We start from the raw sequence: 138971 nt of genomic DNA, 5'->3' as shown, positions 1-138971 counted from the left end.
GTCCATCAATAGATGAATGGATAAAGATATTGTGGTATACATATGCAATGGAATGTTATTCAGCCTTAAGAAAGGAGGAAATCTTGCTATTCCTGACAATATGGATATTTATGCTAAATAAAATAAGTCAGACAGAGAAAGACAAATAACCTATGATCTCACTTATATGTGGGCTCTTTTAAAACAACAACAGAAAACCTCACAGATACAGAGAACAGACTGGTGATTGCCAGAGGCTGGGTGAGGGGTAGGAGAAATGGATGAAGGCAGTCAAAAAGTACGAAATTCCAGTTATAAAATAAGTCCTGGGGATGTAATGTACAGTATGGTGACTATACTATATTTTATATTTGAAAGTTGCTAAGAGAGTAAATCTTAACAGTTCTCATCATAAGAAAAAAAAATTGCAACTGTGTGTGGGATGAACGTTACTAGACTTATGGAAGTGATCATTTCGCAATATATACCAAGCCATTATGTTGTACACCTGAAACTAATATAATGTTATATGTCAATTATATCTCAATTAAAAAAAAAAGAGAATGGATGCCGAAAAGGGGAAAGTAAAATCATGCATATCATTTTAATAATCACTAAATTAAGGGGACTTCAAATACTTACCTAAAAGAAAGAATATTTCAGGAAAAATTAAAAGCTGGTTTGAGCATTAAGACAAGCCACTACAAGTGGCAACTGAAGCTTTCACATAGCTGGTATAACAATTATATTATTTTGCCTGAATTCTTGTGGATCTTCACTGAAAAACCTCAGCTGATTTTTACCCCAAGTATCCCTGAAACTAAGAAATAATTTTCTGACCTTCCATTTTGATTTGTAAAGAATATTTTTAAAAATCCAGCGTATTTCAGCCACATCCTTTCAATCCACCCCTGCCAGTTTCCCTTCCTCTCTCACCCTTCCAGACAGCTCAAGCCATTTGATGTCAACTGCATTCCACTCTCTTCCTCATCCCTTTTCCCTACCCTCTCACCCTTGGACTAAACTCTGACCCTTGTCTCTACAATTAATCCTGACCTTAGACGATAATGATTTAGTGAGTTTTAACTCAATACTGTGGAACCAAGCTCATTTTACCCCTTCTGACTGGCCCAACTAGCAAAGTTTCGTCAAGTGCACTTTGGTCTTATTCCATAGGTTGGTGCCTGTCCACCCAGAGCTCTGTGTACGGTGACCGAATCCTTGATGGTCTCATTCCCTGAATTTGAGTTGGTACTTCAGTCCCTGGGAGTTGTGACCCAGCCAGGCTCTCGTCAGGCCCCTGTCAGGGAAGAGAACCCTATGTCCTGAGGAAAGTGTTTTGTAGCAACCAAGCTGACCATGCGGATTTTCAGATATCACAACCAGCTGGATTCTCTGTACCTGTGCTTTGCATACTTGTTGAGGAACACCATTAGCCCCACACAGGACTTTCAAGACACATATAATTGTACTGGTATGTCTTCCACCTCATATACCATCTAGTGCCCACCAGCCTGGCCTTCCTCTCTGGACCCACCCAGAGTCTCACAATAATGACCATGTCAAAAACCTCAGTTCAATTACAGTCTTGTTCCTTCCCACCTTGCCATTCCTGTCCAGGTGGCCTGTTCACGCCTATTCTAAAACATCATTGAGAATTTCTGCATTGCTGTTCTCTTTGTACAATTATATCTAAAGAATTAACTACATAATTCCAGCAGGTTCTCAGTATGAAGTCAAGAATATTTAACAAAATAGTCTGTGTTACAATATAGTCTCAGTATGTGACAGATTGTTAGAATGCCTGGACTTTGTTTATGAGTTTATGAATTTTCAATTCACATGGGTCCTTAGGGAATTACTTAAATCTCAATGTAAAATAAAATTATAAAAATCTGTAGTAAAAAATTATATGTATATTATGATTGCAATTATGTCAAAAAAATTATGATGTAAACAAAGCCTGAAAGACAATCTACAAACAGCAATGCACTCTATACATAAGTGAATAGTTCAGTCAGAGCAACGCGATTATAGAATTGTTTTCTTTTTTAAAAAATCCATTATCACATTTTGATAAGGAAAAGGAAATTGTAATATTTATTTACCATAATACATCGCAAGTATGCTGAGATAATGAAAAATACTGTAGTTACCAATGCTTCCTTTTTAATAAGCTCTTGCTTAATCAAATCTTGGTTTAGCTGTATATTGATTTAGAACATGCCCCCTTTCATATGCATGTGTGTGTTTTCCACAGACTCCAAAAGGTTAACAACTGTTATATATCATTATATACTAACAGTTTGGTCTAATGGATAAGGACTGAATCAGTAATTTTAGTATCTTCCTCTTACTCTACGACCCAGGCAAGCCATTAACATCTATCACCTCGGTTTCTCTTTCAAAACGAATAATAATAATTGTTGAATAGGAAAATACCTATATAGTTTATTAAGAACCTTTAGTGAAAAATGAGAAATAAATGTAAACTAGTATATTATAAAAATCCAGTTCAGCTAGTCTACTTTTCTAATACAAGAAATTTTAACTTGATAGAAAAGTATCTTGGATTATAACTAAGATTATTGGCCATGGGATGTAAATTAGACTATTAGTATATTAAAACACTTTGATAAATATCAGAATAATATTTTGAAATAAATTTTCAACGAGAAGCATAGTATGACATGTAAAGACATATAATTCTTTGCATGGCCCAAAGATAGGATTTACAATTGTAAAGAGAAGAATTAATTGGGAATGAATTGGGAGATTGGGATACCAAATTGTACACTCTAAATATATGCAGTTTATTGTAAAAAATAAAAAATAAAAAATTGAAAAAAAAATTAATTGGTAAAGATGACTGTTAATTAGCAAATGGTAATCTCTAATTAAAAATTTTAAAGTTCCTTTCAAATGTATAGTAGTAATTCCACAGATTGACATGTCATTGTAATGATACCCTTACAGAAACCCTGCTTTTTAACAAGTAATTGAAGAAATATTGCAGCAAAGATTAATTACCATCCCACTGTCTAAAAGTGTACCTTCAAGCTGTTAAATGAGTGAACAGAGATCTATTATGACTTTAACAAGAACGTTACTCTCCATGGGAATTACTGCTATTAACAGTAGGAAATGCATCATTTAAAGACATTAAAATTAAATGGAAATGTTTTCACCCATTTAAATAAAAGTCCTTGTTCTTTACTTCACAATAAAGCTTGCTTTAACTAGCTTTTTTATTGGAGGAGTTTATACAAAATTTCCCTGGCCATGCCATTTCAGATGGCTTTTACAGTTTCTAATCGCTAATTCCATTTTCTTTTCTATAGAAACAGTGGTAGAAGTGTAATTTAACAATATTTGCAATCTGATACATGAGGACTCTGTTCCAACTACAAACATTACTTGTAATATAGCCCTATTAGCTACTTATTTCAAATTTAGACAAATTATTTATATTCAAGAATCTTAGATCCCAAATTTGTTAGCTTTCTTCTCATATGTGATACACTGTATGTAGGGATTTGATAAAAAACATAAAATATATGTGCAAATATAAAAAGAACAAGTGGAGAAGAAAACAATCTCTATATTTTAAAATATTCAAAAATGATGAAATGCCATCCCCCAAAATCAAATTGGAAAATATTGAAATGTATTTTCATTCTCAATATTGGCCAGAGTGCAATGAAACGGACATTTATGCTCACTTCATACGGGAAAAGAAACTGGTCATATCTGGAAAGCAATTTGGTCTTATGAATCAAGAGCCTTGCATATAATCTTACCCTTTGACTCAGTGTTACTACTTCTGGGAGTCTACCCTTAGAAAGTAATGCAAATGTTGACTATTTACCCCCAAGGATGTGTCAGAGTTGTTTATGATAACAAAATGCCAGGAAACAATCTAAAAGCCCAACAAAGAGAATGCTTAAAGCAAATATGGTAATAGAAAGAACAGAATATTTTACAACTATTAAAAATTATGTATAAAAATATTTATAAGTGAAAAGCCAAAATGCTGATGATACAATGTTAAATGAAAAAGGCAGAATATAAAATTGGATGTTTGGGGACCTAATCAAACTTATAAGCTTTTGCACAGCAAAGGAAACCACAAACAAAACAAAAAAACAACCTACAAACTGGGAGAAAATATTTGCAAATGACGTAACCAACAAGGGCTTAATTTCTAAAATATACAAACAGCTCATACAACTCAATAACAACAACAACAACAAAACAACCCAATCCAAAAATGGGCGAAAGACCTAAATGGACATTTCTCCAAAGAAGACATACAGATGGCCAATAGGCACACGAAAAGATGCTCAACATTGCTAATTATTAGAGAAATGTAAATCAAAACTACAATGAGGCATCACCTCACACTGGTCAGAATGACCATCATTAAAATATTTACAAATAATAAATGCTGGAGAGGGTGTGGAGAAAAGGGAACCCTCCTACGCTGTTGCTGTGAATATAAGTTGGTGCAGCCACTACGGAAAACATGTGGAAGTTTCCTTAAAAAAAACTAAAAACAGAGTTGCCTGGGAATATGTGTATAAATACAGATGATTGAACTTGGTGTACTTCAAAAAAAAAAACAGAGTTGACATATGATCCAGCAATCCTACTCCTGGGCATATATCCAGAGAAAACTCTAATTGAAAAGATACATGCACCTCCAATGCTCATAGCAGCACTATTTACAGTAGCCAAGACATGGAAGCAAATTAAATGTCCATTAACAGATGAATGGATAACGAAGATATGGTGTATATATATACAATGGAATACTACTCGGCCTTAAAAATAATGAAATACTGCCGTTTGCAGCAACGTGGATGGATCTAGAGATTATCATACTAAGTGAAATAAGTCAGAAAGAGAAAATCAAATACTATATGATATCACTTATATGTGAAATCTAAAATATGATACTAATGAACTTATTTACAAAGCGGAAACAAACTCACAGACATAGAAAACAAACATGGTTGCCAAAGGGGAAAATAGGGGGCAGGGGGGGCAGGATAAATTAGGAGTTTGGGATTAGCAGATACAAACTACTATATATAAAATAAACAACAAGGTCCTACTGTATAGCACAGAGAACTATATTCAGTATCCTGTAATAAACCATAATAGAAAAGAATATGAAAAAGAATATATATGTATAACTGAATCTTTGCTGTACACCAGAAACTAACACAACATTATAAATCAACTATATGTCAATAAAAATAATAATAAAATTGTATGTGTTCTATGATCTAAATGGGAATGAAAAGAGGAAAGTGAATTTTAAAAAGATCAAAAGGAACTGTGCCAAGATAACAGTAGTGGTAGTTTCTAGGTTGAGGAAATTGTAGGTGATTTTTTTCTGGTTCTTAATCATTTTCAGTACTTTCTAAACATTTTATAATGAGAATGTAGTATTTTTATAATCATAAAAAATCAAGGGTTTGGGAATTGGAAGCAAATTTTACTTTTTAACAAATGGGGAAAAAATTAAAAATAAATAAAAAATTAAAAATTAAATTAAAAATGGGAATATGGAAGAAATTTCTTCATACATGGTCAATTAAAAAGCAAATTATCTAATAGTAGATGTACATTGATTATATTTTTGTTTTTTCAAAGAAATTCGTAGAAACAGAATAGAATGGTAGTTACTGAGCGGAGGGAGAATTGGGGAGCTATTGTGTGGGTATAGAGTTTCAGTTTTGCAAGATGAAAAGCTCTGGAGATCTGTTGCACAACATGAATATATCTAATACTAAACTGTACACTTAAAAACAGTTAAAATGGTAAATCTTATCTGTTTTTACCACAATTTTTTTAAAAGCATAATTATATGCAAATTGGTATGTGTGCGGGTGTGTATCAGGGTAAAATACCAAATTGTTAGCAAGAGTTTTCTCTCAGAAGTAGGGAAAGGGGATGGTGAGGAGGGAATTTTTACTTTAAATACTTCTGTATAATTTGAATATTTTCAGTAAGCTAATACTACTTTTGCATCTTTTTTTTTTTTTTTTTTTTTACTTTGAGGTGAAACCTAGATCCATTTGTGGTTTCTTGATCTTAATTGCTATAACTTTCAATGAAAGAGTAATGAGCTAAGTCACTTGTATCCAATTTAGCAGTCAATAGAAGCATGCAGCCTGCAGATCAAAGCAGGATTGGGAAAGATTTAAACACATGTATCATTTCCCTCAGCAACTACTTGCTTTTACATCAACTTTTCAGTGTCAAAGTGTTGTGTAGTTAACGGAAAGATTATAGTATTTAAGGGATAAAATGGAATAAATGAAAGATATAAAAACTACTAGAGTTAATATCCAACATATACAAACAGCTCATACAACTCAACATCAAAAAAACAAACAACACAATTAAAAAATGGGCAGAAGAACTAAATAGAAATTTTTCCAAAGAGGAAATGCAGATAGCCAATGGGCACATGAAAAGATGCTCAACATCACTAATCATCAGGGAAACGCAAATCAAAACCACAATGAAATATCACCTCATACCTGTCAGAATGGCTATCATCAAAAAGAACACAAATAACAAATGTTGACAAGGATGTGGAGAAAAGGGAACCCTCCTATGCTGTTGGTGGTGATGCAAATTGGTTCAGCCACTGTGGAAAACAGCATGCATGTTTCTCAAAAGACTAAAAATAGAACTACCATATGACCCAGAAATTCTACTCCTGGGTATATATCTGAAAAAAACAAAACCCTACTTGAAAAGATACATGCACCCCAATGTTCACAGCAGCATTATTTACAATTGCCAAGATATGGAAGCACCTTGTGTCCATCAACATGTGAATGGGTAAAGAAGATGTAAAACATATATATATTTATATATATATAATGGGATATTACTCAGCCACAAAAAAAAGAATGAAATTTTGCCATTTGCAGCAACATGGGTGGACTTGGAGGGCACTATGCTAAGTGAAATAAGTGAGACAGAGAAAGCTGACAAATACTGTATGATATCACATATATGTGGAATCTAAAAAATACAACAAACTAATGAATAAAATAGGAAAGAAGCAGACTCACGCATATAGAGAACAAACTAGAGGTTACCAGTGGGAAGAGAGAAGTGGGGAGGGGCAACATATTATGGGATTATATGAAATCATGTGTGTGAAACTTTTGAAAATTGTAAAGCACTATAGAATTTAAAGAATCTTTCATTCAATTTTTTTAATTAAGTAAATAAATGACTGCTTACAGGGTTATTGATCAGTTCACAGTCAGCACAACAATAAAAATTTAAATGGAAAAATATTAAGTACTTATTTAAAATTACCCATAAAAGATGAGCTAATTAATAATAGAACATAACCATTTGTAAACAAAATTTATATTTCCACTAATTATGGCTATTTACAGCAGCACATGATCTACCTGCTCAAAGTACTGAAAATCAGTGTCTAAAATCTCTGGATATACTAACAAAGAATATTCAGTCATTTATTCATTGACTCATTCAATAAACCTTTAGTGAGCAGTTACTGCTGTGTCAGACATCATGTGAGTCTAAAACAACCAGAATTATCAGTTTTAAAATATTTCCTGGGCACCACCTATGTATTTAGTACTGTGCTAAACATGGTGACAATTATTACAGAGGAATGTGGAGAGGCAACTCTCACCTCTATACAATCAGCATTTAAAACAGATCTTTAGAATTACAAGGAATATCAAAGCAGTAATTTCTTACTTTTTTGGAGCTAACATTTTTTTAATGAACTGATGATTCTATGAGACGGTATTTATTTTCCTTAAAGCCTTAATTAGGAAAATAACACATTTGAAACCATGTGCGTTCCCCTGCTTTATTTAAAAATTTTACAAGTGTATGTAATCCCAAAGTTTAGAAATCATTGTGCTAAAGGTCATTTGGAAAAAGTATATATTTAACTCCACAGGCAATTGGAACGGTCCCTAAGTAATAGAATGGTAAGATTGGAGCAGTATGATTGTGACAGATTAGAGGCTCGTTATTTGTTGACACCTCCTTATTAGATTTCAGCAAAGGTAATTTAGTGAAATGTAAAAAATTAAACATATATAAAAAAGGAGAAACTATTACATAGAATAATTTAATACAGCAAATATGAAATAAAAATAGGTAAAAGTTTCAATGGTTCAAACCATTTCCAGACATGCACACGTACATACACACACACCCATGCAACTCAGCAGCAATAAAGTTAGTGTCTGTGCTAAATTGAGATACCAAAATCATACATTATGCATACCCTGTTCAACTCTGCTGTTCACAAAGCCTAAGGAAAACAGTAAGTCTCTAGGTGTTGCCTCTAATTTTCCCAAGTCATTGAGATATATTATTATTAATTTAATATTTTTGTAAATGGAGTTAATAGTACCCCAATTTTAATTTTTGATTATGATGCTGACCCAAATATAATTTTTCACTGCCTTGGCTTTCTCAGAGTGTACAGTAAGAGAAAAAGTAAAGACTGATAAACCCTCATTTATTTTGAGTGACTGTACCAAGAACAGTCCTACAAATAATGGGATGAATCACTGGATTGCAGAAGACAGCATCTGCCAAGGTTCCATTTTAAAGAGCTAGCATTTCTATAGCACCCTTTGTTCTTCCCTTGCTTCAGGGCAGATGTCTCACACTACTTAGAACATCAAATAGTGGCTAACCATCAGGACTCAATAATTTGTTAAATTGACAGCTTAATTTTTATTTCTCTTCTAAAATATGTATGCTACCTTTTTATTTTCTTCTTGTATCATTTTTCTATTGAAAAGCTACTCTTTTAATTTTTTATTCTTTACACAACAGTCATCAAGCTACCTGCTCTGGGCTTTGTGATTATCCCCTGAACATATTTCTGTATGAACATGAACTTCTGGACATTATATAAGCTATTTGATTCCAGCCTTGATCTTCAAGAAAACTTCCCGGGGTGCTGTACTCGTGGTTTCTTCAGTGAACCTGCCTGGAAACTCCCAACATCTGCCTACTGGAGCCAAGCCTTTGTCCTCAGCAGTAGTTCTCAACCTTGATGGCATTAGAATCACCTGTGCAGCTTCTTAAACACATGAAGCCCCACCTTCAGTCCAGTTCAATTAAGATCAGAAATTTTGGCGCCGGTACCCAGGCATACGTAGTTTCTAACTTTCTCTACTTTGCCAGAATTGAGAAACGGTGAAAAAAGTAGAAATTCACTAATATTTCCAAAGTTATCTCATTGACTTGTCATTACTTCTTTGTATGTCTGTCTCTTCTGCTAGACTGTGAACCCCTTGAAGACTATTTGGCATAGCAGATTTCCAATAATTTCATTTAAAATAAAAATCCAAACTCTTTACCACGGCTTACCAGGGCTGGTGTAATCTTTTCATTGCCTGTCCACCTCATACCCGGCCCCTCCTTGCCCCTGAGTTTCTTGCAAACATGCCAAATTTATTCCTACTTCCTAGACTTTGCATTTCCTGCCCCCTCAACCAGAAACACTCTTCCCCCAGTCCTTTATTTATCTGGCTCTTTCTCATCAAAATGGTCTCTGCTGTGTCCTTAGAAAGTCCTTTCCTAACAAGCCTATATAAAATTACCACTCCCTTGCAGTCTCTATCACCTCCTGCTGTCTTTTTTCCTTCATGTTACTTACCTCTATAAAAATGTAACTTTCTTATTTATTACATACTTATTTATTTACTGTCTATTTCCACCCACCCATCCCACCCTCTCCCATACTAGATGGAAAATTCTAAGAGAGTCAGAACTTTGACTTCTTTGCCATTACAACCCCAGGGCTTGCTTACTGTGCTTGGTATGGATGATAAAATAATAAATGTTTTTGAATTAACACTGAATAAGCATTTGAATGAATGAATGAAAGCATCAACTCAGCAGACTGTTCAAAAGTTCAAGACCTCTTGGCCTGTTTTAGTAACATTTTTTTTTAAATTTTTATTGGGGTATAGTTGATTTACAACGTTGTGTCAGTTTCAGGTGTACAGCAAAGTTAATCTGTTATACATATACATATATCATATATCCATTCTTTTTTAGCTTCTTTTCCCATAAAGGACATTATATTATAGAGTATTGAGTAGAGTTCCCTGTTCTATAGGTCCCTATTAGTTATCTATTTTCAACATCTTTTTGATATTACTTTCTTATCGCTCTATTTCCCTTTTAAAAGTGTCAATAATTGTACTATTGTATTTATTAAACTCTGTTGATTTTAAATCATTGTATTGGATTTTTCTGTAATTTACGGCCTCTTTTGCCCAGATTAGCTTGTGTTTCCTAAAGTTACCAAGAAACAGAGTATGAAAACCACAAGCCATCCTGCTATAGATTATTGAGATTTGAAGGTTGATAATTATGAAGAGTATTCATTATGCTGTATTATATTCAATCAAGTCATTGGCATCTTTCTAGGATGACCTTTATTTCATTGTCTTCAAAACATAAATAATCCTAACTTATTTAAATTTATATATTAAACATACATAAATGTATATATTAAAACTTGAATTAAATTTAGTTTCATTTCCTTTCAACAGATAATGTTTGAAGGTTAAAATTTTTAAATCTTAAAGTCAACAGTCCTTACAGAAGGCTCAGTTTCTAATTCTATAATGAGATCTGGTATGGAAAGGACTTAAAATGCAGAAATTCACTTTACAGAGGAAAGAATTCATCTATTCCATAAAGTAAGCTTCAGCTAAATAGTTCATGTAAGAAACAGGATAAGAAAAATATTAAACAAAATATGGTCAGAGTAAATGTATCATTATGTGGTAACTATTACTGTTTACTACCCTGTAACATAATACTCAACTATTTTTTTCAGTTGCTTACATTTTTTATCACACACATCAACCCTGACCAAACGATCGTGGAGGGCCTTGCAAATCATTAGTGGCGAGCCTTGCAAATCATGTTAATGAAATTAAAATTTTATCTTAAGAGCAATGCAGTGCCATTGAAGGGTTGGTTCTTAAGCAAGGAGAATATTATCAGATTGGTGTTTTAGAAATTTACCCCACTGGATGGTGAATGGAATGGATGAGATCAGATCTAAGGGCAGGGAGTTCTAGATAAGAACTACCGAACTGGAAGTGGATAGTGACACTGAACACAAAGAAAAACAATCAGATTCAAGAGAGACTGAAGGAGATAAAGCAGACAGAACTTAATCGTTGCTGGTTTATTATATCTTGTCCCCTTTTATTTATACTTTTTGTGCATTTTACATATGGGGAGGGTGTCAAAGTTTATGAATTAAAGTTATTTCATATTAGAGACTGATGAAAGCAATATCTTGCTCCCTATTCATCCCAAAATCTTAGAAGAATTATAGAAGCAAATCTATAACAGATGCACAGAATATTGATCAGATATAGCATCAGAATATTTGACACGTAATTTCTTTTGTCCTTTTTACAGTGAGTAATACATTACTTGTACATAATACATAAGTAACACATAAGACATAAGTTGACCATCAACAATACCACTTGTTTTTTCCACACACCCGAAGGACTATGGCAGCAGCCTCCCTATGGCCTGTATGTAAAAGATCATGGTTTGCAACGGTCTGCCGGGCCTTTATTTTCTTTCCTGCCATGTCTGCATGTCCAAATCCAAAATAGACTCCCCAGCTCATTTCAGCTGCCATCTCTCTGCCGTGCAGCTGTCTCAGATCCCAGAATCTGTAAATAACAAATCTTTTCCCCTACAGATTTCCCATATTCCCTTTATGACACTTCATGTTCTACTTTGTGTAAAGGTCTTATCTCCAGCAGACTATATGCTACTTGTAGCCAGGGTCCTTGTCATTTCTTCTTTTATTTACCCACAGTACTTAGCATAGTGCCTGGCATGTAACAGAAACTCCATAAATATCTGTCAAATAAATAAATCGATAGCTATTTCCAGCTGCTCTTTCCACCTCTGCCTTGTTTCATCTAGATCAATAGCAATGGAAGTGCTGCCAGAGATCAAAGCCTCATGGGACCTTCTGAATTATAGGTTCAGAGAACAAGGTTCACTGGCAACTTTGTAGAAACTATCCCAGATATTTCACTTAAAGAGATACTGCTAAATCACATGTCTAAACTTTGATTTATGATCTCTCTGACAACAATCCCAATCAAATATTTTAGCATAAAAATTCTAACCACAGGTTTCTTTTGGAACTTGGTTATCCCTACATATCAAACTATACATTAGAAAATGGCTCAAGCTCACCAGATTGGGGTGCCTGTACTGAAACCCAACATAGTATTAATAACATTAAAATAAACTTGGAGCTTCACACTCATTTTATAAGCAGTTTTCTAAGGAAATCAATTTCTAGCAAAGAAAACAATCATGTTGAAACCTCAAAAAAGAAAACTTTAATTCCCTAATAGACAACTGCTAAAGATAATCAGATCCACAAACCTGGCAGCTGTGGTAACTTTCAAATGTCTAAACTGCTTCAACAGGAAGCCAGCCAAAGTCCTGTCCATGTAGGCCTAGAATATACCTATTTTTTAAAATTCCTTTCTTATTGTTTGGAATGCTTCAGTCTTTCAGTACGGGGTCAGAGGTTGTATGTGGCTTCTGTGGTTTTAGGAGAAAGGAATTTAAGCTCCTTAAGTCCTAGAATATTTGGATTTATAGCTGAATCATTCCTATTTGAATTAAATAACAATAACAAAATGAGGCTATTAAAAAAGGGCATTTGATATTGAGGCATGTAGGGATAAAATGGCATGATATCCAGGATTTCCTTTAAAATCTTTCAGCAAAGGGGAAAAAGGAGATAATAGATGAAAAAAAAAATGACAATCTAGGTAGGGATTTAATTTGGGTAATGAGTACACTGGGGGTCATTGCACCACCTCTCTACATTTGTGTATGTTTTAATTTTTTTAAGTGTTATATTATTGTAAAAACATTTTTAGAAAATTTAAAAAAATTTTTTAATTAAAAACAGAAATCCAGACAAATAGTGCCCAGAGTCCTGAATTATCCTTGAGAACTGCAAGGTGTAGTCCATTGTGGGCTATATCAGTTTGACTCTAGACTCATGTCCTTAAAGCTGACTCTAAGCTTTGATATCATTTGCTTCATGGAGAAAATTAAAAAAAAAAAAAAAAAAAGTGCTTTCAGAGAGACAACTGGATCTGTGGCTCAGAACTCTGAAACACAGCCAGAAATTTCAGGATGGTTCTTGACCTCACATCTCATAAGTTTCTGGGGACACAGTATCTTCCCGGTAGAGGGTGCTTGTTTTCTGACCGTGGTGGACATGTATCACTTTTGCTGCCTACATCTACTCTGCTTCCTATGATAACAATTCCTAAATTTCCATTTGGACCCCCATCTGGGATCCACTCCAGCCCCATTCTCAATCCATGAAGAAAATGACTCTATCTCTGGATTTGGGGGTGGAGCTTAAGACCAAGATTAAGTCAATCAGAGCATCCCATTTCCCCCCAGTCACTGACAGGTTCCTAGATGGGTACATCACCCAAATCAGGCCAGTCGGGGCTGAGGAAGTTCAGGTCTTAAACTTCTGCTTGGCTATGGGGAAAGTGAACTCCTTCTCACTGAGTTTGATATTGGGTTAATGTGTTCTTGTAGTTGCTTGAAGGTATCATTCATAGCCTAACAAAGAACTGAATACAGCAGAAGGCAGCCATATAACCATTGCAGGTGAAAGGAAGACAGGTTCTAATGACATCTTGTGAGCCCCAACCAGCTGCCTTTGAAGATTGTCCCTGGCCTTTCAGCTGTGTGAGTCAATAAATTACATAAAGAGCTCTGACTGATATGTAACTTAATCACTTCCTTTTGTAATTAAGCCACACTGTATAGTTAGATGGCTTGACAACATAGCACTTTACAAGGTCTGCACTCCAAAGGAAGACGTATAAACTTAAAGCATAATTCTTACATATCAGAATACATGAATGACTTCTGAAAATGTGACTTCATGGCCATTAAATTCTGTGATTAACTCAATCAATATCGCACGCCTACTCTGTGACTGTGCTAGGTGCCAGTTCCAGCAAGGTCAGGGCAGCTCAGTGATGGGAAGTAAATGCAGTCTCTAAATGTTTCCATTTGCTCAACTCACAAAAATCTGTTTGTGGTTTCTGTAACAAAAAGTTTCAAGAGTATTTCAATAACATGACTGTTACTGACCCAACTCCCTCGTAGATAACTGGGGGTCTCTGTGACGTCCAGGCTGGGGCTAGAAGAATAGGAGTAGGCATTTGCTTAAGGTTTCCCCTGGCTCATAAGCCCAGAACAAGGACCCTCTCAGAGAGTTTCCAGAAAAAAAGCTGAGTCCACACAACACAATCCCACCAAACCAATAAATTGAGGGGGATGGGCACCGAATGGGACAAAAGCAAGCAAGAGCCAGTGGAGAAATCAGGAGCAACTGGTTGGAACAGAAGATGGAAGATGGAGAATCTCAGAGACCCAGGTTATGACTCCTGGGAAAGGGCTGTGAAGGTGCCAAGCTATTTCAGACAAACAAGAAAAATACTGTAAAATCATCATTATTTTAACTATGTTAGTGAAAAAAAACTCACTTGTCTAAATCAAAATCAAACAGCATCAGGAAGAGAAAGAGACCCCATGGATTTCCTATCCTGTTACACGTTTTCACTTCTTTAGACTGTGAGATGGAAATGGCGGATTAGCAATCAACATCCACTCCAGCTCTCCTCTAACGTGCCTTCCAGTTGTGCAGTGACTAGGAAACTCAAAAACGTATTTCCCTACGTTCCCTTGCAGCAAGAGTTCTGGAATTAGGACCCACCAAATCAAAGGTGGAAGGGAGGTAAGAGCAATCACCCCACTCTTGCTCTGCTTGCTGCTGACAAGCAGGATTGCGGGTGGGGGACATGCTGGGTTTTTCCCAGTGTTCAGTCACAAGGTTTGTGAGGCTGTTGTGGGGAGCTCTTGAATTCTGCAGTTGCATGGCAGCCTCCTGATTCCCCATCTTCCTGATCAAGCAGCAGCTAAAATTTCAGGCCGCTTCAGCAGTTCTGGGAGTCACTCCTGCAGGCCCAGCAATGCGCTCACAACTCCAAATTTATAAGAACATAATTCCCTATATTTAAATCTCTCCTTAAAAGAGTGAAATGGTTTCTGCTTCCTGAAATTGAATGATGAAATATTCTACTTCCTAAAGCATTACAGATCTGTGATGATAAACAAGTCAAGCCAATGATGAATCCTATTTATAGGGAGGGGTCATTTGGGAACAAATGATAGTACATGTAAAAGAAAAAGCATTGGGGTGTGTGTAAACAAGCAAAGCAGCAGAACATTTTATATACATATATATATATATATATATCTGCAGCAGCCGATTGTGTCTTACTATCTTTGTCCTCACGTAGAAGGGTTTCCATGAGGCAAACTTCCATAATGCCAAGCTGTTCATTTAGAAGTGTTAGCCAAGTTAATGAGGTTACTGGTATTCACTTCTCATTCCCCCATTGTAGGCACTTAGACCCTCTGTGTAACATTAATAAATTGAATAGGTCACCAATACAGTGGTCTTGTCAAGATGGAGCTGTTTGTAAGAGGTTATGAATCAGATTAAAATCCTCATTTGTCACAGAGCCAGGGAGGTAATACTCTTCCCTTAGCCACAGATCCCTCCACACTTTTCAGAAAACTCTTATAGAAACCCAGATTACAATATCATTAGAAAGCATTGCCAGTAGGGGTGTGCAGATCACTACCTGTTTCTCTCATTAAGAGCACAGCAAGGAATAATACCCATGAAATGTCATCCTGGGAAACGCACAGGCTTGAAAGTAAATACGGCAGTTGAATTTGGCATCCTGTAATGGCCCTACATTACAGGAGGGAAGGTGATCCAGCTAAAATTTGGTATTTGTGAAGATTTGACTCACAACCTCTACCATTTTTCAGTACTACAAGTAGGAGACAGAGGGCTTTTTTCTTTTTTCCAGTGGAGTCAGTGTTGGAGCTCCAGCTCTGTCCTATAAACATAGGACACTGCCTCAGGGTCACAGACCCCTAAAAGACCTGGGAGTCCAGTTCCTATGGTGTTGCCAGTGGAAATTTCAAAGTGACTCTGGCAAATTCCAAAAGCAGGATCAACTTGTGAGCTGCAGTGGTCTTTGAAAAACTAAAAATGAGATAGAATTCAGAGAAACAGAGGATTTTTATGATTATTTATTGTTTATGAATAATTTTTAAGCACCATTTTACACTTGAAGGAGATTGTACAGATATCATCATATTTGTATTTTCACTAGTTATTGTAAACATTTTAGTCATTATGCATATGCTAAAGGTACAAATAATTTATCTTTCTTTTAAAGGTGAGTGTATCTACTTCTCATGCATGAGAATCCTCGGGGAAAAGTGTTACAAGAGAAAACTGAAAATTCTCCACTTTAATCACTGAAAGCTAATGCAGTGACCTGCATTCCTATTACTTAGCTCCTCCAATTGTCCATCCCCTTATTAACAACTCTGCCTTACTGAAATAACTTCCACACAGCATTTCTACAACAAGGAAGCATGACAATCAAGCCTAAATCCGTGTTCTGCCGCTCGGTGTGTGTGCTTCCCCTAAACTATCATTATTAACCAAGTTATAAAATTTTAAGCAAGAAATTTAAAATGTAAGCAAGTTTTAGGGATAAACAGCTACCAAAAAAAAAAATGAAGGGTAAATTTTACCATCAAATGTCATGTGTGACTTTAAGCACTTTAGAATATATCGTTCCGCTGCTGTAAAATTAATTCTTGATGTGTGTGTATGTGAAATGTATACACAAACAGTACAAGTACTTAAAGACATGGCCAAATTAGAATATTTTAAATTATATAAAAACGTAATTTTCTTCTATGAATCTTAACTTTATAAAGCAGGGAGCAGCTAAAGTCAACATTAAACCCTCAGAACTTTTTTCAAAATATAAAGAACATGGAGTTGGCATCACTCTTTGTCACCTATGTGTATATCAGGCCTTGCAAGTGATTCTGCAGTTGCCTCACAGTGGGGCCCTCCAAACCTGTTAGATATCAGATTCCTGTGCTCTGTTACATATCTAACTCCTGCATCCAGCAGAGCTTAGGGTCATTCTTAGGTCATGGTGGTTAAAGATGGCTGTCAATTCACTCCTTGGGCTGGGTTTCAAGTCTCCTTTATCTCTGTCATATTGATGATTCCTAGTGATACCTTAGGAGCTTAACCACACCATCGATATGCATCTTAATGGTGTGTTTTGTAGCACCAAAGTGACTATTAAAAGCGCAGTGTGCTGTATTTGAAAGAGTCTGTTACCCTTTGAAAGCTAAGAACTGGAACAAATATACACTTTCATCTGAATAAACGGTTATGGTTCTATGCTGTCTCGCAGATTTTTAAGGGGGGGGGCGGGTTGTAATAAAACAAGTTGAAATTAGCTGATCCTGTCTTTTCTCAGTGTAAAAGTAATTATTATTCAGTCAAAAAATATGCAGTGAAAAAGAATAATTGCGTAAGAGAACATTATAATCCTGAAAGTATCCACCTGGTGTTTTTATTTTGATGAATACCCTTTTGGATCCCTGTGCCGGCACAACTTAATGGTTGTTACAATTCTCTATGGCTAAAGAGAAAGACAAGCTTTAATTGTAAATTTGCACATGCTTTATTGCCAATGCAATGGCATGAACACATTTAACAGGATTGTCATTCCATTTAATTACTCCAATTTTGACATGGACCTACCACAGATAAAATTGATGGCATGAGTTACGAGCACCATAAAAAATCACTGCTTTCTCCTCAAGGGGTGAGTATTAAGGTGTTCTCCCATATTGTCTACAGCTATCTGCATTAGGTGAAGAAAAAATAAAGCATGGTAATAGGATACCCATCCTCAAATTGCTTCCTTCCAAACTGAGTTATGTTTGTGACATGACAATGATGCATGGTCTTTTTCTTAGCTTACCAAAAACAGAGAAAAGTTTTCTGCCAAATGAATCCTGTGTTTAATTTCCATCACATTTGCTATTTCTCAGCTTTTCCTCAGCAATATTTAGTGATACTCATCATGCTTTTGTCTGAAACAAATGAAAAACAATCTCAGGAGCTGGGCACTAAGCTCACAATGTGTGCAGATGGACAGAAGGTATGACAGGGTTATGGTAGTAGTCATCGCCAGAAATTTAAAACTGGCAGGAGGAGGAAGTCAGCAGCTCTATTCAAGTGAGAGAGTGGCAGCGTGGCGCCTGGCATCCTGGCACGTGTAGCCAAGTGGAAAGGTGCCAGATACTGGCTGAAAGAGCAAAAGTGCTGGCTTTCTCTCCCACAAATTGAGGAAGAGCTTTAGCAGCACAACATCAAATGTTTTATTTGGCCACATTAAACTGTCTGCTACTTGAGTTCATTTTCCACATTCTAATTTATGACTCACTGAAAAAATAAGCTAGTGTCTTCTTAAAATGCTCCATAAGCTTCCCTCCCCAGCCCATGGAGAAAACCTAAATTTCTAAATAAATCTATAAATCGATTACCCAAATAGATGATGAATCAAAGCATCTCTCTCTCTCTCTCTCTTTTTTTTTTTTTTCGTCTTTTCAACTTGAAACTGTCATTGAAAATCAGCTCATATTTATTTGGCTATTGATCAAGTAGAAATCTTCAATAAAAATATTCTGCCATTTGGTTTCATCCCAAGCTTCCTTTGTCTTTCAATTAAGAAATGGTTTTATGCTATACCAGTAGAGTGAGATATTCAGAGAATTAAATCAATAGACTATAAATTATATGTAAAAGAAAACATCAGGTCATTGCCCTGATACAACAGATTCATTACTAAAGTAGGCAACTCCATGGCAATTCACTACATTAGTTTTTATAAAGTAAGGGACAGGGAGAGATCAATGATAACTTTGGCTTACTGTTGCTTTTAATGGTTCATTTATAACAGCTACTTATCTCCTATTATTTTAGCTTGCTATAATAATGTCAAGCCAACAACAACAACAAAGATTATCACCATTATGGGAATATATATTTAATTCAAGTCTGACTGACTATTCTTTAATCTGATTCATGTATCTGTAGAGTAGCCAGAAGTACTCTAAAGTGCATAGTGATTCTTAGGTACACATAAAAACTGCATAATACAGGTTACATTAGGTTTAGAGTACAAAAAGTCAGGCAGTTTTGGGTGTACTTTCATAAGCATGTTATTAGATAAACAACCACATTGCAAGGCCCAACCACAGCCCACCAGCTCAAACCTGCCTGGTGCTAACAACATCAAGAATAACAGCTGAGGGACTTCCCTGGTGTTCCAGTGGGTAAGACCCCATGCTCACAATGCAAGGGGCCCTGGTTTGATCCCTGGCCAGGGAACTAGATCCCACATGCATGCCACGACTAAGAGTTCACATGCCGCAACCAAGAAGTCTGCATGCCACAACTAAGAGTCCGCATGCCACAACTAAGACCTCGCATGCCACAACTAAGACCAGAGCAGTCTAAATAAATAAATATTAAAAAAAAAAAAAAGAATAACAGCTGAATCCTAAATGGACCCTTTAGCTTCACTGTTTCCTGGAAACTATTGTCTTTGAAAATATAAAGCATATTTCTGCTCCAGACATGCATATGGACCCATACTCCATTTGTGGATTCTCAGCATTTACCCTGCCATTCTTGAATAATTATTACTTTGATTTCAGTGGAGGTTTGATACAGGCTTCTAAAGGCTATCACAAATGAAGGAGGAATAAACTCACCTATTTCTTTTGATGAGGCTGAAGGAAGGGGATGCCCACCAACCAATCCCCCAGACACTTTCTTCCAGGGAAAATGGGATTAAATAAAAAAGAGAGGAGGTGTGATTAAATCAGGGAGGGTAGGCTCACCACCACCACCACCACTTCCTAGTAACACAGGAATGATAAATAAAAAAATCCTCAGGTCTTCTTGGCAACAAACAGTGGCTCCACCACAGTCTACCCTGGTTGGTTTCCTCAGTACTAATCACTCCAGATTCTCCATACTTCTAAATTACACTACTGGTGCTGCACATGCCATTTCACTCTACTTAAAAGTAGTGGTTACTAACATGCAGACTACAGAGAACTCTTAAAACTCAACAAAGAAAAAAACAAATAACCCAATTCAAAAATGAGCAAAGGACTTAACAGACATTTCTCCAAATAAGATATACAAATCACCAATAAGCACAAGAAAAGATGTTAGATATACTAATGATCGGGGAAATGCAAATCGAAACTACAATGAAATACCACTTTAATTCATTAGGATGACTACTATTAAAAAATCCCAGGAAACAGTAAGTGTTGACAAGGATATGGAGAAATTAGAAACCTTGTGCACTGTTGCTGGGAATTAAAATGGTATAGCCATTGTGGAAGACAGTATGGTAGTTCCTCAGAAAAATTTAAAATAGAATTACCATATAATCCAGCAATTCCACTTCTGAGCGTATGCTCAAAGGAACTGGAAGCAGTGTCTCAAAGAGATATCCGCATACCCATGTTTATAGCAGTATTATTCATAAAAGCTAAAACCTAGAAGCAACACAAGTGTCCAGTGATGAATGAATGAATAACAAAAAATGTGGTATATACATTCAATGAATACTACTTAGCTTTAAAAAAGAAGGTGATTCTGGGACTTCCTAGGTGGCGCAGTGGTTAAGAATCCACCTGCCAATGCAGGGGACACGGGTTCGAGCCCTGTTCTGGGAAAATTCCACATGCCGTGGAACAACTAAGCCCATGCGCTACGACCATTGAGCCTGTGCTCTAGAGCCTGTGAGCCACAACTATTGAGCCCATGTGCCGCAACTATTGAAGCCCACGTGCCTACAGCCTGTGCTCTGCAACAAGAGAAGCCACTACAATGAAGAGACCGCGCACCACAATGAAGAGTAGCCCCTGCTCGCATCAACTAGAGAAAGCCCATGTGCAGCAATGAAGACCTAACACAGCCAGTAAATTAAATAAATTTATTTTAAAAAGCCCCTGACTTTAAAAAAAAAACAAAAAACAAGAAGGTAATTCTGCAATATGTTATAACATGGGTGAATCTTGATATTATGCTAAGGAAAATAAGCCAATCATAAAAAGACAGATACTGTATGACCTCACTTATGTGAGAGCAGTCAAAATCATAGAGACAGGAAGGAGAATGGTGGTTCCAGGAGCTTGAGAGAAGAGAGACAGGAAGGGGAGTTATTGTTTAGTGGGTACAAAGTTTCAGTTTTATGAGATGAAGAGCTCTAGCGATGGATGGTGGTGATGGTAGCACAATGTTATAAATGTACTAAAACCACTGAACTTTATATGTAAAAATTAAGATGTGAATTTTATGTTATGTGTATTTTACCACAATAAAAAAATTGAAGAAAAAAAAAAGTAGTGGTACTCTACGACTCTCTATGGAGGCTCATTTATAACTGGCAATTCCCAACGTTAGTGAGGGTGTGGAGTAACTGGAGCTCTCACACATTGATGAGGAGAGTATACACTGGTACCACCATTTCAGAAAAGCATTTGGCAGCACGTGTTAAAACTAAACGTATGCCTAACCTATGATCCAGCAATTCTACTCTTAAGAATGTACCCAAGACATGTGAGTGCACATTCTCACCGAAAGACATCAACAAGAATGTTCAACTTTACTCAAAGTAACCAAATGTTAGAAACAACCCAAATGTCATCACATTAGGATGAATAAATGAAATGTGGTATATTCATACAGTAGGATACTACACAGTGATTTTTTTTAAATAAAAACTATTATTACTAGTTATAACATGAATGAATCTTACAGGTATTACATTAAGCAAAAAAGCCATTACAGTACCTACTGTATAATTCAATTTATATGAAATACAAAACAGATAAGATGTCAGAATAGTGAGAGGAGGGTATTGACTGGAAAAGCACAGAAGAGAACCTTTTGGAGTGCTGGGAAAATACTATATCTTGATCTAGGTGGCAATTATACAGGTATGTGGTGAATCAAAAGCATTATAGAAAAAAGTCAGACAGAAAAGTCTACATGTATGTATGTATGTATTCTGTCTGACTTTTTTCTATAATGCTTTTGATTCACCACATACCTGTATAATTGCCACCTAGATCAAGATATAGTATTTTCCCAGCACCCCAAAAGGTTCTTTTCTTATGGCTGCTGAAATAACTTTCTAGGCCCAAGATAGATCCACTCCCACCTGGGAAGCCATGTCAGCAAACCAAAACTTAGATAACTTCTGTGTCGCTGTGATTGCTCCGCTTGACCAGAAACTCAGTGTACCCGGTCATCCAGTCCCCAAATGCCAAGCCAACTCTCACCCCAAACAAGGTTGACTACGTGGCCCCAGCCAATCACACATTTTCTATTTGTCTCTTCCTTGTACTTAATTCTTTATCCTGTTAAAGGTTTTTGCTTCATTTTGCAGTTCTCCAAAAGAAGACTGTTCACTTCTTTTTTTTTTTTAATATCTATCTATTTATTTATTTATTTATTTATTTATTTTGGGGGGGTACACCAGGTTCAATCATCTGTTTTTATACACATATCCCCATATTCCCTCCCTTCCTTGACTCCCCCTGCCTCGAGTGACTGTTCACTTCTTAAAGTGTTTAATAAGTTAATTTGTATCACCTAAATTGTCTTCTTTAATTATTTTTAACATAACTAAATTATAATTTAATACCTACTTTAAAAATATTTAATAATCTGTACACTTAAGATTAGTGAAATTTACATACTTACTATATTAAGTATATTTTATACTTCAATAAAAAAGTGTGAAATTGAGATTTTTTTTAAGTAGATGCTAAATGGGTTCTAAGACATGTGTTCCAGTCCAAACTCTGCTACTGCTTTGCTATGTCAAACACTCTAGTTGTTGCAGCTGAGTAGAAACATAGAAAGTATTATGTCTGGAACAAGCCTTGAGGTTCATATAGGCTCACCTCACTCCAGAGAGGAGAAGTGATCTGTGATGTGCCGCACGGCTACTCAGTGTGGAGCCAGAAACTAAAACACAGGACATCTGTCTCTCAGACCAATACTCTAGTTCAATTCCAGTTCAAGGGAGATTTAGGAAAGAAAAGCCAAATGATATATTTTTTTTAAGCTCTTTATTGGAATATAATTGCTTTACACTGTTGTGCCAGTTTTTGCTGTACAACAAGTGAATTAACTGTATTTATACACATATCTCCATATCCCCTCCCTCCCGCAACTCCTTCCCACCTTCCCTATTCCACTCCTCTAAGTCATCACCCATCACCGAGTTGATCTCCCTGTGTTATGCAGCAGCTTCCCACTAGCCATCTATTTGACATTTGGTAGTATATATATGTCAATGCTACTCTCTCACTTCATCCCAGCTTCCCCCTCGCCGCCCCCCCCCCACCACCCACCCCTTGTCCTCAAGTCCATTCTCTACATCTGCATCTTTATTCTTGCCCTGTCACTGGGTTCATCTGTACCAGTTTTTTAGATTCCACATATATGAGTTAGCATACGGTATTTGTTTTTCTCTTTCTAGCTTACTTTGCTCTGTATGACAGACTCTAGGTCCATCCACCTCACTACAAATAGCTCAATTTCATTCCTTTTTATGGCTGAGTAATATTCCATTGTATATATGTGCCACATCTTCTTTATCCATTCATCTGTTGATAGGCATTTAGGTTGCTTCCATGACGTGGCTATTGTAAATAGCGCTGCAATGAACACTGTGGTACGTTTCTTTTTGGATTATGGTTTTCTCAGGGTATATGCCCAGTAGTGGGATTGCTGGGTCATAGGGTAGTTCTATTTTTAGTTTTTTGAGGAATCTCCATACTGTTTTCCATAGTGGCTGTACCAATTTACATTCCCACCAACAGTGCAGGAGAGTTCCCTTTTCTCCACACCCTCTCCAACATTTATTGTTTCTAGATTTTTTGATGATGGCCATTCTGACCGGTGTGAGGTGATACCTAATCGTGGCTTTGACTTGTATTTCTCTAATGATCAGTGATGTTGAGCATCTTTTCATGTGTTTATTAGCCAACTGCACATCGTCTTCAGAGAAATGCCTGTTTAGGTCTTCTGCCCATTTTTGGATTGGGTTATTTGTTTTTTTGGTATTAAGCTACATGAGCTGTTTGTATATTCTGGAGATTAATTCTTTGTCAGTTGCTTCATTGGCAAATATTTTCTCCCATTCTGAGGGCTGTCTTCTTGTCTTGTTTATGGTTTCTTTCTCTGTGCAAAAGCTTTTAAGTTTCATTAAGTCCCATTTGTTTATTTTTTATTTCCATTATTCTACGAGGTGGGTCAAAAAGGATCTTGCTTTGATGTATGTCATAGAGTGTTCTGCCTATGTTTTCCTCTAAGAGTTTTACAGTGTCTGGCCTTCGATTTAGGTCTTTAATCCATTTGGAGTTTATTTTTTTGTATGGTGTTAGGAAGTGTTCTAATTTCATTCTTTCACATGTAGCTCAAACTGATCATCTGACACTGCATAATCCGCAAATTTTCAACCAATCATGCAGCACTGGGCCTCTGTTGGCACGTATTTGCTCTCCACTTCCAAAGGTACTGAGAGAACCAACCGGAAATTTACAAAGTGCCTTGAGCTATTTAAGCAGCTCTACCTGAATAATCTGAGGTATCAGAGATCCTTTGATAACAGCAATTTACCATAAAATGTAAATTATGGCAGTCTCCATTTAGGGAGCTCCAGCTCAAAAATCATACCCTGGCATATAACCTACCTGTCCAGGGCCATCTCCAAAACCACTCAGTCACATAAAGTACACAAACTGTTCTACTACTGGGAGAGTTATTTTAGGGTATAATCTAGGTTATATGACCCTTAATTAACTCCTTTGAAAATGTAAATTCCTCTGCAACAAGTCAACTTTTTAAAGTGCACACATGCATCAACACCCAGGTCTTAACAAATTCTATAAAACAGTGTTCACGTGCCACATAGTTCCCAACGTTGTTCTGACAAAAGCACAAACGTGAGCGGTCGTGCCATACTTGTCTTTAAAACTGAGACATTAAAGAAGTGTTAAATCGGTGGCCCCTATTTCCCCTTTCTGTGCTCTGTTTCTACCTAGATGACGCTTTGACCTCCCATCCTCTCCTGCCACCTCTAAGGCCCAAGCACCAACTTCTCTCTAACTTCAACCCCCTGTCAAAACAGAAAAGGTTATCGTATCAGTTATTTACACTTTTTTGACTGACTGATTGGTTACACTTTAGTTTCAATAAGCTTTAGTCTGTATGTTCATTCAAGCAGCATTTACATTTAAACCATTTTACACTTCATTGTATACTGAAAGGTCAATTCTCCATTAAAGAATTTTGAACTTCAATTTAACTTTAGTAAGCAAATAAGAAAATATTTTGGAAACATGGAAGAACTTGAGATCATGTTTTGTGTACCTAGCCCTGGGGAGTCATGAACACATTAGAATAGCTAAGAGGCTATAGAAAGAACCCAAAGAATTTTTCCCTCACCCACACACTCATTCACCCATTCATGCATTCAGCAAACATTTATCAAGTGTCTACCATGTGCCAGGGATTGTACAAGGCAGAGAGAATGACTAATAAGATATGGTCTCTATCTTGGACTAATTTACAAAGAAGAGTAACAGCCTAGTTAAAAGAACTTAAAGTCCTAAAGTAAGAAGTGCTCTAACAAATAAAACACTGAAGGAGGATGGGCAGGTGTCACAGAAGACAGACCTGTGAGCTCAGCTGAAAGGAGTCTGGCAGGCCGAAAGGCAGAGAAAGGGGCAAAATGGGTTCCCTAAATCTTTTGGCCAAATATATTGGGAAGATGGGAGGGAAATGGTTACCTTTTATTGTGCAAAGAGCAGGGAGGGCTATCACCAAACCCAGTGTCTCCTGCAGCCACAAACAAAGATAACTTGGGCTGTGGCAACAGCTGGGCCCCTTCCTTTCATCTGTAGTCACCTGACCAGTTGATGTAGGCCAGTTGATGACAAGCCAAGATGCCCTGAGCCACTCAAAGGGAAGGACAGGTGCTAGTGCTGTCATGCAGCTCCATAGTCAAGCCGCACTTGTAAAAATGTGATTTCTCTATCAGGCCACATCACTGCAACACATATATTATCCATATTCTTTAAAATAGTTACTATTTGGTTTTGCTCCGTTTGGGGCCTTAGAATTTCAGAGCCTTTGTTAGTGTCAAATTTAGATTAACAAAGAGAAAAGGTTGGTAATCAAGTAATGTCCTTGCCTCAAAACAGCTCCCTTCTGGTCAGGGAAGTCTTAACCTAACTGTAGCAGCTAAAAGCTTATTTCTGGGAGCCTGCTGAAGACAGAGATTTCATCCCCCAATTCTAAAAAAGCCAGGTGTGTACCCACAATACCCAGAGCTACCCATGCCCCCTTTGCTCAATTTCTTGGCCTTAGCAAATTTCTTAGACCTTTAACCCTTCTTGTCCCAAAATTTGCAGGTGAATAGGCTGTGTCATGAAACATATTTGATGTTAATTTGGTCTATATCTTATATTTTGTATCACAAACATTTTTCTGAAAATCTAAAACACAGCCCTCAAACCCCTATATTATTCCAACCTCTGATAATGTAAAAATGAATATTCATTCTTTCAACAAACATTTACCCAACAATGAAGCAAAGGATTAGTTATCCCCCAAATAGCCATTCCCTAATATCCTTTGCATTTGCTAGTATCCTCTGAAGCTAGGTGTGGCTGTGTGACTAAGTTCACAATAAGATGTGAGTGGAAATTGTATACCACTTACCAGTCACTTACTTTGTAGGAAATTGCTTGCCTTCCACTTTCCCTCTATCACTCTTCCTAAAAACTGAAATGGGAACATGGAGGTGACACAGCTTCAACACAGCTTCTGCTGACACAGCAGACAAGACCTAAGGAATGTCGGAACAGCACCACGGAAGAAACCCAGCTTGTAAATGACCTCATGGAGCTAAGGCACCCCAACAGTCTTACATTTTTCTGAAATTTTACATGCAAGAGAATTAAATTCAGCCATATTTAAGCCACTGTATTTTTAGATTTCTTTGTAACAGCAGCTTAGCTGGACCCTAGTTAATATAAACATTCATTCAATGTCCATTGAGCATTTACTACGTGACGAGAACTGTATGCTGAGGAAACATAAAGTAGTGAATGGAGAGAAAAGCCCTCTGGGCACAGGTTGCTTATGGTCCAGAAGAAGAGACCAAAAAAAACCCATATATATATATGGGTTATATATGCATAGGTAAAAGTACACCTGCAGGACTTCCTAGGTGGCACAGTAGTAAAGAATCCGCCTGCCAACGCAGGGGACACGGGTTCGAGCCCTGCCCTAGGACGACTCCACATGCCATGGAGCAACTAAGCCCTTGTGCCACAACTATTGAGCCTGTGCTCTAGAGCCCGTGAGCCACAACTACTGAGCCCATGTGCCGCAACTATTGAAGCCCATGTGCCTACGGCCCGTGCTCCACAACAAGAGAAGCCACTACAATGAGGAGCCTGCGCACCACAATGAAGAGTAGCCCCCGCTCTCAGCAACTAGAGGAAGCCCGTGTGCAGCAATGAAGACCCAACGCAGCCAATAAATTAAATAAGTAAATAAATTTATAAAAAAAAAAAGTACACCTGCAAACTCTGATAGTGTGTAAAGGAAACAAAGAGGCTGCTCAGGTAAGTCCTCTCTGAAGAAGCATCATTTAGCTAAGGCCTCAAGATCTTAGCAAAAAATGGGGAGGGGGGAGTGATTCCAGGTTGCAAGTCCCTGAAACAAGAAAGAGTTTGGCTCTTTGGACAGAACTCAAGAAGGCAGGTGAACAATGTGAGTAGTGTAGCATTAGAAGGAAAGGCTCTTCCTAAGGAGAGATATACACGCATATAAGTATAATTGCATGGATACATTAAATCATGGGTAAATTACCTTGCTTTTAGAGTTGTTCCTAACTCTATTTTCTTTTTTTAAACCAGAAGTTTTTTTTTAAACTTCCTCTAGTCACACACATACTCTAGCACTGGATCACCTTGAAACCATAAGAACTCTGTCTAACTTGGTAGCATTCTTGGATTCCATCTACATAATTCTCCCAAAATTAAATCCCCTTTTTCCTAAGCACACAGTTCCTCTGGGGTCATTTCCATCTATCTATCCTCAATTTTCATCCCTTCTGAGTCACAAATACCTGAAAAGCCCCAACTTTCTACAATTCTGACTCTTCTCTTTCCATTTCCTTGGCTTTCGCAAATAGGGGCATGAAGATTATGTTAACATTTCCCCAATATCTTGTCTTTTCTGGCAAAGATAATCATAAAATCGTAGCATTTGACCCAAATCACATGTTGATCACAGCCCCAACCAGAATTAAAGGCTTACTCTCAATTTACATGTTTTGAGGAGAAAGGAATGTCACCTGTAATTACTCTATATGACTTTTATAACAAAATCCTAAAAGTTTAAATGTCTAAATTCTAATTAAAAAATTAATTAAAAAATGTTCTATAACATAAATCAGGTTATATGCCTCATTATGATTTGTAAATTCCTTGAAAGGGGATGGCATCCTCTCTCTGTAAAATTCTGCACCACCTCTAAATAAATATTTTAATTAATGAAAGAAAAGAGTCATGAGACAGGATTCAAATAGAAGGCAGCAAGAAAGAAACCAGATGACAAGAGAGCAGGAGTTCCAAGTGGGGGAAGGGATGGAGTTAGTAAAGGTCAGGAAGAGGTGAAGCCAGAAGGAATTCCTAGAGCCAGGAGAGGTATTCTCAAGGGCACCCGCAGCTGATAGGTACTGAACCACTCACCTCCCACAATTATAGACACTCAATTAGGGACTGGATGGGATGCCTTCATGTCATTTTCAAATAAGAAAGAAGAAATTAGAAGATGAGAAAAAGAAAAAGAAAAAAAAAGAAAAATTGGATGAGTCAAGCAAGTTAGGGTGGAGAGTATATACAAGGTTATTAAGAATGAGTGCTCCCTAAAAAAAAAAAAAAAAGAAAAAAAAAAAAAAGATTGAGTGCTCAGGAGCCAGGCTGCTAAGTTTAAAAGTGAGCACTGATATTTTCTAGCTGGGTGAACTCTCCTCTCAGTCTCCTCTTCTTTAAAATAAGAATTTAATAGTACCTACATCCCATAGTGTTGTGGAGAGAATTTTAGGGAGGCAACCCATATAAAGTGCTTAGCAGGGTACCTAGTACCAAGTGAGCTATCAAGAAGTGTCAGTACAGGTAGGCTCAGCCTCAGAAAAATAATTACTCAAGATGATAAGACAGGAAAGTTGTAAAATGAAGTAGGAAATAAGTCCTGTTCTACAACTCAACTAGATAAATTTGTGTTTTCTTGGTGGACAAAGAAAAGGGCCATCTTTGGCTCTTTTCATGTACTTGCTTAGGTTTAACAAGGTGAAAAGGTGTGTATTAAAAGAGCCCAAAGCTGGGGAAGGAGAGAAAATGGAATTTGAAGAAGCTGCCATCTGGCCCTCTTACTTAGATACTTTCTAAATCATATAGTCCAACCTCCCACCCACAATTTCAGGCCATAGCCCACAAGCCCTAAAAAAATTCAAAGCACCATTATTTGTTTATCACATGGTCCATTATCAGGATTCTTAGTTGTAAGCAACAGAAACTAACTATTGGTTATTCAATGGGAAAAGGATTAAGTAAATGGATAGCTCAGAAAATTGCTAGGAGGACTGGAAATCAAGCTTTAAAAATGGAAAGTTTAGCAGCCGGAGCTAAACGTCACCACACAGCCAGTCTGGTGAGGAGACAGCTACCCTTACCCCAAACCTCGATGCTTCCAAACCACAGAACCTAACTGTTGCTGGATGCTGTCTCCAGCACCTTCACATGGCTATGCTGGAAATAGATGAGGTTACCGAGAAAGCAAGGATATGGCCTTTTCTGGCTCACGGTAAGAATTCTCTAAACATAAAAGGTTCTGATGTTGGCCAATCCCACTCAAAACAAAAACAAAAACAAAAAAAAAAACGGCGGGGGGAGAGGGAGGAAAGAAAAGAAAGAAAAAATATCTTATGTAATAAGTAATGATACTTCCACTATTTTAACTAATCATCAAATAAAAATTATACCACATACCTACCAATGCAGGGGACACAGGTTCAAGCCCTGCTCTGGGAAGATTCCACATGCCACGGAGAAACTAAGCCCGTGCACCACAACTATTGAGCCTGTGCTCTAGAGCCCGTGAGCCAAAACTATTGAGCCCGTGTGCTGCAACTATTGAAGCCCACGCGCCTAGAGCCTGTGCTCCAGCAACAAGAGAAGCCACTACAATGAGGAGCCTGCACAACACAATGAAGAGTAGCCCCCACTTGCAGCAACTAGAGAAAGCCTGTGTGCAGCAACGAAGACCCAATGAAGCCAATAAATAAAACTAATTAATTACTTTAAAAAATTATACCACATAAATGTTTATGATATAACATAAGAGGAAAAAAGTGGAATTCAAAATTGTGACACACAGTAATTGCCTTTAAGTAAAAGTATGCATAGGGCCAAAGACTGGACTACAGAGAAAAGCTATATTTGGTGGAATGCGATGGTAACTGGGTTTTTTTCTTTATTAATAATTTTATCTGTATGATATTATAGAACCATGCTATATCTTTACTAGGCTGTGAGTATTCTAAGCAAATAATTGTTATTCTGAGAGTGTCAATTCTGTCAGTAATAAAACCCCAAATAGAAAAATTCTTTTTTCTACGCATGTGCATAATTATGTATTTTTAATATATTTTTAATAGAACTAAGATTATTCATAGTGTACATATAGGTTTATAGCAACTTAACACCAGGCTTCTAAAAATATAAACAATTTAAATCTGAAATTAAATTTAAGGTTAGTCAATTACATTATTACTCTCACATTCTTAAGATATGAGTCTTCAACACACAGGGGCTGTAAATTTCAACTTTACTGATCACTCACTATGTGATGGTGAGAAACTTAGAGAACTTCTCTAAACTTCAGTTTCTTCATCTGTAAATGGGAATAGCAAAACCTACATCATAGGGCTGTTATGAAGATTAACTGAGATATGATGCACATAAAACTCTTAGCTCAAGCATCTGGTACCAGGAAAGTTAATAATAAATATGTTAAATAAAAAGAATAAGTTGTCACAACTTGCTAAAGTCTGGATCTCTCTCATAGCAAGAGTACATTGTATGTAAGATAATGAATTGCAAGTGAAGTCCTTGTGGTTCATAGGAACCAGAATGCCCTCAGCTTCCATGGTGCCTGAATCAGGGAACAACCAGGGAGTTAACATGCCACCTGAGTGGCTTAGGCAGGGCAATTAAGAAGCCTGGCTTTTTTCTTGATTTTATCTCTGTTTCATCTGTCAGATCATATTTAAAAATTCTGAAATGGAAGAAATAAAATGGATCAGCCAGTTCCTTTTTACCCATGGGATAGGAGGGATCTGAGCAGTTGCCTTTTCTGTAGGATTCCTAGAGGTAAGTAGGAAGGAAGAAACCCTTTGGCCATATATCTAGTTATTCAAAACTGCTTTTTCTTAAGAACTTCTAGATCTTCAGTATTTATTATTGAAATTAATTACTGTAATTATTATACTTAATATAGTAATTAATCATTAATGTGATTAATATATCTAGCTTGAGATTAACTTTTGCCTGCCAGTTTTAATATCCACTTAAGTATATATTAAAGATATAAGTAAACATATTTTCTTACCCCCATTGCTGCTAGCACCTTTCTGGACCTCAGTTTCTTTACCTGTAGAGAAAGCAAATTAGATGACTTCTAATGTCTCTTCTTGTCTTACATTCTGTGACTCAAAACGAAATAATATCAGTAATATTGTAATGTTTGTAATTATGCCAAGTCCTTGTTCACTTATGAAAGGCAGAAAAGTAGGAGGAAGCAAAAGTATGTGTTTCTACACACAACTCAATCTGACTTCGTTCAAACTGAGTTCTGAAAATAACTGACTTCTAAAGACTGGCTCTCTTTAGGCTTCATAATACATTCCTTTAAGTTCTTGTTGAATCTGGTTCCTCTTGGTATTCTCAGTCAGGAAGTGTTAAGTGGTAAACTATGAGCAGTAGCCCCTTTGAGAGAGGATGAATTATTCTTTTCCTTTTTTCTTTAACTGCAAATTGTGACTGGGTTTTCAGTATATCAAATAACCAAATGAAAACTGAGGAGTGGGACATCATGCATTCAAATGTTTCCAACCACATGGATGCTAGTTTTCATAGAGACAACACATTTATATTTTACATTGAATATTTCCAATTTTGTCCACGTTAGGCATGCCACAGACATAATTTGTGAATATAAACAGTATCTTTCTTCTCCCTGCAACCAATTAGTGCCAGATATGAAAAAAATGTCTTTATTATCAAGTTAATCCTCTCATTGACTTTACAGTTAAATTTGATCTCTCTCTTTAGTTTTGTTTTCATTCAAATGTTTACCATTTGCTAATTTTCCCAAGAATGTACAGCCATAGTTTGCACATACATCTGATATTAAAGTCATTTTCCCCAGCTCTCTAATTCTTTACCAGTGAGCAATTATCCATGATAGTACCTGTATCAAACACCAATAGCCTGATAACTCTTTGTAGAGAACTTCTGTGGTTGGCCCTGTGGAAAAGCACTACAACAAAATGGATAAGAATTTGAGCTCTAATTCAGTCCACAAGTTACTCAACATCTTAGACCTCTCCATTTCCTTATCTGAAAATTAAAATAATAAAAATACTTTCTTCTTGGGGCTGATTAAATGAGTTAATGTATGTAAAGTATTTGACATAGGGCTTGGCTCAGAGTAATCCTGAATAAATACCAGATTTTCAAGATTCTAAAAAATTACATAAATTTTAGAGAATAACCTAAAAGCCAACAAGAACATTCACATTATTTTATAATTTAAGAATCTCAAAGTATAGAAAGGTTAAGTATCCTACCTAAGCTTACACTGTGAACAAGAAAAGACTAAATACAGGTGTCCTGAATTCCAGTCCAGAGCACTTTCCGCAGGGACTGCCTCGTCATTATTAAATGCCAAGAGCCCTGCCCTCAAGAAGCTTAAGATCTCTTAGGAGGAGGCAAACTAACACACAATCCCGGTTAGTTGTTCCATAATAAAGATTCCTGTGCAAAAGGTGGAGTTCTGAGGGGCTCAACTTAAAGAGTGGGAAGTAATACAGGAAAGTTGCCAGAAAGAGGTGAGACTTGAGGCAAGGCAGGGTCTGACGCTGCAGCTGATTGAGGAGAGAACATTTGAGAAGCAAGGATGTTTCCCTGAGCAGAGAAGGACTTGTCTCTCTAGGAACAGTCACTGTTTCAAAACTCACCACACCTGCAACCCCCCACCTCTACCCTTAAAGCATCGAAGTCGAACTAGAAGGGGAATGATGATATTACTCAGTTAAATATATGTTGAAAATCTCTGGCAGGAGGGGGCAAGGCAGGGAGTAAAGTCTCCCTCCGCTTTCAAATCAGAAAGGTGAACGAGGGCGCTAGGCGTCCGACCTGGGTTTCTTCTCCCGGGGGAGAATGTTCCGTCCAGCACCCCAGGTGGGTTTGCGGGCGGGACGGAAGGCCTAGGCCCTCAACCGGAGGAGGCAGACGGCTGCCTGCGGCGTCAGGCCGCAGCTCTCAGCCCCTGCGACTGCCTCCGGAGACCCGGACGCAGGGGTGCCAGCTGGGAAAGGAGGAGGAGACGCGAGGCGACGTGGTCCCTTGAGACACAGCGGGGCTCTCGGCAGCCGCAGCGGACGCGCCCCGACTCCGGTGGCGTTCACGGTCAACCCCGCGGGCGCTCAGCCCGGCTCGGCGGCGCCTGCACACCGGGGAGGCTCGGGTGCTGCTGCCTCCTGCTCCGCGTGGGTCCCGCGAGGACGTGAAAGGAAGTCGCGCTGTTCGCTCCCGAGTTCGGAGAGAAGGCGGGGAGGGGGAAAGACGTCGCAGCCATGGCGTCGGGGCTCCCCTGCACCCGCGCGGGCCCATGGAGACCGGACGGCACCCCGCCCCCCGCCCCTGTCCCCCAAGGCTTTGGCACCGGCCTCGTCTCCGCGCCCGCGGTGCTCTCCCGGAGGCTCTGGCAACTGCCCCCTGCGCGCCCTGAAGCATTTGCCCCTCAGAATGGAAAATTCCCGTCCAGGAACATTGCTGATATTGGAGGGAGGGGCGTCCCCTACCATCTTAAATCATTGCTTTCTGCCTTCTCGTTATGGATCTGTGGTGATTTTTCTCTTAAAAGGCAGCAGATCGTAATTGGTGAAATGTCCAGCGCGGTTAAAAAGTCTCCCGATTTAAAAAGCAAAAAGTGGTTCAGTAATTTTTCCCTTTATTTTCTGTTGCAAACAGTTGCTTGGTGCTTTTCTTTTCTTTTCTTTTCTTTCTAACCAAGTAACCACCCAAACCTAAAAGGAAAACGTAGAACAATCTGATTTCTATAGATTAGTCCTATGACTAGACGTTTTACAAACACATTTTTAACAAGAAAAGTGTAATGGGATGTTTAAGAAATGGAGACATATTTTAGATGTGTCTGGAAATGTTGGAAAAGAAACATTGGTCTTTTCATTTATTTACAGTAAGCTCAAAATGCAGTCTTCCCAGACTATTTTGCATGATGTAATTGGGGGTGGGGGTGGGGGTGGGGTGGGGGGATCACAGGCTAGCGACTACCGAGCAGCGTTGCTTGATTGATACTTGGTTTTCACCTAAGGTCAGCTATATTTGACGATTGGTGTTATTAAAATAAGGCTCTAAAACGCTAGGGATTCCAGTTCAGCTCTTCAGACCCTGACAGCCGTAGATGTCCCTTTGGGCTGCAGGTTCTGCTGAGATCAGTAGGACCCCACCGAGGAAGGAAAACGTGGCAGGCTGTATAGCAAGAAGACTTTATTGTTTGGGCTTGGGGTGCATGCGTGTGTGTGTGTGTGTCTGTGTCTGTGTCTGTGTCTGTGTCCGAGTTTTAGGTACAGGAGTGAGTTGTGGTAAAAATTAAGAAGTTTGGAGCAGAGCAATTCAGGAGGATATGCTGTGCCACAGAACAAACGGAAACAAAGGAGCACAAGAAAACGATTCAGGGTTAAGACACTCCCTGGAATGCTCCTTGCATCTCTAAGCCCTTCCTGGCTGATACCTCTTGACAACTGAAGGGAGGTTGAACTTGGGTGCAGGCAACTCCTCTTTCATTTATTCTTCTCTAGTCTAGGTTTAAAAACAACAACAAAAGTATAGGTATGTTGAACATTGCTCACTCTATCTCTATTTTTGTATTTTAAGAACATGTGTCTTTAACAGCAAGTGGCCCAACATTTTGTTGTTCAAACAAGATGGCAGAAACATTCTGTCTGCCATGCTGGGAGATTGTTTCAAAGACTCAGTAATCCTGATGGTCTCAAAATCAAAGACTTGACTGAGTGTGTGGCTAGTAAACCAGAAGTAGAACATTTTAAATATCCAGCCTGAAACTAGTCATATTGAATAAATGGGAAGGAACAAAATAAAATCAGGAATTTAGAATTCAGTGTGCTGGCCTCAGGTGCTAAGCCACTCTTTTATTTAGGAAGTAAGAGTATTGATATTATGTGCTCTATGTCAAATCAATCCACCTCTGGGTGGTTTATCTCTCTGACTCATAAAAGGAGTTTGGATAGATAGATTTCTTTCAATTCTGGTCACTTAGGCACAAGAAGTCCTAAAACAGAACTTCTGTATATTCTCAGAAATGCAGGCAAAAAGTAGATTATCTACAGCAGAGGGTCACCAAAGTTAGCCATGTAGTGAATTGCTTATCTGATAGGGGCATGCTAACTCATGTTCTTGTGTGTATTGAAAAAGCCATAGCATTTCTGAGAGAGGTATTTTACAGTCCCAACCAATGTAAAGAAAGATGCTGTGCACACACCCATTTCAAAATTTTAAAACAGAATTTTTGCCTGTCATTCAAAATAGTAAATTAAAGACTCAGACTCCCAGAGCTTCTACTGCAAGGATGATTATTCTTCAGGAAGAAACGCAAACAGCAGTGACCGTTTTTTTCACAGACGTGCTCAGCCATCAGAAAAGCTTAATAAATCCCTATTTAGTATGCATTTATGCAGTGATTATATGAACTTTGACCTCTGAAGGGCTGTAGCAATTAGCTTCAGTGTCCAGCATCTTCTCCCACCATTCCCCACTGGCTTCCTTGGGTCTTCTCATCTCAGCGGTTCATGTGCTAGAAGGGCATAAAATTTAAAAGTTGACTTTCCACCTGAGGTATTTGCTTCTGTACAAGCCATTTCCCCCTCTGCTTCCCCCCACTTCTGTCTAAACAGCCATCTCAGATGGATATTGGGGCTCTGATTGTCGATATTAGTCAAACGCAAATGGATTTCAATTCAATCTTGCCCTGTACTTTCACAGAGAAGATAAACTCTAATGGCCCAAAGAGCTTCATTTCATAGTCCGTGGCATCGGAAATAAATCGGATCTCTTCTGTCAGGCTAATTTAACGTTTTTTAAATATTCAATGTAATTTATTTTAAGTCAGATGAAACCTAATGGCTTGACAGAAAGCTTAAAGGAAGAGGCTGGAGAAGAGCAGCTGGAAAGCCCCTCTCCACCCCACCCCATCCCCCCAAAAAAAAGCCAGGAAGGGAGAGGAAAGTGTTTTTAAGTTTCTAGTAAACACTGTTTAGCAAAAGAATAATAGGAAAGTTGCCCCTTTCCCAAAGAGGGGTGGAACTATAATTGTTGCCTTTAGCAGAGAGCTCAGATAAACCGCTGGGACTCACTCTAAAGTGACCCATCACTGCATTCATCTCTTCTTGAACTTTCAGTGAACCTGAGATTAAACAGGGGTGAGCAGCTAAGCAGTTTGTTGTTAGCAGCCTTTTCAACAGCCCTTTCAGACTGAGTAAATATTGATCGGCTTGAATCTGATTGCCCCAGAGGAAAACACCAGGGCATCTGAATAGCCTCCAAAAGTAAACTTTCAAAGGTGAAGCCGAGAGCAGACTTCAGTCACAGCACAATTTCAACTCAGCCTTATTTGGGGACACTCTGAATTTCTGGAGTACTTTGATTGAATGTGAGAGAAGGGAGGAGAAAGCATTTGAAAACTGTAATTTTATACTGCTATTATCCCAAGTCCCTAATTGAGACTCTTGTCCTTTTAAAATGTATCAATAAAATGTTATTTTCTGTTTTCTGTCTTCTGTCGTTTCAGTTACCATGTCTGTCATTTTTCAAGGAGCTAACTGTGCTCCTCAGAGACCAAAACAGAAAAAGAGAGACTTTGAAATAGGATGTGTTAAGCGCCTTTGATTTAATCGATTGGGACAACTAAAAAGATACAAATGTTTTCCTTGTTGAAAGGTATATTAATGTTTCCTAAATGCATTGCTTGTGAACTGATTTATTCCACCACCTAGAGAAGGCTTGGGATATTTCGCCATAATTCATCGTTCTCCTCTCTCTCAGCTACATTAAAACCAGCACCTAGAAGATTGGAATCTCCGGGATTCCAGCAGGTCGGCCCTGCTTTTAGATATTGAAATCTCGGGAGTGGCATGCAAATGACACTTTAACACATTAAAGTCTTTGGAAGCTAGCCATCTGTTTTGCTGTGTGGCCTCACACTAATAAACTAAAGATATGTATACGGCCAGGCGGGAAATGAAAGAAAGAGTTGGCTGACTTTGAAGTTCTCCTCCATCTAGTTGAGTCTTTTAGAAGCAACCCCAGAACCCAAGAGCCAAAGGGAGGGCACCATGTGCCCTTGATATGGCCGCAGCAACTGTGCCTGCAGAGTCTAGGCTTACTCCCTTTTGACAGGCAACTACAGGAAATCTCAAGGATGCTCTAGGAAGCCTGCAAATTACAAGTTTTTGTAGGATTCCTTTCCCTCCCCCCCCCCCCACAACCCCAGCCCAGCCTTTGTGAAACACCCTTTGGAGAGGAAGGAAGTCATGTGTCTGTATTCGTGATGCTGTAAAATTTCTGCTTTACTCTTGGGGCTAAATTAAAGCCTCCAAAAATGTGTAAAAGTAAAGGGAATGTGGTAACAGGTCTAGGAAGAGAGTCACTTTGAACTCTTTGATTTGCTGGCTTCCTCTGTTTGAGAGCAGCAGATACATGCACTGGTCCGAAGCAACTTGAATATTGACAGACTTCAGGGCGGCTTCCATACGTTCGCCTGGAAGAACCTGTTGAGCCCAGAGAAAATTAAAAGATTTTTCTGGGTTATGTGGCATGGAAATTGAGCGGTAGACCCATTACAGCCATGATGGCTATGAAATCAAAGCTGAATCTGATGGGAATGAAATGTGTAACCCAGAAAGAGCTGGGAGTAGGGGTTTAAAAAGTGGCAGGAAGGAGTGGATTGACAGGAGGAATTGGAAGAGGGATGCAAGGATTTATTCAATACAGACCACACTCAGTTTAAAGAGTGGAATATCTTGGCACACTGTCTGACAATCCAAAAAGAAGGAAGAGGGGGCCCCACCCTCAAACAGCTTTATACTGGAGCTAATTAAATGTGAATCTCTTAGCTCTTGGTTCACTGATGTGAGGAAAGACTGACTGAAGAGTTTCAGCTTTTGAAGGGGATTCTGTTTATATATATGTCAACATTGAGCTGGAGGTGAAAAGGTTAGCACTTGACCCAGGAAGTATCTGTGTTTGTTTCAAAAATAGATCTGCTTCATAAATTTCTTCACCATTCATTTTTTTCCACGATGAACTTTGATTATAATAAAGCAGCTGCTGCTATTTTAAAGAAAATCAAGCTATTACATAGACAATGTTAGGTGCAATTACACTCATAGGGGAAGCTCAGCTACATAATGAAAAACCTTTACTTTTTTTTTTTCCAGAAAAGGCCCACCTCTTTGAAAATACACACCACATATCTCCCCTTCCCCACATGAAATGAGCCAACTTTGTAGGAACCAGCAATTGTAGCCAAACCAAATACACAGATGCATAAATATATCTGAAACTTGAATATATTTATTACAGACATATTAAGACCCGTAAACTCTGCTCTGGATCACATCACTCCGGGATCTCAGAGCTGTTCATGATTGTACAGGAAATGGGGAATATCACAAAGGATAACTGATAGAACTCAGTGTGGTACTTCAGGGACATCAAAACATTGTGCGACATGCAAAAGACTATTCACGAATCACACAAAATATACATTCATTGTGTCATCCATCACATTAACAATTGAGCTGAAAATACATCATATCCAGCTAAGATAACTGTGGAAGGAAGAAGCTGGTTTGAATAAAACATTTAGGTCCCAAATAATCCCGCACAAATTTTAAATAGAGTGTGGCCAGAGAAACAAGAAAGGAGTGGGGATGGGGCGAGACTTAGCACAGGAAGCAAGGTTTCTGACCCTTGTATTCTGCAGGTCTTAACTCACTGAAAGAACAAATTGAGGCTACCCTCTGAGACATTTGATTTTAAATGAGAGCTTTTACTCTTTAACCTATAAATCACAAATAAAGTTGTACCAGCTTTGAGAGTTTGCCCACACTGCTTTAGTCACTTAATCTTAACATTTCTAGAAAATCTGTATAAAGATAAATCTTTCAAGACAAAGTATTTACAACCAGCAAACTCACACACATGAAACTGAATTAAATTAAGGGATGAATTAATTGTGTAAACATGCTCATAGTGCATCTCTTCTTCATGAGCTCCTGGACTCTCTTCTCTCTCTCTAGCCTACTTTAAGGGCAAAGTAGGGGAGAACTGTAAATACACAGATAGATAAAAGATGAGAGGCCTCCCTCTGACATGTTTCTGCTGGCAAAGGAAACTATTTTCCAAAGGGCATCTGAAAGGAACAGTAGGTTCTGTTGAAATCTCCTAAAAGTAGGGGTGTTAGGGGCCATCAGAAAATTGATGCTGGCACTCAATCTGCATTAAGGAGCTAACACCCCCGTTCCCCTTCCCCACCCCACCCCCCCCCATCAAGTCTCTAATCCAGAATTCTCTGGAAACACATTATCCTGGCCAGGAGTTCCCCAGATAGGATCAGAAAGTAAGAGAGAGATTGTAAATGGAAAGAAAGATAAGCTAAGAATGTGCTTTGGGTAAGAAGTCCCAGCCGGAGGAGTAGCCTGGGCTGCAGAGTGGGGCTGGGGCGGCCTCAGTGGGAGGTAGGCAGAGTGTCTGAGGTAGAAGATCCAGGGGAAGGAACGCAGGGCGAGGAGCTGGACTTTTCTGAGGATTCCTCGGCCTTCTCCTCGCTTCCTGTCGGAGTGGCTGGAGAGATGGGCAAGAGGCCCTCCTTCTCTCGTTTCTTCTGCTTCATTCGGCGGTTCTGGAACCAGATCTTCACCTGGGTCTCATTGAGCTGCAAGGAGGCGGCAATCTCCACCCTGCGGGCGCGTGTCAGGTACTTATTGAAGTGAAACTCCTTCTCCAGCTCCGTGAGCTGCTTGGTGGTGAAGTTGGTACGCACCGCACTGGGCTGACCCACGTAGCCATACTCTCCAACTTTCCCTGGGGGCAAGGTAGGAAGCGATGAGAGGAAAAGGTAAAAAATTTTATAATTGATATGAGATTCCCTACACACTTCAGGGCAACCTTGGGATAAAGTGGGAATCAAGAATTTCTCAACACAGACTGGGCTTGAGAGTGTGAGTGATGAGGTGTAAAGTGTTAATCTGAAGTCAACCATTAGCATGGTCAGACCTTGATTAATGGAGCCTGGAGATATTAACAGAACGCCCCCCCTCCCACCACCACCACACACACCTACCCACTTCCCACTTCCTAATTCCAAAATCTCTAAAACTCAGCCCCTTTGGAAACACAAGTCCCAGACGCTCCTTTGCCTTAGCGCACCTGGGCAACCTCCCCACACCCTACAATTCGGGTGGGAAGCAAGAACTTTTTATTAAAAAAACCACAATTAATTTTTCTTGGAAACTAAGCATACCAGCTTCTTCCAGAATCATCGAGGAGCATTCATGGAATGGCAAGACTGACCTGTTTTGGGAGGGTTTCTTTTGACTTTCATCCAGTCAAAGGTCTGCGCTGGAGAAGACGTCTCTGATGCAGGGGAGCGACAGGCTTCTTGGTGGCTGGCGTGGAGAGGGGACAAGGAGTTATTATACGTGGCCAGGGCCAGGCTCTGGTGCTCTTGTCCATATGAGTGGTGAATGTACTGAGGCGAGCCCACCGCGCCCCCAGCATAACCCTGGTGGTGGTGGTGATGCTGGACCATGGGAGATGAGAGGTTTCCAGAGTAAACAGTGGGAGCGCACGAGGGGTACCCACCACTTACTTCTGCTTCCTGATTTAACGCGTAGGGACTGTAAGGCGCGCCGAAGTTCTGCGCGCTGTAGCTTGGACCACAACTCGAGTGGGAGTAGGACACCCCCAGGTTCCCAGGAGTCTGGTAGGTGGCCGGCTGGGGGTGGTGATGGTGGTGGTGGTGGGGCGGGCTGATCTGCACCCCCCTGCCCACTAGGAAGCGGTCGTCGCCGCCACAGCTGTTGGCACTGACCGCGCACGACTGGAAAGTTGTAATTCCATGGTCGGAGGGGTAGGCTCGCGCTGAGCAGGTCCCCGAGTCGCCACCGCTGAGGATGGGGTATTCCAGGAAGGAGCTCATTCTTGCATTGTCCATCTGTCACTGAGTGACCGGGTCCTGCGAAGCTCTGGGTGACCGTGCCAACTTTCTCACTTCCTCCATGAGGCCGGAGAAGAAAAATGATATGAATGTACAGTGCGCAAGAGGGGGGGCAGGAGGGCGGAGGGCGCTAGCGGAGGGGCACGTGACTGTATCAGCCAATGGCGGAGCCTCCTGCGAAAGTTTGCTGGCTCCTGCAGTGATGGATCACCGTTTCAGTGGCATTTAAATCCCCGCCGCTCCTCAGCCTAGGTGACGCGCAGTCGCCCCCCCAGGCAGCCCGGGCGGCAGCAGCAGCTGTGGCGACTGCAGGGGCAGATTCGGAGCGCTGGGGCGAAGGGGAGCAGAGGCTGCTTTCTGTGCGCGCTGACTCCGATCGCCCCCCCGCCCCGCCCCGGCTCCGGGAGGTGGGGGCTGGAAGGCATCCCTCGTCACCGCCCCCCTCCCCACCGCGCACAGAAAGATCAACTGGCAAGAGGTGAGAAGCAAGGAGGGCTCCGCGATCTCTCGGGTCGGGAATCAGTGGGCGGGATCTCGCTGGGCTGCCACTAGCACACTGGCCGAGCCCGGAATGCTAGGAACTGAAAAGGTCGCTCGCCGGGTGCTTTCCCTTTCGTCCCTTCTGTGATTCCTTGAGGAGTGCCGAGAACGGTGGCGTAGGACGAGGCTGGGCCACCAGCTCTCTAAGCTCGGGATGGAGAGGGAAGTACGCAAAGAACTGGCTGGGAGAAACCCGAGTGGGCGTGGAGGGGACGAGGACAAGAAAGGAAACTTCCCTTCTCCAAGGAGGGTCTTGAAGCCTCCTTTCCTCCCCCTCCCTCCCCCACCCTCTGGCTATTAGCGTGGCAAAGAAGAGCTTCTGTAATTCGACTCCCGGGAGCGGGTGAGACTTGGGAGCTGGACTTGCTGGCAAAGGCCGGGGGTGGCCCGGCTCTTCGCCCTCCCTCTCTCCTCATTCTCCGCCCCTTTCTCCTCCCCACTCAGCTTTGCTCCGGGAGCCCTACGGGATCCGGAGCAAATCCGCTGGTGGATTTTGAGGGGTAGGAGGCGGGGGAGAGAGATGACGCTAGCGGACGTGGCCAGCGTGGGGGCCGGGCCGTGCGCTGCAGGCCATCTGCCGACTCCCTAGGACCCAGGAGCCTGCTTGCTCCGACCAGGGCCTCAAAGGGCCAGACCACAGCTCCAGCAAAGTACGATGAACTCCTCCCCCCCACCCCCGCAACGTTTCTCTGGAGGGGTATGTTAGGAGTGGTAGAGCTTCCTTTATCTACACCTCCCCCCCCATTCTACTGCACAGCTGAAGTGGGGGTGGGGGCTGGCAGGTGGGAGGGACGGGGGACAGATGGCTGATGGCTGATGGTGGACGGGACATTTTCTTCTTCCCTAACACCTCCTGCCTTTTGTAACTGACTGTATAGTTCCTTGTGTGAAGCTTCAAGTCTTTCCCTAGAGAGACACGTGCAAATCTGAGCGTCATCCCAGGACAGAGGTCCTGTTCTCGATCACCCTCATCCTACCCGGATGCTGACGGGGTCGTTAATTGCTATTTACTATTAGGTTTCGTGTCAACCCTTGGCTCGTAGAGAGAAAAGGCCAAACAGAGGCCAAGAATCGATGCATTCTTAGGTAAAAGAAATCCAGACATCATCCAAGAAGCTTTGCAGCCAATGCTGTATAGATTTACTCTGACCATGTTCACCACATAGGAATCCAACAGATCAAATTTATCTGAGGATTATATGCGGATTTGGGGTTCCACTCCCCTCTAGCTTTCCCTCCCCAGTGAAAAGCAGGAAGTTTTGCTTGAGGCAGGCACATTTCAAATGTGTTAGCCTTTCAGGTTTCTGTGTTCTGTTCTCCACATAGAGAAAGTCCCTCCCAGTCTGATTCCCCAAGAGGGAAAACTGGCAGACATTTGACTGGATTCCCTAGGTAGCAAAGGCACATTTTTTCTAAACATTTCCTTTTGAAAGGTTATTTTCCTGTGACCTGTGACCCATGCCCGATCATGGTTAAGAGGCAGCCAGGAAAAGTCACTCCTGCCCCGATTTCAGCACCTGGGGAACCTCATCCTGGAGAAGGGAAAAGGCAAGGAGGCCCTCCTGGAGGTGGCTTCCTTGGGAGTGCCAGGCTTCCAGCCAGCGGGAGAGAAGGGTCTCCTGTGGGGGAGGAGGCGGGACTTTAGGGGGTCCGGGCTGGCATTGCGGACCATCGGCTCTCCCAGCCGCAGCTCGTTGGTACGTTCTCCCCTTTGCCTCATTCCTGTCCCTTTGTTGGCCTCCTCGGCCCCGGTCTGCACGACCCCCTCGGCCGCAGGGCTAGCGCCACAAAAGCAACCCAGTCTGCAACCACTCTCCTTCCTCTGCTAGTTCTAGGCCTCTGAGCTCCTCTCCCTCTACCTCTCTTCCTCCCTCCGGGCCTCTTTTCCCGGCCATCGTGGGTGGAGTGTTTTTCTTGGGATCACAAGCTCGCGCTCGCACACAGGGCCGCTGCACACGGGCCGCGACCGACCCGCCTCCGCGCACTGCTCCCGGCAGGCCGGGCTCTAGCGGCCGAGCCGACTCCGCCCCGGCTGGTCGCCCAGAGCGCCGCTCTCCTGGCGCGGCTCACAAAGGCAGCCTCCGCTGGCCTGCAGCCCGCAGGCTTCCGTAGCGCTGTTCCTTCCCCACCCCCACGAAATCCTAGGGCTTATTCCGCCGGGTAGGAGACCCTAGGTCCTAGGGGCAAGTAGGCCAGAGCCCCACGACTCGAGCTAAAGTCTCTTTAAAAGCCCGGGGAGAGTGGGTGAAAGGCGAGCTCGGTCACTATTTAAATGATCGCTTGCAAGCGGCTTGTTGAGCTGAAAGCGCCTCTTTCAGGGCTCTTCTAATAGAAGGAGAAGGAGCGAGGAGGAGACGAAACGCCGCCGAGGCCCGGAGCTGTTCATGGCATCCGCGGCTCAGCCAAGCTGTTGTTTTAAAAGAGCAATAAAAATGAATTATGACTAAACGCCCTCTAACTTAATGCTTTCGGACGGGGATCCCCGGCAAATACGTAAGAGGATTTTTATTTGTGCATGTGTTCCTGCAATTGATCTCTTTGATGACATTCTCATTCATAGAAAGCGTTTGATTTATGAGCGTAGGATGAATCTCAAACAGCAGCGGCTAAGCCCTGGCCGCGGCCCTGCCGCCTGCTCCGCTCCGCTCTGCGCCTGGGGCTGGAGACCTGCCCGGGCCCTCAGTCGCCCCGCCGCTGCCAGGATTTAGGGGGCAAAAGGGTGGGGGAAGGTAGGCAGCAAACCCGTGGAGAAAGATCGCGCTTTCCTCATAACTTCCAAGCCTTTGCTATGAAGAGCCGGGTTCTTAAATCAGCTCGCCCCCACACATGTTGCTTACACTCTGCGTTTTCTCACGGTAAGTAGCCATCAGAACAGAGCTCAGTAAGAGAAAAACGTGGGGCGACATAAGAAGGGAGAAAAAAACAAAACAACCCAGTAACATCCCTAGATCTCATTTTATTGATATTTCATTTAAAGTGCTTTTTCTCTTTCTCTCTCTAGAAACTGGGTTAATTTATAACCTGGGGTGTAGAAACACTCCACTTTAAATCTCATCTTGCTAACCTGACTTCAAAGCTTTAATGATCCATTATTTGCCATGTAAACAGATTTAAGAATGAAATATTGATTTTTCTGACGCTGAAAAAAAAAAAAAAAGAAGAAGAGAATCCTAGAATGACTGACCAGAGGCTTGGAAAGAACTCTTTCTGAAGTGCATTTTCCAGCTAGTAACCATTGTTTTGTTTTATTTTTGTTTTTCCGTTTTTAGGTCTGTTTTGCCTGGATCCATCAACAGCTGGGAGACTAATCAACCACACTGAAAATGTTTGGGGGTTTGTGGGGGAGGGGTTGGAATGTAGATGTTTAAAACAAATGTGTACAAATAAATGAATTGTTGATAACTTAGTTATTGACCTGGAGACTGCTAGCTTGTTAAAGAAACTCCATGTTCCTCCTTCCTGGAGTTGGAGATTTCTGTAGGCACTTTTACTTCTCCACTTTCAAAAGCTTGGGCTTGGCTCAACTCTGAGGCTGCCCAATTCTGTTTCTACTACCAATTTAAATCTATGGCTTGAACCCCTATATTGAAAAACCTAATCCATTCCCTTAAAAAACAAAAATCAAAAAACCACACTTCTCAGAAGCCCTAACCATTTTCTGGCTTTCTTTTTTTGTTGCTGTCTATTGAAGACTTTGAACATGCCCATTTAATAAATATATTAAAATTGAAAAAGAAAATGGATTGTGACCAGAATTTTATTTACCAAGTTAGGCTAAAAGAGGAAAAAGAAACCGTTATGAGCCTTGAGAAAGAGAAGGAGGAAAAAAATAAGAAAGCTACTTATAGCAAAGGAGAATTTATTCTACCAAAAATACGCATGACAATGCATCCTAATGTAATACAAAAATAAAAAGAAAGTGAAGATACAATTATATGATCACTTTCTTGCAGGCCTCATATATTGCTTTCAGGAAATCACATAAAGGGTTGTTGGATTAGATTTAAAACAACTAAAACTCCAAAATAACCTGGAAAAGATGGCTCTGAAACTGGATTAGGGGAATCACTAAACAGAAAAATCTTCAACATTTAAAGGAGGGAGAGAGTAAGTCAAGAAGAAAATAAAATAAAAATTAACTCTCAGAATAAAGGAAGGCAAAACCACCTGGTCAAAGGGGTTTTTGTTTTGTGATGCTTTGTTTTGCTTTAATGTTTTTAGTAATTCAGATGCTGCAAGTCGATTGTGGTGAGTGTGTCTGTAAAAAAGTCAAAGCTGTCAGCTGAAATATCTACAGGACTGTCGAGGGAACCCGGCAAACTGGGCGAGACTGCATCTGAAAGCTGCAGGCAGGAATCTGTGGAAAAAACGTTAAAGTCCTGCAAAGAGGGGACCTCGAGGGCCTCGGGACTGTCATTGTTTAGGCCAGAGCCACAGTTCTGGCCCATTGTTGACAAGCAGTTAGGAACAGTAGGTGACTGGTGCTGAAAATGTTTCAGATTTTTCTCATTGCTGGTTAAAGGCGAAACTGGGAAACTTTGGGAGTCGCCATTGTGTCCATTGGGAGCCTGCTGCTGAGAGAGGGCATTTTGCTGAAAAGTGTAACCTTCCCTCTCCAGAAGGGCCCCGGAAACGCTGAGGGCTTGCTCAAAGAGCGACTTCTCTTCCTCATCCTCCTCCGCTTTCTCAGAGTCTTCGAGGCTTTTAAATTTTCCTTCGCTGTTTTGGTTCTCCTTGCACTGGGTCTGCCTCTTGTGCTTCATCCTCCGGTTCTGAAACCACACTTTCACTTGTCTCTCAGTCAAATCCAGCAGCGCTGCTATTTCCACCCTTCGGGGTCTGCAAAGGTACTTGTTGAAATGAAATTCTTTTTCCAGCTCTAAAAGCTGCGTGTTGGTGTAAGCAGTTCTCAGGCGCCGGGAGCCCCCGCCGCTGCCATCGGCGATTTCCAGGGATTCTGCAGAAAGGGAAACCAACAAGAGACACACGCACAGTTGGAGGTGGAGGGGTCCAAGCGGGGTTATTCCACTGGAGAATAAATATAGCAGAAAAGATCAACTGCAACAAAATGGCCGCCCCTGGATGCAGTAAAGCTATTGTGCTGCCTTTCCTGGGAGCCCAGCCCGGGGAGACCCCATCTCTTCCACCTCAATCAAATTCCTGCCTGTAGCTCCCCCCAACCTCTCCATCCGGGAGCAAACTTTATATTAGCCACACCACAATTTATAATTAATGCATCAGCTGCTTAGCTGAGCAAGAGCGATCTATCACTCTTCATTACTGTCAAAAAGCCAAACTCTAGGACAACTAGACAAGAGGAGGTCAGTTCCAACTCAAATAAATCATCCCACATTACACAAGTTAGGGAAAGTTCCCCCACCCCCTTCTTAAAATATATATGTATGTCTCATTGTGGAGCGCAGGATCCCTCTTCTCAACATCAAACCCACTCCTGAGCCCACAGGGGAAGGGAAAGCAGCCAAGCATCTCCCCCTCTCCCCCTTCTCTCTCAGCCCAAGCTCCCCTCCCCCCATAACCGCTCTCGGGGCAGCCCACAAGGGGAAGAGGGTCCCAGGACCTGGGGCCAAGTCTTTGGACTGACCTTTGTGGCTGAGGCAGGCAGGGCCGGTGGCGGCGGCGGCCGAAGCGGGCGGCAGTGCGGTTTTCTTGGCCGCCTTCTTCTCCTTCATCCAGGGGTACTCGGGCGGCTGCAGGGCGCCGGCGGGCACTGGGCTGCCGCGGCTGCCCGCGGGGCTCGGCTTGGGGCGGCCGCCAGCGCCGTGGCGAGGGTGACTGCCCGGGTTCAGGCTGGGAATGGTCTGCTCAAAAGGAGGAGGAATCAGTGTCGAGTGTGAAAGCGTCGAGGTCTTGATTGATGAACTTTGAAATGTATCAGCGACAGGGGGAAAAGATGTCAGGCACTCAGCGAGCGACGGCTGGCTATTGATAAAACCAATCTCTCGCTCAAATTCGTAATTCATGGCCTTCTCCTTGGAGCCCCCTCGGAGAAAAAGTTCCCTCTTCTGGAGGGGCTTTGGGGGGGCAAGGCCCAGGAAAAAGGCGAGCGCGGAGGAAAAAAAAAATCTATCATAGAAGATCGCTGCTGGGGTGTTTTTTTTCTAATTCACTGATTACAGCCGTATGGGGACCGCGCTACTATTAAACTATTGAATTCATGGAGACAAGGTTGAAATTGGACCGAATTGGCTGTCACATGATTGCTTCTGCCCAATGACAATTTGGGCTTTAATCAAAAGAAGCCACTGTCTGTTTGATTGATCCAAAAAAGTCGGGAAGGAACGCCTCATTGGGGGCCAGCGAGGCTTTATTTACACTTTTTTTAGGGCAAAAATACATATATGTGGGTGTGGGTTGGGGACGCCTGGGAGTGCGTGGGGACCAGGGTGCCTGCCTGCCTCCTGATCAGCACGGATGTGAGGTGTGCGCCTGGGAGTGTGTGTGAGTGTGTGAGTGCGTGCGAGTGGTGAGCCCTGCTGCCGGTCCCGCCGGCGGCTGCCCTCTGCCTCCCCCGCACACTCCGCGCATTGTTGGGGACTGTCGGGAAGACGCCTCGCACCTCACAAATCATTTAAGCACCTCAGTCTGACGCCTGCAGTCATTAACAAAGTAATCCATTAATCTTCAAAGTTTTGACACCCGAGGGCCCCGCATCCCAGCCACATAAGTTCTGCTAAGGCAGGAGGAAGAAGCAGAAGGAGAGGGGAAATGAGACAGGGGGCGGGGGGGGGGAGAAAACGAGAGGATTATTTTGGGGGGTTCCCCCCTTTTATTTCCCCTTTCTTCCTCCATCTTCTCTAAAACCAGTTCCTGGATCTCAGAACTGATCTGTCTCTGTTTTCCTTCCCATCTTTCTTTCCCTCTTTTCCTCTTTTATTGCCCTCTTTTCCCCTCTCCTCCTCCTCTCTCTCCTCTGTCCACCTCTCCTCCCCCCACTTCCCTCAGGCTGTCGCCCCCCTCCCAAAGCCCAGCTCTGAGTCCGCGCCCCCGGACCCCGGACCCCAGCCCCGGCCCATTGTTAGCCGGCTTTTCCACGACAGCTCTGCATCTGGCTCCAGCGGGAAGCGGAAAACGGGAGGCGGCTCTCCAGGCTTCCCGACCCTCCTGCGCCATCAACTTTTCAGGAGTGGCTCGAGAAAGACAGATGCACGTGCCAAGCGAGCCAACAACCCCACATCCATGTGTCCAAATCCCTGTAGCCAGGGCGGCGGCCAGCCAAAGAAATGCCGCCCCGAGCAGGCGTGTGCGGCTCCTGGCATTCTGGGTTTCATACCCGCAGGGCTCGGGTGCGGTAAGTATTTCTGATTTCCAGGAAGTCTGCTGGAAGTTAGCAGCACGGAGGGAGAAGGCGCTTGCTTGTTCTTTATTTCTCTTTCTTTTCCTCCCCTTCTTCTCATCATCCTTGTCGGTCTGATGGGGGCTTCTTGGTGCAGATGCAGTGAGTGCTCCTTGGCAGCCCGAACTGTCTCCTGCACTATCCCGCTTCTTGGCCACCAGGGATGTTTGCACTCGGGTTCTGTTGTGGGAAACAGCACCGTGGGTGAGAGAGGGCGACCCAAGGAGGAATTTTAAAGGTTCTGATTCTCTGTTCACTTTCTTTTTTCCAACTCGGAGACTTGAGACTGAGCGCATCTTGGACTGTGCTGGAGGGTTCAAAAGATAACACCTTTAGATACCAAACAGTAACTTTGAAAAAATCCACCAAGCCAGAAAAAGGGAAGGAGGCTGAGGAAGAAACCTGAAGGTATTTCTTTTCCCCCAAACCCTGAGGATGACGATTCGCTTTTGCTTCCTTTGAAATGGACCAAGTGATCAGACTCCCCCGGCCGGCAGGCATCGGTGGCAGGAAAATAAATCATTCTGATGGCCAGGGAGAGAGAGATTGTCGGGGGAGAAAAATCTACATAGAAGACAAGAAAGGCTGACCAAGCCACAAGGATAGGACTCCATCTCTGAGGCTGGCATCAAAGGGGACTTGGGTTGGAAATTAAATATAAAGTGTCCTCCGTCATTGACTAGCCCAGAGCATTGCCTTACAGATAGATATGCTATTTTGGAAAATGTGAGGTTTTTTCAGTTTTCTTGCTTTTATTCCAAACAAAGCTCTGAAGGAAGTCTGGGTGCGATCAATCTTGCTCACCAAAAGCCTTGACAGCTTCTGGCCCTTAAGAACACATTTCAGCTTCGAGCTCTTTCCAAGATCAAATGTGGCCGAGCAAAGAGGAGAGCAGGAAACGCAAGTAAACAAGGAAAACTAGTCTTTTTAAAGATTATTTTTGGCAGCAGAGTTATAAGGCTGCTTTTAGGAAAGGTGTGTTGTGGACTCTGAGATGGTGGCTTTTGGCATTTGCTTTTACCAGAAAATATAGAGGGGTTAAGGGGAGGGGGAGCATGGAGAGGAAGCAGCGCTGCCCCCATACGCTGAGGCTTTGTCAGGGGCTGCGTGGGTGAGAGCTTTCTGCTCGCCTCAGCGGCCTGAATTCAAATACCATCTGGAAGAAAACCCTTTTTTTTTTGGACCATTCAACACTGAAATCGTCCCCAAATCTATTACTTTAACTCAGGAGATATTTTAATAAGGATTTCTTTTTAATATCTAGAAAGCTGGGGTTCAGATCGATATTTTTTCTTTGAAAGTCAAAATGAATGTCTTGACTTGGTGAGGTATGGGAAATCATATTGGAATCTCATTTTTAAAATCTCTGCCCTGAGGGAAGAAAGATGCCTCCAAACCAGTTCTCCCTCAGCTAAAGAATAGATTTTAGAAATGGATTCAAATAGTGGTATCCCTGAAAGATTTTCCTCTCTGGATGGGTAGCTTTCCCTCTCTCTCTCACTCGTCCCCCCACCCCCACCCCCTTCCGTATTCTCCCAGGTAATTTTATACACTTCTCTAAAATTATCACTTAAAAGAAGACTCCCTTGTCCGCTCAGCCTACTGTGTGCAGATCTGAACAACCAAAAGGGTGGAAGCTCCAGTCCTCACAAAGACTGGTTTTCCAGCCTCTGCATTTCTGAGGTGCGCCATATTTCAGCCTGGAGGTTGGGGTGGGGTAGGGAAGCAAATCTACTTCTTCCACAGCCCAAACTCTTTAAAAATAAAAAAAATACATAGCAGGAGCCCCAGCACAGATCTGGGGGAAACACCTCTAGCAGTGAGAGAAGCACCCACATCTCTACAGCTGCCTGGCTTTTCATTTTCCCAGTCTTTTCTTTTTTTAAACTTCAGCAGGTTCCCTAAAAGCAGCTCCTTCAGGCCCAGTAGGTACCCCCAAAATGCCTGCACTGTCTGTTTTTAAAGCTCATCTTCGGGAGCTTCTCAGGGGAAAGATAGAGGCCATGATGATGTATATTTTGGATTGCAAACAAAATGGCGACATTTCCCATCTCTCCCGCTGAAAGATACAATCCAGGGAAATGGATTTATTTCTCACATCAGATGCTCCTGATCCCCAGATACAGGTGGTTCCTCACTTCCAGCTTTGGGGGGGGGGGATGCTGATGGGGATGCAGTTCTGAGATTTGCACCTTCTGATTTTGGTTTCTTCTCCAAGCAATTCTTTAATCTGAAGATGAAAAATATTTCCTCTCCTGTGCCTGCCTTTGCCTCTGCCAGCCAGTCAGTAGGCAGCCCTATCTTAAATCCAGCAGTAGAAATGTAATGTTTAGCTCCTGTAGCATCAAATAAAAGAAGTACTTGTAAAACTGCATTTTTATTAGAAAGATACCAATCTCCTCTCTCTCTCCCCTCCCCCTGGGGCCATAAAAGGAAAGTGGGGAGGGAAGGAGAGGAAACAAATTCAGAGAATGCCAAAGCCTATATTCCAGGAAGAAGCCAATGCTGGGACTGAAGCAGTCCATGGTAGGACTCGGGGAGGCTCCTTGGAGTTCAACCCTTCTTTTTCTGGAGATGGGTGAGCGTCAGTCTCTTCCGAGCGGCCCCGCTCCCAGTGGTGATTTTAGGAGTGATTCTTTCCTCCTGACGCGGTAAGGGACAGCAAAGCATCCGCGGAGCGTCCCGTTGCTCCTAGAAAGTGCTCAGCATCCTCCGCGCAGCCGATTCCCCGGGTTAAGGAGTTGGCTGGTCCGCTTTGACCGGAGGACGATCTTGGAGCAGAAGACAGCCCTACCTTATTCCCCGGCGGGGCTGCCTGAGCACCTGTGCGCCCCGCGCCGCGCCTCAGACGGGCTGGCTGCCTTTGTTCCTCCCGCACTCAGCACTCCGTTGCCCCTGCGCCCGCGGCCGGCCTCGGTGGCAGCTGGGAACCAGGCAGCCCAGCGGGCAGGCAGCTTCAGCGTTTCCAGAGCTGCAGCCGCCAGAAGCTCCGCTGCCTTCCCGAGAATTCGCCGCGCCCCCGGCAGAGCCGCCTGGCCAGGCCTCACGCCGGAGCTGGGGGGCTGCCGCGGCCTGCTCCGCCAGTTCGCCTCTGCCTGGACTCCACGCAGACCCTTATCTTCGGTCAAAGAATCCCTTCTGAACACGGATATTACTCAGAATAGAAACTTTATTTTTTTGTTTTGTTTTGTTTCTCAGAATGTGAGCAGCAAGGAATGTAGAACTCAGAACAAATCTAGCATTTTTCGCGTTTACAGATTTTTTTTTTTTTCAGTTTCGCCGGATGTTACAAACCTAAATCACTGTTTTCAAAAGCTGGATCCTCTCTGGTATTATTGCATCATTACCGTTTTTATAAAGGAATTATATTTCCCTTTCGAATAAAATTTTTTTCTATGTACGCCAATACACCATTGAACAAAAGGCCCAAGAAACCTTCTGAACAATCAGGGTACAGAATTTCTTTAATATAAATACGAACGGATGGGGATAAATAATATTTAAAACTTAGATTATTCAATGCTTGCAAAAAAAATATAAATAAATCTGACTGTTCACCAGCATACACACACGGAAAGACGTACACTTAGTCATCCTTGCACAGGGAGCCCCTGTTTCAAAGCGCCTTTGATTTTTTTCTCGTTTACAAGAAGTGCAATTTTTAAAAAAAACCACTAAAAATTAAAAAAAAAAAGTAATCGCTTCCCCTCGGGAGCCATTATGTACGAACAAATTCACATTGAAGAACTCGGCTAGAAAATTTGTTCATATACCCTGTTTCTGATCAAAGAGTAAAGAAGGTAAAGGGTGCAGGGCCAGCGGCCGAGCGAGGGGTGGGAGGAGATAAATAACGCTACTGATACTGACAGCCATTCCAGCAACCAAGATTGCTACGTCACATAAACTATAAAAACGTGTTACCAAAGGAAGCAAAAGGCGGGGGGGGGGGGGGGGACGGTCGCGGGAGGAGGGGAGAATGGGGGGCGGAGGAGAGAGAAAAGGGAGGGGTAGGAAGAACCTTAAAACAAAAAAAGCAAAGAAGGGGGTGGGCGGGTGCGGACTCTCCTGGCGCGCAGCCCCGAGCCCACCATCACAGATGGGTGAGCTTGGGGGCTTCCTGAATTCTTCCCTGAGAAGGATGGTGGGCGGTAAGGTCCGTGTAGGTGGGGTGCGGCTCCCCTGGCGCAGGCCCGTGATGGTGGCCGCTGCCCAGCGGCCCAGCACCCCCGTAGTCCATGGCAGCCGAGGCAGCGTGGGGGAGGTGAGTTAGGCCAAAGAGGGGCGGGCCAGAGTTGTTCATGGGCTCCACATAGCTGCCCCCCACGAAGACGGGGCTTCCCTGTAAGTGTGGGGTCCCATAGCTGCCGTTACCCTGCAGGCCGTGTGCGTGCGGATCATAGTCGGGTGTGCCTCCCGCGCCCGCCCCCGCCGCGGTGTAGCGCTTCTGTGGGGGCGGCGGGGGCGCGCAGCTGGGCAGGGGTGCGGGGTAGGAGGCGGGGGGCAGCCCGTAGGCGCCCTGCGGGGGCTTGGAAAAAGGCGGAGGCGACTGGGGCTCGTACGGCACGCTGTTAACCAGCGAATGCATAGAGTTCAGATAGCCGCCAGCGCCCGGTGGCACGGGACTGCGACTTGGGGACTGGCCCCCTGATGATGTCAGCATGCCCTTGCCCTTCTGATCCTTCTTGTACTTCATGCGGCGATTCTGGAACCAGATCTTGATCTGGCGCTCGGTGAGGTTCAGCAGGTTGGCCATCTCCACCCGGCGCGGCCGGCACAGGTAGCGGTTGAAGTGAAACTCCTTCTCTAGTTCCACCAGCTGCGCGCTAGTGTAGGCCGTGCGCGCCCTCTTGGATGACGCCTGCCCAGGGGGGCTCTTGTCACCTGCGCAGCTCTCCCCTGCGAGATCAGAGGAGAGGAAGAGTGGCATCAGGGGCTGCCCGCAGCCCCGCCCAGCCCCTGACCCAGCCAGGCCCCTCCTTCCTCCAGGCCCCCAAGATTCCTCCATCTGTGAGGGCCCAGAAAGGGGAAGGAGGAACGAGGTATTGTCCTCTGTCCCGGTGCATTAACAGTGACGGTAGCCCCTCATTGAGTAAAACTGCAAATCAGAGGCCTCTCCAAGTGGGGAAGGAACAGAAAAGCAGAACCTCCTATTTGCCTTCCTTGTCTGTATTTCCCTTCTGGAGCTATTCACTTTCTGACTCATTTACTGATCCTTCAGCCCTATCAGCCTACAAATTCTGTGTGGGCAGGTCTCACCATGTTCATTCCCTTCATGGTAACTGGAATGTGGGGCACCCAATATACACTCAGTAAGCCTTTCCCTCCATCACTATCAACTGGCCACGTATTTAATCTGCCCCGTACAGAGGCATGGAGTGGAAGCTCCAATCTGGAAGGCCTTCTCTGCCCAAAGGAAGAGATCCCACTGAAAAGAGATCCCACTTCTGGTGGGTAGGCCCAGGCCCCTGATGCTGGGTGCTGTTAATTAGGGTTCTCCATGTCATCAAGCAGCCTGCTCCAGCTTTGCCCACTAATCTCAACCCTCCTTTCCTTCCGGGCCCCTCAAATCCTGGCTCTGGATGGCCCCAGATGCTCAGGCTCAGAATAGGGAACCAGCAACTGGACAAGGCAGTGGCAAAGGAAACCAAGATGCTGGGAAGCTGAAGACTCAGTGCTTGTCCTCTACTGGAATCTGGTTCCAGGAGGCCCATATGGTTCCCATTAGGATGAAAAGTCTGCATCCCCTCCCCCAGGAAATCCCTGGCTGCCTTCATTGTACTAAGTCTGAGTAGGGCCTTCCCAGAGGTAAGGCAGCCACTCCATCTGCTGGAGCAACAATTAAAAATAGGCTCTGATTATAGGCAGAGCATTGATTCTGACATGGAGGCCTGCTTTTATTCTGCCACATTTCATTGTGGGGTGGGTGCCACTGTTTCATTAGAAATGAGGAATGGTGCTAAAAAGAGAGAGTGGTGCTCAGATTTGTTCTGCCCAAAGGTCCTAACTCCACATGGAGGGATTCCGAACTCACTAGGCCCCACTTGCTCTTAGGTCCAGAAAGACTCCCATCAGGTCTCTCCCTGGCGTTTGCCGGGCACACAGAGTCCAATCACGTCCCTACTTGCAAAGACTCTGGAAACCTTTGAGGATTGGGGGGAGGAGGAGCAGCGAATTCTGGAAATATTCCAGTGCTCCCAGACCTTGCTGGCTGTGGCTCGAGGTGGCTTGACGGGCCGGAAGCCAGGTCAGAGGACCCTCTTCCGGAAGGCACCCCTTTACCTGAGCTGGAGCCGCTGGTTTTCTGCTTTGTGTTTTGCCGAGACTCTTTCATCCAGGGGAATATTTGTTTGGCCACGGTGGGCGAGTTGAGTAGGGGGCTCTTGGCTGCGCTGGCAGGGGTGGGGTTGCTGCTGCCATTCTGAGATGGGGAGACTGATGAGGGGGGCGGGGGCGCGGCAGGGGCAGGCGCAGGGGGCTGCGGCGGGGGTTGAGGCTGCGGTGGGACGGGGGGCGCGGCCTGGGGTGGCGGTGGGGCCAGAGGCGGCTCGCCCAGACCCGGGGGCTGGCTGGGCGGACCGCTCAGGGTGCGCAGACACGCCTCGCTCAGCTCGTGCGCCTTCGGGTGGCCCCCAGCATTTGCAGGCGACTGGAGTGAACAGGCGGGTCGGTGGTACTCGCCGTCGGCGCCCAGTGCTGCGGACGCAGGGTACGGCTGCTGACTGGCATTATAACCGAACCCGTTGGCTGCCTGGTAAGGGTAGCCACCGTAGATCGCCGAGCTGTCGTAGTAGGTCGCTTTTTGCATCGCGTTGTTTCAGGATCTTGATCGCACACTCTGACAGGGGCTTGACACCCGTGAGGGCGCACATTGGCACGCCCCCGCGGTCACGTGACGCTCCGCCGCCAATGGCCGCCCCGCGCAGACCTGGGGGGCGAGAATCGCAGCGCCGTGAGGGCTCCGTGCAAATCCATCTTACTCTCAATAGCTAAGTGACATGAAAGCCATAAAAGAAAAAGTGGTCAGCAATATTTAGCAGCACGACTTGGCCCGGGGCGCAGAGAGCTGCGCTATAAAAAGCCGCTGGAATTTACTGGCAGCTACAAATATTTGCTTAACTTGCGTCTGGAGTTGGGGGTTTTCCGGGGAGAGAGGAGGAGAGTGAGAGGTCCGGAAGCCGGGTCTCGGGAGCTGGAGTCCAAAAGGAGAAAGGCCTGATGGGCTAAAAAGGAACAGGGTCTGGATCCCTTCTTTTCCAGGGAAGAAGAAACTTGGGGTGTCCCTTCGTCTCCACTCCTTGGATTCCTCCCCTCTGGAGACCATGGGGAAGGGGCGAGGTGGCAAAGGGGAGCCTGGGTCACCAACTTTTTCTCCAATCCTCTCTTTAGGGCTGATATTTGCCAAAAGAACCATGACGCAGGGTAGCTTCCCGTCCAGGCCCTTCTTGGACCTTCCAGCACCCAAGAGAGGTATGCACAAATTTTTTTCAGGCAGTAGCCCTACTGGACCCTTGTTGATTTCAGACACCGAGCTTGTTAGACGGTTAATCTACCCTTGTATAGGGATATGACCCACCTCCTCCAAAAATGAGCCCCTTGTGGTCAAGGAGGGGAGAGAAAACTTTGGTTGGAACATTCTGGTTGGGAGGAACCAACAACACCCTCTCCAGGAAGTCAGACATATCTTGGACAGTTCTTTACTCAGTCCCTTTCCCTATTTCTCAGACAGGTCCCAGCAGGCCACTCCCACTTCTTCCCCCCTATTACAGAAGGTCCCCAGACCCTCCTGCCTTGGACTTTCTGAGGTCCTGTTATTCAGGGCAACTATCAAATTCTAACTGCTAAAACATGATGGATTAGAGGGGGGGAAAAAAAACCATCAGGAACCTGAAAAACCAGCGTCATCTCCATGACCACAGCTTGAACTCTCCTTCCAACTTAACGATAATAGGTTCTGTCTTAGAGACTGCTATGTAATTTGATGTATGGGGGTCATTTGGCTCCGGACGAGGGATGGAAGCACAAGCCATAAAATCCTGCCAGAGTTCCCTGATCTTTGCATGCTGTTGTTGTTGTTGTTATTTGTTACTTGGCCTATTTACCTGCTCCAGAAACACCAAGTAAAGGACAAATCTGGAATCTAAAAAGCAATTGAAAGCCTTCTCAACCCCTTTTTATTTAGTTTTATTGTTGTTTTCACCTTTGCACAGTCAACCTGGTTCTCAGCTCAGAAAACTTTCATGTGAGTTCACACAGTCACCCCGCACACACAATCAGAATGTTAGTCTCTCTGACCATTTAAGAAAAGTACAATGACAAATTCATGAAGAAAAGGTGTCACACTCCATGCCTTACCTATGTGTATTTGAGTTCTGGTGTTATTCAAGATTTCCAGGAATACCAGACACTTTGTTAACTAGACAAAAATTAATGTAATGAGCATCTACCAGTGGATGATTATAATTTTGTTTTTAATAATGGACTCCTTTGGATTTCATTATGAAACCAACAATCTGACCAAAATCTGAAAAACAGGCACAATTAATTTTCCAGAACCTCAATTAAAAATTACAGCATCCCTTATCCGGAGTTACTGTATGTGATCTTGAGCCCTGGAGTATTGTTTCTCTTTTGTAAATAGATAGGAAGCTACAGATACCATCATCAAAAATAAAGGATAAATTAAAATTTAAAGCAGAAGAGCAATCTAATGTCTGTTTCCTGTTCTTTCACTGAAAATAGTTCCAATTACATTTGGCAGTGTTAATGTATGCCATTATAAATGTTTAAGATACTGGGCTTGTGTAAAATAAAACGTCAGGTTAAGAAAATTACTCCAGACACCTGAACAGCAAGATATTAGATAAAACAAAATTAAGTTGATTTTGGACATGCAATATTTCAAGTGAGTTTAATCCATTATCACAGGCTACACCGGCCTGCGGCTTACTTAAGTCTTCGTCAAGTTATGCATTGTCTTGTAAAATAATAAAAGTACCTTTAAAACTCTAAGAGCGAACAACAACCTCCATGAACTTAAAATGTGAATTCACCCATCAAAGTCCTTCCTATTGTTTGAGGTCAGAGGATAACCACCTTGGGGCCCACATAATCCACCCCCCCACCCCCCCCGCCGTCGCCACCCCAACCCAGCCCCCAAAGTTTGCAACCTAGTAAAGAAGTTGGAGACTTGCCAGCCAGGAAACTTTGCTTTGCACCCCCAAGCAAGGGCTGGGGGTGGGAGGAGATTCCTCTGAAAAGATCCGTTCCTGGACAATAACCCCCAGGTGCAAGAACTGAAAGGGAGTTGAGGAGGCTAAACTGCCTGCAGGAAGCAAGCCCTATTGTCTCTGTGGAAGATCTGCCCACATTTAACCTCCTTCTTCCAGACACTGTTCCCTTTTTCCACTCCCGCCCCTTCCTCGGCCTACCCTCACCCCGACTTTAAGCGGGAACGGCGGGTAAGAGCCCCCGTGTCCCCTAGCCTACCCCTTCCTCTCCTCCCCAACCCCGCAAAGTTGAGGCTGGGCTAGGGAGAGGGAAGAGGTGGGGGCGGGGATGGGAAAGCGGCCTGAACTCGAAGTGTAAGGGTATCAGTCACTGCCGGGAAGGAAGCTCCGGCTTGTGAACTCTTCTTGAACCGAGATTTAAGTCTGCAGCCATAAATCACCGAGACGTAAACTCCACCATTCAGCGCTGAGAGCGGCCGGTTGTGGCCCTGCTTACCTTAACTTCTGACGAGCGCCGTGAGCGCAGGCTCGGGCTCCGGCCCCCGGCCCGGCTCGGCGGCCCGGCCGGGTCCCCTCCGCGCGGGATGGGCACCGACCCTCAGCATCGGCCGAGACGGCGCGCGGGAGGGAGACCCCGAGGCCCGGACGCCGCGGCGCAGAGCGTGGCCGCCTAGCTGCTCCGGCACGGCTCGCCCAGGGCGGACTGGGTCGGCTCGGACCCCCCCTCCCACCCACCCCACCCACCCTCCCCTCCCCCACACCCCCGCCCCCTGCCCTTCCTGAGGGCAGCAGCCGCGGCCCGGAGATAGGCGCTAGCGCGGCGCGGGGCTCTGCCTGGGCTAGTGGCACCGACTTGGGTATGTTTCTTATGAATATTACACGCGGAGCAGCGTCTGGTCGGGGGGTGCGGTGGGGGGTGTTGGGGGCGGGCAGGAGGGGACGCCGAGGCGGCTAGGGGGGGGATGTGGGCCGGCGTGGGGGATGGGGCTCAGGCGAGGGGAGGGATGGGAGCGAGAGGGGGAGCTCAGCGGCGGCGGGAGGAGGGCAGCCTCCCCCCAACCCCCAACGCCCTCCCTCTCCCCGCTCCTAGGCGTCACTGAAGTCCAGGAAAATTATGCTAATGAGGACAAACGGCTCTCACAAAGGGGCTCTCTTGCCGGGCTCTATTTCTTAGGATTCCGTTTGAGAAAGCACCTTACCCTGTACGCTGGACATTTCCAGTTACGGAGAGAAGGGTAAAGAGAACCAGGAGAAGAGAGTTTCCCAGACTTTGGGCAGTTTACCTCACCTGCCACCCCGAATCCAGGAACCTCAAAATGAATTTCTGGGGGCCTGGGATAGGCCCTCCTTTCTTGGGAGACCTCCCCAAGAGCCAACTGGGCTGTCTTTCGTTGTATTTTTTTAAGTAGAAACGCTTGAAATCCTGGCGGCCGGGGAGGAAGCAACCTGGGGGAGATGCAGTTTGTCCAGGCAGTGAAATGGAACGCTATGAGCTCAGGTACACACAAAGGTACTAGAATCCTGAGTCTCCAGCTCTTCTGTGCCCATTTCACAGTACAAACACGCAGCTCACTCTCAGGCGAAGACAGATAAAGCTCTGACCCCAACAGGAACCGACATTTATATTTTCTCCCCTAATTAGCGGTAGATAGGGACGCTAAGCAGAGGAAAGGCCCGATGTGCCTGGTAATATTGCCAAAACTTTCAGGAGAATGGTCTTTCTCCCTCCTAACGCCTCCCTTAACTACCCACATTCAGACGTGAACTCTGCAAGGATATGTGTGTGGCAAGAAGAGAGAAATGGAGCTTTCCTGCAATTCCAAGGTGTCAACGGCCGGCCCTTCTCAAAGGAAAGTGTTAAAAATATAAGTAGTATGTTTAAACTGTCAGGGAGCCAAAGTGTCACCTTAGAGCAAAAACAAAGCCAAGGGAAAAGGGAGAAATCAAAAAGCACTCCGGGCCAGGGTGGCCTCATGCATACCAATGGTTTTTGTCATTTATGGCTGGGCAAGATTTATGACTCGGCGCCCCAAAGCTGTAAACAGAGCACAAAACAGCAAACACTTGCTCCTTATGGCATATTGCTGCAGCGCGACTTGAAAGGGGTAGCCGGCCAGCGTAGGAGGCGAGAGCCGGCCGCAAAAATTCGCTCGGCGGCATTTTCTCTTCAAACCGGCCGGGTCGGATGTGGCATTTGAAGAAAGAAGGCGTGGGTCAATAATCAACCCGCACTTTCTCCTCCAAACTGCTGACGCGACTCACCGCCTTCTCAGCTAAGCCAGCTGCCAAGAAGGCCAGCTCTCCGTGAGAACCTGCCAGGGGAGGGGACGGCCCAGGGCTCCGAGGTGAGGGCTGGGGCGCCCAGGGCGCATACCTTTCCGCCGGCGCCAAGATTGTGCCGGCAAAACACCGGGACTGGACCCGTCGAGCCGCGGGAGCCCAGGGAAAGCCAGGGCGGGAGCTCGGGTCCGGGCCTCCACCCGCCCTTGACTAGGTGGCCTCTGGGCTGTGGGCTGCAGCGGGCATAAGTAAGGCTCCAACCTCAGGACTAGAGTCCGGCGGCCTGGCACACAGACTGCTGGGGTCCAGGCCTCTCTGCTGAAATTCAGAGGACTGGCTTTTGGTGCTGGGCAAGTGAGGTGATTAAAAATAGTAATGTATAATAGCTGAAGAATTTTTGTTTGTTGCTGCTTTTTAAAAGAAAAATATCGCTTGTAGATTTCCGCCGCCGCTGTCGCCAGCGCCCTTTCTAGGTAAATCCCGCAGCCATTCACCCGGCTCTGCCAAAACCACTGAGGTTTATTTTGGGGAGACGACCCCTTGGCTGTGCCAATACCCCTAAGTCCCGCGCCCCGCCCCCATCCCTCACCCATGTGGACTAGAAGAAAACATTTTTTCAGCACTAGAAGAATATTTGGAACAGCAGAGTGCCTTTCTACCCTTCACAGGGGTCTCCTTGTGAACTGATCTGCAAGGGCCTGTGGGTGGCTCCAAGGCTGGCTGTGCAGCCTGGGGAGGAAGGTGAGGAATAACTGTTAGCAAGAAGAAGTACAGAAATTCCAGACTGGAGAGGAAAATCAATGAGGAAATAAGCTTGCCTGTGAGGGTGAAGTTGGCATTTTGAGGGTAAAAGGGGATTAGCCTTTTTTTTTTTTAATAGTTGTAGTTTAGCTGTGATGGAGTGGCTTTAGCTTTCTCCGTGGAGGAAAAACCAACCGGTTCTCTATAAACGCCACTATTGGCTTCTCTCTGTGCACTTTTATACACAACCAGCTCCAGAGTCCACCCTTAGATATTTATTCTGCTTGCTGGTACTGAAGCGACAATAAAAAGATGCCTTTAACAAAACTCTATTCCCTCTCTCCTTCTTTCTAGCGAAACTATATTATTTATGAATCTTTAACTGGGTCAAAAATGCACCAGAACTGGGTCATAAATCATATGAAATGCTGACAAGTAATTGAACAGCAATTAAAGCTTACATTTTATTTCCAAGGGGTGTTTTAGAGCACTTGAAATGGCCTCAGTTAAACACAGTTACGCCTGGGCCAGTAGCAGGGGAAGGCTGAAGCAGCCCTTCCATGTGGGGAAGTAAATCCCACTCAAGTAAGGGAAGCCTGATTTGATTTTTTTTCCAGTGCAGAATGAAATTAAAAAAAAAAATTTTTTTAAGTCAGGAGACAAATCCAATTCCTAGACTCCTTGTAGGCATCTGTTTTCTCTGCTCCAAGAGCTTCAAGAGCAGAGGAAAGCAAAGTTTCCCTCACCTTTTTAGGGAGTTTCCATCCTTCCCAGGAGTGCTGGGTCCCTAAAGCCCAATTAGCTCAGGCTTTCCCAGTAATTTGGAAGCCTACTGTTTAACTCTCATCTGCCCCCATTCTGGCTACAGCACCGTTTCTGGGGCTCTGAAGCCACTGAGATGTCTGCCTCTGCTTTCTGCAGACTCTGCCTTCAGACTTCCTTCCAGCCCAGGGCGCACCGGCCAGTCCTTCAACTCTCCCAGCCGGCTAGGGGCGTACAAGGGGGCGCCCAAGCCTTGTGCATTATGAAGCTCAGACTCAGCTCCAGCTCCCTCGTTTCTGTATCTCCCGAATGCTAGAATCACAGAGCTTCTGGGCATTCAGCACGCTTGCCCCCACCCCAAGCCTCTCCTAGATTTGAGCTGTTCTTCTCCACCCCTACTCGGACAGTGGGTGCTCAGGGAGACAATGGCTAGTCCTCAGGATCTGGCTCCTTCAGTCCGGCAAGTGGAAAAGCTTGTCCTGCAACCCAGCCCTGAACAAAGTGGCCCGAGGCATCATCGATAAAATGGCAGCGCATCTGTACACTCATTGATTTCCCTCTCCCAGCTGCTCTGGCTGTCCTGGTCCGCCCTCACCCTCCATCCTAGCCAGCAAACATGGCTAAATGGGGCAAGATTCCCCTTCTCCTGCACTCAGCCCCCATCCCCTCCAGGCAGTCTTGTCCAGCAAGCGCGCACGCAGGCCACCTTGGCCTGAGCCGGCGCTTCGGGACCCTCCGTCTGGGGCTCAGCTTCTGGGACCCAAGCCCCGCTACAGTGGACAAAGCCACTTGAGCCTTGGAGGCCACCAGGCCCACCTAGTAGCCCCCCGAGTGCCCCTTCCTATACCCCCACCCCAATACTTTCCAGGGAATTAAATTCAGTCAGAGGGCTACCGGGGATCTTTCAGATGCTTTCGGTTCTAAGGGAGAAACAAAGGAAGAGAGGGGCTGAGGGTCCTGTCCCTGAACCAGGGTCTCCTCGCCTGACCTTTGTCTCTCACAGCCATAACTCACTCTAGATATGAACAATCAACGGAAATACCTTAAAATAAATTTCATCCTCCTGGTGTGGCCTGAAGTCCCATCGGCTAGCTGGCCCAGAACTGCTCCATGAGCGCTGAAAACTGCAAACCCGCTAGGAGAGCACTCTCCGGAGAAGGGGAAGAAGGAGGAGGTGGGTGTGTGGGCGTGGGGGGGAAGCTCTCGCTCTGTAGAGAATCTAGAAAACGTAATCACAGGCAAAGCCCGCCCGGGTCTCCGCTCCAAATGCCACAATAATGCGCTGTATTATGTGCTCACGTGGTCATACGTCAACTTAAATCCTTTTATTTGAAATGGGGAATCACTGAAAGAACTGAGTTTCCAAGCAGAACATTTAGCTTTCGGGGAGGTGAAGTGAGGGACCTTGACCAGCAATGGGGAAGAGTTTTGTCTAGGGCAGCAGGACGCTGGGGGCATCTCCCCCCACCCCAACACGTGCCACACAAGGCCACTTATCTCCAATTATATTTCTTTACACGCAATCCAAAACACAAGGAAACAGCAATTCTGTCCCCATTCTTATAGTCCCCGAAACTTTCCTTACAGTCTTCCGTTCACACACAAGCTGAACCCACAACACCCAAGCACTCCAGTCTCCCCTGGCCCACTGACCAGTACATCAAAAGGCAAGGCACTGGCCCTGTTTCCAGGAGAAAATGCAGTAATGACTGGCCTAGCCAGTGGACTCCCTAATGTCCTGCCATTGTATGGAGTTTGCTAACACCCACACCATACACCACAGCCACTGGAGAAACCCAAAAGGCCCATAATTACCTGACAAAAGACTAGGACCTCCTCCAAGTCCAGTTGGTTTTGTTCAATGGGAACCCCCTAGAAGAGAGATGCTTGGCTCTAGAGTGGTGGGTCAGGGTTTGTAAAATCTGGAGGGATCAAGTGCTCTGGCCAATTCTGCACTTACGCATTTCCTTAGTTCAGAGCTGAGTGATACATGAAATTATAGGCTTCTAATGATGAAAAACGTAAGGGGAAATGACCTAATTGTCTCTGCAAGAGAGTGAAGAAAAAAAAAAAAAAGGACCAACCTTTGCTGGCATCCCTTGAATTAACCTACAAGACAATCTAGGACCCTCTCTGCAGACAAGTCTGTCCACCCTCCCCCAAGACTACTCTGTCCACCATCAGAAACAGAACTGGACCAAGTCTGCTCAGGAGGAACCTGGCATTCCCCCTCCCTATCCCACTGCAACTCCTGCGTTCTGCTTGGTGATACTGTCCACTGACTTCACCCTCCCAGGTGCCATCTAAAAAGTTGCTCTGTTCAGATCCTAGTTTCTGAACTTGGGGAGTGTTCTGAGGTGGTGAGATCCTCATGCCATATTCTTTTGTTCCTCGAGAGTGGTCTTCAGCTGGCTAGGCCTCTCCAAGTGTGAGGACTCACTTGTAGCAGCTGCAGGAAGTTGTGCATGATTCCTTTCCTCCCTTCCTCCCCTATAGAGGAGCAGAAGGGGCCTGGTGAGAATGTAAGGCCCTCAGCAAAGGGGCCTGGTCATCAGGGTGTCCAAATCAGAAGGGCAATAAAAGAGGAGGAGACCTAATCCCTTGTAAGTGAGCCCTGGCCTAAGCCAGAGGCAGTGTTCCATTAAGGTTCTGTCTGTGGGATAGCTGGGAGAGAACCTCTATGTGAACTTTCCCAACTCTGACCTAAGCCACAAGCTACAAAGTGAGAACCCAAAGTGAAAACCTGCTTCTCTCAGGTTTTGGGGGTAGAGGACAGGACCAATAGCTGGTTTCAAAAAGCACTCTCTGGTTCCCCCAAGGACTCAGACAACTACTAGACTGTCCTCTTCTCCCCTTACCGCATCCACCCCAACAATTTCACCCTGATCTCTCCAGATAGCCTGGCAAACCCCCTTACCCCGCAGCCAAAGTTTCTGCAGAAGCTTCAACTCAAAGATGAGAAGGGGCCCCCTTCAGAACTCTCAGAGCAGTTTGGAGCAAACTGAAACTCCTGAGGCCATAAATCAATGGGAGAAATCTTTGGTACTGCTTCAGAGAAATGCCTTAACACCAGCAAGGCCCAGCAGCATCTCAGCTCCAGCCAGGAGCCTCTATACCGCTATTAACAGCCCAGTTAATGCTCCAACTGCTGTTTAACAATTAACATGAACGACTTGGGGTGGGATGGGGTGATTCGGTGGGATGTGAAGGAGAAAATGTGAGCAAATCAAAGGAAATTTAACTTTTGAGGTGAAAACGGCTTCCCTAAGAGAAACCTTGGTCTGGGCAAGCCCTCAGAGAACCAGCAGCTGAGAGTCCTCCTTCACCACTCTGAAACCCACTTTCCTGGAGCAAGGCGGTGGGTCTTTTATGGTTCAGTTCCAGAGAACAAGAATAGAGATGCTCAAGAATCTAGGCCCAGGTTGGGAAGCCCAGCTGCCAATCCACCCTCTACTGACTCCCCCACCCATCCTGGCCAGGGCTGGGGACACACACCATGGATCCATGCACCAGAGCCAAAATAGCCATGAAGTTGGCTTGGAAGGAGCAGGTGACCAAGGATACAGAGCTTTAGTCAATATTTGCAAGGCTGTTGGCAGATTAGCTATATCTGTATTCAAACACTGCAATCTGATTTCTCTGTCAAAAATACACTTAACGTTTTTCTCCCTTTACTTAACTCTAGTGGTTTCTCTACTTAGTGTCAGGTAAGGCCCTCTTAGCCCACCGTGTGTGTGTGTGTGTGTGTGTGTGTGTGTGTGTGTGTGTGTGTGTGTGTGTAGATTATGGACCATTATTTAACATGAGATATTTCCTGGGGGCGCAACTACAGTACAAATGAGCTCCAAGTTCTCTGGACACATATGGCCACAGACCTCTGCAACTATTTACACATGCAGTGGTTCTGTTCTGTGCAGAGATGCAAATCATAAGTACACACAGAGTTGCAAATTCCTGAAATGCTCCATCTATACTTGGTATAAACAGACACACAGTGGCTGAGAAAGTAACCAGCTTTATTATTACTGTTTACTTCCTATCTGATAAAGTAATAACTGTATCCAGAATACCGTATCAGCCTTAGAGCATCACTGAATAACATGTTTCAATTAATTAACAACCTGATATCTATTGTAAGAGTAGATTTTAGGGAAGACTGAGGCCTGGGGAATAGAAGATAACAATCTCAGAAAAGTTTTTGAGATAAGTAATTCCTGAAAGAACAAAGCAAATCATGCCTTCATCCCAAGCTTTTGAAAGCTATTCCAGCAGCCCCTCCCCCAAATAGGCAGGAAATTTATGGATCTTTTACAAGGTAATAAACCACAGTAATTACCTCCCTGCATACCAAACTAGGAGAACAAATTAAGCCAGAACTTGAAAAAAAATTTAAAGAGTTTTCCCTTGTTCCAAATAGGAAAAGAAAACGCCGAGACATACAAAACCCGTGCTTTTCCGGTAGGAGGATGAGAGGATCAGCCCTGCTAAAGAAATCGAAAAGCCCAGCTGCCTGCGACGGTCTACACATTTGAAATACAGCAACTTCCCTCGTGCGAAGGAAAGGCAAAATGATAGGAGAGACTGCGAGGCGGCGAGACGAGTTTCCTCCACGCAGAGCTAGGACTGACCACAACTGCGGAACTCACAGTCTCCGCCGGCGCCGCAAACAGTCCACAAGGAGAGCGGCCCACGCAGCGGCCGCCCCGCCGGTGGCCTCTACTTGCTTTTGCCCTGCTCTTCCGTGCAGCGGTTCGATTTGCCGGGGGCACGCCGGAAGGAACAAACACATCATTCTGAGCCCCTCGACCCACACAAAGACCCACATCTTTGGTCTCTGCAACCGCCCCTCCGCACGAAGCCTGCTTTGGGGCAGAGCTTTGTCCGCCAAAGCCCCGCACTGGCGGGGCGTGCAGCTGAGGGGAACCAGCTCCAAAACTCCTCTAAAGTTAAATATTGACTAGCATTTCTTTCAAAGGGCAAGGGGTTGCAGCTGCCAGGGAAAGTGAACTTCCCAAAGACCCGGTGCGAAGCCCGGCGCAATGAAGAGTTTTGGCGCAGCGCTTACCTCGAAAGATGTCGAAGAGCGAAGCGGAGAGTGTCTCCAGCTCCGGGCGCTCAGGGAACCGCCGTTTCCGGTGTCCGGGCGCTCTGCGGACAAACAAACAGCAGAGCGTGAACGGCGGCTGCGGCGGAAGGGAATGGGAAGACCAGAGTCCGAGGCGCAGGCGGCGCGAGCGCCAGGGTGGCCCCCGGGGTGACGCGGACACGGAGGAGTCGCCAGGGCACTCGTCCATGCGGCGCAATCATTGCTCGAAAGGTCCCGGTCCACAAATAGCATGAAGATGGTGATTTATTTTTGTAAAATAAATACATACTCCATCTCCGCACCCACACTCTTTTTTTTTCCTTTCTTTTTATGAGGGGTGGGGGTGGGGTGGAGGGAAGGGGAAAGGGGAAGAAAATGGACCAGGCGGAGGAAGACAGGAAGGTGGAAGAGGTTTTCTGTTGGTGTCCTCTCTGCTGGGAGAGCTCCTCTTGCACCTCAACTTGGGAATGTGAATGCACGCTTTATTTTCTTTTGCTAACAAAGGGAAGCCTTGTCTGAGAGCATTCAATCACGGACTCTCCTGAAACCTCACTAATAGTGTTCATTTCTGTTTGGCGCGAAATCAGATTCCGGCTCAGTCCATGGGCCGGGGCAGTCTTTCGAGGTTTTGTCTTCTGGTTCATTCAAGCCCTGGGGCGTCCTTTCTGGTTCCCAGTGGGCTGGTGGGACCAGCACAGCACCCAGTCCCTCAGGGTGAGCCAGTTATGGTTGCTGGAAGTGGGGGAAACTGGGAAGGACACGGGCATAATACCCTATCTGGGGCCCTATCTAGCCTCCCTTTGCGCAGCAGCCACGAGCTGCTCCAGGCCCTAAATCTGCGGCCACCTCATACCTCAAGATATCTGCCACTCTCTCTTGTTCTCTAACTAGCAAATGGTCAGCCAACTTTCGGGGGATGGGGGAAGACACTCAGGAGGGGCAAAGAATCCTCCTGGGTGCTGGGCCCTGGCTTGGAGAAGCTCTCTGCTGGGCTGGGGCTCTGAGGTCCGGTTGCTTCCACAGCCCTGTCCCTGCTCCACTATTCCTTCACCCTGGGTGGCCTCCCCACACTCCAGCCTGCCCAAATCAGCCGCAGTGGCTGTCCCGCGTCCATTCCATCTTGCTGATAGTGCCAAGAGAGGCTACCAAATAGCCAACAAATCCCCTGACCCTCAGGCTTCAGGGCCCTCTAGCACACTGAACAAGTGGCCGCACACCAGCAGTTAGCTGCCCTCTGCCACCACCTCGACCTGCAGCCTCCACTGTCCATCAGGCACTTGGGACTCAGAAATCATGCTGGGCCCCTTTCTCTTGTTCAGACTTGCCCTCTATGTCCCCAAAGGGAGTGCCCCCTGGCCTTGGGGATCCTGGCCTGACCCTGAGCAAGGTGGGGCTTAGCTACCCTGCACGTTGCCACTCAACTTAGCCCCAGAAAGATACTCGGTGCCACCATGCACCACCACACCCCCCCACCCCTGACGCTTAGCAGTATTGTAATTATTATGGTTATTATTATTGTTGCTATTTCCTTATCCCCAAGTCAAATATTCATGGCTGCTGTTCCACCATAAATCCTTCAGACTAATGAGTCACAAACAGATGCTACCCAGGTCTCTCCCTCTGCAATGGCCGCCGCCGCCGCGGCCTCTCTCGGCGTTTTTGGCGCTCGCTTGCTCCCTCGCTCGCCCGGCGCGGGTGATTTATGAACACCAGGAAAATTGGACAAAGCCGCGCGCCCGTCCTGTGGTATCTCTGCAGCCTTCCCCAGTGTGAATCAGAACATTACCAACTGTCTGCGCATCCGTCCCACTTCATCACCAAAGCCAAGATGTGACCGCAGAAATCCCGAGCCCGAACTCACGTTTCCCCGGTCGCGGCGCGCTCCCCAGACTCGCAAAAACCCTACAGGAAAAGCCCAAGACCCACCGTGGGTCCGCCAGGTCCGGTCCTACCTGCTGACCGGCTCTCTCCACCCCTCCTGAAGGAGTTAAAAAGCCTTTGGATATAAATCTGAGGATGTGTGTTTTTAAAAATCAAGTAGGAAGTTGGGGGGCTCACTTCTGAGAGAGTCATTCCTAGTGAGGCCCTGACGACTACGATCCATTCCTGACGATCAGCATTAATTATTTAATGAGTCACGTGACCACAAAGATTACAATTTCAATATCTCCCTCAAACAGGCGCTACACCTTTATCTGCTGCAACCAGGATCCCTGCTTGGCTTTTTTAGTTCCCAGGCCTCCGGAACGCAGATGTCCTTGCCTGGCTCCCAGGCAAACTACGGCCATGGAAATCCACTAGGGCAAGCCACAGTAGAACTGGTCATTCCAGCACTAAGAGAATCATGGACAGTCAAGTGCCCTGACGTCATGCCCCTCCTGAGCCCAGAGGTCAGTCCACCTGTTTCACAGCGCCCTGGCTAAAGCAGTTTGGTTACATTATTTTCCCAACTGCTTTGGTGGCTCATCAGGCAAGAAACCACATTTATTCCCTGGCCTCTGGACATCTGTGGCCCTCCCTTTCAAGTGTAAGCCCAGATGCATATGTCCATTCCAGGCAGAATAGGCTCCGGCAGAGAAAAGATGTCTGTACACTTACCCCTACCCAGGTGAGACCAAAGACTGTAATCAAACTACACATTCATTAACATAAAGAACTTGGAAGGGAAGCATTCAGCTGCCTCAGTTTCCTCACTGGTAAACTGAGAAGACTGAACCAAAATGTATTCCAGATCTCTTTTGCCTTGAATGTTCTTTCAATCAGGGAATCTCTTTTAGCCCCAGAAATCAATCCCAGAGAGAGTGGGGACTGGCCTGAAAGCAGGGGTGGGGGAGAAGGGTTACTCCATGAGTTTGGGGCCTTGAGAAGAAGAGATGCCAGAGTTCCAAGACTGAAGTTTCAGGCTAGAATGTTTCACAGCAGCCTCCCTGATACTACCAAGGAGTTAGAATATACTCTCTTCCTCCTCCTTCCCAGCCCATACTCTCTGAGAGAGGAAGCAGAGAAGGGGCAACAGGAGCAGCTATTGGGAAAGGTGAGCCTGTGTTCTTCAATACCAGACCACTGTTAGGGATGCAGAGACCAAGAGAGTACAAAGAACAGGGTATTGCCTGCACAGAACCAACTCATTCACACAGGAAGTCCCAGGTTTCTGTTTGCTATATTTATCATTTGGGGGTTTTCTTTCTTTCCATTCCAAAGAGCCATTGATATGTTTCTATGTTGAAAGAGCTATAGGAAAGGCTGCAGTGAGAAAAGCAGCGCAGTTTGGAAGCTCAGGGAAGCAGGGGGACAGAGGAAAGATACCCATCCCATGGGGAGGAGGCTGAGAGGTGGGGGGAATGTTGGCACCCTGGGACAACTGAATATATAGTCAGAGATGCTGTGTGGAGGGCCTACTCCCCATATATCTAGGTAATCTTCGCAGGAGCTCCATTCTTGGTATTAAGTACTCTACTATGCCTGTCACAGTTGAATTCCTGCTGTAATAAAACACCGGGTATATCGTAGATTTCAGCAAAACTAGGAAAGAGAGCCTGCAAAGTGCCATTTTTCTTCGGGGGGAGAGTGTTAAGTACTTAATTCAAACTGTGACCATTAAAGTGTCTCCTATCCGATTTAGGTTGATTTCAGATGTTGACAAAACTTTTATCTCTGGAGTCATGCACAGCGTGGCTCTGTGACTAAAGCAGATGAGCCTGCGTTAGAGGGAAGGAGAGAAAAAGAGAGAAAGAAGAGGGGAGCATGTATAAGGGTCATTTTTGTAGAAGACTTATAGAGTTTACACAGAATACTGTCTTTAAAGGTCAAGGGTTTGAGGGGCCAGTAGGGGTCACTTTAAAAAAAAAAAACAATTAATGAGATAGAAAATTTGTCCTCTGGGTGAACTCTTATGGTTGCCCTAGCAAGGGGCAGACAATGCATGATTTTGAAGCACAACGTGGGGTTTTCTACGCTGTTATAACAAGCTCCCTTAAAGACCAAATCTGAAGCAGGCAAAAAACTTGAAATGACATAATCATTTGGATCATTGTGGGTAATTTTGGCTTTGTAAAGCTTACCAATATCTTAATAGTTTTGCCCAAGACAGCTTGGCGAAAACTGCCATTTTGTCCTGGAATATTAGAAAAACAATCCCGATCCTCTCTCTTCTTTTCCTGGATAGATGTAGAGTAAGTGAGAGAAAGTTACCCCTTCTACCCCCACACAAGTGTCTCTAGTATGAAGCTAATGAATGCCCCCATACCCCTCCTTCCTTACTAAGGAGAAATATAAGAATTTACCTTAAATGATGATAATCTGCCATGTGAGGTTTTGCAGCTCGACACTCAATTTCCACCAAGAGTCTAGGCATCTTTTGAGTAGACAGCCAAGATGCTGAGTCTTTGCCTGAGACCACATTATTTGCAAGAAGATCCCTCTCTTCTCCACAGACTTTTCCCAGAGAATGCCTTTCAGAATTGCTGTTGAATTACAAAGAAGTATTTATTGTATGAGGTGATTAATGATTCCTGGGAAAATTGCTATTTTCAGTGTGATTTAATTGCGTTTTACAAGTGCATGTAGTAGGGGGAGGGTTAATAAGTTTTAGCAGCAGTTGCAATGCCTCCAGAAATCCCTAGCACCCGTTCTCACCTTATAAAATGCACTTTATGTCAGACTTGGGAAGGAGTGTATCTGTTTGCCCCTGAATTTTCTTGGAGAGAGGAGGAGGCCCCTCAGAGACTGGTGTCCACTTTCCTCTCAGATCTGGTTTGCCCCCAGGTAGAGAATGGATCACCCTTGCCTGTATCACACAGAGCAGCAGAGGTAAAAGGGATAACAGCACCGACCACTGGTTAAGGGTGGTTAGCCTCTGATGGGAAAACGTGTTTAAAGATCCTCTGATACTGCAGAGGTAGGTGAGTGCCCCCTCCCATCTCTGCTAAAATCATCACATGAACTAAAAACTACACTCTTTAAGGCCAGGTGACAGTTCTAATATTCTGGGGCTAGGATTTCTGAATCTTGTTGCAGAGTACTCCCTTCAGTGACAACCAAGTCTAAATCCTCTTTACTAATTTGTAAATCAGTAAACAAATACTACTGCTGTGAAGATTGAGAAGAGGGGTTTGAATTCAACCCTTTGAATCTAGATTTCTAGATTGGGCAGAAAGATCCGGGAGAATCTGAGGAAGGTAACCCTAATTCAGAGTTTGGTTTTCTTCCAGCGCTTAATACTCCCAGGTCTACCTTGCTTAAGATGTCATTATGCTTTTTCTTTCCTCAGAAGAAACTTTGGAGGGTGTACTGGGAAAATTCATTTTATTTTGAAAGCTCTTGCTTCAGAAAAAAACCCAAAACAAAACAGAAACAAACAAAAATCCCAAGCTGTATTTAGTGAAAAGAAACTTAATAACAGCCAAGGGACAAAAAGCAATCTCAACTCTTTGCACAAACTATTTTTTATCTCCAGGGAAACAGGCAGATTAAGTGTGAAGGTGCAGTAAATACCAAAGGGACCACTTCTTTCCAAGTGTGCTCAGAGTTCAGCATGTAAAACAGCTGCAGAAGCTCGTGGGCCCGTAGCACTGCACAGTTTCACCTTTCATTGCAGAGAGGGACACGTTTCTATGCCTTACAGAGACTTGAAGCCTGAAAGCCTGGCCAAGTTTGGGAAGAGGAGCCCTCTCAGAGCTCAAGAGCCTTCCTGCTCTTTGGAACTTTTCCCACAGTGGGTCAAACTTGACAATAGTTCAGCTCAAGTTGAACAAATTATGTGAACAGTCAGTCCAAGTGAATGCAACTCAAGCCACCTACAAGATTTTTACATGCAAGGTCAACCATTTCAATTCAGAGAATTTTTTTAATTAAAAATAGGAAATACGCAAATATGTCTTAGAACTTTCTTTTTAAACAGTTTATTCTTAGCACATGGCTTTCTATAGAGCCACACCACAATTTGTACAGTTGCACATGGGTCTAAATGCTCTCCCCCTACCCCAAGATTGTGCCTCAGAATAAAACAATAATATCTCCACAACAATATTTTAAATAAATGAAAGGAAGGGAAACTAACATGTGTCACATCTACCATCAAGGTCTATTCATTTTGAGAATTAAATAATCTTGTGAGGTCCACAATGTCTACTCATTTATTCAGTTCAGCACAAGCTTGTATGAGCTGCCTTAATGAGGGAGGGGGAGGTAAGGAAGACAGGAAAAGGGTCTGATTTCTTTTGCTTGCAACAAACATACATGTACATGTCCCCAGTCAGCATGGGTTGTGCGACTGACTTTAGCCATCTCAAAAGTATTTGATGCCAAGTGGTTCTTCTCTGGTACTCAAACCTGGCAGCCTTGCTCAGGCCAGCAGGTTGTTCCCCAGCCAGCAACCTGGCCAGTGTCCTCTCTTGGGTGGCAAGCAGCTCACACTCTTACCAGGATAATGTCTTCTTTTTATTATCCTTTCACCAAGCTGAGTTTTGTTCTGGGGTCTGTTGTAGTCCAGATGGGAAAGGGTGGAAGGGAAAGGGGCAGTACTGGGGAGAAAAGCAGGTGAGGGAAAGAACTGGTCTAGAGCGCTGGAAGGTTATATGGAGGAGGGAAGGGATGTGGAGGCGCCCTGGTGGGGGCGAGGATGGGGGTGCGGGCTCTGAGTTTGTGGTTTCCCTGGTAGGCCTGCTGAGGCCGAGGCCGAGGCCGAGGCCGAGGCCGAGTTGGAGGATCGCATCTTAGTGTTGGGCAGTTTGTGATCTTTCTTCCACTTCATCCTCCGGTTCTGAAACCAGATCTTGACCTGGCGCTCGGACAAGCAGAGCGTGTGGGCGATCTCGATGCGGCGACGCCGGGTCAGGTAGCGGTTAAAGTGGAACTCCTTCTCCAGCTCCAAGACCTGCTGCCGGGTGTAGGCGGTTCGGGAGCGCTTGGGCTCCCCTCCGTTATAACTGGGGTTGACTGAAAGCCCATAACCCCGAAGGAGAAAGCCAAGGAGGAAGGAGTGGACGAGAGGGAAAGGAGGGGGAGAGAGAAGGTGGGGTGGGGAAGAGCAATTGGACATCATCATTATATAATAACCTGACACCAAGTTCACGCAAGATACATAAAACGGCAAAGAAAATGTTTCACAGGCTATTGACAACGGGAAACACCCGAGAGCCATAAAGAATAGTGCTGGGCATTGGGGCTGAAGAGAAGCTTCAAAGACACATGGCCTGAAGCCTCTGCCAGGGCAATTAAATTTATGGGGGCTATAATTACTGCCCTAACAGTTTGGCGTCTCGTAAATCTCCCGATAAAGGGACCCCGGGTACAAGGGTACAAAAGGGTTCTCACGTTGGGAATCAGGAGGCCGGCTGGCGCGCACACACCCACATCCCACTATAGCCTGGGCCAGTTGGGGGTCCCCTCCCCAGGCCCCCTTCCCGTCGGCCTCTCCCGCTGACCCCCGCCCCGACACTGGAACCTGGGCTCGGCCCCAGGCCACCTTCCCGCGCCTCCCCAGCGGCGCCACGTACCGGCGCTGACATGGATCTTCTTCATCCAAGGGTACACCACCGGCTCCTTGCCCTTCAGGCCTGGCGGGCTCTTGTCGGCCAGGAGCAGCGGGCACGCGGGGGCGCTGCCCCCTGCCGGGACGCCCGGGGTGGCCGGAGCCGCCTCGCAGCGCCGCGGGGGCGCGGGGACGGCCGCACGATGCTGCGGGGGAGGCGGCGGCGGCGGGGGCTGCCGCCCGGGCGGCACGACAGGGCTCGCGTGCAGGCCGTGCGCCGGGGGCTGCTCGGGCTGCGGGGACCGCCCGGGGCTGGCGCCGCCGCGATAGCCATAGGGGTAGGTGGCGTCGGCCGCACCGTGCGCGGGGTAGAGCGCGGCCGCGGGATAGGAGGACTCGCGGGAGGCCCGCGGCGTATAGTAGGAGGCTGGGGGCTCGCGGCTGCCGCCCGCGTGGGGAAGCTGGGGCTGCTGCCGCGGCAGGTGCTGGGCCGCGGGCGCTGGGGGCTGCTGGTAGCCCGGGCCCCCGCCCGGGCCGCCGTCTCCGCCGCCCGGGCCGCTGTGCTGCGCGTACTCCTCGAAGGGAGGGAACTTGGGCTCGATGTAGTTGGAGTTTATCAAAAACGAGCTCATGGTCATTAATTTGTGAAGTGCAAAAATACTAATTTTTCTCGCGTTGTCGTTTTTCTGGGCTCGCCGAAGCCCCTCCCCCTCCTGTCTCGCTTCCCATCCCCCCCGTTCCTCTGCTCCCTTCCCCTCCCCCGCTGTCAAGCGCCCACCCCTCCCCCTCCCTCCGCCGCCGACGCCACCAAAGTTCGCGGTGCTCCTCCCCCCCACAGCACCCCGCGCGCGCGCGCGCGCGCGTCCTGTCTCAGCCCCGCGCGCGCCCCGCCTAGTACCTCCACGTGACCCGCCCCCGCCAATGTGCGTGCCGCGCGCACGGACCCGGATCAGGAAGCGCGCGGGTGCGTGATGGATGCAGCTGTTCGGCTCCAGGCGGAGGGAGAGAGCTGGCGCTTTGGTCGTCCAACCCCCCAACTTTGAGTCCCGCTGGGAGTTCAGGGCCCGCAGGCTTCTGGTCTTCTTAGATGCCCAGACCGAGCCGTATGCGTGGCCTACTCTGGCCTAGGCCTCGGGGCAGCCAAGCGGCCGCGGCCCAGCCCTGACCTCGGGGCACAGCCTAGCTTGGCCTGGCGTCCTCCAGGGTTCGAGGCCGCCTAGGAGAAGGAATGGCGTCGGGACCAAGGGGGCATTCCGTTTTTCATCCTGGCCCCGGAATAAAACGAATGAGGTCAACAGACCAGCTTTCTCGCCAGTTGAGACCCTTCCCCACATCATGCTCGCCGCGTCCGCGCCCAACGTCCCCAGTTTGAGAAGCCAGGCAGGAGCCGAAAAGGGTCGGTGGGTGATCAGCTGAGAGAAATCGGCCCCTAGACGTAAAACAAGGCTATTCCAGTATAACCTGATGCGCACTCTTCTTTTTTTCTTTCTTTTAGAAGCAGAATCTGTTTGGTAGTTTCCCTAAGAAAAACCAGAACCTTCCTAAAAGCATCTCGTTTGATGGAGGTGTCGATTAATAATTAAATCTGCTCGAAGGTAGTAGGTGCGATTGTGAGAAAGTGGCCCAAGGGTGGGGATGGATAGAAGCGAGGATACCTCCACAAAATCGAGCGTTGAGACCAACAACTTCCTACTTCAGGACAATCCTCAAACAAAAACAAGCTAAGGGCAGCATAGGCGCTGCGCCGACGGGTTTTTTTCCCCGCTAAGAATTTTGTTTTGTCTTTTGGGTGTTGCTTTTCCAGGCTGTATCTGAGGCTAAAGTTATATTTAAGGACGATCTATGATTTCTGAATTGCTGAAAATTAGCATATTAACGATGTCAGTAGCTCTGGAAAGTGGGGAGAGAGGACTGTCGCCTGCCATTTGGTAATTGAAATTTGATGGGTAAATAATTACACCATTATTAACAAATAAATTACTTGTTAATTCCACCTAATGTTGATCTTTGAAGTAAATACTGATACCTTACTCGTAGTGTGTACTTTCCCTTTCCTTTTCTGAGTAACGGACACACCTAGATCCTCTACTTTTCAGCCTAGGTTAAAGCAGTGCAAACTAGCATAGTCACCATTCTAAAAATACTTTCATATTGGCATGCAAAGCAAGGATTTTTCAGCTGATGCACCTTAGTTGATTTTTCAAAGAGCAATATAAACAGCCTTCTCACAACTGAGTCTGGAACGCAGGCAAGGAAAGTTATAGCCTAAGCCTGGAGACACTTCAAAAGGAATGTCAATTCTATCTTCATTTATATCGGTTACTCATATGAGTTACTAAATGCTGGAATATATCCATTTGATGGATAGTCATTTAATGCTTAGCCACATAAAGCCCATTATATGGGACTAATCTTTAAACTAATTTGGGAAAAGAGTTAAAAAAGGGATCATGTTAGCTTTCTGACTGCAATCACCCTGAAGTGGTACAAAGAAGTTTTCCACATTGGATGTGTGTCTGTGACGAGTGCTGTCCATCGACATGGGGCACCCTGAAAATTTTTAAAAATGAAATCTAAGCCACAGACAGAAATCAATGCTGAATGTAATCTTTAGACATCCTCTCTAGACGTGGGGGAAAAATCTTGCCTGTGATATAGCTGCCTAAACCAATATCTCTCTACAGCACGAAAAAATAATATATACATATGTATACTATATAACATGAATATGTACATACATAATTTGCAAAACTGGGCTCTCTAAGCTTCAGGGAAGAAAAAACATGACAAGGAAATTTTGCCTCCCTCCTAGTGTCATCAGACTAAGGTCTTAACTATGTCTGTTCAATATTATTTACAGACACTAAAGGAGAAAATTCATGTTGTTTAGCCTCAGAACCTTCTACCGAGTCTCTATTTTAAAGTATTAACAAGGCTCGGGCAATGTTTTATATATGGTTAACCTAAACGAGTTAACTGCGCCTGTGTTTCATGTGGTTCTATTACTTTAGGAAGATGGGCTTACACAGAATCCCCCCAAGGCCTGTAACTTGTCTTTGTGGTTCCTATCATAAACACAAACGGAGCCAGGACCACCAAGTGTTATCTCACACACCGACATTTTGACATTTTACTGCAAGATTTATGGCTGTAATAAACAATCTCAGTACCTTTTCTGATCCTTCCACAATCTCTCTTTGCAAGCCATAGCATCATTCCATTGAATCAAATAATCTTTCGAAAAACAAAACAAAAAAAACTCTTGCCTTCACGTGAAATCCAAGACACTAAAGTAAAGCCAGGAAGAAACTAACTCGATTAATAAACTGAAGTTTACCAGCAGCATCTCGCCCAAAAAAAAAGATTGGATGCCCTGAAATCAAGCAAAGAGGGAGTGTGCTAATCTTCACACACCAACGGGCTCCAGTCCCAAGCAGGGTGAAAGCGTTATCCTTTTCCTGGGAAACTGGTAAGCACATTTGCTCATTTCCACGTGCAGGGATAACATATATTCCCAACAAAAGCTTTCTTAAAATCCCATTAAGTGAAATAACTTTTCATCATGTCCTCGAATCCCAGATGGAGAAGGAGAGAGAAGGGAGTCCAAGGGAGAGGGAGGTCGAGAGGGAGGCAGTGTTTTGCAGCCTAGTTTGAATCTGATTTGAATCATTTTGAATATATTTGGAACAGCCTTCCTTCTTGAATGCAACCCTGTCCCAAGTTTCAAAGTGACCGAACAGTGACACCGTGTGCATTTTGTTTCTTATTAATCTTACACATTGACAGTCTTTGTTAAATCACAAGGCGCGCCCTTCACCAGCCGACATTTTCATATTTGTTAGACGCGCTGACCTGAAGTTCACCTCGGCCTTGGACTTTGTGCTTCTAAAAGGTCTATACAGTGTCTTTTAGAGAGTGGGGTGCTTTGCCCAGGTCACTCCTTCTCAGGGAAGACCAAGGGTTGGGGGGGAAGCAAAGGAAATGCAAACGTTATGGAATGTATTGACTGTATTTGTCCTTTGTTCTCTAGAGCGAGAGTCCCCCAGACTGTGTTCGCTATCTGAAGCACGTCTCTGGAGCACACAGGAGAAGGACTGAATTTCAAAATGCCTGATGGTGGCATTTGAGGGCTTCTCCCCACCTGCACTTGGCATAGGATTTTAGAGAAGCAGTACTTTATCAGCCATTTGACCAATTAATTGTTTGGGGGTAACTTCCTTATAGTAGTTTATACTAATGAACACAATCCAGGCATAAGGCGTATGAAATTCATATCCAGATTAGACATGAATTTTAACCAGGACTGTGTAAAAGCCCTAAAGATTAAAATCCTCCAAATAAAGAAAGTAAGCACTCCAAAAGCAATAACTTCTGCAGGCACCTTTTCTTTGACTTGAAAAACTAGCTAAGAGGTGTCTGCGATTATCGAAGCTGACATGTTCCTAAGGTGTGGCACATTTTTTAACCAATAACACAATAACAAGGTTTTCTCAAAGAGACACATAATTGTCTTGGTGAGTAATAGGAGACGTTTCCGTTTTCTTCATTTCACTGGCCCAGATGTGGTGATGTGTTCGCTGCTGTAACAGCAGTCACCACAGTTGTTCCCTTTCCTCTGTTCTCATCTGGCACACCCCCATTTGGCTGCAAGCTCTTGGCCAGAATGAAAACTTTACACATTGCACAGCGGAAGCAATCTGACTACTTCCACAAAGGCAGTGTTTGGGAAATATTTGCTTTTACCCCTGAACACACCTGGCACCAGCAAATCCAGGCAAGCACACTATAGTGGGATGATCTTAAATGTCCCTGCAAGGGTCTACATTTTGAGTAGTTGAATTAGCTTATCTCTAAAGTTAAAAGAAAAACCTGGAAAAAAATTTCATCTTTCTCTTTTCCATTTCCCTACACAAATTACTTGAAGATCAATACATAGGAAAGGAACATATGCCCCCCAGAAAACAGATGCTAATGGCACCAACACTGAAGGTTAATATAGGTGCATGAAAAATAAAATACTGTTTAGCTCTCCAGTTGCAAGGCACACACAAGGCATGGTTCCAGTCAGCTTTCCTCACACACTATTCCCTTTCTTTTCTACTCTCCTGCCCTCCCTCCTTAGCTTGCTTCCCCTCTCCTAATGTATTTTTAAAGAGTATTTTCTGGAGAATAGAAGTCTGTCACAGTAGTCTTACCAATTGGTCTGGCATTTGTGGATTCCACCTTCCTGCTCAAATGGTACATTCTTTACAGTTTATTCAGCTATAGATTGTAGCATTTCTCTTACATTAAGTTTAGGGTTAACAATAAACATAATGAAAAACTTTTAACAACAGGAATATTTTCCTGGTACCAATAAGCATTTTCTCACTGGTGGAGGGGTGGAGAAATTCTGTCCCTTTGGGGAGGATTTCCACTTCCTTTCTCCCCTTCCCAGTTCTTTGTATTTAGTGGGTGGCAGTTTCAGAAAAAGCATTCCATCCTTGAAAACTGCAAAGGATACATTTTGCAAAAAGTGCCTATGTTTGCCCTTGTTCTCACACACTTTAGGGATCATTATAAGTACTAAAAAGGAAAAAAGAAAAGGCCAATCAAAATCTCAGTTTTCAAATAAATGGTTTCCTGCCCATTCTTTTTCCTTTGAAGGTATGAGGGAACATTGGCAACTTGCTACATTATTTCTTAAAGGTCCACTGATGAGTTTTGAGCTTTTCTATTTTGTGACAAATCCACAAACAGACTCCTGGTTCCCTAGCATCTAAGGTGTTGGTGCTTCAATAATCTATGCCAGTTTACCTGCTGCTATTCCCTTAGAATGGGAGTGATAATTCAAGATGAAATACAGCATGTATTACTCTTGAAAAGAGGAATTTTCTATCCTTTCCTTCGTAATTGAGGTCATTCAACCACTAGGGTTCACCTGGAGTCCATACCGTGATACACGCGTCACTCCGTGCCATTTTATCTTTTGTGCTGATAGTCAAGATCGCAGCTCTAACATTGACATCAAACTCTGTCTGGGCAGATGACTAAGAGTGCTGCACAACGTAAACTTTTGACCCTCAACTTTTTGACCTGCAGTTACAACCACAAAGATACACAAAGCTGTGCCTCTTCTTTCAAGAGGAAGCCCCCCCCCCAGGAACCCCAGGAGCTTAGGATGCCCTGCTTCTGTCACTGTCTTTTGGAATAAGAGGGTGAATTGGATATTTTTGTGTGTTTCTGACTGTACTTCCTGTCAAATCAGCCTCCTACCTCCTTTTGTTATCACTTAAATAGGAATGAGATTATTTTAAAATCACTCATCATTACATTTACAAGGAAAATTTGGAGTAGGAGACTTTTGCGAGGGGAACCTTGCAAAAAGTCAAAGAAAAAAGAAGACGGGGAGAAAGCAGGCAATGGAAGCTGGAGACTTTTCCTTTATTTAAAAATAAAGACTCAGCCCTAATTGTTGGGCAAGCTGGCCCAGGCAGCAGAGTTGACTGTGAACTTGTACTAAAGCGTGCTCTGCTGGCGATTCCTAGGGTGTGCAGATTTATCTTCTCTGCATTTACTTAACCCGGCAGTGAACTGCATGGGCGTCATTTGTTAGGCGATGACAGACTTCACCTCCAGCAAGGGCTGCTTCACAAAATCGCAATAATTACCCAATAACCTTCATAACAAATATTATTATTGAAAAGACTGGTTTGTGGGGAGGGGAACTGATGGAGAAAAGGCAGCTTTCTTTGTGGAAAAACACCAAATAAAACAGTCCTAGGCAGATCTTCCAGTCCTGGAGTTTAGAATGGTTAGTACTGTGGCTCTCCTCTCCTATGTGGGTGGGAACCTAGGCAGATCCCCTCAGCCCTGTCTAGTTTTGTCATTGTCTAGAAAGAAATTCTGCCTTAAAAGGCAAAGGGATGGCGCCCACAATGTTCTGCACTCTCCATGGTGGGCAAACCTTGGATAGACTGCAGAGCAAAGGTGGGGGAGAGGCTTTGAAGGGCATCTTTTAAGCTAAAAGCATTGTTTTCCTCTTTAATAGCCTATCTTTCAAGATGTAATTTGCTCTCCCCTCACTAATTGTTTGGATATAATACTCTTCACATCTCAACAAATGAACATGACTCCGTTTCTGGTAGAAAATTCTGTCTTGCTCTCTTAGGGCTGCCAGCAGTGAAGCGGGGGGGGGGGGGGGGGGGGGAAGAGCAGGGGGAAAAGAGAGGAATCTTGGCATAATGTTGTGAAATTAGACCATGGAAACCCTAACAAACCCCTAAGTAGGTGTGACCAGAGGCTTCCTATTATATTTATAGTTCAGGAAATATTGTCTCTTCAGCTTGTAGAAACAAACGGGGCCCAGCACATTTCGGACGCCTTCTCATTTTACAAGGCTAGGAGCACAGACAAACACTTCTGCCACTGGCTGAGACTAGATGTCTTCATAAAGCCCTCAATGACAAAGATTTTCTTCCTAAGTAAGTTCCTCTGCAAAAACAACCCAAAAGAATGCACAAGAAAAAAAAAACTTACCTGCAAAATGAGCAGATAACCAGCCATCCTCTTTACTATGCTTCCTATGAAAATAGGAAGAAAGAGAAAAAATTCCTCCAATAATGCTCACATAGGTCTGCCTGGATGCCATATTTTTAAAGTCGTTTAACCCCATGTGAGTTGGCCTGCTCTCTTAAACTCTAAAGTTTTATGATGATCACAACAGACAGAAATAAGTAAGCTGACAATATTTAGAGCCTGTAATTTTTTAATGCATGGGAAAGTTTCCCCATATTGTGTGATGCTGGTCTAAGAACCTTTCTGCCCATTTCCACACCCCACAGTGGGATGTGACCAAGGAGATGGTATGGACACTTCTCCAGGCAAGTTACTCAAATGAACCTACCAGCAGCCCTATCACCCTTTTTTTTTTCTGTCACTAATTTTAGTCACCAAGAAATCACTCAAGCAAGATCACCAAATGATTAACTAAAATAAAACCTTAACCCCATATCTTCCAATAAAGAACCTGAAACTCAGAGCAGCAGAACAAAGACTCCAGAATTCTCACAGACACATAAAATAATAAAAGAGAACCCAAATATAGTTTATATTCTGGTTCCCACTAAGATGCAGACACATATTCCTGAATGCTGAACTATCAATACTCACTTTAACAGGTTACGCAAAACGACTTGCCTCTATTCAAGAGGAGTGGGACTTGCGGGGAGGGTTTCGATTTTTCAAAAAACTTCCCAGGTTTTGCTTTCTGGATCTCTGACTTTGGGGACATCTGTTGGATTTATGTCGAGTGTAAGTGGCCTCTGCACAATGAAGTTTGTGGAAATTCCAAATCTACACTTTTAATGTCTTCACTTTAACAACATAGTACAAATCTTTACCAACTAGCACTTGCAGAAAACTACCTAGGTAGCTCCAAAGAAGAAAAGCATTTGGAGACAGAAGATCCCATTTTTTGTTTCATTTCTGAGTTGGAGGATCTGACTTAGATCTTCATATGGTGTTGGGGGAAATCTGTTAGATCCCTTGTGGGTACCCATTCAGAGAAGACCCCAGGACAGGCCACAGTGTCCCCAGTCATGGCTTTGCCACTGAAGAATGTAGTGGGCTGGGGCCAGAAAGGGTGGCTGAGGCCAAGCTGGAATTATACCCAGGAAAAATATATCTCATCCATTGGTGCAATATTGGGAACTGTTTTGGAAATCATAGATTATGTAAATATCCTGGGATCAAACAGAAAGAGCAGCTAACAAAAGAAAGGCGGAAATCTCCTACTGACAAACGACCAATTTCTTCCCTAAACTACCCTTTATGATGTGTGAGGAAAAACAGCCTAATGGTTCTGGGGACTTTTAAGTTAGGCATTGAAGACACCTCGATTTCCCCCCAAACTTTAGGGCATGGTTTGGAAGACAGAGTTTGCCTGTATATTGAGGGGGAGTAAATTTCTCTAATCCTTAGTGTTATCTAGGGGGATGCCCAAGTTGCCTTTTGAGGGTCCTGTGTATAGATGTTTTAATTCTACAAAGGAGGAGAGGAAAAGGAAAGGAGAGAGGGAGAAGAAAGGCAAGGCGGAAGAAAAGAAAGCGCTGTAACTCCTTTCATTTAGCCTGGGGATTCAAAGACTAAAGTTAAATCCGGCCATAAAGTTTATTGCTTCAGACTCACAGGCGGGTGAGAACAGTCCCACCGAAATAAAAAGAAGGTGCAGGCAAACAAGGTTCAGGGCCTGGTCCCAGGTGCGGGGGAGGGGGTGCCGAGCCCTCCCCGCCAGGTGGGGACCCGCGGTCCCCAGCGTCCCGGCCTCGGCCTGGCAACCCAGGGGCCCAGCCTGGAGTTGCGGCCCGCGCGCGACCGGCCTCTGCCACCCTCGGGCTCTCCCGAGCCAGCCTGAGACCCGGCCCCAAAGGCCGCCGCCTCGATTCAGTGCTGCCAAATGACCCTGGCCCGCGAAGACGTATTGCCACAGCCCCGTAAGGAATCCCGCCAGAGTCCGCCTCGGCCCTGCCCGGGCCTTTCTTTCAAACTCCCCAGCGCGCCCCAGCGCAGCGCGGCCTCGGCGCCCGCGGCCGGCGCCCCCTGGCTCCCAGCCCCCACCCAGGGCCCCTCAGACCCCGCAGAGCCGGGCCCGCCATTCCCGGGATGGGGGGCGGCCCTGTCGCGTCTCCGCACGCAGGCCCACTCGCACACAAAAATCATCGTTTTGCACGCCGGAGAGAGCAGCGGAAGTCATTAACATCCGCGCTGCTGCAGCAATTCAAGTTAGGCCTGGCGATGCGGCGCGGCCACAGGCGCTCGGCACCGTGGTGTCTCCGAAAGCTGGCTCCAGGCGCTGCCAATTTGGGCGGAGGGAAAGTGTGCTCTCCCTTTGGAATTCCGAGGCAACCTCAGAGTTATTAAACCAGAGAGAGAAAGAGAGAGCGAAAGATCGAGAAAAAGTTTTTCAGAGTACAAATAAACTTGAAAGCGCTCAGGGGGCGAGCTTACCTTAACTCGGAGGGAGCCATTTTTCAGAGAGTTTTGAGAACTTGTGGTTTGGACACTTCTGGACCTAAAATTGACAATTTGAATGACCAGACGGCACACGTAGCCTGCAAAAGAGTCAAATGGAGTCCAGCGTCAGTGAGATTATATGTTATGTGGTATATAATGTTGGATGTCAACTCCCCAAAACCATAAAACTTACTTTAATGGCCCCACGTGACGTTTTATAGCCAGTGAGCCGATCTGTCTGTGCTATGGATGATTTTACGATCTAATTCATAGACAAAACCCTATTCATTTGGCACCCAAATGTCATATAGCCGGAACTGGGGCTTATAAAGTTTACTGTTTTATAACTTTTAAAAGGAAAGACGGCATCAGTGTAAGCAGTCGGTAAATGTGCAAATCTCTAGTTGCGCTTTAGCTGCTCTGAGGAGTTTCCCAATCGAGCTAGAGATGGGGTAAGTACCTTACATTTGTAGCAAATTAATTGTAGCAAAAGAAGCCAACTGGGTTCAGGAGGGTGAAGACTGGGAAAGGGTGCCTGGGTGGGTTAGGGGCAGAGGGTTTGGGGGCCACAACTTGACATAGCAGCCTCTTCAGCAAGTGGAGGCCTAGGATGGCCTTCGGAGAGAGGCAGCATCTGTGCGGGCCCCCGAGGGCCGCTAACAAAGCCCTGGGCTTTTTCTCCTTTCTTTCTCTCCCTCTTTTTTTGTACCCAGCAAGTTAACTTGGTTTCCTCAGAGATGGGCAGGTTGGACTCAGGCTTTGCAACCACCTAAGGCTTTTCCGCCTCCTGTCCTGAACTCTCTGATGGGTCAGAGTTAGGGAGGCTGCGGGTCAGGGTGTTGGTCTGAGGTCCCCTTGCACAGGCAGACTGCTCAGGTAGCCTCAGACTCAGTGCCTCCAGCACTGGACAGACAGACAGAAGAGCAGAAAGAGCCATTTGCTATTTAGCACAAACCAGACCAAGAGAACTTACAATAGAAAGTTTATTTTTTGTTTCCAGTCAGTATTTTTTTCCTTAAAAACAAATACCCAAAAAAAAAAAAAAAAAAAAAAAAAAGCTGATCACAGTTTGCTTAAACAGCCAGACTTGGACAATATTTGTAACTTTGTTCACAAAAACATACATCACTGAAGCTGCGCTTATAAGAGCCACTTCCAGAGTTCGTGCAAAGGGTCCTACAAAGGCACGCAGGGACACACCGCTCAGAGTCACAGTTTTCGTCACAGAGTCACTAGTCACTACATGTCGAACAAGTTAAGTTGTGTCTCATCAAGTCACCTCTACAACAGCATTAATTACACAAGGAATATAGGTAGTTTGAATAAAAATATCTTTAACAGCTTGGAGCTATTGAGACAGGAACACTTCCACTCACATGCACAGGTAAACAACTGGAGTGCAACACACAACATTGGCACTAAACGAGGTCGAAGGGGGACTTTTTTGTGTATTTTTATCTTTTCTTTTTTGTTATAGTTACTTCAAGTAACACAGCTTGCTTCATATAAATAAGTTAAAACATCTATTTTTTTTTTTCAAGACAAAGCCATTCAGGACAAAGAGATGAACAGAAAGCAGATCTACTTATACAGGCGCTATAATGGCAATAAACAGGCTCATGATTAAAAGATGAATCAGGGCAACGAGAACAGGGCTTCTTCACAGAAGGAACACAAGGGAGTTTCAGAAAGTCACCTTAGTACTGACACTACGCGGGGTCCGCTAATACTGCTCAGTACTTTAAACGCTCAAATACTCAGGGGCGGAAGGCCCCCCCCGCCGCCGCCATGCTCATGCTTTTCAGCTTATTATCTTTTTTCCACTTCATTCTCCGGTTTTGGAACCAGATTTTAATTTGTCTCTCGGAGAGGCAAAGAGCATGTGCTATTTCAATCCTTCTTCGGCGGGTCAGGTAGCGGTTAAAGTGGAACTCCTTCTCCAGCTCCAGGGTCTGGTAGCGCGTGTAGGCCGTTCGGGCCCTTTTGCCTTCCGGGCCGCCTATGTTGTCTGCAACAGAAAAGTCAGCGGTTTAGCCACCCACTCCTCAGATTCTGGCTACCAAAGTCCGCCGGCTGGGCCAGCCAGGATCCTGAACAGGGAACGGGGAGAAAAGCTCAACAAGTCCTCCCTCTTCGCCTGCCCACCCCTTCCGAATTTCCTTCCCTCTTCCTTTCTAGAAAGAAAACAATACGATTTGGACTCTGGGAACAATCGGCCCATCTGAGACTGGAGCCGCGTCCCGGAGGATCGCCCGGCTTTCCCTCGCCCCTCTATTGCCCTCTGGCCCTGCCCCTGGCGCCCCGAGGCGGGGCACAGCCCTCTCAGGCTGCCCACCCCTCAGAAACCCACCAAAGCAAGGCCCTTTTCTGTGCGCCCAAGTGGCCTCCGGGTCACCCTCCCTTAAAGTTCCAGCCCCGAGAGCCGCCTCCTGTTCCAGCCTGCACGCTTGGGGCGCCTGCTTTCTTTTTCTTCCCTTTCCTTTCCTGCTCTCCCTCCTGCCCCCAAACTTCAGAATCCCGCCGGCTCTCGCCTCGATTATTCCCCCCTAAGCCCCTTTTCGGGGACTCTAATTAGTAACGCTGTTTCCCCAGCGTAGCCCTCATAAATTATCCGTCCTGACAAGCCCGATTCACGGCCCCTACTGCCATCCTCTACCTCTCTGCGCCCTGCTCGGTTTGGCCTGACCCGTGAGCGCGTTCAGAGGCGCTGGGCTTCCATATGTTTTTTTTTTTTTTTCCCTTTATCCCCCTTTCGACGTCTAAACTTGCCTGGCAAGCGGCCCCCTTCCCCCTATTTGTGAGCGCTGGGCGCTGCAGAGAAGAGAGAGAGGAAGAAGGAAGGCAGGAGGAAGAGAACGGCGGGGAGAGGCTCCACAGGGCTGGGAGAGGCGAAACCAGGAGAGAGGGAGAAACAGGGCGGTAAAGGAGAGAGGGGGTACCGAGAGCCGCGCCCCCGCGGCCGCGTGATTTAGGAAAAGGCTGGCTTTACCATGACTTATGTGCAGCTTGCGCATCCAGGGGTAGATCTGGGGTTGGGCGGGCGGCGCCGGGCTCGGCTCGCTCTGCGCGCTCGCCTGCTCGCTGCTGGCGGGGGCGTCCTCCTCGGCTCCGGACGCCGTGCCAACCCCCTCTCTGCTGCTGATGTGGGTGCTGCCGGCGTTGGCCGAGGCGCCGCTGGAGTTGCCCAGGGAGTTTTTCCCGCCGTGGTGGCTGTCGCTGCCGGGCGAGGGGGCCACGGCGGAGCAGGGCAGCGGGTCGGGCGGAGGCGAGTGCGTGGACGTGGCCGGCTGGCTGTACCTGGGCTCCGCGGGCGCCGCGTTGGCGCCGGCCGCGTAGCTGCGGGCGCGCTCCCCGGAGCCAAAGTGGCCAGAGCCCGAGCGGCCGACGCTGAGATCCATGCCATTGTAGCCGTAGCCGTACCTGCCGGAGTGCATGCTCGCCGAGTCCCTGAATTGCTCGCTCACGGAACTATGATCTCCATAATTATGCAACTGGTAGTCCGGGCCATTTGGATAGCGACCGCAAAATGAGTTTACAAAATAAGAGCTCATTTGTTTTTTGATATGTGTGCTTGATTTGTGGCTCGCGGTCGTTTGTGCGTCTATAGCACCCTTGCACAATTTATGATGAATTATGGAAATGACTGGGACATGTACTTGGTTCCCTCCTACGTAGGCACCCAAATATGGGGTACGACTTCGAATCACGTGCTTTTGTTGTCCAGTCGTAAATCCTGCCTGATGACCTCTAGAGGTAAACTCGTGCACTAATGGGGGAGTTGGGTGGAGGCGAGAGGAGTGGCGCGCGCGCCCCAGGCGCGTGCCCGCCGCCCGCCACCGTCGTTCAGTCGGACTCGAGCGCCACCCGCTGGAGGCAGGGCGCATCGCTACGCTTCCGACCCGGGCTGCAAGGGCCGGGGTCGAATTGAGGTTACAGCCCATTATAGCAAAATTATTGCATTTCCCTCGCAGTTCCATTAGGATGTACCAATTGTGAGGCCGTCAGCTGCCGATCGCGTGCCCGGCGAGGATGCAGAGGACTGGGGGGGAGATGGTGACTTGGATTTTATTTACAACAACTTTATTTCCCCGCTGTGCAGACCCTCTTATTTTTTGTCGAGGTTGGGGTCGGTTCTGCCCGTCGTGCCGGCAGCTCTGAAATTTGAAAATACAGATATCACCTTCGGGGAAGGAGGAGGCCATTTAGCCAACTGGAGAAATAAATCCTACCCTCAGCAGCAGCTACAATTACGGCTCTGTTTTTGCGAGCGCATGAGGGACAGTGTCCCTGCCGCTCTTAAATGACAGGCGTCTATTAAAGATAGCTTTTGTGTAGTGTTTCTCCGAGGCGAGGTCAAATTCCATACACTTTTATAATCGGAGTCGATTTTTCTTTCGTGTAAATATGGTTTTCGTGTCATTAGTTTGCTATTTGATTTGCTTTAAGTATCCAGCCTGGAGAATCTTCACCACCGGGTCCCTTTCCTTGAGCCAACCGGGCCCCAAGTCGGAGGGTTCTCGGTGAACCCAGCGAGTGGGCCGAGGCTCCCCGCAGCCACAGAAGCTGCTCAGGGGATAGGGATCCGTGGGCCGAGTTATTAGGGTCTTGCTTAGACCTCCAGGAGCAAAACGAGGGCGCTAATGAAAGCATTTTATGGCAGTGCCTAATACCTCCGTAGTTATCTTCCTGGATTCTGAAAGACGAAAGTAAATCACAAATATAGCCTAAAGGCGGGGGGTGGGGCAGGTTTCCAAGCTGCAGGCCAGGCGTCTCAGGCGCCCCTGGCACATTTGGAAACCAGTACTCTTGCCGCTCCCATAGCCCTGGGCTGCCTCCTTAGGTCCTGAAAGCTCCTGTGGTGGTACCGCCGGTACTGTCGGAGGCGGGGAGCCGGAATCCGGGGCTCGGAGCCTTCGGGAGCCCCATCGCTCCAGGGCTGTAAAGTTCCACCCGCGCCCAGGTTGGCTCCGCTGGGCTGAAGCTGCTTCTCTTCCACGGACAGTTGCGCGCAGAGCCGAGAGACGAGGCTCTCTCGGGCCCCCTTTGTTCCTCTCGCTTCTTCTTGTTTGGGGGCGGCCTGGGAGGCCACGGCAGAGCTGGGGCCCGAGACTTTAGGTCCCCTCTTCTCAATGACCAGAGTTGATTTGGTTATACGCTCCGGGACTTGGTGGCGAGGAACCGAGGCGGAAACTCCCAGACACCAAAAGGAGCTCGGTTCCCGGGTTCTTTCCTCTCCAGCAACCCCGCGACCCGAGCTCAGGGGCGTGCAGAAGCGCTAACACTAGAGCCAGGGACGGATTCGGGGCGCGCCCTGAGATCCGGAGCCGTCTTGGGCAGCCTTGGAGAGCGAGATTGCGTGTGCAGTGCGCCCCGCTCTACCGCTGGGATTGGCTGTGTGTAGGTTTTTTTTTTTTTTTTTTTTTCTTGTAAGAAATAAATGCTCAGGCATTTGCAAAGCGCCGGGCTCCCCTGAAGCTGAGAAAACCCCCCGGATGAGAGCAGGCAGGAAGAAAAGTTGGGGAGCAGGCAAAGGCAAGGGGGCAAAGCCGAGGGAGGTTGCGGCGCGGGCCTGGTCCCTGCCCAGGCATCTACTCGCCCGCCTTTGCCTCAGCGTCCTCCCCGCTGGGTTGTGTGGAATTGATGAGTTTATTTTCCTTTTTCCACTTCATGCGGCGGTTCTGGAACCAGATCTTGATCTGGCGCTCGGTGAGGCAGAGCGCGTTGGCGATCTCGATGCGGCGGCGCCGCGTCAGGTAGCGGTTGAAGTGGAACTCCTTCTCCAGCTCCAGGGTCTGGTAGCGCGTGTAGGTCTGGCGGCCTCGGCGCCCGTGACTCCCATACACAGCACCTGCGGGCAGAAATGGCCGGGCGCCGGTAAGCCAGGATCCGGGCAGCTTGACCAGTCAGCCAGGCGCCCCACGCCCGGGCCTCAGGGTTGGGAACCACCCGCCTCTCCCACTATATCTGGGGCCCAAAGCGGGCTGGATGGGAGAAGATTATTTCACACAAAGCGAGAGGTTTTCCACCTAAAACGACTTGGGGTGGGAAGTTATTGTTTTTGAAAAATCTGCTCTGTAAAAATAATTACAAGCAAAAGAATAGAACAGCATTCTTAAATCTGGGTACCAAAGTCTGTTTTGTGGGAGCACAGTGTGTGTGTCCGGGAATGGTGGGTATGGAACCCTGTGAGTAGGGTAGACACTCTGAATTCCCACACGTGCCTCTGTGAAGATGTTACTGTGGCCAGCCACATCAGGATACAACATGGTTCTTGGAAAATTTTAAATGGTCAGCCCTCTCAAATCTTTGCAAATGCCTTCCAATTGTATGGCCCTTCTGAGAAACGCAGAGCTCTTGAAAACATAAGTGGATTTTAAAGCAAAAGACTATACGTTTAAAAATTCGCATTAGGCTCTGTCCTTCTCCAAGGATTCCCTGTGGAGTTTTTGGAAGCCAGGAGCAAAGAGATGGAGCTATGGGCCATCTGGGGTTTCTGGAATGTAGGACTGTGATGGGCTATCTGTTCTGGTGCCAAAGGGACCCATGGGTGGGGGGGCTCCCCCCAAGCTGGGTGTGTGAGACTCCGGCAAGGGCCTCAGAAGGAGGCAGAAGTTGGCTCTGAGTGAGCAGTTGAGTGAAGGGGGAGGAGGGGGGGAGGAGAGAGAAGAAAAATCCTGAGGCTGGGGATGTGGCCCTCCAAGGCTTTGGGGAGACACTGCAAGAGGCCAAACAAGGGCCTTCATCTAGATGGGTTTCTGAAAGGCAGAAAGGTGAGGGGGTTGGGAGGGAAAGGTGAGTTCTCAGGATGGGTGCAGAAGGCCATCATGGCTTGGGGTTCTAAGCAGGGTGGCACCAGGGTGCAGTGTGGGCAGGCGCTCTCTCCCATCCAGCCTTGCTCTCTCTTCAGGGTGCCCCTGTCACTGGGTCTCACATAGCATGGCAGTACCCACCCACACACACACCCCTAAGGTGTCACCTTACTTGGACACTAGTGCCCTGCCTTTACTCTGCCATACTTGATTGCCCCATTGGGAATGGGTTGGGTTTTATATATTTTTTTAATCTCTTTTTAAAAACCCAAAGAAACTTTGTTCATTCTTTCCTCCTTTCTATTTCCTCTCTACTTTCTCTGTCTCCTCCTTCCTTCCTTCTTTCCCTGCCTCCTTCTCCCTTTCCCTCCACTCTCTTGAGGGGCTTGCAGGGAAACACCTTACCCGCGCAGGAGTTCATCCGCTGCATCCAGGGGTAAACAGGGCTCGTGTACTTCCGGTCGGTGCCTTCGTCATGGAGGGCTTTGCCCGGCACGCTGCTGCTGTCGGGTTTGTACTGCTGCTCGGGAGAAAAGTGCAGGTAGTCCCCGGGGCCCCTCTGCTTGCCACTGCCCGAGGGCGAGGCGCCACTGAGGTCCTTATCAGAATAGAAACATGAGGCCCCGTACTCGTAGGACGCCCGGTTGCAGGCCAGGACCGAGTTGGACTGTTGGTAGAAACAAGGTGAGGTGTACGTCTTGTCCGGGAGGCTCGACGCCCCGTATGAGGCCGGGAAGGGCCTCAGCGCGTCATAGCCGGCCGGGTAGAGGGGCAGCTGGCCCAAGAAGGAGTCCTGGCCGCTGGGCAGGCTCCCGGGGAAAGTGGGATTCACAAAATAGGAACTCATTTGCGCGCCCCTCTGCAGGACTGTGATTTGTTGTGTATTAGTACATCTGGCTATAACTATTAGTAGTCATCGAACTGGTTTGTTTCTGGATGGCCGAACGCCAAAAGCGACAGCAGCAAATCGCACCAGCTGACGCGGCGGCGGCCAATGGGAGCGAGCGCCGGAGCCCGCTCCCCGGGGACCGCGGCGACCGAGGCAGCAAAGTTACAAACAGCCCCCAGCCCGCCCGCCCGCCGCCCGCCGGGCAGATTAATGGGCGCGCACAGCCAGCCGGCCCGGCTCTCTTCCCGAACGCCGGCGGCGGGCACGGCCCGGGCAGGGGCGTGCGGATCGGGCCGAGGTAGGGGCACCCGCGTCCCGGCTGACGCAAACGCCTGGCCAGGCCCGCTCTTTCGTCCTCCCCTTTTGCCTTGTTGGATTTCGCTGGTTTTTCTCTCCAAACAGGAAACCTGACAGCCTCGCGCCGGGAGGGGCGGTGACAAGGATGGCTTTGCTCCGGGCCGGCCTGCCCTCCCGGCAGGGCCCTGAGTTTGCCCCTCCCCCTGCACTCCCCTACCCGTGGGTGCGGATTCCGGAGCTGGAGAAGGGCTCCGAGAAACCAGGCCTTCACCCGTGCTCCTCGCTCCTGCGCCTTAGGAATCGGTGCATCACCTCCTTCTGTCTTTCCGCATTCCCAACCAAGTGCATGGGCCTCGCCGCCGAGGGGAAAGGCTCACCTCGAGCTGACCAGGGCCAAGACGAGGCTAGTCTCTTCCCCGGCCGGCCCACTACTCCCGCATACAACACGTCTCCTTTGAGTCTCCAGGGGCCTCCTTCCAATGGCCAGCGATTGCCTGGCCTCAAAGCACCCCCCACAAGCTGTGAGCTCCGCTCCCACTGCCTCTGAACCCAGGAACCGAGAGGCCAGAAACCACTGGTTTCAACAAGAAAGGGACCTACAGAGGAGTGGCTGTGAGGTTGAGCTCCTCCCAAGCCAGCCCTGGGACCTGCTCCCCTCGCCCAACTCACGGGACTGTCCCTCCGCCACCCTGATTGCTCTGAGATGAGACAGATCTAGAAGTGGAATCTCTGGCCTCATTTCAGAGGTGCTGGTGACCCAGGGTTCCTGGCCCACCCCAGCATAGAGCGCAGCTCCTCCAGCCCAAGGCTGAAAGGATAACAGATGTGCTTGGTTTCTGGGTCGCCTGTCCACAGGCACTGCCCTGGGATGTCCCACTTTCCTGCCTTTTCTGGGACTGTTTGGGGACCTGTCACCCACAGTTCCTCCAGAAGCAGAAACAGTTGTCTCACCAGCTCCAGAAATTTTCTGAATTGCTTTTACCGCAGTCCCAGGCCTGGCCTACCCCAGACAGGACATGAAATCCTGTCCTGGGCTGTGCTCTCTTGCCTGAGAGGTATGTCTTCAAGATAGCTGACTTTAGCAGCACACGGGTCAATCTCATTTTGTAAAATGTGTTATCTTTCCAATGGCGTTTTTACAACTGTATTTGTTAGGCTTGTAAAACCCCTTAAATTAGTTTTAAAATCCTCAATTCTGTGAAGCTTGAAGAGAGACTTATTTATATGATTTGGTTAAATTTCCAGAGGGTGTTTATAAGATCTGTACAGCTGGGCAAATGCAGGCTGATGGGGTTCAGGACTTGGGGGTGGTGGTGGTAAGGCCCCCTAGGAATCTGGCAACGACTCCCTTAATCTCTTCCTCGATTTTCGATTTTTTCCCCTCACTTCCACCAAGGAGAAAAAGCTGGGAAAGGACTGGGCTATGATTGGCCTCCCGAGAGACTATGGTGCACCCCTGAAACTGCCCACCCAATGGGGGCTGCACCCAGAAGCCTTCTGCCTGTGTCCCAATCAATTGAAGCTGGGAAAGTTTCTCCTTTGCATATATAAATAAGGGCCTGGCAGGAGAGGGTATAATTTTAAATTGCCCTCGAATTTCTTTAGCAAAAGGATTTGATAGGTGAAAATGAAAACCCAAGAGTCAAAAATTAAAAAGGGATTTTTTAAAAAGCTGTGTTAGAAGAAAATCATGTTTGAGTTGTTGTTTCTTTAACAAGACCATCAGATGACAGTGATTTCAAGCAAGTTATTATCATGTAAGACGAAAATAATCCTTTGGAGATGTTGATAAATGTTTACATTCATAATTTCTGCTGCATTCCTCCAGGTCCCACGTAGTGTTGGGGCTGGAGGCAGTTTACTACTATTATTAGCATCTGTTATAGTTTGACCTGGATTCTCGATCTAATCATTGTCTCAGCAACGAAAGAATTTGATTTCTCAGCTAAGAGCCAAAAAAACAGTATATTTCTAGCTTCTATAGGCACAAAGATGGAAAAAATATATTAAACTGAAATCTCTACGTGTTAGCCAAGGCTGGTACATATCATGTTGGCAGCCGCCCAATTTATTTCTCCAACCAGCATTAGGTGTACACACACACACACACACACACACACACACACACACACACACACACAGAAAGAGAGACAGAGCACGCTATTCAGGCAAGAACAGAAGCCCCAGACGCTGGAGGGAGCCTCTCCTGGGATGGTGAGAATGGCCACCAGGACTCTTTTCTAGGTCAAAGCCACATAGAGAGTACACTTACCTTTCAGCTGCTCTTCAAGGAGGACGGGATGGGGAGCAGAGCCTCACATTTCGCCCTTTCCCCGGGCTGCCCACTGAGCTCCTCGACTTCCGCCGGTCTGAAGAGAGGCCTACTGGTGCGTGGAGGGTTCCTTGAAGGCCACCGCGTCCGCCGGGATCGCTAGCCCAGGCCAGAGCCCAAGGCACACAGGTGCGGCCTCTGCCTGTCACAGGCCCTCGCCCGGAGCCAAAGCCCGCCTTCCTTGCCATAGCCAATCCTCCTCAGGGCCAGCCAGGCTTTCAGGCCTCAGGTCTACGAGTGCTATTTCCGATTTCAAAATCCCAAAGCGGGCTTGTTTCCCGAGTCAGCGTGCGCCCCCGGGGCGCCTTGGGACGCGCAGTTTGGATAGAAGCAGCCATGACGTGCCAGGCGGCCTGTGCAACCAGTCTCCATGGTGCTGGGGTGGGGGCAGGACCCGAGTCTAGTCGGGCGTCCAGCTCCGGTCAGGGGTGGCCAAGGCGGGGGAGGCTCCTGGCCAGTCAGGCCCTGGGAGGCCGCCCCTCAGGTCCTCCCTCGCCCCCCTCTCCTCGGGCTGCTTGGGAATCTCTGAGGGGCCCGCGCAGCAGTCGCGCCAGGCTGCACGACGCAGGGCTGCGGCTGGCGTCGGTTCCGGAGACGGCCACAGCGTGGCAGCAGCGAGCTCCCGGCGCCGTCGCAATAAATAATCCGCCCGCGGCAGCCGCAGTCGGGCAGCCCAGGGCCCCGCGATGCAAATGCGCCGCTTTATCCAGCCCAGCGCACCCCCCAGCGCGGGTGGACGTCCCCAACGTCTACAGGCCCTTCTTAATTATCAAATGTATACCAAGGCATCATCTTAAGGTGGGGAAACAACAACAACCAAAACCAAAAAACAAACAAAAAGAACTCAAGTCCAGAACCTCAGGATCATTTCTGGACCCTGTCCCATGAAGCTCCCCGGACAAGTCTGGCCGAGGTACACCCAGGTCAAGTCCAGTCTGTGCCACCCCGCTTCGTCAAGCCCACGCCCGCGGCAGCCTCCGCGCCTCTTCCCGGGAGGCTGCACAGTCCTCTCCGGCTCTCGGCTCACGGGAGATGGGGAGCGCGGTCGCCAGCCAGCCCGCTGCGCCGAGGTGGTTGGGGGGGGTCCCCCTATCGCCCAGACTCGGTTTGCGTCCTTCCTTCAACCTTAGCTGCGGGCCTCTGCCACTCGCAATAACACCACTATATCCTCTGCACGGAAACTTCCCGCCAAGCAACACCCAGCCAATTAACCCCATCCTCTCCTCCAACACAGAATTCCACCCACGAACCTATTCCCTCTCCCCGCGCTTCAGACACCTCTCTCATCGAGAAACCGAGTGAAGGGAAGCAGGCACTCAGCAGAGGACTCTGGCTGAATTAGTAAGTTTTTGTTTGGTTGGCTTTTTCCTCATTCTACCTTTCTCTCCAGAACCCAGTTCCTACAGAATAGACGGTGCTATGTTGATGATGATAAAACGCCTGTCGATGAAAATACACTTTGCCCTCCCCTCTTACCACCTTCCCAGATCGGGAACTGTCTCCAGTTATTGGGGGATTCAGTCCTGCCAAATGGGTCATGAATGAGGGGAAAAAAGGATCCAAACCCGGGAGGCTGGCGGGGAACGCAGAGTGCAGGGCCACTTCCTTTTGGGCTGTGCGAGGTGGCCAGGAAAGGGGAGAGAGAAGACCTGTGTTCCTGCCTCGTGCCAGGGCGCTGTGCCACGGAAGGAAGGCGGGCATTCACTGCCACAGTGAGCCCCAGAGGGGAGAGGGAGGGTGTGTGTGTGTGTGTGTGTGTGTGTGTGTGTGTGTGTGTGTGTGTGTGTGTGTGTTGGCGTGTGCAGGTTGTAGTGTGTGATGGGGGGCGCGTGGGTGAGCGGATGAGTGGGTGGGTGAGGGTGAGTATGCCCCTCTTCAGAGCCGCCCTGGGTTCCCTTTCCCACTGCCGCGGGCGCCGGCTGTCCTCTCACCACCTTTGCTCCTGTCTCCCCACATGTCTCACCTTCAGATGGCGGCTGCCAGAAGCTCCTGCCCCTCTGACAGCTGTCGCTTGGGCAGCCCAGGGAGACGAATTGTCCTCCTTCCTGGTGCTAGAGGACGCAGGAAATTAGCCAGGTTGCGAGTTGCAAATCGGCCGCCGCGGCGCCGGGAACTGGGCGCGCCCCACCTCCAGCGGGAGAGGCCGGGCCGGGCCGGGCCGGAGCCTCGTCTCGCTCGCCATCGCCGGACAAAGCACAGCCGAGCCGGGCTGGAAGGCAGAGCTCCGAAGCGGGCAGGACGGAGCGGAGCAAAAGAATGCGGCTCTATTCTCGCAAGGGAAATTATAAAAAAGTTCATGTTCACGGTTCCCATCCACATGACCGACAGCGGCCAATGGAAGGGCCGAACAACTCATAAAGTTGTATTGCAAAGTTGTAAATTTTCATAAACAACAACGGATTTATGACCCTTTCCCCATCACTAAGAGGAGGCAGCTCTTACACCGGCGCCATCTTACCACCGAGGCCGCCCCGACTTGGGGCCGCAGGTTTTACAGACCCAGTTGGGCCGGGGTTTATTAAAAGAGTAATAAGAAGTGGGCCCAACCCAAGCAGGAGACAGGAGTGGAGGTCTTCGCCCGCGGAGCTCACCCTGTTCTGCGCTGTCCCCATCGGCTCTCGCCTCTTCCCCAGCCTCTCATCCTTCGCATCCAGACGCCCGCGCCAAGGTTTCGCAGCAGATTCTGCGGCCCCTGCCTCTACCCGTACCCCTCAGCTTCAGTGCTGGGTCCTGGGGCTCCCTCGCTTTGCCTGAATGTGGGGTTGGGGGCTGCATCAGAGCCCCTGAATCCCGCGCCCTATCTTGGGGTCGGGTTCAGGGCTCGCAGAGAATTCGGAATCAGTCTCAGGGTAATACCCCCTTCCAAGCCCACGCTATAGCCTTAGAGGAAAAGGTGGATCCTCTCATGGAATTTCCGGAGTTTTGGGGGGAGGTTCATAGAATATAATGTATTGATCGAAGATTCCGTTTTCAAGGGATCTAGAAGATGTGTGTACACACAAGCAAGCCAGACAAAAATCTCCACACAGAGAAATGCACGTATACAGTTATGGACACACAGAAACACACGCACACAATTATGGACCCAGAAATACATGCAACTGTTTACACACAAAAACACCTGCGCTCAATTATGGACACAAATACATACAATTATAGACTCATAAAAATACACACAGAAATACACATACAAAAAGAGGAACACATCTATATGAATCTACACATTAAAAACCCACATGAAAAGGGGCTCAACATGCATATACACCAATGCATGACACCGAGCATTTGGACCCTATTCATCCTTCCATTTTTGCTGTCCCAAAGCCCCTTTGGGCACACAGACACAGCCAGGGCTTGCTCTCCAGTCATGCTCACCCTCTCTTCCCCAGCCCCCCCCCCCCAGATAAGGCAGTCCACATTTCTTTGTCATCGAGCATCTTTATTTTCTGTTACATAAAACACGGTTAACTGGGCAAGATGGGAAGTGTATCTTCCCGTTCCTGGAAGCCCAGGCTAGAGCCAAGAGGGGTGAGGGGGACACAGGACAACACAGGAGATAAAGGGCACTGGGGAGGGCATCAGCCCTCCCCACCCACTACTGAGTTAGCCCAAGACAAAGCATCATGCTACAAAGTCACCCCATTAACACATCCTTCCCAAGTCAGGACATTGCCTTACAAATGAGCTCCAAGACTATATAAATGACAAAAAAAAACTTGTTCAAATATACAATATTTGCCATTGTAGGAAAAGTCAGGGTGTACATATTCAACATAGCTGGACAGTAGGACACACAGGGGCCAGGGGAGGGGCAGGGAGTCTGGGAGCATCTCTGCAGTGCTACTCAGCAGAAGCGAACCCAGAGGCCTGCAGCTAGCTTGGGAATGCTCCCTGTCAGAAATAGGGGCTGATAGGCCTGAATATGGGGTGCCCAGGCCAAAGAAGGAGGACTTCTAGATTGCAGCACTTAGAATGCTTTGGAATAAATATATTATTTTTCCATTTAAATAGAAGCCAATGCCCTGGTCCCCGGACCCCAGTGCCTTCTCAGCGCAGCCTCAGGGATCCCAAAGGCTGCTAGCCAGAAGCAGCAGAGGCCTGGCGAGGAGCGGGGAGGGTTCGGCACTAGGTAGCAGACAAGCCAGTGAGCACAAAATAGGTAGTTTGGGGCGAGTAGGTAGTAGTGAGAGTCAAGTCCTTGCCGGTATGGGGGAGATGTTGGGTGTCTGACAGTGTTGGGACACGTCTGGGCTTCCTGGGAGTGGAGGCCCTCTGGGGCTGGGCACATAGGTAGTTTGGGGGTGCCTCTCCTGGAGGCCTGTGCTAGGTAGTATAACCGTGCCAGCGCAGAGGTGGCCGGCCAGGGGTTGGGGGTGTCTGTTGGGGGGGGTTCCTCGCAGGCAGAGGGGATCCCCAAGGGGACCCAGTCTAGGTGGCTGCTCAGTCCAAAAAAGCTGGGAGATGGAGTGGGTAATGGGGTAGATTGGGTGCAGGTTGGGGACTGGGGTTTTTTTTTTTTTTTTTTAACATTTTCTTTTTATTTATTTCACTTTTGTAAATAAAATCAGTCTCTAAAGATGATTTCCCGACTGTCTGGTGAAGCCAGAACCCCGGCTCCGGCCCTCATTCTTCCTCCTCTTCCTCCTCCTCCTCCTCGTCGTCGTCGGCCTCGTCGTCGTCCTCCTCGTCGTCGGCCTTGTCGGCGGCGGTGGCGGTGGCGGCTGCAGCGGCGGCGGGCACGGCGCCCTCGGGGGCAGCGGAAGCGGCCAGACCCTCATCCTTATGCTCCTTCTTCCACTTCATGCGGCGGTTCTGGAACCAGATCTTGATCTGGCGCTCGGTGAGGCAGAGCGCGTGGGCGATCTCGATGCGGCGGCGCCGCGTCAGGTAGCGGTTGAAGTGGAACTCCTTCTCCAGCTCCAGGGTCTGGTAGCGCGTGTAGGTCTGGCGGCCCCGCTTTCGGTCCGGCCCTGCGAGCAGACATACGGACACAGGGACACACGGACAGACAAGCCGACAGAAACACAGGACAGCGCGTTAGCCAGGACTCCATCCCACAGCGCGCACCTTCCTCCCGGCCCTGACACAGGCGCGAGTCCCCCTCCGCCCCGCGCCCCCAAACTGAGCTGGGGGAGGAGCGGGAGTGTTAGCCGGGAATGCTAGCGGGAGACCCCGACTACGGCGCCAGACGCGCAGGCAGCTCTGTGAGCAGCGAAGGCGTAGAATCCCAACGTTACAACCGCCCTTTCCAGCCGGCTAGGCTTCCACAATGTCCCGCTTTCCCCTGACAAAGGGAAATTGTAAATATAGAGTGTGGGCAAGTGGGAGACGCTGCGCTTTTGCTATTCAAAGGCGAGCCGGGCCGCTTCCCCGCCTAGTTAGGCAAGTGGGAGACCCTCTCCAGCGGCCCGCACTCCAGGGGCGCCTTCCCTCCCCAGCGGCCGGAGCCCCCATCCCGGGACCTTCCTAGGGCACTCCGTCTCGGTCTCCACTCCCACCCACCCATCCCGTCTTTAAATGGCCCCTGGCACAGGGGCGTGTGAGGGGCCCTAAAGGGTTTGGCTCTCTCTGCTTTTGAGAAAGAAAAGCCGGGCTGAAAGGAAAAGGAGGAGGGAGGGATTGAGAAGAAAGGGAGGAAGACAGAGAGAGAGGAGAAGAGCGAACAAACATGTTGAAATTCCAAGGCGAATGGAATTAAATAAATTTACGAGGATCGAACCCATTAATTGGGCCATAAAAAGTTTTATGAGCCTCATTTACATACAATGCTACGAGCTCTCCACGCTATGGCGCCTTGGCTCTAATTAAAACCAGAAAGGCAGAGCCGCCAGGAGTCACGGGGCCGCCGGCTGGCAGCCGCCTTGCTCCGCGCTCCGCGCCCCCAGCCCCGCGCCCCCAGCTCCCAGTCCGCCCGCCTACCCGGCCCGCCTAGCGGCTGCGCCTACCTGAAGACCGCATCCAGGGATAGATGCGGAAACTGGCCTCGGCCGGGCCGTGCAGCGCGCCTTCGTCTGCCTTGTCGCAGGCGCCTTTGGCGAGGTCACTGCAGAGCCCCGGGATGTTTTGGTCGTAGGAGGCGCAGGGCAGGTTGCCGTAGGCGTCGGCACCTAGGCCGTAGCCAGACGCGAAGGGGCTCTGATAGAGGGGGCTGTTGACATTGTACAAGCCCGGTACGGTCGAAGGGAAGGCGCCGGCGCCCGCCCCGTAGCCGCTTCTCTGCGAGTTGGGCGCAAAGGAGCAAGAAGTCGGCTCGGCATTTTGGAACAGAGAAGCCCCCGCCGTATATTTGCTAAAAAGCGCGTTCACATAATACGAAGAACTCATAATTTTGACCTGTGATTTGTTGTCCGGCAGCTTTCAGTGTCGGTTTTACGAGGTAGCGTGATATATGATAACATTACACCCCCAGATTTACACCAAACCCCATTTTCTTTTTGGACGGAGCTCGTCGCAGCACGTGACCGCCCACATGATCGCCTCCGCCAATCTCAGCAGCCCTCACAGGTGGTCTCGCTCCGCAGGGCCCGCGGCAGCCTAGAATGGAAGGGGAAGAGGCTCAAATATGTAGCCAACGAATATGCCCGCGCCCGGCCGGCCTGGCACGTCCTGCGAGAGAAGGACTCCCGAGGCTCCGCGAGCGTTCAGCCCGCCGCCAACCTGGACCCCCGGCCTACAGAGGCCGCGCGGAGCCGGCCGGGCGCAGTCCCCTCCTACATATTACCGGACGCTGGACCAAGTGTGCGGCTCCTCCCTGCCCCTCTTTCTGCCCACTGACCCAGCCCAGAGAGAGTCTCTGCGCTCTGAGTACCGGCCCACCCCACGGTGGCCGGGTGGGCAAGTCTCGGCTCTGGGCAAATTGACTCTTTCCCTGTGTCTCCCCCCTCCCAGGTCCAGTGGGCCAGAGGCCGACTTGGACTCCGATCCAGATGGGGCAGGCGCAGCATCGCTTTCAGCTGCAGCGAGAAAGCCACCGCAAACTGGAACCATGTGGTTGGAATAAAGTCAAGGTCTCCCAGCTTCCTTTCCTTAATCAGCGGCGTACTGTTTATCCGCCCTAAAGGAAACTGAAATATTTATCTATTAATGAGCCTCATTTGCCAGCAGATTTATTAACATGAGGTTCCCCTCCCTCCTCCTGGACACCGCTGGCCGGGCAGGCTCTGTGCGTTCTCTCCTGGGCACCTGGCTGGCCTTTGGCAGCCTAAGAAATGGCTGGACACTCTTTTGTCCTCTCTGCAACCCTTGGTTACCCCTTGCTCAAAAGAAACCAAGTCTCTTTCCCCCAGCTTGTTGGAACCTCAGGCCCACACCTTTCCAGGTGCCAGCAGTGTGGGTAGCTTTCACTGGGGCCACCCCTGGGCCTCAGCCAGCTCCTCATGGGCCTGGATGCCTACGAGCAATACATGCTTTAGAGCCAATTTGGAGAGGGGAGAGGGCTCAGGCGCCTGGGGACTGCAGCCCACTAGGGATCTCTGTTTCTTTTGGAGACCCCCCAAATAAATAGGGGGACCTTTCCCACCCAGCTCCAGAGGCTTCATGTTTCCCACGACTGCCTTTACCTTTCCAAGAATGGAGCACAAAGTAGTCTCATTCACTCCCACCCAGGGCCCCAACTCTCAGAGCTTACCTTCCAAAGCCTCCAACCTCTGAGCAAGGTCAGATCAGCAGAAGCCTCCGCTGCCCACCACTCCCTAGAGGGTGGTGGAGTGAACCCGTCCCCTAAACGCCTCATAAACTGCCCAGGCTGCGATGGAAGCCCAGCAGCCAGGTCAGTATGCCTTTTACTGCTCAGATCAATTGCACACCATAAACCCGACTTCACAATGGAATTGCCCCGGAAATTCTCCTCTGAATTATGGAGTTTGATTCCTCGTGTACAAAGCGCTTCCCATCACTTTCAGAGGGTCCAGGCCGCCCTTGTTCACTGCACGCTCTCGGGATCCCAGAAGCATAAAAGGTGGCAGGAGGGTTCATGCTCTGATGCAAGGGAGCCCCAGCTCTGGCCTGGTGGACTGCCTGGGAAGTGGGTGGGGAGGCAGGGGTTGTCTGGGCAGGTGGGTGCCTGGTGGTTTCCCCTGGGGGCACAGGGGCCACAGTGCAGCAATACCCGGGATGCCCTTTATGGAGGATCAGGGTGATAGTGTCTCCGCTGGAGAATGGTGGGGGTAAGACTGGGAAGGAAGAAAATACCAAATATTCCAAACAGCATTACTTTCTGGCAGGAAATAAAAACCTAAGAAAGTTAAAGGAAGACCAAACAAACAAGAAGACGCCTAGGAGATCAAAGGGGTGGAATTAGACAGCTTTAGACCAATAAATTGTTCCTCGGGTGACACAGAGCAAAATGCAAAGAGAAAGACCGGGCCCGCCGCCGCCGTCTGTCTAGACTGGGGCGGCTGGAGCAGCCGACAGCGATGGCGTTTAAAGTAGAACCTGCCCTAGAGGGGCGACCCGACAGAACGAGGGGGAGCGATTTGGGGAGCGCAGGAAAGAACATGTTCCCAGCCAAGAAGGCTGGGATCCCGGGCCACAGGCTCATCCCTGCCCAGGTTTTGTCCGGCGCAGGGCCAAGCCGTCCTGGCAGGACGCGCTGATCCTCCTCTTGGGCCAAAGCGGATCCAGATACTGCCGGCAAGGCCTCGGCCTTTCTGGGCCTAAGTCAGCCAACTGGGTCGACTCCCGCGGGTGCTGAAACCTCCCTTTCGTTTCTGAGCTTCTCTCTCCCCTCTTGCCTTCTGCAGCTGGGTTTTAAAACGAAAAGGCCAGAGAAAACTAGGCTCTCAATATGGCCTCTTTAATCGCGTGTCCTCGAGCCTCTGGTTTTCTACTTGTTTGGCTGAACAGACGCACATGCACTGGGTTATATGTGATAATATTCACAGAAAAACTCGATGACGCTTGACCTGGAGCAGGCACATGAAGGCGGGTTTCTAATCAGCTGAGCTGTCTTAGATAAAGACATTTTCCCAGCGCTCTCCTGGGGTCCTACCTACCAAGCAGAGTGTGTTTCCCCTACTTCTCGGTACCAAACAGTCCTCAATATTTAAATCCAGCTAAGAAGGTAAACCCAGCTCTGGGGCAGAGAATGGAGCCCGCCAGGAATCGGGCGGCTGGCGATTTCATTCTCCAAACGTTTCCACCCGCACCCCTCGCCGGCATGCGCGTCTTTTCTCCACCCAGTGCGCAGTGTTCCGTCGCGGCGCGGGGACGGATTCATCCTTGACGAGTGCAAAGGAGCTCTGGCTGCTGCAGGGTCGGGTCTGCGCGGCTCACAGGGAATCGTTCCCTGGCAGCCGAGCGGGGAGAGCCGCCTCCCAGCCACCGGCCGGCCAAGGGCAAGAGAGGCCCCGCGTGGCAGTCCGCGAGACCTCAGAGTTCCCAACCGGCCTGCACCTACCTGGGGCCTCCGTGATCGGTGGAGAGAAGTGGTCGCCACCGATCTGCTCCTTCGCCATTTATTTGTAGTTACATAAATCGAGCTTTGTATCTGCGGCTTGGATACACGGCCACGGGCGGTTCTTGGGGAAGCTGTAAAACCCCATTCATCAGAGGTTGTGAAATTTTATGTATCATATAAGGAAATATAATGAAGCCGTGTGTCTGTAATACCAACGTGTGTATATAAACAGAAAAGGGCGGGGGAGAGAGAGAGGGAGAGAGAAAGAGAGGCAGCAGAGATGTCAGCCAAAAACCCAGTCCCAGGTTTTACAGCGTGTACAGCGCGGAGATGCAGGTTGTAAACATTTTGTGGGCTTGGCGGAGATTATTACAGCCCAAATAAATGCACCGCGTGGCGTGTTCACAGGGCTCGGGTGTGCTTCGAAGTGTTCCCCGTTTGCTTTTGCGTTTTCCCTCTGAAACTATTCTGCACCCGGGGCTGATCCTCGCAGCCGCGCTCAGAGCCGCCTCTGGAAGGCTCAGAGGCATGTTCCCCCGCCCAGGGTCGAGGATGGGCTGCGCCTGGATTGGGGTTCCCTCCCTCCTCCCCCTCGCCTCCAGAGCAGGGGACGCCAGAGTAGCCTCCGTGTCTCCACTACCCAGGAAATTCGGCGGCAAGTGAAAGGAAGGGCGGCTTCACCACATGAGCTCCTATCCTGGAGCTGAGATAGTAACATAAAGATTTTAAATACCACATTTATTTTAGAATAACCAAAGCAGTTCCTGGTCTGTTCCCAGGGATTCCCCATCCTGCCAAACCAACACTAGTTACCAAGAATGCCTTTACGCCCAATCTTCGGCCGCCTAATTTTATTGTCATGTTTTAAAGGAGGCCTCGTCCCGGGAACCTGGCTCGCCTGCGGGTGCTAGCTCTCCCGACTCTGTACCGGGGCGCAGCCTTCGGGGCTATCCCGGGCCGCCGCAGGACCCTTGGCCACCGTGTATGCCCTCTGCACACCCTGGGGGGGGGGGGTACCAGGTCCACGGGCTGTAGGCCTTAGTCCTTGTGTCTGTCCGCCGGTAAGTCGCGTTCTCCGAGCGTCGTGATGCCCCGAGGCCTGTCCCAGGCTGGGAACGGTGACCCTAGATCTGTCCCCGCGCCTGGAGCTACTGCCCCGCAGCCGCCGGACAGCTACAGCCCCGCAGCGCTAGGCCCCGGGATGGAGGAGAAGGGGGCGGGAGCGGTGCAGGTCAGGCGAGCCCCCGCCACTTGCTTTTTGTTTCGCAGCGAGGCTTCAGGCCAGGCGTGAGCAGCGCCGAAAATATACGACCGCCGTTCGCTCAAATCTGGGGCTCCCATTCCAGAAAAGCTTGCATCAAGTCGACATCTTAGGAACTTCCCAGGGTCGCGGCGGCGGGAGATGGCGGCGCGGGCGCCTCTTGCGTGGAGCCATACTGCCATCTGCTGGCCGCACCTTGACAGTGCAGCCCAGCAGCCCGGCCTGAACTTCGTCAGCAGCTGCCGCGGGTCAGGCGTCCCACTCCCAAAGCTGGGCAAGGGCCCATCCCCGGCGGGTCGCACGGAGCCCGGAATCTACGCTGCCGAGAGGGCAGTGCCCATAAAAGAAAGCTGTTTCCGCAGCCGCCTTATCGGCGGTAGACAGAGCAAACAAATGAAAGGGCTTTGGTGGAAAATCTTAATTGGGGCTGGACAGTCGTAAACTCATTAAGGGCCAAATTCCAGACAGTTCGCAGACCCAGCCTTTATGGCACACCCTTACTGCCCATTCTTTGAAGTTCCTTCTGTCTGCAGCAACAGAGGGCGTCCCAACCTGGCGGCCGGCTGGGGGTGGGAGTGAGGGCACACCCCATTCCCGGGCACCCCGGTTCCCCTTCTCCACACCCAAACACAGATAACTTTGCAGAAATCGCGGGGGGTCGCAGGGGAAGGCGAGAAAAGAAAAAGGGGGAAGTGAGGCTGGACCCTCACCACATCTAGAAGGCGCACGGGCCTCCGAAGTTGTGGCCGTTCCCCCCGCAGCCCTTTACACCCCATAAAGGGTAACAGCCCTCATTTTCTTTTATGGCGCTTGGTGCTGGTCCGTTGCCTCGGCTCTGCCTCTGTCAGGACTTGTGCTTGGGAGGGGTGCGCGGGGCGGGACCCAGAAGCCCCCGGGTCGGACTGGCAGGACCCGAGGGTGCGGGGGCGCAGGCCTTCAGTCCCCGGAGAGCCCCCGACTGTCCGTGCCCCCTGACTGTCCGCGCCCACGTTGGGACCGCCGGGATCCATTTTCCCTCCTGGCGGACTCCTTCGGAGGCAGGTCTTCAGCTCTTGGTCCTGCCGCCTCCCTCCCCAGCTCCCATGCCCTGCCCGCCCCTCCCCGCCCGGGAAGAAGGCCCCCCCGCAGTCGCCATGGAGCAGGTTTGGGAAATTCTTGGGGCTCCGAGATGAAAGAGTGGCCGCTCCCAGCCATTGGCCAGCCATGCGCCAGCCATGCGCGACATCCCAGCCCGGCTTCTCTGAGGCCTCCCCGCCGTCCCGCAAACGGACACAAAGCGGGGAGCAGGGCCTCGCCGCCCCTTGTCCAGCCTTCCTCTGCTGCCTGCATCTCCAGGCAGCTGGCCTGGTAGGCAGAGCTGAGGCCTGCCCGGGCCTGGCTGCTTCAGGTTCTGGCTCCCGCAGGCCCGCCAGAGACAAAGCTGCGGTTCTGTCCTCTGTTTCAGCCGGCCCCCCACCCCAGACTGTACCCAGGCTCCCCTGCCCTGGAGAAGAAGGTGCAAAGAGCTGACCCGCAAAAATTAGAAAAGAATCAATATACTTTATTTGGCAAAAAGTTAAATATCATTTCAACACAACAATTTGGTCAGTAGGTCTTGAGGTAACTATTGCAAACTATACAGTGTAGGTTCAGCCTGATGGAAACCCCAGATTCATCAAGGATACAAATCTACGGTAGCCCAATGGCGGTTTCATAGTGTATAATTTATTATCAATAAAATTAACTCCATTACAATAAGCATTCATTTTCCCCCAACTAAAATTAAACGTAAACCATAGGTAGTAACCTTCTGCACATATGTATAGCTCCAAATTTTCTCACTGTTTGGTGCAAAAACAATATTCAAGCTTGTTTGATTACTTTTTCTTTAATATGTGGATTATATACATACAATGGACAAGACAGGTCTTTCAAGCATGTAGAGACTAAAATGCCCACACTTCAAAAATGGAGAAAACCATGAACTTACGCATCCCGGAGAATGCTTTCTTTCTTTCTTTTCTTTTTTTAAAATTGTATTTCATTGGGAAATCCTTACAGCTAGTTTACAATCAAAAGTTAACAGCCTAGCTATACAGAAGACATATTCCACTACAGAGCTATACTCTATGCAACTGCTTTCACCCCTCATAAACAACCTGAGTTCAAATCGAATTCTAGCTTTCACAATCACAATGGGTGCGTCACCCATCACAGAAGTTTGAGTCACAAAACATAATTACCACAATAAAACACAGTGTTCAAGTATCTGGGCAGATCTCTCTGCCACACAAAGAGCAAATTAAATTAACTACAGACTAAAAACTATACAGCTCACTGTCAACCGTTGTGCATTATAAAAAGGTAGTTTTTTTGTTTGTTTTAAGTCAGAACAGGTAGATTTTTTAAAATATATACAAGCTAGCACACACAGCCATCAACGCTAATGCCCCCCGCCCGCCCCCCTTTTCCCTCTTCTAGAAAACGGAAAGCTTACAATACCTCCTCCATCAAAGCAGCAGGCCAAGGAACCACCCTGAGCAGGGTTTGCCAGGGGGGGGATGAGGCCTGTATTTTAGAGCCACTCTGTGCAAGGTAGTGGAGGCTGGGGTTGGTGGGGGCAGGAGAAGGGGACGGGCAGCTCTCGCTCTCTAGATCGCGCGCTCTTTCCTAAACGAACCGCAGCTGGATCACTCATCTTTCGCTCGGTCCTTGTTGATTTTCTTCATCTTCATCCTGCGATTCTGGAACCAGATCTTGACCTGCCTCTCGGTGAGGTTGAGCAGTCTAGCCACCTCATACCTGCGGTCCCTGGTGAGGTACATGTTGAACAGAAATTCTTTCTCCAGTTCCAGTGTTTGGTGCTTCGTATAAGGACAGCGCTTCTTCCGCGTCGAGCGAGCGTGGAGCCAGTTGGCAGCCGGGTTACCTGCGGGTGGGGGAGAGAGAGGAGGGATTTAGGGGGAGAAGCAGCACACCCACCCCCTTCCACTGGGGGCTAGGAAAGCTCCTGGGGTCTTCAGCCAAAGTGCAGGACGCTGCTGAATGAGTTAGGGAAGGCAGCCGAGCCTCCGACACAATGGAACCCTGGCAGACAGACACAGGGACGGTCACTTACAATTGCACGCCGTAAAACCTCAGCTCCCCCCTCCCCTCTGAGGCCCTCCTTTCTCCTCCTCTGTCCTCCTGTCCCCTCCTCTCCTTCCTCCCACTCTCCGCACATTGTGTAAGAAGTGAAATTTGAAAACAGACCACTTTCTTGCCACACAGGGGAAACCACGCTGCCCTGTGTTCCTCAGCAATATTAATATTTTATTCTCCATCTCACGGACTCCCTCTGTCTCCCCTTCCCATCTTTCCTTCTACTATCCCCACTCCTTATTTTGACCTCCCTGGAAGGCCGTGGGAGCTGGGCAGGCCGGCAAGGCGCCCCTAGGCACCCCAAGGCCGTTGATCACTCCTCCGATTTATTTGAATAATCTAGCACGGGGACCCTCGAGTCCCGGTCGCCTGCAGCCACATCTTGGGCAGGATTTACGCCGCCACTGGCTGAAGCAAGAAGTGGAGGGAATCGGCCGTCTTCCCCAGCGTCCCGGGTCAGTCTGCCCCGGCTGCAGTTGCTGCCGCCGCTGCCGGACAATCTAGCCGCACAAAAGACTTTCTCTGCCGCGCTGCTTTCGAAGAGTCGCCCAAAGTATCTCTGTCTTGGTCCCGGGCAGCCAAGGACAGGGCCGGTGGGTCTTGGCTCATACCGCAGAACCTGCCCCGCCCCCTCTCTCGGCAGCAAACCGCCTCCCCTTCCCTGGAGCCCGGCGGGCCCGCTGGTCACTGCTTTCTGGACTTGGGGCCCCATCCGCGGCCTCCCAAACAGCAACTTCTGGCTCCCGGCCCTTGCTCAGGAGGCTCCCAGCGCGGGCGAACGCAGGCTCCGGAGAAAGCTGGCTGGCCGGCAGATCCGGGTGGCCGGCGTGGAGGCGGTGGCTGGTCTGGAGGGAGGAGACACTTACTGGGATCGATGGGGGGCTTGTCTCCGCCGCTCTCATTCTCGGGATTGTTTTCGGAGAAGGCGCCTTCGCTGGGCTGTTTTTCTCTATCAACTGGAGGAGAACCACAAGCATAGTCAGTCAGGGACAGAGTGTGAGTGTCAAGCGTGGGACAGTCACCCCTTCTGGCCGACAGCGGTTCAGGTTTAATGCCATAAGGCCGGCTGGAGGGCAAGCCCGCGAAGGAGAGCGCGCCCGGCGTGGGCTCCAGCCAGGAGCGCATGTACCTGCCGTCCGGCGCCGCCGCCGCCACGGGCGCCTGGGGGTGCACGTAGGGGTGGTGGTGATGGTGATGATACACGGTCGCGGGCACCGCGCTGGCGCCCGCCGCGTGCACCGGGTTCCACGAGGCGCCAAACACCGCTGCCTTGGACTGGAAGCTGCACGGGCTGAAGTCGGGGTGCTCCGCCAGCGCCGCGGCCTGCCTGGGGGTCTGGCCCAGAGCTCCCGGCGCGTAGCGGCCGGCGCCCAGCTCATCCGCCGCATCGGCGCCCAGCAGGAATGAGTCCACGTAGTAGTTGCCTAGGGCCCCGGTGGTGGCCATCGCCGTGCCCCGCGCCCGGCAGGCCCGGCCCGACCCGCGGAAATTATGAAACTGCAGATTTCATGTAACAACTTGGTGGCACCGGGGGGAAGTACAGTCACCTAATAAGTTGCCGGCGTCCGCGCCCCCATTGGCCGCGCGCGTCACGTGTCCGCCCGGCAGAACAATAACGCGTAAATCACTCCGCACGCTATTAATGGCCCGGTGTTTTGCAGTCATAATTTTTATAGCAAAAGCCATATGTTTTTATGCAAAGGGATCGCGGCGCTCCAGGATCGGGTTTGTTTTAATTGTGGCCAACGAAGATTAAAAGATCAAATCTGGCCTTGCGTCTGTACTCCCTCCCCTCCCACCGCCACCACCATACACAGACTTCTTAAGCGGACTATTTTATATCACAATTAATCACGCCATCAGCAAGGCGCGGGACCGCGTGCGAGTGCGGCCAGCGGAGCCCCTCACATAAAATTAGACAATAATTGAAGCCATAAAAAGACAGCCAAATCGCATTCTCGCTCTACTGTATTTAAATCTATATTTATGATATTTCATAAGGAGTTATTGTTTCAGAAGCCACACAGGCTGGGGGGAAGTTGGGAACGACCAACAGACTCGTTTGCCGCGTCGTGGCTCCCAGCTGTAAAAATTTACGAGGACTTGGAAAGGTTAAATTAGACTGTTGTGTTTGGTTGGCGAGCTCCCTGTAAATAATCCTTGCGGTCCCAGGAGATGCGAGTTTACCCGGGCCGGTCGAGAAAAGTCAAATTCAACGCAACATCCGTCCCAAACTGAGCCACCGCCGCCCCTGCCAGAGCGCGCTGGGCAGGGACAGGCCGCTGAGAAGGCAGCACCTATTGCGGACCCCCGGAATCTGCCCGACTGGAGCGCAGGGCGCCCGGGCAGCTCCCAAATTCGCCGCTGAGCCTCCAGCGAGGCCCCACCAAGAAGCGGCCAGAAAGGGAGTGGCCAGCCGTCCCTGAGGCTATGGGTTTGAGGACCGGGTTGTGCGGTGCACTCGACCCCAACCCCGCGCACACGCGCGCCCCGCTCGTCGTCAGCCCGGAATCACTATCCCCCAGCCCCCCGCGGACGCAGCAGGCTCCCCAGCCGGGTGTTCGCCCCTAACGCTGAGCTCTGCAAGCCTCGTCGCCTTCCCTGAACCTGAGCTGCGAAAAAACACGAGGCAGTATCAATGAAAGGCGAGTTCGCGGGCGAAAAGGCAGCCCCGCCTGAGATCCCGCGGCTCCAGAAGCTGCGAGGCCCGCACCGGCGCGGTTGGCCTCCCGGCCCCCCGTGTGAGTCCTTCAGGGCTCCTTCCTTCCTGCCCACTATCCCGGGCCCGCCGCGGTTACCCACCCGACCCCGCGGCTCGGCAGTTACAAGGCCCAAAGCGAGGCGCCGCAGCTCAAGTCCAGGGCTAGAAATTAAAACGGGGAGGAGCACAGGCCATTCACTTTTAATCCCATTCCTCAGCTTGGCCAAATTGAGGAAGGTATTTCTCACCCCTTAGAATCTTTAAGAGGTAAATTAAAAGGCCTCGGCCTGTATGTTAATTAGAAAAAAAAACAACCAAACCTACCCCAAACCCTAACAGAAAGAGGCGATTGCTAAAAGCGGGGTAATTAAATTCACGTGTGACTATGGTCCTTGCAAGAGTGTGTTTCTCATTAGCGCACTGCCCTGGCGGCAGGGGTGGGCGGGCGGCATCGGTCGCTTCCATCTTCTTTTTTGCCTTCGTCCTCCCCAACAGTTTCAGCAATCCCTCCAAACCCAGATACATCCCTGTCCCAGGCGGGGACCCTCAAATGCCAGGCTCCCCCCAAGAATGAGTCTGCGAAGCCGCGCAGAGAGCAGCTGGGTGCCCCTTCCCCGGCCCGCGCCGGAAGAGGGAAGTGGCCGACACAATGAACTCCGACGTGGCCGGTCCTGGCCGCTCGGCCCCCCTCCTCCCTAATATTTTCCTTTCCAAGTAAATTCCTCTGCCTTATCCCAACCCCCACCGCGGCCCAGGGTGTCCCAAATACCAACCTCTTAGGTTTTCATTAAGAAAAATTAAACCTAGAAGAAACCTTCACGCCTAATTGTAATTGTCTACTAACGGGCTGGATAGGCCTGGTTGCCTTTTCCATTTTTTGTAACCAGAGAAAACACCAATTATTAGTAGTATTTTTTGAAATAAAAAAGATGTTTCTTTAAATAGCCTTAGCCCCCCCCCCTCCCCAAATAGGACGGTTACTAAATAATTAGCAGACGTTGAGAATTAAGCAGTCCTTACTGGTGCTTAGAAAGGGGGGAAATCACAAAACTAAATATTATCCCTATTTAGCCCACAGGTTTGGGGAGAGAATATTCAGGCTTTTGTGTCTGCTTTTATTTTGTAACTGAAAGGGATTGTGTGTGCATAAAGAAACAATAAATGTGTGTAATTACAAAGTGCCTCATCTAGCCTGAGAGTTCAAAAACCTTGGCCTCCAAAACAAGTCCAGCACTAAGGTCCTGAAAATGTCTGAGAGGAACTGAGGCAAATGCCCAATGCCGGCCTTTCAGGAGGGCAGGCTGAACAGTGAAAACAGTTCCTGGGCTGCTGGAGCTGGGAAGGGAAGCACTGCTCGGTGGGCTTCAGCCTGAAGGTCCGCACACATGTGGGGGGATGTGGAGGGATGCAAGTTGTTTTCAGTTCGCCTGAGCGAGAATGGCCCCACTGGCTTCAAACCGTCGCCTACAACTTAAGAACATGGACTCAAGTTTGTGTCCCAACAGTTCTGGAATTTAGGATTCCTTTCCCTTGTTATTTGAAACAGACTGGCACTGCAAGGGTTCCCTTCTCTAGCATGTGTCCCCACAAGGATGCCATATCTAACATACTCTGAACCCGATAGCAGCCACTGGCAAGCAAGCAGCCAATCTTTGCCCTAGTGGGGCTCCCTTATCTCGGTTAAAGCCAGAGCCTGGACCCGCAGGCCAGAGCGCCGAGGAAGCTTCCTGGCAGTTCCCTGTGTGTCACTCCACTGAGCCTGGCTGGGCCTCAGCCCAGGTCTCGGCCTCAGCTCCCTAGTGACGTTGGCGAAGGCCTCCTTGTCCTCAGAATGGGCACACAAAAATGCCGCGAATGCCCCCTAATCAGATCTCCTATGCTGCCGTGGAGTAGGAACTGCCAGGCCGCCGCCATCCGGTCGTGATCGTAACCGAGGCCTTGTCTGCGCCTCCGCACACCAGGCCCAGACCCACAGCCTTCAACAGCCGCGCCCCTGGAGCCCTTCCTCAGCCGATTAGGACCTCTACTTGAACGCACATAGAAAAATAAAACACCCCACCCCCGCTCTGCCCAAGCAAGCCCTGGATCTCTCCTGGTTTCCTCTCAAAGGAATAGTTGGGGAAGAGAGGAGGTAGAGATAGAAAAAAACTGGACATAGACTGAAGGTGAAAGAAAAGGAAAGAAAAAGAGGCAGGAATAAAGAAGAAAGAAAAAAAAAGAGGAAGGAAGGAGGGTAGGAAAGAAGGAAGAAAAAGTCAAAGGCAATTCTTGGGAGTAGAGAGCGGTTAACAGAGAGAAGGGTAAATAACAAGGCCAAGATCCTAACCCTGTCAGCCCTGCCTCTCCTCTGAGTCTCCACTGGCAAAAAAAATCTTTCCTAATCTCCTACCCAGGATTGGGGCTGGAGGTGTCCCAGCCTTGCAGGAGAATGGCAGAGTTCCTAGCCAGGCACAGGCCTGGAGCAGGGGAGGCCCAGGATGGAAGGTGCGCCCCTGACCTTGAATGGCCCGGGGCCCAGAATTCCTACCACGCCCCTGGCGTCCGCGAAGGAGCAGCTAACCTGAGTGTACCTGCCCCAGGCCAGGTGGGGGTAAGGGGTGAGGCCAGCAGCCTGGCAGGGCGCTGAGAAGGAGGCAGGGTCGAGGCTCCTGCGCGGGATAAGCCGAGGTTGCCACCGCAGGCCTGGCACGACCAGGACCTGGATGCCCCGCCCGGTCCAGCCCCCGCGCGCACAGGTACCTGGAGACGATTTCAACTGAAGTAATGAAGGCAGTGTCGTGCTGTCGAGAGAAAGGTGGATCCCAACAACAGGAAACTACCTAAATCACCGACCAGTTCTGATGCTGCCCGCGCGGAGCTGCCTCGCCCGGCGCCGCCGCCGCCGCCGCAGTTACTGCCGCCGCCACCGCCGCGGGAGAACCCTGCGATCGCGCCCGGCCCCTCGCCAACCTGCGCCCGCCGCTGCCGTTGCGTGCCCCGGGCTGACGCTAAGGCATCACGGAGGGAGAGGCCACCGGCCCCGGTAAGGTAAACCTGGAAGCAGGAGGGAAGGAAGGTAAAGGAGAGAGAGGAAAATGGAAGGAGGGGAGAAAGCAAGAAGAGGGGAGGGAACGAGCAGTGTGCGGGCTGGTTTCCCAAATCTGGCAGCTCCGCGAGCCGGCGCGGCGCCGAGCGGCGGCAGCTCTGGGCGATTCAAAAGCGCCAGGGACAGCGCGGAGCGCGGCTCCCTGTCTGGCCTCGGCCTCCCGCACTCGCTCCCTGCCACTCGCTCTCCCCCTCTCTCCCTCCCCACCGGCCAGCCAGCCGGGGCGCGCGCTCCCGCGCCCCTCCCCCCTGCTGTCGCCCCCCCCACCTCCCGCGAGCAGGAAACGCGTGGCCCCGCGGAGGGCGACCAGGTGGGGGAGGCCGTGCTGGGGGAGGGAGGACCCATGCAGCCCCGGCGGGTCTACCTAACCAGTGCTGCGGACGCTAGCGACGCTCTGTGGGCCCAGCCTGCTCCCCGGAATCCTAGGATGGGGGTCATTTAGGACCCGGAGACCTACGAAATAACCGGCCTCTGCGAATCTCCCGGGGGCTCCCGAAAGAAATCCTGTTTGGCTTCCTCTGTCTATGCAGCTCCCCTCTCAACTGAAACCACTGGTCCAAGACAGCCACAATCCAGATATACTAGCAAGTCATAAAACTGAACAAAAGCCGACAAACCTTACGGCACCAGGGCTGTAGGGCCCAGACAAATTACGACCGTCTAGGTAATATTTAAATAGATGCCTAAAGTAATTGCAGGGAGCTCGGGCTGGTCCTCATGTTGTAAAAGTGGTGGACGGGATAAAGTGGAAGGTGAAGATAAGAAGTCAAAAAAAGAGGTAAAATTAAAAAGCTTCATTCCACAGCTTTTATTCTTCTATAAGAACATAAACATCGTCTTTTTTTTCCACGCACAGCAGCATTACAATATTAATTTATTCTGATTTAAGATTAGAAGTAAATAGAGCTAGAACTAACATTTATAATAACAATAGAATGCATTTGCATAAAACAAGATTGGCAACTTTTCATAATAATAGACATTTATACAGATTTGTATTTTATAGTTTTTTCTTTTTCTGCACCTACAGGTTTGACCCTTTTATGCATGTAACTTCACAGTATAAAGGAAACCCAACAATGTCTCCCTTCTCTAGTCAATTCCGCTTGCCCCAGCCCTCCTTGGCTTCCATGAATTTTAGAAAGAAAAGAAAAAAGGGGGGAATGGGGGGAAAAAAACCTCCACAAGATAAGAACTGTGGTGTGCTTGTTGTGTGTTACCAGTGGTAACAATTATTTAATGACCAAAAAGACCACTAAATCTGCATGTATAAACAAAACTGCATTTGATTATCTACAGCCAGAAGGACATGGAAATTCAGAGTAAGTGAAATAATTTAGTCCTACAATGCAAGACCTTACACAAACTGGAAGAGAAGTTTCCTTCTCCTGGTCGTTCTTTTCTTCTTTTAAAGCTGGGATATCTTACAAATGAAGGGAAAATTAATCCTCCTGACTTTCTCAATTTTGCCAATCAGCCAAAGTCAAGCCCTTTTGCCAACCTGTGTGTCCATGCCTGCAAGTCCTTCTCTTTGCCAAGGAAGAAAGGAAGAAAGAAAAAAGAAACCCAGGGGCCTGTATCCCCTGATTAAACACAGCCCAGCACTCCAGGCAGCCAAGCTCGGCGGCGGCTCCTTGCACCATTGACCTCAGGCCAGACACCTCAGCTGCCTACAATGGGACCTCCGCCTTTGGCTAGGTTTGCCGGCCCCGCGGGAAACCAGCTCCACCGGGAGGACAGAGGCCATTTCAAGCAGTGGAACCTCGAGACAGCAAACATCCCAGTCACCACTTTACACTTAGGACAATATCTCTCTATATAGAATTTTAGCGCGATATGGCTTTTTCCCCCAGAAAACAACAAATAAACCAGCACCAAGCAAACAAAGAAACAAAAAGTCAGAACAAACCAGCCCTGCACAGATGTAACGGCCAGCGAGATGGCGAGTGTGGGAGGGAGGAATGGGGCTCCGGCACAGGTGCGAGTTCCTGGGCAGAGCCGAAGACAGAGGGAGGAGAACGGCTCTCTGGAAGCGAAAAGAACCGCATTGCCAGGAGCTTCATCAGGAAAAATTAAAGTTGGCTGTGAGCTCCCGGATCCGGTTTTCTCGGTTCATTTTCTTCAGTTTCATCCTGCGGTTCTGAAACCAGATTTTAACTTGTCTGTCCGTGAGGTGGACGCTGCGGCTGATCTCTAGGCGCCGCTCTCGAGTAAGGTACATGTTGAACAGAAACTCCTTCTCCAGCTCCAGCGTCTGGTGCTTGGTGTAGGGGCAGCGCTTCTTCCGGCCGCTCTTTGCAGTGAGCCAGTTGGCTGCGTTTTCGCCTTTGGAATTGCCTGGCATTTAAGAGAATAAAGAGGGGAAGGTTAAATTGAGGCCACGCGGGCTGCACGCAGGGGTGAATTCGGGTCGTCACTACCATCAGAGGGTTGCCCTAAGTCACAAGGAGAGAGTTATGCCCCACTTTAGCTTGCCCAGGGAGAGCAGTTCTTCCAAAAGTCATGTGCAAACTCGAGTGGGCCTCCAATCTTCACCTACTCCCCCAATTTATATTTTCCTCCACTTTTCCCCAAACACCTGTTTTAGCACAAAGCTGCCAGGCGCTTGCAGAAGGAATGGCCTGGGAGGGCAGGCTGTATATCTTGAACTTAACGCCTCTCTTTGCTTCTGGCCCCAAGGCAGACAAGCATTTCCTGCAGCCCCCAGCTTGGGGGCGCGGGGTGCTTACTTGGAAGGCGGGCGGGCAACGTGGCTGTGTCTCACTCCAGCCCCCTGGGTGCCCAAGGCCTGATGAGAGGGAGAAGGGCTTAGCTGGGATATGGGGAAGGCACGAAAAACTGATAGGGGTCAAGGGCCCTGCCTCACGTCTCTCCAGGAGCCAGGGACGTGCAGTATGGGCGATTTTGAGTTCCAGGGGAAGCGAAATGGCCCCTCTCTGATTCTCAGCTCAGGGCCCAGGCGTCCGGGCTGCATTTGCCTTTTCTTCTCCCCGCAACGAGGATTCCCGCCCCTCTAGCAACTTTGAAAAAAGCAAGGGGGATCGTAAACTCGAACTTCGCCGGTTAATGGGCTTATTTATTGGTGCTGGCGGCTGCTTATTTTGGATGCCTTACAAACATCCACGCTATCTGCGGGCGAGCCACTTTCCCTCCCTCCCCCTCCCCCCGCGTGGGCCGCGCCTCGCAGGCTGGGCCCAGACGACGGCTTAGGGTGGTCTGGGGGCACGGAGAAGGGCATGAACAAGAGGGGAACTGCTCGCCGGTGTCCTCGCCCCCAGTCGGCGTGAGCAGAGGGAAGCTCGCAGGACCTCTTGGTGTGGGGCGCTAAGCCGGACATGAATTTTTACTGCGTCCCCACGCCCAAATATTAAAAAGCGAGTTCACAAGGTCAGCCTGCCTGTAGCTCGGGCCAAGGCCGGCCGGCTGCCGTGCGGACTCCTGGCTCTCTCTGCTTCTTCCCTTCTCTGGGTCTGCCTGTCTGCCTGCCCGCCTGACTTCGGCCCTTCAGCGCGCCCTGCTTACCCAGGGAGTCTTTCTCCGGCGAGGTTTTGCTGCTTTCGGAAGGGGCCGGGGAGAGCTCCTCCGCAGCCGAGGACGACGCGTGCGCCTCCTCGTCGCCCTGCGAGCCCCCGCCGCCGCCACCGCAAGCCAGCGTGGGGGGTGGCGGCGAATCGAGGGCTCGCTCCTTCCGGGCTGCATCTGCCGAACCGGAGGCAAGCGCGGGTGGCGGGTCGAAGCCGCGCCCCGGGGGCTGAGCGGGAAACGGGCCGGCGCCGAGCTGCTGCGCGCCGCCGCCGCTGCCGTAGCCCTTGGCGGTGCCATAGGCCTGAGAGAGGCGGAAGTAGCCGGGCACTGGCACCCCGCTGGAGGTGCCCAGGGCGCAGCCGTCGGGCGGCGGGCCCCGCGGGAAGGGGGCCAGCTCGGCAGCAGCGGACGAGCCTTTGGGGCATTTGTCGGCCGAGTCGTAGAGGCAGTAGGAGCTCTCCTCTTTGATGTTCTGCGCGAAAGAGCACGAGGTGGCCTGCGGCGGGGGCTGGGGTGGTTGCGGCGGGGGCGGCGGCTGCTGCTGGGGCTGTGGCGGCGGCGGCCCTTCGGGCGGCTCCATCCGGCACGACCGGGGCGCTTCCAGCCACAGGTCTATAGGCGCGGGCGCGTAGCCGTGCGCCCCGGGACCCAGGCCCCCGCTGCCACCGCCGCCGCCCGGCGACGCCGCCTCATGACGCTTGCCTCCCAGAGCCGGGAAGAGCCCGCAGCTCTGCAGCCCGTAGGGCAGGTCGGCGGCCGACGGCAGGTAGACCCCGCCGTGGGCGTAGTAGCCGCCGCTGCCGCCCCCCGCGCCGCTGCCACCGCCGCCAGCCTCGCCTCTGCCGGAGCTGATGAGCGAGTCGACCAAAAAGGAGTTCGCGGCGGGGCTCTCGGAGCATGACATTGTTGTGGGATAATTTGGCGAAGGGAGCAGATAGCCCTTTCTGGCTGACATTTCTTGTGCAAAACATGCTGAATACGATTAGCAATCCCCCCGCACCGCGGCGGGCGCCCGCAGCCAATCCTGAGCCAGAGTTTCCCGGCGACCACTCCCAGTTTGGTTTCGTAGGCGCGGGGCCGCTCTCCGAGGGCGCCCTCCGAGCCCGCGATTGATATAAATATGTAATCTGTATTGATGGGCCGCGAGACGCACACCCGATACCTCAGCCCAAAGGCCAGGAGCTGCGGGGGCTGCCCCAACGCGGCTGGTGGGGGGCCTGGCCCCTAGGCTCGCCCCGCCCACGCCCGGACGTGCGCCCTCCTTTGCGGTGCGTTCGAAGGGCCCCAGGGCTTCGCGCAGTTAACAAGTGGGGTGTTTATGGTGCGCACCCCGGCCTGACTTGGGTGCTCCCCATTTTAATTTTGGAATCAGGCACCAGACCTCGGTGCACTCTAAACACTAAGGGGGCCTGTTGGGGCCTCAAGCTCTTTCCATTCAGCCCTGGACCTGGAGCTGTCTCCCCAAGGTGGTGGGCTTGGTCCTAAGGTCACCAGGATCCTCAGAGTATCCGAAATCCAGAGCAGACTGGAAGCTGGCAATTGCCACTTCTTTCTTGCATCCCTCACAGAACTTTCCCCCAAATGCCATGCCCCGGCCTCTCAATCTGTCCGGCTCCTCTGCTCCTTCGCCAGTGGGTTGATCCAGTTAGGATCTTTGCATATGGTATGCTCACCTGGCTTGCCTTTTCTGCAGCTCCTGTCGGTGAATCTTGGTGGGCTGGCACGAGTGACGGGTCGAGGCGACTGACACCTTTGGCTGAAAGACTCCCCCACCCTTACTCCAACGCCAGGTCCAAGCACCCCACAAGCCACATCACCCTGGCAGCGTCCAGGCTCATACACCTTTGGGGGAAGTGAAAGAAACATTCATCTTCAGGTCTTTGGTTTACCCGGAGGCGAAGACCTGGAGGGGGAAACTTGAATGGGGGGGGGGGGGCAGCCAACGAACACCTCTGCCACACAATTCTTTAACTCTCCCTTTAGCCTTGGCATTCGCACGCTGCTACGACAAGAACCAGTGTCACCACACTCCTGCCTCTCCGTCCCCTCCCCTCTTCCCCCCTCCCCTCCAAACCCACGGCTGGGGCAGCCCTCACTCCCGCGGTGTGCGCATTTTAACGAGGCCCGCGGTGAGGAAATCCGTTCCCTGTGAGGCCTGGCTGGGCTCGTGGCCCAGTTAAAGGCGCCTTCGGAGGCCAGGCCCTTTGCTCAACAGACACCGGGGCCTCCTTGCCTGGCCATAGGGACCGCGCTCTTAGTCAACTGGAAACGGCAGGCCCAGGGCGCTAGCCCCCAAGTGTGGGCCTCATACATGTCTCAGGAAATGCGACCTTTTCCGGCCGGATCCAGGGAGCCCAGGAGGTCGCTGCCTTGCCCCCGGCCTAGAGGCTAGAGGTCTCCAGGATGCCCCAGGCCTGCCCGCTCCGCCGGCTCTGGCCCCTGCAGAGGGCTTGAGTGGAGCTGCTGAACGCCGGGATCCCAGGAAGCAGACCGCTCAGGCCTCTGCGGGCGCCGGCGGGGAAAGACCCTTGCATCCCGGGTGATTTGCCAGACACTTGGCCTTGTTCCTCCCAATATGAACCCAGTCGGAGGAGGAAGCCTAGCCTGAGAGGACCCAGACAGAGCGTATGGAAGAGCTGGCGGCAGAGCCCTGGCGCAGGCTTCTGAAATGCAAGCAAGCAGTTGCGGTCTCTGCCGGCAGCCGCTGCTCGGCGCGCAGCACCCGGAGGACTGCGCCACCGCTTGCGCTGCGCTCCAGCCACTTCTACCTCTGCGCCCCGCGGTGACTGGCTCTGCGGACTGGGCCTCTGGGGTGGAGCAGAGAGGGATAGAGAGAGAAAGAGAGTACAGGAGGAAAGAAAGAAGAGGGAGAGAAAAGCGAGAGGTAAAAACGGGGAGAGAGATCATGAGAGAGCCAGCTCTCTCCAATCCGACAGGGTCTTGAGGCTGCAGTAGCGGCGCAGCCGAATCAAGTGAGGGGTCTATGTGGAGAGATCAGAAACTGTCCTTCACTCTCCATTTCGCTCAAACGCACAAGGCCAAGGCAAATTTTAATCGACCTAGGCCCACGAGGTCAACGAACTTGAGTACCAAAAACTTCAGAGCACGCAACCTAGGACCCTTCCCCAATGGACTTGGTCCTTACCCAGCCTGTCAGGGAGTGAAACTGACTGGGACTGTTGTACTCAGCAGTGCTAAGGGGGCTTTGCCCCTCAGCACTGTCCATGCCTCTCAGGAAATCTGTGCCCAGTGGGAAGTAGGTTCCCAGTACAGGAGAGCGTCCCTTGAGGAGAATCAGCCCCAGCAGGCCAGTGGGCCAGGACTTGGTGCCTTTTCAGACAGAATGCAGAAACCAGCTTCCGAGGCCACAGGCTGGGAAGGGCCAGTGGCCACAGGAGAGAATGCTTGAGATGGTTTTTTAAAAGGCTAAAAAAATAAAGTGAAAGACAATGATCTAAATGAGCCAAACCCGTCTTTCTTAACCTTTTTGGAAGTTAAGGCCCCCCCTTGGTAAATCTAAGGCCGCGTTCTGATTCTTATTCTGCGAAAGATGCACATCTGTACATTCCCACAATTTGACCCATTATTTTCAGGGAGTTCATAGACCCCTTAAAGCCTTTTCCTTGGACTCTCCAGAATGTTCCAGGACTCTCCGGGAATTCAGCAGCCCTGCCAGTTTGACTGGTAAGACAAGCCAGGTACCCTGCTGTAGGCAGCTCAGGCCCCATCTAGTTAGAGCTCTGTGGGATGGCCAAATGGGCTTCTAGGCTGAATGGGATCCAAGAGCATGCACACTCCAACCAAGGTTACAAATATCAGTTTGGTACCACATCTGCTATGAGAAGGCCACCCCAGCTGCGGAGTAGAGGAGGTGGAAGGCCCGCTGTGGGTTCACAGACCATGGCATTGGCACTTGGGTCTTCACAGACCTTTGGGAAGAGTGGGATATTTCTCTCCAGTGTCTTTTCTCCCCCTTCTAATAAACCAAACGAGATGTTGAGTTTGTGCTGTTTCTTGCTTTGAAAAAGAAAAGAAAAAAGAATATGTAAGCCTGTGTGGGATCCCCTCTCTGGCCCAAGACTGCAACGGAGCTCCATTGCTGAGCCGATAGCGGGTGGAGAGCCTGTGGATGTGCCTGGGACGCAGACTGGCCTGTCCCGCTGGTTCGGACAAGAAAATATTCACACAGAAAGAACTCAAGTAAAATGCCTACTGCCTTCTCAGTCGGAGCTCCCAGCATCCCCGACCGCCCCCAAGGCTCCACACTCCCCAGACTAACACCGACGTGTTAGCTTCCTCAATAAAATATTCCATTTATCGATCATCTCAGCTTTCCTGGGGTTCCCCACCCCCAAGAGATTAAGAAAAGCAATTCAATTGCAGCATGGGTTGGCTTCTGGACACTCTCTCTCCCTCTCGCCCATTTGCCTTCTTTTTCTCTCTTTCACCCTCTTTCCCAGCTGCCGAGTTTCTCTCTTGGCGGTCAGAATGCCTTTGACCTAAAACTCTCTGGTATCTGCTCACTTCCACCAGGCCTATGCAGCTACCAGGGCCCACATTTTATTTAGGAGTAAATATTGCTCATTTCTACCTGATTAGTTACACTCCCTTTGACTTTGGAGCCGAAGTAAATGCCAGGCTGGTGAAATAAGCCCTTTGGCGAGGATTACCATGCAGTTCACCAGACAGAGGACTCCTTCTCCTGAGTGGGCCCTTGCAAACCATGAGAAATAATAAACTGTTATTACCCAAAAAATTCTTATTAAAAATACCGGGTACTGAGATTGAGATAGCCAGTAAACAATTTGTACCTGTAGGTCGCTCTCACTGCTTTCTGGGCTCAGAATTATCTAATCGGCTGTGGAGTTGAGATGCAGCCCCAGAGAAGAAAAATAAATGCTGTTTCCACATATCCAGCTTTAACAAAAATTCTGGCTTTTTCGATTCATGCATTTATTGCATAGTTAAAATTTTGGGGGGTGAGAAATGACCTTCTTCTCCTGTTCATCTCTAGGAGTGTCAACATTTTCAGGGATACAATATTTGATGTGTCTGCTTAGAATCGATCAGGTGCAATGTATCCCTAAACAACCTGCTTCAATTTTTTTTTCTAAATCCAACCACTGATCTGGACCGTCTCTCCTGATAGGGGGAGTGTTGGGGCCTTTTCCTACACCCCTCACATACACCCCTCAATTGCAATATCCTTAGTTTTGTCCATCATAAACTGCCTCTGGCCTTGAAACTAGGGGCAGCTTTGGGATTTTAGGGAAGGCTCAGGCTGCAGAGATCACCATGTGGGCACCCACTCCTTGCTTTATTCTGGCAGAGTTTAGGAGATCGTACTCAACAAAGACTAGTGACTGTGATCTGCAAAATTATCCCCGCACACACAGGCAGCATCTACTTTCTCTGAGATCCCCCCCGCCCCGCACTCACCCATGCACAGTATATTTGTGAAAAGAAAAATAACAATTTCAAGAAACTAATGAAAACATACTGGAATAAAAAATTTAAAACTAGTGAAAAAGGGAATTTGAATCTGGCCTGCAAGATGTAAGTGATATGATTATTTTAAACTTGTTTTATGACAACTCTGATGGAGAAACTGATCAGAGTTTATCCTCAGGGACAGCCTTGGAAAATGTATAGGTATTTACCAATACAATTTTTGCACGTTTGCAAAATGTACAAAAGATCTCATTTTTACATCTAAGAAATTGCTGCAAAACTCCAGCCAGGTTTAGAGCAGTACATTCCAAATAAGCAACATAGACTTTCTGGCAGCCTCAAAAATATAATGCGACTTTTCCAAATTGACCTTTTTCGGAACAAAGGTTACCCCCAATCTGTTGGGCAAACCTAGAGATCTGCACCTAGTAGGAAACCATCTACCTCCCTGACTTCTGCCCCAGGGAACAGAAGCGCCACAGCAGCCACGGTCGCTGACCACCTCATTGTTTCGAGTAGAAACTCAGTTCTCCCCAATCCCGCCATTTCCTTCCCTCCCCCCACCCCCTTTTTTTTTTTTTACCACCACAATCCTGTATCCCAGCACAGCCGGGATCCTTTTGCTTGGATGATCCCCATCCCTGGTTCATCCCACTCTGAATATTTCTACGATCTAAAGATCGCCTTAGGTGAAATGCTGGCACCTAGAGTTAAAATCGTCAACTTTTCCACTGAGGCCGCCCCCTGCTTTCCAACCTTAGGGAGCAATGGGAGAAGGGGGGTGGGGTGGGCTGAGCTCCTATAGCGTCACCCCCGAGCTCACAAGCCCAGCCACTTTCCCCAGCCCTGCTCAGACACCGGCCCCACTCCCGCCCCAGCCAGATTGCAATTGCTTAAACTTGTGGCCTCTTACCTTGACACATTTCCGAAATCACTGCCAAGGGAAAGCTGGCTTCTCCGCGCCGCGACGCCTGCGAGGCCTAGAGAAGTCGCGTTGCTTTAAATTACAACACCAACCACTTCTTGAAGGTGAGCCCCCCTTTTTTTGATACGAAGGAGAGAGGGACAAGTGAAATAATGTAACGTGCTGCTCTTAGTATCAGAAGCGAACAAAGGCCAAGAATCGCGCTGGGGTTCCCGGCTCCCCGGCGGCTTTGACATTGATCGAACGTGCGCCATCTCGTGGCGGCTGAGCGCCTAGGCTGGGCCCGAACTCCAGCCCGGAGCCGGGAGAGGAGAGTAGGCTCAAGGCAGACAAGAGGGAGAGAATGTGCCCAGCCCGCTGCTAAAGAGATCTCATTTTTACATCTAAGAAATTGCTGCAAAATCCCAGCCGGGTTTATAGCGGCGCATTCCAAATATGCAAATTGGCCGGCCCCGGACGGGTTTACGACCACATTGTCACAGCCATCGGAGGATGGGCTTTTATAGGGCTCAGAAATCAAACCCTTGCCCGCTCGCCGCCCGCCCTCGAACAGCCCTCCTGGCTAGACTCTCTCTAGCAACTTGTGAGACTTTGGTTAATCTTTAACCGTCCCAAAGGAAATCTTTCCTTAAATCCTGGACTTCCCTGCCCACTCCCTCCCTGCCCCCCCAGGAGAGTCCTTGTTCACCTCTGTGTGTCTATCAACCTAGACATTCATCTCGGGGTTTGTCCCATTCCCCTCTGAGCTTGATTTCCCCAGCCGGGCCTGTTAGACAAACACACAAACAAATAAACAAAGCGGGGATCTGGATCTGGAGCCTCTCTCCAAATTCCATCCTCTTTGCTGCTCTGGTCCTGCCTGGGTGGCTAGGGAGAGAGTGGGATGGGATGGGATGGGGTGGGGGTGGGATGGGGTGGGGGTGGGGTGGGCAACAAAAGGCTCTGGCCTTTCGCCCTGCCCCTCAAGGTTATGGGTGATGTCCAAATTTAAGGCAGAAGTTCAAAGGCAGGAAACAAAGAGGAAACCATCATCTTTCTTTCCCCAAAGGGAAAAGGCAGCCTCAGCTGGGAGGTGGGGAGAAAGTGCCCTTAGAGGCTCCTGAGAGTCTGCTCTTTGTACCCAGACCAGTCTCCCTCTTGCTGAAGGGCTCCCCAGGGCACCCTAGAGTGCTTCCACTTCAGGCCTCCTAGTCTTGAGGTGAGTGAGCCCAGCCTGGGATCAGACCCATTGGCCACCTCAAGTCCCAGAGCTTTCTTCCAGGGCTGGGGTCAGTTTGAGAGGATGAAGCCCCATATTCCAGGCCCTGAGATACTCCATTCCTGGGACCCCACTTCCCCAAAGGACCTGGCCATTCACCTTGGCTTCTTAAACCTGGCTTCTAATGGAGTTAAATCCTGTCACCGTCCCACACCCTCAGGGGCCTAGTAACTTGCCCCTTTCCTAAGGGGGTGGGGGGGTGGGGACACAGACATTTGGCAGTAAAAGGCGAGCAGGGAGAGGAATGTCACACCAGGACCCAGTACTCAAGTTTCCACAGTCTTTATTTTCCTTGTGCCCTGTCGCCTGTATACATGCTGCGACATACGCGGTGGTTGAGAACAGAGGACAGGCCAATAGTCCCATTACAAACAGAGCCACCAGACACTTCTTAATACAGGGAAGTGGAGGAGATTTAATGGGAGGGTGCCTCCCTTTCTCAGCTGAGGTCCTCAGACCCTGGCGGGCAGAACCACCTCAGGGCATCTCCCTAATACTTTTCAAATATTGCAGAAATTAAAAAGACCATTCCAGACACCCTTCCCATCCCCTCCAATACCCCAAAGGCAATCAACTAATGGCAAAAAAAAAAAAAAAAGTATCCAAACAAAATAGGTTATAGTTCCTTTATTTACAAGTCTTTTGAACACCATCCCTGTATGAAGCGTACATTCAAATATTCTTAGCAGTGAGTGAGTTTAACCATGGAACACTGTAAACAGATAGAGCCTTTAAATATCTTCTTCATCAGCTTCTTCCCCCTCTACATTGCGGCGTCTTTTAACATTTGCTTTGGTTCTTGCAGGGAAATATATATATATATAATATAATATTTATCTTTTAAAATATTTCCAAATCACTCTCGAGCTCTTGGAAGGTCGCCGGAAGCTTCCAAGCTCAGTTCTGGGGTGGTGAAGGGCAGAGTGCGGCGTGGGAACTGGGTGCTTGGGGGAACTCAAGCCCCTCTTAGCTGGGGACCGATGGCCAGGCCTGCTGCTCCGCTGAGCAAATCCAAGCTTGAATTAAGTGTGGGGTAGGCTTTGCCAAGCTGCTGCACTCCACAGGCATTTCCTGCAGGGATCTTGGGGCCAGCGGCCTGGGTGCAGCCTGTCGGCTTTTTGATGTTTTCCACCTCAGGGAATGGTCTGCTCTGCCACCAGGCTTTAGGCCCAAGTGGCAGGCCAGGATGAAGACCGTCATCAGCAGGAAAAACCAGGTGGGCTGCAGAAGGCGACTGCTAGAAGCTCAGGCCTAGGACAGTGCGGTGAGTGGCTAGGAGGGGTGGAGAGCCACTGATGCCACCTGGAATAGTAGATTATTTTTCCCTCAAGGATCAGCAGCCCTCTCCCACTTCACATTCACCTTGTAGTCCAGTCATCTTTCACATTGGCTTTGGAAAGGTGCCCCAATCTGAACATCTAGGAATCCTCCCACTTCCTTCTGCTCCTGTTCCCAAACTGAATTGGGTTTGGAGAGCTTGATGCAGGGGTTCTGGAGGTGGGTAGGCTCCATGTGGAGGGTCCTGGGTAGGGGTTGTTCTCCAGGGGGCCTGGCAGGGAGCCCAGTCCCTGATGGAGACCACACCCAGCCTGAAGCTCTGCAGTCCTCAAGCATGAACCACCAGGGGCCCCAAACCCTTCATTCCCATTGATGCACAACTCTCCGAATCCAATTATTGTTAGAAATCTTAGCCACCGATGCCCAGGAGAGTCCCGGGCGGCCTCCTTCCGGGCTACCTCAGTGTAGCCTCCTCTCTCTTGCACATCTCCTTTCTTGAAAAGTCACCGTGTGCCTTGACCTTGTCAAGGGCAAAATCTGCATATAATCTCATGTGTATGAAGCCCCCCACCCAGTTCCAGCTGGCTGGAGCCTTAGAGGAGTGGGTTGGCCGAGTAGTACTGTAAACGGTCTCTGTTAATTTTTTTTTCCTTCATTCTCCTGTTCTGAAACCAGATTTTGACTTGACGGTCGGTGAGGTTGAGCATGCGAGACAGCTGCAGGCGCTTCTCTTTGTTGATATACACACTGAAGAAGAACTCCCGCTCCAGCTCCCGGATCTGGTATTTGGTGTAGGGGCAGCGCTTTTTTCGGGTTCTTTGGCCACCTGTGAAGGGAGAAAGAGGTAGGGAGTGAGCCAGGTGTGAGGGCTGCGATCCATCGCAGAGCCCCAAGTGGAGGAAAAGGGCTGGCCCAAGCCCCATCACGGTCCCCCCCGACCCCAAGTCCCTGCCTTCAGGCTCCTACTGCCGGCTGGGGAGAGGCTGCGGGCGGAGGCTCAGCTTCAGATAAAAGCCGGCTCCGTAGATAGGCCCCCAGGGAAGCTGCTTACTCTGCCCCAGAGCAGAAAGGAGGGCTCCTCACTGCAACAGGAGAGTTTGTGCGCGGAAACCGCTTTCAAAGCAGGGAGTGGGGGTTGCCGGCCGCCTCGAGCCCGGCCAGACTAAACAAACAGCCGCTCGCGGACATTTCACCTTCCAGCACCTGGGCGGCCGGTTCCCGAGGCAGTAAAGGTCGCCCCAACCCCAGTCTTTCCTGGCTGTGGCGGGACTCGGCCCTCGCTAACATCTGGGGCAGCTGCCGGGATTTTGTCAGCCTGAGTCCTGGCCACCAGCTCCTGCCGCCCCGGCTAGCCTCCTAGCTTACGAGAGGTGGGGAGGTGGCTGCGGAAGCCCCCTATCCTGGGCCTTCCCTGAGGACCAAGGCCACAGAACCATCCTTGTCCCCCGGCGGGGCAGGGGTGCTGTTCCAGATAGGGTGGAGGAGAGAGGAGCTTCCCAGAGCTGCGGGGAAGGCTTGACTTGCTCCCCTTTCAATAAAACTCCATCAGAAGTAAAGAGAAAACCCGCTTTTGACAGATTGAATAACAATGGTAACATGCAGTCGGACAGAAGGCAGCACGTAATTGCCAACGCACCAGAGGAAAATGGCTTCCTTTGGACAAAAAGGCCAACTTTGGGTTAATTTGTTTCTTTTAATATATTGCTCGAGCGAAGCGGGCTATTTTATCTGTTAAACACGCTCCTAGCGCCATCGTTAAACAGCGATGCCTTTGAATCCCGACCGGACTGGAGTCCCGGCGCAACACATGGCTTTTATAAAAATCTCCGGATTACCTCGCTATCAAAGGCTTTCGAGCCCTTGCAGGGGGAATTTACAGGCGCCCACCTCCGGCTCCCCAGCCCTGAGCTGGCCCCAAGCGGGGTCGAGCTGCTGGGCTTGGGAGCTGAGAAGGGAAAAAAGGGGAAAAGGGAGTTGGGGGTTTTTTTGGTTGGTTGTTTTTTTTTTTTTGTTTTTGTTTTTTTTTTGCAGGCATGCCTTGGCCGGTGGGTATTTCACGGCCAATTTCAGCACTCGCCACGTGATCCCGCCTTTTATAACAAAGTTTTGTTGGGGGAAACCTAAAGGCCCTTCATAAACCTTATATGCTTATAAAACAGCATATAAAAATTTAACAGCGGTGCTGCGCTAGATTTCCAACTCCCCTTTCATAAAGCGAAGGGCGCTGCCTTTATACGTACTGGAGCCGCCGGCCTTGTCCTCAGTGTGGCCGGAAGACGACTCGGGGCTGCTGCTGCTCTCGGGGCGCCGCCGCCGCTCCTTTTCCTCCGCAGCCGCCGCCGCCGCCTCCCGGCAGCCGCCGGCGCCGCTGTCCGAACTTGAAGTTGCCGGCGTGCCCGTGGCCGCTGCCGCTGCCGCCGCCGCCGCCGCCGCGGAGGTCGCCGCGGCCGCCGGGGGCCCCTTCTCGGCGCTCTTGTCCCCGGGGTAGTCGGAGGAGGCGAGGTTTTCCGGGGTGCCGTAGGCCGTCTCGAAAAACTGGTCGAAAGCCTGTGGCAGGACGCCGTTTCTGCCCACGGTGCTATAGAAATTGGACGAGACGGCGGGGGTGGGGTGGTGGTAGACGTTGGCCGAGCTCTTGGCCAGCACGTCGCCAGGCACGCCGGCCGCGCTGGGCGCCTGCAGGCAGTCTCTGTGCACGAGCTCCTCCGCGGAGTAGCAGTGGGCCAGATTGCCGCGGGGGTGCCATTTAGTGGCGGGCTCAATGGCGTATTCTCTGAAGGTCACTTCGCGCACGGGTTGGACCTGGGGCAGGTTGGAAGAGTAGGAGTATGTCACTGGGCGCGAAGACGGGGTCTGGGGCAGAAAAGAAGGGAGGCTGGAGAAATCTGGACCCGAGACGTAGTAAGTACAACTTGGCAAATACATGTTAGAGGAGCAGGGACCACGCTCATCAAAATCCATCATTGGGCTACCTTGGGCTCTCCGCAGTAGCCGAGCTTAACATGATTCTCCACTGCAGCTGCCTCTTTGAAGCGGATCCGTGAAGTAGAAATTTGGAGACGTAAGCTGACGTGGAAATCTATCCCCATCCTTAGCAGGGAGGTGCTGGTCATGTGACCCGATGTTGAAATTGACAAGCTGCGAGCTAGTCCGGGCCTTTTTTTTTCCCCCTTTCCTTTTTTTTTTTTTTTTTTATCCCCCTCCCTCCCCGGCTTCCTTTCTTTGTAGCCACCTCAGGGGAAGCAACAGATCGTCACTCGGTGTTCTCACCGAAAGCACGTAATCGCCGGTGTAACTCATGTTGGCTGGGGGGCCTCCCGGCGCGCGGCGAGGCTGGGTGCTACCCAGTGCCAACTGCTTGTGCTCAGCTGCACGGTCCTGGCCCTCGAGTGCGCCGAGGGCGGTGAGAGAGCTCAACTCCTGCCACCCACCACTCCCCGGGTGAGGGATGCCACAGGCTGGGGGTGGCCGGGTGGGAACTCGTCGCTGCGTGGCCCGTGCGTGGTCTTGGAATCTATTCGCCTGGAGGCTCGCGTTCGCACCTCCTTCTTCGCTGTCCCCTTCCCACAGGCTTGCTCTGGGAACTACCTCTGCCTCCAACCCTGACCGGACCCCTTTCGGGGCCAGATTTCGCAGCCGTGGATGTGCCTGCCTCTTGGCTTGCCCGATTTGCACGGTGACTTGATTACACGCTCGCATTCATGGTCACTTCCGAAGCGCTTTAGTGCCTTCCGTCCCTAAACCGCCAACAACCAGGGCGGCTTCCCCCGCGGTTTGTCAGGGATCCGCAGGTCCCGGAAGGGCCTTCGTCTCACCCGGGATCCACCTCCCTTTCATTCTCCCTGCCGGCCTCCTCACCCCACGCCGTCCTTGGAGAAATCCACTTCTCCTCGCTGTCTGCTGGGGTTCGGAGTGACACCGCAGAGCCAGAGGAGCGGGGGGCTGCGCCGCTGCGCACTGCTCCGCCTGCCCGCCCGCCGGGTCTTCTGGAGCTGAGGACTCTGGAAACCATGCAGTTGAGGCGAGCCTTGGGCTGTTTTAGAGGCGCTGACATCCGAGGAGACTTCTCCTGGGTATGCTGCACCTTCCGGGAGCCCACAGCTGAGCTCCAGAGCTGTAGGGAGAGTGGGGGCAGTGAGCAGGGGGCGAGGGCCAGGGAGCCGCGGCTGAGAAAGGGGTAACACGTCTCCTTTCCTCTGCAAAGCTTGAGAGCCAGGGATGTGCAGGGCAGGAACTCAGAAGGCTCGGAGCCTTTCCTTTTACTCATTCCACAGAAGGGACACCATGCCAAAGAAAAGATGTCTTTCTGAAACTCCCAGCACCTTGGGTGAAAAGAATGCTTTGAAAAGGCTAGGTTTGAGCTAGAGACAGAGGCCATAGCGGCTAGTGTGTCTAGCTTTCTCGGGAAGAGGAAAGAAAAAAAAATTGAGATGGTGAAAAATGCTTGCCATCCTGCAAGGCTGGATGAACAATGTTTGAGAGAAGAAGAGGAGGGCATAGAGCAGGCAGGCAGGGAAAGGAGCTGGGAGGGGCCCAGCTCTGAGGCCTCCCCACACCTATCTTCTTGGAGGGAACTGGATATCGCTGAAGGAAAGTTGAAAAATGAAAAAGGATAACCTTTTCCCTTTCCCCATCCAGGAAATAGCTGAAGGTATTTATATATCTCGGGGAGATTTAGAGTATAAACTCTAAGATCTTTGGTATTTAAGTGTCAACATCGATTTATTTATTTATTGCTGAGCTGACTGTAACTGACTCAATAACAAATCTAATCATGTATTGCACTGGAAAAGAAATATTCTCATTATGTATTCTCCAAATGATGGCCCACCACTGCATTTGAATACCTGCTGTAAACATCAATAATATCGAGTAATTACTCTGTAGTGGAGTAAACTCATTTATTAGCATTTATGTTTATGTGGCTCCTATCCCCTCCTTTACAAGGGCTGCATATCACAAATCAAACTACTCGGACACATTGGCTTAATGAACTCTTTATTCAGGATTTGCTGCAAGAACTTCCATGCAAGAACTTCCATGCCCCTTGAATCCCTGAGAGCTGAACTTGAAATTATTTGTGCATCTTCAGCTTGACATATTTGTCCACTGTGGCTTGTGCAGAGGGCAGTATCAGTGGGAAGGTCTGGTGGGAAGGAAGGTCATTTGGGAAGGGTAGCCTGAGACCTCCTAAAGCTGGGAATCACAGTTACAGGATTACCCTGTCGCGAAAAAACTTCTATTTCCAGCGGCGACCAACAAGGCAAAATATTTATTTCTCCACAGCATCTCTTTCTTGAAGACTGAATATAAAGGGAGAAGGAGAGGTTTGCAAACAGCAGTATTTAAGTCATTCCCTGGCTGATTTTGTCTCTCTCAAACTCTCTCCCAGCAGCCCACCCAGTCCCCGCCACCCCGGACCCTCGAACAAAAGGAACGCTTGAGGGGTTTCAGTGACTTTGCCATAACAAAGGCGCCACCATTGCGGGGCTTGCCCCGCCCCTGGGTGAAGGCAAACAAATTCTTGCACTTGTATTAGGGCTTTTAAGACTATAATTGAACCCGGGGGCGTCTAGGAGAACTGAAAACAATTCTAGACAGACCTGGGGTTTTATAGCAGTGTTGGCAGTCAACTTCAGCTTGTGCCTGAGCAGACCGGCTGCGGTGGCCCGCCAGCGGGGGACGCCAGGCTACCTACCCTAGCTGCACGCAGCCCCTTTCCCAATTAGATCGGTTTTGCCTTTGATGCCAGGGAAGGGGGTTCACCGCAGAAAGGTTGGTATAGGGATGTGTGCTGTTCCGCAGAACCAGTGCCTCCCATGTTCTTGAGAGCCATGCCGGGAGGGTGCTGGTCGGTCTGGATCCCATGGGTGTCTGCAGGAGACAAAGGCGAATTCCTGAGGAAAGCCTGGGGCAGAGGAAGGCGTTCTGGGAGTGGCTGGCAGGGCAATTCGGCTGAACTGAAGCGGGGTGCCAGGAGGGTCTTGCAGACTGGAAGGGGGTAAGTGGGGGCGCTGCCGTGAAGATGGATGAGGATAAAGGCTTCTGATGCCAGAAGAAGGAAAACTGCCTCGAGCAGCGAGCAGCGAATGCTTTTAGTTCCCCAGCAGGGACAGGAGGCGGGTGCTCAGATCCCCAGTGCTGTGCACTGTTCCCAGCTTTGCCTGCTTCTGCCCCTCTTGCCTGGAATATACTGGCAGTGTGAATATTTTGGGGAAGGGCTATTCGGAGGTGGGCGCAGCTCTGAGGATCAGACCAAATCTTGGAGAGGCAGGGGAGGCAGAGCTCCAGGTCCTTGACTCTGCTCTGAGCCTAATTGACTCTTCTGCTTTGCAGGAGGCCCAACAGCCAAGATGAGCCCACTCGGCTCAAGAGAACACCCGATGGAGGCTAAAGCCACCCTGGAAGGCCAAGTGCGAGTTGAATTTTTTGAAGAGTCCAAGGTGGGCATGACTGTGACATTGGCCCTGGAGACTGGTTTCCCATGAGTTGTTCTTTCTCAGGAGCTCCACAGTGCGGGGCCATCTCCAGAAAACAGTCTTCAGTGTGTATTTCCTTTTATCATCAACCCAGAGCCCCACGGCAGCTAATGCAAGAGGCCAAAAATGTTTTGGAGGAAGAAAAACAAAGGCAGGAAGTGGCGACGGCTTGACGGTGCGTGTGTGTCTGAGGAGAAGGGAGGGAGCCATTTCAATCTCTTCTTGTTTTTCCAAACTTCAAGGTCTAGGCAGCCCTCACAGGGCCGGCCCGACGCTCCCCGCGCAGCATTTGGAGATGGCCACCCGGAGAGGAGAAGGCTGGCGCCCGAGCCAGCCTTGTCAGGCGGAAACGGCTAACGAGGCGATTTGCTCAGCAAAGCAGACCAATCCTTTCCAAACTTCGTTTGATTTGGCCCTAAAAGTGGGGGGTTGGGGGATTCTGCAATGCCTCCCGGACCCTCCTCGGTGGGCAGGCTGAGCGCTCCTTGGAGGGGACTCCTGAGCCCTGCACTCCACGCACCTTCCCAGGCGGGATATGGGAATAAAGTGTGTCCAGGTGCCTCTGCCCAGCACTGCTGCTTCCCCTTCTTCTTGCAGCCGAGGGGTATGGGCAGCAGCCGGAGGGTGCCTGCTGGCAGAGCCCAGGCTGGGTAGCCTTGGCACAGTCAGTGCGCACGAGGGCAAAGTGAGCCTCTTCACCGGGGTTGTCGTGCTGGGGTGGGGGGGTGGGGCGGAGGGGGGGCGTTTCCAGCATAGTCATTCAAGGGACAGGAACAGAAAGGACCGTCGCTTGATAGGCAGCCTAATACCCACTCACTCTGAGGACAGAGCTGGGGACAGGGAGCACTTCCAGACTTCGGGGTTCCCAATCCCAACTGGCCCTGCTGCTAGGCTGCCCTCTTCTCTCTTTGGGGCTGGCTTGGACTCTGCCAGCGGCTCATTGTCCCAGAATTTGAAAATCTGAAGTCCCCAGTGCCTGCACTTGCAGCCCTTTGACTGCTCAGTGCACAACCCTTCATGTAAATGCCAACATCTGGCTGCCCACTCACTGTTTCCTCCCTGGCCGTCAGTCTCCATCTCCCTGTGACTCCTGCTTACCAGTCTCCTGTCTCTTTCCAGCCAAGTCTCCCCTTCTGGGGCCTCCTGCCTCTTCTGATACCTCCCCTGAGCTGAGCAAGAGCTGAGGTGCCACTGGAGGGCACTCAGTTCGGAAAGCATAGAGAAAGGAGGCTGGTTAGGTTCCTGACTCTCACCCAGTTCAGGCCTCCACCCAGGGGCTGAACTGGACCTGTCACTTCCTTCTTCTGAATACTCCATTCCAAGGCCCCACCAGGTTCTTTTTCTCTCCCTCAGTCTCTCATCAACAATCCCTCTTTCTCTTCTTGGGACTCAGCTCCTGCTTTTCTAGGTGTGGCAATCTGGGATGGCAGCTGGCCTGGGAGAAGTAAGGCCCACCGCACAGACAAATATTCACTCCCACAGATCTACAGTTGTTTATCTGTGGATAATATAGGGCACTACATTTTTTGCTTTTTCTTGGTGGTCTGAGCCCCTATCTTCCTCTGTCGCTAAATGCCACACCTGTTTCATACAAAAGACCATTTCGACCCCTGTAATCATAATGTACACAGGTGCAAGAGCCAGCTGGAGGACCCAGGGTGGAAATGGCTATGAAGCCTTTCATGGGATTGAAGGCCAGGCCTCCATTTAGGGGCTTTCTCTTTGCAAGTGGGAGATATCCTGGAGGTACATCTGTCCTCCATGGCAAGCCTGGGAGATGGGTTGTCTGGGCAGCCCAGGAGATCTCCTAGAACTTATTCTTAGGAAATGGTCTATTGGCAGATCATGGCCAACTTACCACATTTCCAGGCACTGTCTGGAGGAGGCACTGAGGCTTCGATGAAATATCAAGAGACCCCCTTCTATCACTACTAGGTGGAGGCAGGGGTTAGTTTATCTCCCTGGCTTGGAGAGGCACCTGTCCCACCCACAAGTTCCTCCTCCCTTCCCTAAAGCATGGGAACAGGTAATGCCTTGAACTTGACCTCATGGTTGGTTCTTATCTGACTCACAGGTTCAATCTCCAAGGCCCCTAAACATCTGAAGTCCACATTCTTCCCCTGGCCCCTGAGAGGTGGGGCACAGGGTTTAGCAGAGGGTCTCAGACACCAAAGCAATCTGGTTATTATTTAGTTTAGTGTGTCCCAAAGTGATGGGAGAAAGAGGGTTACTTCCTTTGAGAAGAACTATTTTTATTGTTGTGGACTCATTAAAGAAGATTTTCGCCCTACTGAGTGGGAACAGATGGGGGTGGGGGTTGAAGAGCAAAGCCCTGGTTCTCAGTGTCTGTCTTCCATTCTCCCTATAACTTCGGTCCAAACGGGTTTCCCCAGACAAGCGTGTCTATAGTAAAGAGGACAAAAGACACCAGCCCAACCAGAAGGCGAGCTCTGGTCCTTAGGGTCTTGGTCTCCACAGCTGTGGCTAACAGGAAGCTCCCATACCCCAAGCCTCAGCTGCCACCTAGGGCAGTCCCCCAGGCTCCGCCGGTTCTACTCAGCGTGGTGGATTCATGGCTCACATTCCAGGCTGGAGAAGAGCAGCCCCTGCCTAGTCAAACCCTGCCCTAGGAATCTCCCCAATGTGCCCTGACACGCAGTTCTGTGATAGTACCTGTCCATGGACAGTCCTTCTGCCTACTGTCCCCTCAAGACCCTGCTCCACCGATGCAGCCCTAGGGATAAAGCCCGGCTTTTCTGTATTCTGTGAAAAAAAGACAATATGCTTTGCAGGCCTCTTTGATGCACCTGGAGCAATAAGCTCAGCGGCAGACGGGGTTTAAAGGATTGATCATTAGGCCTGATGCGGTGACCTGCTGCAATCAAGCCATGGGCAGAGGGAAGGGGCCTCTACCCCTCCACAGCACAGTGAGGGGGTTCTTGGGGTCTGGGAGGCAGGGATTTTTACCTTTGGCAGAATGCAACTCACTTCTTGGCCCATATCTTAGGCAGGATAAGAAGAGCATCAAAGTTCTCACCAAAGGCCTGCCACGCACTCAGGGAGTGGACCTGGACTCAGGGACCTTAAGAGAGGCTCCCAGCAGGTTCCTTGCTTCCCTTTCCTATTCCATGCCCAGCTGGCCCAGCTGCCCCTGCCAGTTCCCTTGTTTCTACCGGAGCTCAGAACTCAGTTCCAGCCGCTCTTCTGAGTTTGAAGGCGCTACCTCTCACCCCGGCTAGGCCTCCGCGGGCTCAGCTCTTCCAGGACTCGACGGGGACGTAGCCTGGGCCACCCCTGGCTGCAGGAATTCCTCTTCAATACGGCTGGGGGCGAAGAATTTGGTAACCAAGAAATAACTGCCTCCAGTCCGCGTTCCCAGGGTTATCAGAACCTGCTTGCAGCCGGCCAATAGTGTGTCCTGCGCCTTCCCGCGGCGACCGGCCCTGACCAGGGAGACAGCCATGGCGCGGAGGACTTGACCTTTGCGGCGCGAGAAGATGGCGTTCTTTGAGCTGTCGGGAGGGGGATTCTGCTGTTTCCAACCTCTCCCACCCAACAGCAGCCCGGACCACCCACGCATGCCACTCACCCCCATTCCCCCCGTCCATTTTGTGCAGTGTCCGCAGACCCGCAGCCGGAACAAAGCTCCCAGCAGTGGTCTCACCATTGCCTTTGCGAGCTCTTGTCCCTAACTCCCCTGGACCAAAAGGCTCAGAGCTTAAGCCAAGCGTCTAAGTCCGTCCCCCGCCCCCGCCCCCGCCCGCGCCCTCGCCCTCTTCTCTCACTTAACCCCAGCCGCCCTCAGCCAGAACCAGGGTACTACTCTGGGTGCCAGCCGGGCCCCTGCCCGTGCCAACGTCCCGTGTGCCGGGTCCTGGCCTCGGGCTGCGGGCGGCGCCGGGCCTACAGCCGAGCCGAGCGTGGCCGAGGCGCGGGGCGCAGCGAGGCCGAGCCTGCTTTCCAGCCCGGGCGGAGACCCGGGGGCTGCGCGGGGCGCCGGGATTCGGCCGCCCGCGTCCGCAGCATGGCCGTGCATGCCCAGCTCGCTCTCCGCTCCCTCGGATCTCACCCCACACGTCAGGCCGGGGCTCAAAAGGCGGAAGTATTTGGTAGAGAAAAACACGGTTTCTTTTCAGCCCGTCTCAGAACCCCTTTTAGAGAAAATGCTCCTGTCAAGTTTTATTTCCCGTTGCAAACCACCTTCCATGCTGCCAAGAATTAAGACCGGGAGAGATTAAATACCCGATTATTCTCTTGGGGAGGGGCGGGGCGGAGAAGGGACACCCGCACAAAACATTCGTTTGAGTCGGCTTGTCCTCATCAAATAACGCCTGGAGAGGCCCGCGAAGGCCCGTGCGGGCGGCGGTGACGTCAGCCTGCAGCTCCGCGGCTAGGCGAGGCGCGGGGGCCGGCCCTCCGGGGTCCGCCCGGCGCGGGCCTGGGGGCCCGGGGCCTTGACCGCGGCCGAAAGTCCTCCCGCACGCCCCCTCCGGCCCACAAGCCGTAAGAGCTAGGCCGGCTCTCTAAGGCTTTGAGCCTCCATTTTGAGGAGAGGGTTCATACTGACGCGCGGAGGATTTTGATCCTCCTCGGCCCCCGAGGGGCGCGGGATCGGGTGGCTCCCCAGGTTGGCGGCGGCGCTCCTCCCGCGCGACCCGGTCCCTGCACCTGGGGGAGGCCCCGCGCCGCTGCGCGACTGCCCGCAGAGGTTGCACATCTCCAAGGCCCCATTGTGACGATTGTTGGCGGGTGGATCCAGCTCTTCGGCGGCGCGACGGAGCCAGGCAGAAATGAAATCGACTGTGGCGAGGCTATGGCTGCTTCCACGAAGGAGTTTTTCTGTGCCAGCGTCTTTTTTCTTCCCTTGAAAATCAAATTAAAAATAGCAAACACCTTTCAGGCATTCGTCGGCGCTAGAGAGATGCGCTAGGACTGAAGCAGCCGATCAGAAACTGGGTATTTTC

The 138971-nt window shown here is 48.8% G+C and overlaps 9 protein-coding genes and 1 long non-coding RNA gene across 18 annotated transcripts; 1 reads left to right on the top strand and 9 right to left on the bottom strand.

The window, feature by feature from the left end:
• Nucleotides 1-40121: 40121 nt before the first annotated feature.
• On the bottom strand, nt 40122-41799 carry HOXA1 (homeobox A1). 2 transcript variants are annotated; one of them, XM_057732069.1, is made up of 3 exons: nt 41399-41799; nt 41101-41195; nt 40593-40611 (listed from the first exon to the last, which is right to left on the bottom strand). In XM_057732069.1, the coding sequence occupies exons 1-2, from the start codon at nt 41741-41743 to the stop codon at nt 41136-41138; spliced, it is 405 nt and encodes a 134-aa protein (XP_057588052.1). In that variant the 5' UTR covers nt 41744-41799; the 3' UTR covers nt 40593-40611; nt 41101-41135. The 2 variants fall into 2 exon arrangements, with proteins under 2 accessions (XP_057588051.1, XP_057588052.1); XM_057732068.1 differs by having other exon boundaries at nt 40122-40611; nt 41101-41799.
• Nucleotides 41800-46472: 4673 nt separating this feature from the next.
• HOXA2 (homeobox A2) lies at nt 46473-48322 on the bottom strand. The gene is made up of 2 exons (XM_057732687.1): nt 47889-48322; nt 46473-47243 (listed from the first exon to the last, which is right to left on the bottom strand). Exons 1-2 carry the CDS (start codon nt 48265-48267, stop codon nt 46504-46506), a joined length of 1119 nt encoding a protein of 372 aa, XP_057588670.1. The 5' UTR covers nt 48268-48322; the 3' UTR covers nt 46473-46503.
• A 3209-nt stretch (nt 48323-51531) lies between these two features.
• Nucleotides 51532-59485, bottom strand: HOXA3 (homeobox A3). The gene is made up of 3 exons (XM_057732679.1): nt 59364-59485; nt 55920-56565; nt 51532-54536 (listed from the first exon to the last, which is right to left on the bottom strand). Exons 2-3 carry the CDS (start codon nt 56443-56445, stop codon nt 53731-53733), a joined length of 1332 nt encoding a protein of 443 aa, XP_057588662.1. The 5' UTR covers nt 56446-56565; nt 59364-59485; the 3' UTR covers nt 51532-53730.
• A 14124-nt stretch (nt 59486-73609) lies between these two features.
• On the bottom strand, nt 73610-75937 carry HOXA4 (homeobox A4). The gene is made up of 2 exons (XM_057732688.1): nt 75233-75937; nt 73610-74672 (listed from the first exon to the last, which is right to left on the bottom strand). Exons 1-2 carry the CDS (start codon nt 75843-75845, stop codon nt 74308-74310), a joined length of 978 nt encoding a protein of 325 aa, XP_057588671.1. The 5' UTR covers nt 75846-75937; the 3' UTR covers nt 73610-74307.
• Nucleotides 74539-97515, bottom strand: LOC130852052 (homeobox protein Hox-A6). 7 transcript variants are annotated; one of them, XR_009053290.1, is made up of 4 exons: nt 88190-90788; nt 86897-87208; nt 85195-85298; nt 74539-74672 (listed from the first exon to the last, which is right to left on the bottom strand). XR_009053290.1 is itself a non-coding variant. In XM_057732686.1 (4 exons), exons 2-4 carry the CDS (start codon nt 92437-92439, stop codon nt 86958-86960), a joined length of 528 nt encoding a protein of 175 aa, XP_057588669.1. In that variant the 5' UTR covers nt 92440-92529; nt 97491-97515; the 3' UTR covers nt 86166-86957. The 7 variants fall into 7 exon arrangements, 6 of the variants coding, with proteins under 6 accessions (XP_057588669.1, XP_057588667.1, XP_057588668.1 ...); XM_057732686.1 differs by lacking the exons at nt 74539-74672; nt 85195-85298; nt 88190-90788 and adding exons at nt 90797-91048; nt 92415-92529; nt 97491-97515 and having other exon boundaries at nt 86166-87208; XM_057732684.1 differs by lacking the exons at nt 74539-74672; nt 85195-85298; nt 88190-90788 and adding exons at nt 90797-91048; nt 92415-92529; nt 95468-95607 and having other exon boundaries at nt 86166-87208.
• Nucleotides 97516-98955: 1440 nt separating this feature from the next.
• On the bottom strand, nt 98956-105086 carry HOXA7 (homeobox A7). Of its 2 annotated transcripts, XM_057733414.1 has the most exons (4): nt 104925-105086; nt 101473-102061; nt 101030-101098; nt 98956-100497 (listed from the first exon to the last, which is right to left on the bottom strand). In XM_057733414.1, the coding sequence occupies exons 2-4, from the start codon at nt 101849-101851 to the stop codon at nt 100151-100153; spliced, it is 795 nt and encodes a 264-aa protein (XP_057589397.1). In that variant the 5' UTR covers nt 101852-102061; nt 104925-105086; the 3' UTR covers nt 98956-100150. The 2 variants fall into 2 exon arrangements, with proteins under 2 accessions (XP_057589397.1, XP_057589398.1); XM_057733415.1 differs by lacking the exon at nt 101030-101098.
• Nucleotides 105087-107706: 2620 nt separating this feature from the next.
• HOXA9 (homeobox A9) lies at nt 107707-114552 on the bottom strand. The gene is made up of 2 exons (XM_057731436.1): nt 110172-114552; nt 107707-109093 (listed from the first exon to the last, which is right to left on the bottom strand). Exons 1-2 carry the CDS (start codon nt 110749-110751, stop codon nt 108855-108857), a joined length of 819 nt encoding a protein of 272 aa, XP_057587419.1. The 5' UTR covers nt 110752-114552; the 3' UTR covers nt 107707-108854.
• Nucleotides 114553-115884: 1332 nt separating this feature from the next.
• HOXA10 (homeobox A10) lies at nt 115885-119571 on the bottom strand. The gene is made up of 2 exons (XM_057731435.1): nt 118614-119571; nt 115885-117428 (listed from the first exon to the last, which is right to left on the bottom strand). The coding sequence occupies exons 1-2, from the start codon at nt 119569-119571 to the stop codon at nt 117154-117156; spliced, it is 1233 nt and encodes a 410-aa protein (XP_057587418.1). The 3' UTR covers nt 115885-117153.
• An 8550-nt stretch (nt 119572-128121) lies between these two features.
• Nucleotides 128122-130554, bottom strand: HOXA11 (homeobox A11). The gene is made up of 2 exons (XM_057732967.1): nt 129769-130554; nt 128122-128354 (listed from the first exon to the last, which is right to left on the bottom strand). Exons 1-2 carry the CDS (start codon nt 130490-130492, stop codon nt 128122-128124), a joined length of 957 nt encoding a protein of 318 aa, XP_057588950.1. The 5' UTR covers nt 130493-130554.
• A 990-nt stretch (nt 130555-131544) lies between these two features.
• On the top strand, nt 131545-134579 carry LOC130852703 (uncharacterized). Its single transcript, XR_009053434.1, has 3 exons — nt 131545-131601; nt 131988-132179; nt 133865-134579. It is a non-coding gene; the product is annotated as an uncharacterized LOC130852703 (long non-coding RNA).
• The last annotated feature ends 4392 nt before the right edge of the window (nt 134580-138971 follow it).

The sequence above is a fragment of the Hippopotamus amphibius genome, chromosome 4 (genome assembly GCF_030028045.1).
Source record: "Hippopotamus amphibius kiboko isolate mHipAmp2 chromosome 4, mHipAmp2.hap2, whole genome shotgun sequence".
In the NCBI taxonomy this organism is placed as follows: domain Eukaryota; kingdom Metazoa; phylum Chordata; class Mammalia; order Artiodactyla; family Hippopotamidae; genus Hippopotamus; species Hippopotamus amphibius.
This window is presented reverse-complemented; position numbering and strand designations above follow the sequence as displayed.

Excerpts from the sequence above, each read along its gene's own strand:
- HOXA1 (XM_057732068.1), bottom strand. The coding sequence starts at position 41,743 with ATGGACAATGCAAGAATGAGCTCCTTCCTGGAATACCCCATCCTCAGC. Across the intron at positions 40,612-41,100 it reads AAGAAACCCTCCCAAAACAG|GGAAAGTTGGAGAGTATGGC; the intron begins GTCAGTCTTGCC and ends CCTTGCCCCCAG.
- HOXA2 (XM_057732687.1), bottom strand. The coding sequence starts at position 48,267 with ATGAATTACGAATTTGAGCGAGAGATTGGTTTTATCAATAGCCAGCCG. Across the intron at positions 47,244-47,888 it reads TGCCTGCCTCAGCCACAAAG|AATCCCTGGAAATCGCCGAT; the intron begins GTCAGTCCAAAG and ends CCCTTTCTGCAG.
- HOXA3 (XM_057732679.1), bottom strand. The coding sequence starts at position 56,445 with ATGCAAAAAGCGACCTACTACGACAGCTCGGCGATCTACGGTGGCTAC. Across the intron at positions 54,537-55,919 it reads AACCAGCGGCTCCAGCTCAG|GGGAGAGCTGCGCAGGTGAC; the intron begins GTAAAGGGGTGC and ends CTGATCTCGCAG.
- HOXA4 (XM_057732688.1), bottom strand. The coding sequence starts at position 75,845 with ATGACCATGAGCTCGTTTTTGATAAACTCCAACTACATCGAGCCCAAG. Across the intron at positions 74,673-75,232 it reads GAAGATCCATGTCAGCGCCG|TCAACCCCAGTTATAACGGA; the intron begins GTACGTGGCGCC and ends ATGGGCTTTCAG.
- LOC130852052 (XM_057732680.1), bottom strand. The coding sequence starts at position 89,177 with ATGGAACTGCGAGGGAAATGCAATAATTTTGCTATAATGGGCTGTAAC. Across the intron at positions 87,209-88,189 it reads CAAGCTGCACATAAGTCATG|ACAACATAGGCGGCCCGGAA; the intron begins GTAAAGCCAGCC and ends TTTCTGTTGCAG.
- HOXA7 (XM_057733414.1), bottom strand. The coding sequence starts at position 101,851 with ATGAGTTCTTCGTATTATGTGAACGCGCTTTTTAGCAAATATACGGCG. Across the intron at positions 101,099-101,472 it reads TCCCTGGATGCGGTCTTCAG|CAGAGAGAGCCAAACCCTTT; the intron begins GTAGGCGCAGCC and ends CTTTCTCAAAAG. Across the intron at positions 100,498-101,029 it reads GCCATTTAAAGACGGGATGG|GGCCGGACCGAAAGCGGGGC; the intron begins GTGGGTGGGAGT and ends GTCTGCTCGCAG.
- HOXA9 (XM_057731436.1), bottom strand. The coding sequence starts at position 110,751 with ATGGCCACCACCGGGGCCCTAGGCAACTACTACGTGGACTCATTCCTG. Across the intron at positions 109,094-110,171 it reads CAAGCCCCCCATCGATCCCA|GTAACCCGGCTGCCAACTGG; the intron begins GTAAGTGTCTCC and ends CCCCACCCGCAG.
- HOXA10 (XM_057731435.1), bottom strand. The coding sequence starts at position 119,571 with ATGTCAGCCAGAAAGGGCTATCTGCTCCCTTCGCCAAATTATCCCACA. Across the intron at positions 117,429-118,613 it reads GCCGGAGAAAGACTCCCTGG|GCAATTCCAAAGGCGAAAAC; the intron begins GTAAGCAGGGCG and ends CTTAAATGCCAG.
- HOXA11 (XM_057732967.1), bottom strand. The coding sequence starts at position 130,492 with ATGATGGATTTTGATGAGCGTGGTCCCTGCTCCTCTAACATGTATTTG. Across the intron at positions 128,355-129,768 it reads GGACAAGGCCGGCGGCTCCA|GTGGCCAAAGAACCCGAAAA; the intron begins GTACGTATAAAG and ends CTCCCTTCACAG.